Source organism: Lepisma saccharinum, chromosome 17 (assembly GCF_977018435.1).
Source record: "Lepisma saccharinum chromosome 17, izLepSacc3.1, whole genome shotgun sequence".
Classification (NCBI taxonomy): Eukaryota; Metazoa; Arthropoda; class Insecta; order Zygentoma; family Lepismatidae; genus Lepisma; species Lepisma saccharinum.
Window position 1 is genome coordinate 37,502,448 of NC_139245.1, and position 144,179 is coordinate 37,646,626.

The window sequence follows — 144,179 nt, forward strand, 5'->3', positions numbered from 1 at the left end:
ATGCGAAAATCATTCTCGTCCTGGCGCCGAAATCTGTAGCTACAACTCTGATAAGGAAATATTTCCTTTCGAGAGACCATTTATAGATTTACACCATTATAAAAACATAACACAATAAAAGTATGAAAACTTAGTTATCATTTTTCATAAAAAGCAATAATTAAATAGTATCTAACACTTATAAAAAATGGGCATCTCCAATAGCGCAGTGTTCTTGCCTTGTAATCAAGGGATCGATACCCGGTGGAGGCACATGGCACAGTGGTTCGGATCCCATTTTAAACTGTAGGTCCAGTCCCAATTAGCCTCTCTGTGCGTAAAGTGGGCTTAAAACAACAATTCAATCAATCAATTCAATTCAACTTGTTAAAAACATTTCACCTATCTTCTAATTTCTTCACACTTTGAACCACTCGTTAAAGGAATTAATTTGCTAGTTTATAAAAGTAGCAAATTAATTTGATTATATATGTTTATAAATATATATAAATCAATTAATTAATCATATTAATTATTTTATAATTGACATATATTTCATGACAATTTTCTATATATATATAAAACAAAGGTTTCGGGCTTTACCCCCCATTCAAAAAAATCCTGGCTACGGGCCTGCATACAGAGGTAGGTAGATCCTGGGCATCACGGCTGTTGTGTCAAAGTTTATTTATTAAGGGTATTCAAGTCCAAAAAATGAAGAAAAATAGTCGTGATGGTAATTGCCATATTTGGTTGATTGGTTTGGTTTATTTTACTTCGCTTTTCTGCCACTTATGAGTAATCGCGAAGATGAGGATGAGTGGTATGATGACATTGATGAAGGGACATTTACAAAGGACACCCAATCCTGTGGCCTTTTCTTTTCTTAGTTTCAGTTTTTATTTTAAATCCACTTTATGCACATTCAGCCCAATCGGGGCTGGACTTACAGTTTAAATTGGTATCCTAACAGGCCCGTAGCCAGGTAGGGGCCGGGGGGGGGGGCGGAGCCCCCCTGAAACTACCATCAGCTACCCCTGGCACTGAGGTCAGCCCCCTTGACATTAGGTAAAACTATTTTGTATAATTTGTTTGCAGTAAAGAGTGAAAATGTAGACAGCAGATATTATTTTGCTCACAACTTTGGCGAAGGATAAATTCACAGAGCATGAACCACAGCTATTACATTCGTTCATCTTATTTATAAGAAGAAGTCTAAGTAGCGGCAAGTATTTAGGAGATTCTCTTCTCTGGACTTCAGAAACTTCCTTCACAAGTAGTGTTGCCCACGAGACGAGACTTTGGCCTGTCTCGTCTCGTGGAAATGCTGCGAAATGCTGTCTCGCCTCGAAAATATTCGTTTGTCTCAGGAAAAAAGGTTAAACTCGTCTCGTCTCGTCTCGAATTTTTAAAAGCCTGTCCCGTCTCGTCCCGTGGGCAACACTATTCACAAGTGAGCTTCTTTATCTGTACCTTCCTTGCCCCTGTTGCAACCTCCCATTTATACAAAAATCTGCGACTTTTATGTCATTATGCAAATTCCCTCCGCATCTGCGTCAAAGGTTAACAGATCCCAAGTTTTGGGAACGAAGGGGAGTTTTATTGTTTCAGCCGGGGAGTGGAATGTATATGCTAGGCTAGGCACTATGATTGAATATTGTCCATCTTTTCTTGGGTGAATACATATCTGCATCATCAAACGTAGTATGGTGTGTGTAGTAAACGATGATTTCAGTATCAGACAATTAACACTTCAAGCGATATTTTAAAAGATATAGAGAAAATGTAGTATTTGTGTGATATTTCTAAACTTTATGTAACTTAATGACCCCCTCCCCCACACATAATTTACCTTCATTTAATACTGTTAAACTTTTGAAAAATGGACTTGATGTACAAAGCCCCTCTGATAACCCGTGAGCCCCCCCCCCCCCCGAGATCAATTCTGGCTACGGGCATGTATCCTAACCACTATGTACCTCCACCGGGTATCGAATCCGGGGCACCTTGATTACATGGCGACGACGTTACACATACGCCATCATGTAGGCCCCCAGGACCCCTGCCGTCGTAGCACGCTGTGGCAACCACTACACCACAGAGGTCCGCCCCATATCTGGTTGGATTTTTTTACTTCGCTTTTCTGCCATTTTTGCCTAATTACGAAGATCCATGCCTAGGCTGGGATTCGAACATGGAAGTCTGGGGCCCCATAACTGTTGTATCGAATAGTGCCATAATAATAATTAATGGACCATAAATGTTTTATTATTGTTAGTTGAAAGAATTGTTATTTATTATTTTAGTACAGTCAACGGCAAAGATAATGGTACGAAAATTGTCCACCGCTATTTTCACTACTTTTTTATTCTACATCCTGTATTGTTTTAAGGAATGAACCTATGTTGGTTCGAAGCAGACATTGTTCTCTGCTTATTGATGTCTTTATTTCAATTCATTGTCATCACATGGTGTAATTCAGACCGAATGAAAATGGTGGTGGACAATTTGCCTACTGTTTCTTTCGCCGTTGGGTGTACATGTATTCATTTTTTCATCTACCTACCTGGAAAGCCCTCCAAAGATTTCTGGCATCGCAAAAGTTGAAAAGTCGTGCCAGAAATCTTGTCCATTCCTTGTAGATAGTGACGTAACTGTTTGCGAAACTACGTATGCAGAAGAATCGCATTTTACGGCTTCGATAGCCTCGAATGCGTAGTGTTAACTTGTATCGTAATAGATTTTGCTAATAACGTACTGTAAACATAGGCACGACTTCCTTAACGCCACAAGAGGACTACTTGCAGAAACCTAGCGCTGCAATTGCTACATAAGAATGTTTTTTTTTCCCCTTTGCTAGGTAAAATTAAGAGAATTTGAAATTACGGAATGAAAGGGAAACTGGCATTACATGCAAAGAGAAAAATATTTGAATGAGAATATTGTATTTAGGAAATAACTAAGAATTGTACACAGTGGGGCAGGAACAGGGGTGTATTATATCCCACAAAATTTTGGAAGAGGCTATAGTACTTCCTAAATACCTTGATTCGAATTGTACCCTGTGTATTCCCCCTCATAAGTTGGCAGACGTAAGATGACGCTGCCAACCTCCGTGGCGAAGTGGTTTGCAAAGCACGCTTCGACGCCAGGGATCCCGGGTTCGAATCTCGACCTGGTCATGGGTGAATCAAATCATCACTCATCCTCATCGTTGCGATTAGCCATAAGTAGCAGAAATGAGAAGTAAAACTAACCAAAACAATCAATATAAAAAAACCTCCCAAGAATATTATAACGATATAATAATAATAATAATAATAATAATAATAATAATAATAATACAGTAGTAATAATAAAAAATATAATAAAATGGGTATATTTTTAGTAGTTTGTAATAGTTATTATTGCTTAATATAAATCATTGCCATAATAATAATAATCGTTGTTTCAATTTTTAACATCGCCGTGACGGAATAGTTAGGACATCGCGCGTTACGACACCAGGGGTCCCGGGTTCGAATCCTGGTCTGGACATGGATGCTTGTGAGTGTCCATTCATTAATTTCATCATACCATCACCCATCTCAATCTTCGCAAATTTACCAAAAATGGCACAAAAAGCGAGTAAAATGAAGCAAATCAATCAATCAATCAAATTTTTAACATCGAGCTGACACCCTATATAAAATTTTCTGGCGATGCCTATGACTCATAGAGGGGAGTTGAAGGAGCGATACCCCCTCCCATGACACGCCTGTGAGTAACATTAAATATTACAGTAGTAAATAAGTGAAAGAAAATTCCAGGAGAGCATTACGATGGAACAATCTCTCACCTCAAATTAGTACACCAGGATTTACCAAGCCCTAATCGAGTCCTGGTCACATTATCTGACACCGTTAAGTGTAAAGGACATGATTGTCTATTCGTTGAAACGAGTCTTTAAACGGTCCTACCTGATCCGAATCTTCGGTGGAACATGTCCCACTTCAACGTGTGCAATGACCACAGGTGCACACGAACAATGACAATCAACGCACCTGGTAGCAGCGACAACGAAAGAATACAAACGACAATCATCCACATTTTCCCCATCCTCCTTTTTACATGGATTGTCATTTCTTTCAGGGTGCGAAATCTGGGGTTTCCCCCCATGACCTCATAAATACGCCTCGCCAGGAATTCCGGGGGAGGGGAAGTTTTTGTTGTAACAACAAAACATAAGTAATTGTTTTTTTTAACCTCAAATATGCTTTACTAAGGAAAATATCAAAAACGCACACATGGTAGCGTGGTTGTGAGGTGAGTCTTGAATACTCTTTCTCTCTCTTTGAAGAGATCATTAACAGATTTACACCAATAACAATATACAATAATAGTTAGACATGGATGCAAGACAAGTATAACTATTAAATGTAATTGATTTATATTATAAGCAGATTTACACTAATAACAATATACAATAAAAGTTAAACATGGATGCAAGACAAGTATGACTATTAAATCTAATTGATTTATATTGATATAAAACAAAAAACTTACACATAAAACAACTATTGAACTACTTCGTAATTTATTAACGGTAATTATGCGATATCGCCCGAACACCTCTCACTCGTTTATTTCGTTAATTTTAGCATTGATACTTACCTATTCTGCATTGCGGAAGATTCTTTAAGGCGAGGTTATGCCTTTTTCCATAACATAGTATCAACTTTTCATATTACGAGTCATTAATTGTCTTCCTTGTTCTACTTGGGTAACAGACAATATGGCGTGCACTCGTCATGGATCATCGCGCGTCGTGCTTGTGTTTTGTCGATTTGGAGTGGCTATGCAGTGTTTCAACCTTCTTCATCGAAAAATACCTACTTTCGTGTTCATTATGTCATCACAAACCATTGACTAATAGCCCCCAAAAAATATTCACGATATCCCCAAGAACCATTGACGGATAGCCCCAAAAACCATTGACGGATAGCCCCAAAAACCATTCACGATAGCCCCACGGACCATTTCCGGCAAGGTTAGGTTTTTTTAGAATTTTTGAATTTCTTTGAATTTCTTTATTCATGGGCAAAGTTCAGCCTGTGGCTGCTCTACCACTTAACCCGCAAAATCTACTACAATAAAACAGACAAAATACAATTACTACTATAACATACGAATTCCATTACATTTTCACTTCTAAATATTTCAGTAATTAACACACTAAAAAGATAAAAAACAATTTTTCTCATTCACACACATCAAAATGTTCATCTTGGGTTCGAATCTGCTCATTTTTTGTTTTGATTTGATTTCAACGTAAGCATGCTGAATCTAGTCATGTGTACTGATGATTTGTCCTTGCTCATGTAGAAGTACTTTTGTTACTGCCCTTTTAAAGCTGTTATATGTCGCACACGAGGTAACATCTGGTGGCAGCGCATTCCAACAATATGCAGAAGCAGCTTTGAAGGATGACAGGAATATGGATTTTGAGAATCTGTCCAGATTAAGTTTCTTAGAGTGTCGAGTCGTGTAGTTGTGTATGTCGTGTCTAAATTGGAGTCTGTCGTATAAGTATGTGGGTGTTTTTGTTTGCAGAATTTTGAATATTGTGCAGGCCAGATGTAGTTTTCTGCGTCGTGTCATATTCAGCCAATTAACATCATTTAAGTAAGGCAGTATGTGATCCCTTCGTTTCAAACTAAATGCAGGTTAGAGTGAGTTGGGTTAGGTAAGCATAGTTAAAAAAAATCTCGTAAGAAAAAGGCACGTTTGGAAACACTGGCGAGACCGCGTGACTTTCGATGCACGCGCCATCTGCAGATACATAATGGAAACAACGGCATAATGTTGTCAGAAAATGTAAGTTCCTTACATAAAAAGTTATTATTTCTTGTTCTGCAGCATTCTATGGTGAAGTTTTCAGTTTCCGCGTAAGAAAATTCCTCGAAGAACATCGACAATGTAACAGAAACTGATTTCAGTAAGTAGTTTCTCCTGTAAATTTGAAGAAATTTGTTCGGGCGATATCGCATATTTACCTTATTAACACCTTCAAGCCTTCCCGATGGAGCAGTGGTAGCGTCGTCGCCTTGTAATCAAGGGGTCCCGGGTTCGATACCCGGGGAAGGCATATAGTGGTTCGGATCCCACTTTAAGCTGTAGGTCCAGTACCGATTAGTCTTACTGTGCATAAAGTGGACTTAAAACAACAAATCAATCAATTAACATCTTCAATCAGTTAGTTCTCTACTTTATAAATATATATAAATATCTGATATAGGAATTACATATACTATACTCGTATATCTTCTGTATAAAAGTAAATTAATTCTCTTATGTATATGTATTTCATAATAGGGTAAAGACCCCGAATATGAGGATAGGCACCTAAAATGAGACCCCCATGTATCTCGTAAACAAAGAGCTACACCCTAGCGGAAAGAAGCTGAAACACAAGGAGGAATCGCACCATATCACTGGAAGTCACGTGAGCTCTTTGTGTGTAGAGTTGGTGAAGCAGCGAATGTGAAAAAGAAAGCGTGGTCGTGGAAATTTTGCTGCCGTTTGGAAATTAGCTGCTGAAAATGGATAAGGTAAGTTTTTACGGATCCCCTTTTTACTGTGTTTCGTAGTGGTGAGTGTGTGTGTTGTACCATGTAATTAGTTGCTAGTTTTCGTCCACTTGTAAGAGAGATAATAATAATAATAATAATAATAATTCCTTTATTTAGCGGGCGAGGTTCAGCCGTAGGCTGCTCTACCACCTAACCCTTGTCATGAGCTACATAAGAAATATAAGTATATATAATATAATATGATAATATATGAGTACAGATGGAAAAAAGCTTGATTACACTAAAGAGAAATAAAAAAATCACATTACCTACAATTACGAATATTCTCATTTCAGTAATATTAGTCATAGGATTATATAAATGTGAAAGAACAAGAAAATATTAAAAAAGAAAAAAAAATACAAATGTGAAAAGAAAAAAAATATAAATGTAAATGTTAACATAAGGTTGCATTTAAGTAAATAATAATAATAATAATAATTTGAAGATATTAATAAAATTCCAATAGTTACAGTTATAGAATATGAGTGTTTTGTCGTTTGTTGAGTGCCAGTTCATTTCTAGTATGTGCTACTGTTCTGCTGCTGTTCCTGTAGAAGCATTTCTTTCAATTTAATTTTGAAACTCTTATTGAGTTTTATGGATTTAACATTTGTTGGTAGTGCATTCCATGCTTTCGGGGCAGATATAGAAAAGGATGCGGTATATAGCGTAGTCGAATGGTGAGGAATGTCAAGTTCGTTGTGACGACGTGTCCCGTGTCTGTGAATTGTGTTGCGATTACATAATTTTTCAAATAAGTACGCGGGTTTACGTTCAGTTTGCAGATCATGAATGAAGGATAGATAGTGTAGTAGCCTCCTGTTGGCCATTGTTAAAATATTATATCTGTTTAAGATGGGAAGGATGTGATCGCGTTTATCCAGGCCAAAAGTATATCTGATGCATGCATTTTGTGCGATTTGAATTTTTCTGCTGAGTTTTTTCGCAAGTTTGGACCCATACACAGTGTCACAATAATCAAATAGTGGAAAAATTAAAGATTGAACTAGTCTAAGTTTACATTCTGAAGGTAGTTGATCTTGGAAACGGTAGAGATTTCTCAGAATAAAATATGCTTTTTTACATTGTGCATTGATGTGGTCCGTCCAGTCCAACGTATCGTTAACAATCAAGCCAAGATTTTTTGCTGAATTTTTACATGGAATGGTTTCATTATTAATTTTAAGTTCAATTGGCTCAACAATAGAATTTTTTTGCGATTGTTTCGTTCCAATTAGCATATAAAGTGATTTTTCAGGGTTTATCTTAAGTCCGTTTGATGTACACCATGTGTAAATATTATTTAAATCGGTGTTGAGTGAGGAAATACTACTTTCTAGCGATGTACGTCTAGTCGAAAAATACAGTTGTGTATCATCTGCATAGAAATGTGGTGTGAAGAATTTTATAACTTTATTTAAGTCTGCGGTGTAGAGGGTGAAAAGGAGAGGCCCTAAAATTGATCCCTGCGGAACCCCTGCTTTTAAAACTACAGCTTCGGAGATCTGCGAGGGTGAATTTGGAAGTAATGTTCTCTGTTTTCTATTAAGTAAGTAGGATTCAAACCACCTTACGGCTACAGAGTCAAATTTATAGTATTTGAGTTTAGATATTAACAAATCGTGTTGGACTGTGTTGAAAGCTTTACTAAAATCCAGTAATACGAGAAGTGTGGAGCAACGGTTGTCAATTTCGCAAAGAATATCGTCTGTAACTTTTGTTAAAGCTGTTGCTGTGCTATGCCGTGCACGGAACCCAGATTGAACTGTAGGTAACAAGTTGTGCGCGTCAACATAACATATTAGTTGCGAAAATACAATTTTTTCTAGTACTTTAGAGAGTACTGGCAATAGGCTTATGGGCCTTAAGTCATCGAAAGAACTGATCTCTTTTTTCTTTTGAAGAGGCAAGACTCGCGCTTCTTTCCATGTTTCTGGAAACACGCCTTTAGACAAAGAATAATTGATTATGTGAGTTAATGGAGTCAGTACATATGGTAGTGCAATCTTTAACATCTTAGTGTTTATGCCATCTGCTCCAACACTGTTTGATTTAATTTTATGCACTGCTTTGTGCACATCAATTTCGGCTACTGTGTTAAAACAAAATAATTTATTTTCATCGGTAAAGCTACGGCTTTCAAAGTACTCAATTTGTTGGGTTTTTAGTTGAGTGGGAATACTAGATAGATTGCTAATTTGCCCAAAATGATTATTGAGAGCATCGAGCTCGTGTGCTGTGTTCACAAGTGAGGATAAGTTATCATTGACATTTTTATTATCCAGCACGCCCCACTGTTTTAGTTCACGCCACGTTTCCTTCTTATTTAATTGAATAGCGCCAAATTTAAAAGAGAAGTATGACTTCTTTTCCTGTCGGATAACGGTAGTCGTAAAATTTCGGAGTTCTTTGTAGTGGTTCCAATCGGCAACGTTGTTCGTCCGTTTGATAGCGTTGTTCATTTGTTTACCCTGCGAAGGTCCTATTATGAGACCTGCGGCGCGATTCACGAACTGTTAGTAGTCCTATATGTAGTCTAATATGTAGCCACGTCAGGCTTGTGGTCAAATTTGTAGTCATTTCCTGAATTTGCGATTCTTGAAACTGTCTACAGCGGTCTACAGGCTACAGTCGACTACATATCGGGCTACAGCTGTAGACAGTTCTTGTAGGACCCTTTTTAACCCTCCTAGAGCGGGCTACAGCGAACTACATTCGTCATATTCTGTGTTTGTATATGACATCCAACTTCAAAGAAGAAAATAGAGCTACCAAAATGGCCCATAATCTGTGTTTTCACGTTTTCGAAAAGCAGAAGGAAATGACAGTGGGCATTTGCGTGTACTTAAAACACATCTTAGAGATATCGGAAATCCTTTTTCTGTTTCGAAAATATCTTCATAGTAATTTGTCACTGAACAGGAGGTGCCGGATTGATCAAAATTGTGGAACCTCATTTTCCCAACAAAAGGATTGTTTCTCTCAACCTCCTGTAATCCAAGTTAGTAATAATAATAATTATCCATATCTTGCACTAATTTATATGAAAATACACTTCCACGAGCAGATTAAGTTTGGTAGGCATAATTTGTTAGCACCTCTTTGCAGGCATTCCTGCTCGTGCACAATACATTTCAAAACATAATTTATCTTGTAATTAATACTTTCTGCAACTTTTAACTGTGCTAATTAGTTTCTCCAAGTTTCTAACTTACTCCCACAATCATTTCCAGTTTTGTAAACACTTCCTAATACTCCTAGCCTATAAAATTTGTGAAAAATCATGAAACATTTCGGAACTGTTACCTAGGATTTCATGCGATTTAAAAACAGCAATTTCATCTTGTACAGACCATAAATAATAACCACTCATTTTGAATCTTATGCATCCCATAAGCCATGCCAAAATCGTAATTATACGGAAGTCAAGCCCCAACAGTATGCAGTTTGGTTTTGTACGAACGTGCTTGCAGGCAGACGGATGAGAAGAAGCAGCACAAACTTAAGTGAAAAAAAATGTGCATAGGTTATCGATGGCTGTAACAGGACAAAAGTAAATAGTGAAAACATTTCTGAAAAGAAATGAAAACTCTTGATAGGCTACTTAAGGTTGCTAAATCATACAAACGCATGCATCGAAAATGTTCACAGTACACACACCACTTATCATAGCAGCCTATATTTTTGCCAGTTATGTACAATCGTTGTGATGATGTTTTTATTATTGTTATTTATCCATGCAATTCCATTCGCCTTCTCAATTGCCAGCGATGTGGTTAGCACATCGTGCTATGATGCTAGGGGTCCCGGGTTCGAATCCTGACCTGGGCATGGCTGTTTCCGAGTGTCCATCCATCAATTTCATCATATCATCCCTCATTCCCATCTTCGCAAATTAGCCAAAAGTGAAGCAAAATAAAGCAAATCAAATCAAATCAACCTAACCGTCTCAATTGTTAACATGGGCTTCAATGAAGTCCCATGAGAGCTATTTTTCTTCTTTGTGCAGTGCTCAAGATTTGTGTGAAATATAGTTTTACGTAAATTTATTAAGCATTTACTTAATTTATAAATAAAATTCACAGCACAATAATTATGCATTTATTATGAAATAATTTTTATAATGATCATGCATTAATACAAATTGTTGAAACATATGTCATTTAAAAATTAGATGTGGATAAAAATTGTACTTTACAGCAGGTTTTATTTACACATTGTATACTTAGGATATAGTGTAGATAGAGCACGTTGTATACTTAGGGCATAGTGTAGATAGAGCACATATTATCTGCTAGAACAAAACAGTACACTGTACTGACACAAACACATGTAAACATTTAGAGTTTGTTGTGACGATTATGTGTTCATTACCATGTGCAAACTATATATATATATATATTTTTTATTTTTCTCAGGTTCCAAGTTCATTCTGACTTCCCTGGGATCCAGACTCAGGAGCATTAATGCAAGGCACGGTATGGGATTTGTGCTTGGGAAGTGTATTGTACATAAACTTCTCAGTTCAAATCCTGTATCAGCCAGCATAAAACATCTTTCGATGCATATAAAATATTAGGGATATCACTATTATAAACAAGAAGCACTATATTTCCTCTATTGGCAACCCCTCAGCACATTCATGTTTAATTATGTAACACTACTTATCTTTTAACGGTTAAAAAATTGTGGTAGCAATTATTGTAAAACAACATAACTTTCAAAATAGTTAATACATGAGAGGAAATATTTTCCTGTAGTTTACGGTTATTACAAGCATAAGAAAACAGTTTTTCTTTGTGACGTTTCAGGAAAACACACGCTCCTTCCATCAGACATTTATTTTCGTTTTGACTAAAGATACAGTTATAACAATGGTTAGTAATTTTTTAAACAATGAGAGGAAATTGCATTAGAACATGATTTTTTAAAAATTAATTTGGTGCACCAAAGCATTCTAGTGTAAATAGGTAAAGAGGTTAGTGTAACAGTTCGTTATATCGGAGACACATTAAAATTGGATATTTTGTGTTTCGCATGGTTCGTACTTACCAATTGTGTATTGTGAAACATAGTTCAAGGTGCCATTATGCTTTTTACACAAAAACAAACACAATTTTTCATATAGAGAGTAGTTTTTATTATTCCTTTTTCGCTTCCGTAACACACAATATGGTGGGCAGAGGTTGACTACTGTTGTGGGTATGCAGTGTTTCCAACCTTCTTTACCGAAAAATAGCTACTATCGTGTTCGTCACGTGTGCAAATTGTACATTATGCATGGGTAGCTGACGGATAGCCCCACAAACCATTTCTGATAAGGTTAGGTTAGGCAAGCATAGTTAAAAAAAATGGGGGGTTGGAAACTGACAGGGGGTTACATCATCAAACGTATGTAGCATCCAGTTCACGTAGCGAAAGCAATGGCACTTGTTCGTCGCTGAGATGTTTCTCTTGAAAAATACATGATTTCCCGGTCAAATAGATTCCAGGATGAAAGAAAATTTCTCGATGAACGTTGTAAGTAGTTTCTTCTGTAAAAATGAAGAAATGTGTCTCCGATATAACGAACTGTTATCGAGGTTAGCAAAGTTTGCTATGATGCCAGGAGTTAAGGGTTCAAATCCTTCCCAGGACATGGATGTTATTGTGAGTGTCCTTTCGTCAATTTAAACATGTCATTCCTCATCTCCATCTTCATGATTAGCCAAAAGTAGCAGAAGACCAATGCAATAAATAAATCAATAAACAGGTTAAAAAAATATGTGAACAGAGCATTTTTATTTTAAATCTATAATCCCATATGGTTGGTTCTTTCATTATCGTGTGATTTTAGGTATGACTTGAGATGACCGGACCCCTCTCCGATTTTCTTCATATTTGACATACTCACTAATTGAGGCCTCCTAAACACGAATCTGAAGTTAAAATTTGTCGGTCACGTCTAGAAATTGCGAACCATTGACGCTAGTCTCACGAACCATTGGCACGTGATTAGGTTAGTTTCGGTTAGGTTAGGCAAACATAGTTAAAATTTGGTGTTGTGGTAGTATCAGGATCTAGAAATTGGAAATAATTGCGAACCATTGGCGCGTGGTTAGGTTAGTTCAGTTAGGTTAGGCAAACATAGTTAAAATTTGGTGTCGTGGTAGTATCAGAAATATATATATTTGTTTGTGAAACAAAAAAAAAAATCTCGAAAATCGACAGTTTCCATTCCGAAAACTAACGCCTTATTTTCGCTTATTTTGCAATTTCTAGACGTTTCCGACAAATTTTAACTTCAGATTCGTGATTAGGAGGCCTCGATTAGTGAGTATGCCAAATGTGAAGAAAATCGGAGAGGGGTCCGGTCATCTCAAGTCGTTCCGTGATTTCTAATCCAAATCGTTACAAATGTCAACATTTCTTTTTTGTTATCAACAGGAATGCAAGGTATATTCTGGAGTGTATCAAATTGTGATGTGTGTAACTTTTAAGAATTTCTTGACATTCTCATTGAATGAAATTTCTGTAAATTTGAGGTGTAAGCAAATGTGATGTGAGTGGTTGTCTTATACATAGATATTACATGAGCAGCTAACAGCAGCTTGGTGTTACATGCTAAAAACACCAAATCTACTAGCATATGCATCTGATAGCAAAAACAAACATCTGAAAAGGTTAGGCTGGTTAAGTTTGATTTATTTCTGATCTCAAATGCAGGTGTGAGTAGGTTAGGTACGTCACGGTTTGGTGCTTTTACCATACTCCAAGTTGCTGTCACTAGCTGCTTATAGATAATGCAAATGTATGTTGTCGATTTTTTGCCAGGTGGTGGCAGTACTAGTCCATCTTCTTGGCAACAAACAATGAATGACTGTCTGCTGAGAATTCCATACAGTATAACATGGGACATGAAAATCGTCCTTAAAGAAAAAAGAAGTAACATGTAGGTCTATCTTTTATGTTTCCGTAGTATGTGCATTCAGTCAGAAATCAAATTCATATGTACAAATGTAGCATGTAACATGACAATATTTTATTCATCAATTAAAAGTTTGGCCAAGTTCAAGGCATGAACAATTTTTGAGCACAAAAACATTCAAAAGTTTGTTTTAATAATTAGTGCATTTGTAATCCGTGAACCTTGAACTTAATTTTCGCTAGTGATTCCAATTGTTCAGATTCTACTTTACTAGGTTCGATACTCAGTGGAGGTACATAGTGGCCCGATTAGCTGGGAATTTCTATTTACAACTGTTATTAATTGTACTCTACTGTTTTCTTGGAAATCTACTGAAACTGAATGGTTTTCTACCAAACACCTACAGTAGATCTAATGTACAGCAAAGAGAAAAAATAATAGGCAAATAGTTCATATATTTTCATTTTTTTCGGTACTACTTTACTATACCTGAGACACCTGGGAATCATTTCTTTCGCACTTTTTTACATTGCTAACGTACTATTCTGCATGCCGGAACACTTGTTTAGGTGAAATAATTAAATTTGTTAGGAAAGTAATGTATATTTCTTACATTTACGAGTACTTACTGTTCTTGTTTATTTCCACACACAACATGGCGATAGCTTACCGTTGATCGTTCCTTGAGCCAGAAAAAACATTGATGTTAGCCCAAAAATTCACAATAGCCCCACAAACCATCACGGGGACGAGGTATGCCTACTAGGTTAGGTTAGGCCTGTTAGCACTCCTTTCGTTCAATTTAGCATATACGGACAATACGAGAGCGTATTGTGCTCTCATGCAGGAAGCAAATGGCGGCAGCAGCAATAGCGCGTCGGAAATAGATTTTCGTACAAAACCACATGCATTCGCATTAAAATGAATCAAAATTACATTCCCGAACATCAACAACGCTACAGAAAATGATTTGCGTAAGTACTTTCTCCTGTAAATTTGAATAAATCCGTCTCCGGTATAGTAAAGTGTTACCAATAAACTAAATCAATCAATCATGAAAAATCAGCTGCCTTTACATTTTGCATCATTCAATTGCAACACATAAGAAAAATAGTATTCCTTAGCTCTGCCGCATATGTTTCAACAGTGACATACAGTAGAAGGTAAGGTAAAACATAGCATCTGTTATTAAATTTCGTGTATTTACACACAATTGCTTTAATTCAACGAGTATTTTCACTTTATACAAATTACTTTGCGGTTACGCGTACATTACGATTACTTCGCAGTTTTAACAAACTAAACTAGTTTTCTGTGCATTCTGCGTAAACAAACAACTCTCGGAATCTCGAAGTACGACATGCATCGATAATGTCAAGGAAATAGCACAACAATCGATTAAAATATCGATTATTTCCATAGATATTGCTTAGTTTCGCCAAGTTCACCACTTTCCTTGTAGCCGTGCGCTGTAGACAATTAAAGATGTAGTCGATTCTTAGTAGACGGTTTCGTGAATCGCACTTTACTACATCTTTTAGAGTCCAGCACAGTTAATTCTGCCGTGCGATGCGCGAAACAACTAAAGAAGCAGTGTTGCTAATGGAGCAGATAGAAAAATCGCTGCAGTGCTCCGATGCACAGCTGTTACGTACAACAATAAAATTAGAGAATTCAGGTCTATCTAACGTTGAGTTTTAAACGTCATGCATTATACCAGGACTAGGATTAATATGTACTAACAAGTGGCTTTGTATGTAGCTACATACATATGAACTAAAAATTCGCAAAATATGAACTAACACATAAGTAAAATTACCAAAAATGCTGCAAAGAAGACTTCTGCCCGGTTCGCTCAACGCGCGTTAAATCAAGTTAACGCTACATTAGCACATTGAGGCATTTCTCCAACCTTCGTTAAGGCTAACAGACCTCTAAGCCCTGCGTCAGGTCAACCTTGCAGCAGGTTTTAGCATATGTAGATCCAAACGTGCGCGCAAGAATATAGTTCCACTGAGACGGGTTCTATTCCGACACAACTGCATACTTGCAAGAAAACAGTTATTTAATTTGTAATATACAGACAAAATAATACATTGATTAGCAGGTATGGACTTAATTGGTTGCAATCACTGTGCAGACGAACTTAGAACCGCAGATTCGCCAACTCGAATCTGTAATGCGTTGAAGAGACATTGAAACTTTAGAGCGAGTCGAGCGAGACTGAATGCGTTGCAGAGCGCGTGAAATCGCTGATACCAGTGTTGCACCTCCCACTATTTTAACCCTATGTTTATTGTAGAGCGGCGAGAATGGCTGAATCTCCTGTTCAGCGCGCGGTTTTACCCGAATGTTATTTTGGGCTTCATCCGAAAGGAAATGTTCTTCAAAGTCAAGCAAGTTGTTTTAAATGCATAATCCTCCTTGCGGCAACAAGATCAAAGTAAAACAGGGCGTGAGGTGATTTGCCGTCAATGTGCACACGAATTGTATCACGGGTGTTGAATGATTTGCGGTTTGAGTTTAGCAAGAGGAAACGATTGTTTGTTGTTTGACGACAAAAGAATCTCCGCGGTATTAAAATATATCGCAGTGAGAAGAAACATGTTTATTATTTGGACGAGACGTCCTTCAACTCGGTGGGTGGGGGAAGGGGTAATAAAACATGGAAGGATACCACCATGCAAAACCACCGCCAGGGCTGAAGAAACCGACGATGAGGGGAAGGGGGAGGCTTATTGTTTCACCCACTGGCGGCAATGAAAGCTTTGTTGAAGGCGCATATTTACTGTTCCGCGCAAAGAAAGGGAAGGGTGATTATCAGCAAGAAATGGACAGACCAAGATTTGAATCCTGGTTTAGTGAAGAGATTCATAAATTGAAACCAGAGTAATACCGACAGACAATGCACCTGATTGTATATATCACCAATAACAAATCATGCTTTTTTGGTGGTACAACTTGAAGTGCGTGTGTCTTACAGTAACGGATGTATTGCGAACGAAGCAACCAAGTTTTTCATAAATCTATTTCTTTCTAAACCAAAAACAATAATTTGTCATTAAATTCAAGAGGAGCCTATCGTTGTTTACTTTTATCTTTGTTTATTTTTATTTTTGCGTGCTCGAAATATACACACATGCTCTCATGTTTAGAAGTTGTTTCGCTCTTATATTAATGACACATTTATTAAATAATATATGCGCAGAAAGTACTTTTAAAATGTTATGTTTCAGGAGACAAAGAGAAGCAAAAATACAATCCACTTGACATGCATGCGGGTTTTGATGTGTTGTGCGGTTGGCAATACTGTAGATTTTCTCAGTGTCTCCGATGTAAGGAGCTCGGCGGTTGAGGAAAGACTGGCACGGAAGATTCTGAGCTCAGTTCTCGCGCGGATTGATACATAAAACCTGCTGCAAGGTTAACCTGACGCTTGGCTTAATGTCGTCGTTAATCTAAAGGCACTCTTTTGCTTCATTAAAGTGCTTAACAGCGCGTTGTGTTGTGTCGGAAATGAAATGGCGAAATTGCGTATGCCAGCTGTTGTGTTGAAAGGTTATCCCAAACCGATTTGAACACATTATTTGCATACCATCGCAAAACATACACTAGTTCGATTTCTTTCTACAGCAAAAATAATTTTCCCCATTTCGTATTTCATATTATAAATTCGTACTGCAAATCAGAAATCACATTGTATCAATGTACTTTTTAAAGTTTTGTCAATAAGGGCATCGTGATCATCACACATCGAGCCAAAAATATATGCTTATAGTTAATTATACGAACTTGATGTTTTTAAAATGCATATTGGGCTTCCACCCTCAATGCACTGTAACCATAAACACAAAATATCGCATGACTTTTTAAAATAATGTGACCACCTTTTACATATTTCAATTTGTATAAGGTGAAGTTATTCACCAAATTATTCGGTGTCGTCGTCCACGCCGTTTTCCAGTGGATCACATAGAAACTGGAGAAAGTCGTGGTTTCTTGTGTTTATGCTTATGTCTGCTTATAACTACCATTCCAATTTTATGTTGCTTTTTATACTGAAAAACGTCAGAAAACGTAAGAGATAAAATTAAAATGAAGCAACTGTCCTAGAAATAGGCAATACACCTCCTATACTCTCATTTAATGTAAAATAAATTTGTGACATTACACAATGTAGCCTGCAATATTTCAAAATAGTAGGGAATTGTTCTTTCGAACTTTTCAAATTATTATCCACCTACTCCAATTAACATAATGGAAAAAAATGATTTTGCAGTGACGAGAATGCTCGACACAAATGTTCATCATTCTATATTCTGAATCACAAGCGGCTAGGGACAGCTGTAGCAAACTGGAGATGCTAAAAGCACCAAACCTGACCTGCCTAACCTAACCAAGTACAGAAATAAAGAAAACCTGCCTAACCTATTTACTTATTTAGCTCGTAGCTGTACGTAAGTACTGTAGAATAAAACATGTTGTTTAATATAACGTGAGTCTTAATATAATCACAAAATCAAGACAATTATTATGCAGTATATTGAAAATGGGCTGACATATAACGGTGCAAATGGAAATTAAATCGTATTCATAACAAACTGAAAGAGCACTTAAAAATTGAAAGAAATAATCATCCGTTACATGTACAAGGTACATTTACGAACGACTACCATCTCATCACGTAATATAGATTACATATGTTGTTTCATTAAGGAAAAAAGCTTGAGGTCCTAAGCAGTTTCAGGTATATAGTTTCGTGCATGGACATTGTAACATTTTGACATTGTGCAGTGACATAAAACACACTACCATGCATTCGGAAATTATTCCTTGTACATACGTACAAGTGGTAATGATATTGTCTGAGTGCACTTGTTTTTTTGTTTTTTTTTTTTACCAGTTACGATAAATTTAATGTAAAATATCATGTTAATCAACCGTTCCATGTACAAGGTACATTTTCTGAATGACTACAATTTCATCACATAATAAATAACCAAACATATTGTAAAGAACCGTACTACACATGTATGTTTCATTAAGGAAAAAGCTTCAGGTCCTAAGCAGTTTAAAGGTGTTGTCGTCTCGTGCATGGAAATTGTAAGAGTATACATATTTGTTTGAAAAACACACTAACATCCATTCTGAAATTTTTCCTTGTACATACGCACGAGTGGTAATGATACTGTCTAACAGTGCACTTGTTTTTTTTTTTTTTTACCAGTTATGATAAATCAAATGTAAAATATCATATAAATCAACCGTTCCATGTACAAGGTACATTTTCTGAATGACTACAATTTCATCACATAATGAATAACCAAAGATAATGTAAAGTATCGTACTACACATGTATGTTTCATTAAGAAAAAAGCTTAATCCTAAGCTGTTTCTGGTAATGTAGTTTCGTGCATGGACATTGTAAAAGTATGTATATTTGTTTGTAAAATACACTTCCACGCATTCGGAAATTATTCTTTGCACGGTACGGTCGTACTAGTGGTGAGGATACTGTCTAACAGCGTACTTGGCCTTTTTACCATTTATGATAAATCAAATATAAAATATCGTATTGTATTATATATATTTTTTCTTTGAAAAATATTTGTACGAAACAAAAACACAACCATTCAGAAACGTCCCTTGTACATATGCATGAACGGTAATCATACTGGTAAACATTTAACGTGCCTTCTTTTTTTGTCAGTGATTATTTGGAAACAATAGATTTCTTGTTTGCAATGCCACATTCACATTAATGCCAATAGAAGTGACTTGCAATATTTACATATTTAATTGCCATGGCACAGTAAGTTAAGTTATGCATGGTGTACATTTCGTGAAATGTTCTCCTTTGTTGAGGAAAATTATTATAGCAAACACACGTTCATTTGCACCTTTAGGCCTCTTTTGCAATGCCATTTTAATATAATTAAATTTATCAAACTTCAAACAGATTACCCTAACCTAGAACAGTAGTTTTTATTTATATATTTTATTGGCAGTCGGTAGGCACTCATTTAAGTCTAATTTACGAAATTACAGTGTAACTGTTAATCCTAATACATAACATTTTCGGTGTGCGGACGTAAATACCTAACTAACATTCATTTCTTAAACATATATTTATGTGTTACACATTACTTTATTTATGTTATTATTTTGTTCCTGGGATTTCATACAAAAAAAAATCCGCTTACGCACAGTCTACTCTCCACGGTGCAACCAATGAAAACGTTGGATTCCTCGTATCAAAGTATGAGAATAGCAAGGCATCAAAGCAAAACATCTCTAACATGTCGTTAGTTAACGGGCCTATAAAATCGCTTGAGCGAACATTAAAAGTTTAACAGGCTGTTAAGATTTTAGTGATGCGTTAACTATCAACTCGTTAACAACGTTTTAAAGATGGTTGAGCGAACCGGGCATTCTTCATACGATTCCTTATTTGGGTGATTTCAAACAAAATAAAAAAAAATATATACGTATATATTATTTTTCATTGCATTAATGCACTGGTGGCGTTCTAACTTTTCACTCCCAAAACCCGTATACACTGGTATGGAACTGCAACGGCAGATAATAACATGCCAACGTGTTAAACCGCTACAATTGCACCATAACACTCCTCCTCAAACAGTATTAGTATTTCCTCTCTGAGATCTGCGACAGTCGGTTGCCTTTGTTGTACATCTACAAAGGATGCCGGCTTCGACAACAATAACAAGTACATATACTGCCACTAGACGATAAGCTGCGCGGCTTTTTCTTTTGTTATGAACCAGGGCCGGCGCTAGTCATTTTGCCTCCCTGGGAGGTGGCGGCAGATGTCGCTCTATTTCGACCCCCCCCCCCGGTCATTACGCAGCAACGGAAAATTGAAAATCAATATATTCCTCCCGGGTTCGATACCCGGTGGAGGCACATAGTGGTTCGGATTCCACTTTAAACTGTAGGTCCAGTCCCGATTAGCCTTACTGTGCATAAAGTGGACTTAAAACACTAAATCAACCAACCAACCAATATATTCCTAACTAAAACATCAAAATATAAAATAAATAAATAATGAGACTTCTTATGCTATTTCAATACTATTCAGCGCAAAAGAATATCTCGCTCGATCACAGTTTTCAATAGGCTTATTTTTTTTCTTCTCTTCAAATTTTGCCGCTCGGTTCGCCCTCCCCTTCCGCCGGCCCTGCTATGAACTTGGTCACCCATCAAAGCATGGCAATTTTAACACAGAAAACAATATGTATCGCATTAAGCAGCAAAAAAACAGCCTCCTCTATGCAATTTCTACAAGAACACGTGCCGGAGCCAGAGTTGAAATGATGTTGGAGCCACATAATTTATTTATTTTGAATAATTCCAAAATTATGAAATATGAACAATTTGTTGCTGCTGTTCGCTGCTCTCTTGCCAAAATGCTTTATTGGGATGCTAACACCATGACTGGCTTCCTCCTTCATGAACTCGTGCACGTTGCTTAGAATTTCCCGAGCTTGGCTATGCAAGGTTTTTGATTTCAACTTCGACAGAACTGGAGGCATTATGGAATTTAACGTTCATTAGCAAACACACACTTTTACATACACACACGCAATACACGCACACAACGTCAAACCGGTCAAATAATTAGTATAAAATAAAAATATGGTGCTTCCAATCCAACAAAACTCACCGCCACTTTACCTGCCTTTTCCCCTTCCGTGACAGAAATAGTGCTTCATTATTACAGTTGGCAACACTAGTTACTAGCTAGCCAATGAACATGCACTGCATAAAAGAAGCAAGCACTACGCCGTGCTATATTGCCACATTAGCGTCCCTACCGAACGGTGGGAACCGCGAGCTGGAGCGCTATTCAATTGTTTTCAATGATGTTTGCGCGAGTGTGTCCAGGAATGGAATGACAATGTGGCAACAATAGCGAAGGTTTTCGAGCAGGATAGAACACATGATGCTAAGAGAGAGGGAGACGAAACGAAAATTCGTTTCTACGCAACGGCAAATTTACGTGTGTGGCACTCTACTACTAAAAACTACTACTTCGTTGTAGACTCGATTTTGTAGTCATTTTCGTGAATCGCCCTGCTGGAAGAGGTTCAATATATGAGACCGGTCTCATAATATAACTAGCATAATTCGCGATTAAAATTACCACCTTAGCGCTAGTGTCGCTTCCAATATGGCCGCTCTAAGTAGGATAACTCTTTGTTTACATTCAGCAGTAGTACGAAACAGCAGCGTGTTGTCATGGCTGCTATGGAGGAGAAACGTTTAAATTACGCGATATTTTTAAATATTGCAAATGCGATGTGAATTCCAGGAACTCTAACGAAGGTGAAGCTGTGCTGAGAGCGAAGCATTTAATCATGAAAGGCAAAAATAAGAGGGAAAACGCAGACGAAACTAATGTATAAGCACTGGTTCTTCAAAGCAGTGCTGTATCATCTGCACCTCATTTTGTAACTGGGATTCTCGGAAATTATTTGAAAATAAAGAAATTGAAATTGACCTATACTTGAAAACCTGGCAGGAGAAAATTGCGAACATATCGTTGCAGTTCTTTCTCGATAATATTCACGATTTCATGACCAGGCTATCCTCACTGAAAAATAACATCGTACTGAATGAAGCAGCAACATTAGCATTTCCATTTTCTTTTTCTGGTTACATTTGACAATAATTCATTCCCAAACTATTTTCATCTTCTCTCTTAATCGACTTGGACCTGTTCCAAATTTCACACATACATAATACATGAATGCATTGGGTAAGACGCTTCATGACTTTTCGAAAAGGAAAAAAGTTTTATTTATAAAGTACAATTTAAAACTTTACTTTCATGGCAATGTAATATGTATCTCTCGAAAAATAAAGTGAATAGACTCGTGCATTCTTCGTAATTTCAGTGTTATTCCCTAGGCCAATCTTCTGTCAATCGATTACGTTTCCCCTGATTTATTTACATATTTCATTTTGTTGATTCCACGGGGTGGAAATACATGAAAACTTTTCATTTGTTCTGACCCATAAAACGATTTAGAGCACAAAAAAACCTGAACAGTAGACCATACCATGACCATACTCTTTCGCATATTCCCCATGCTTTAAACGACTTCAATACAACGCATCCTACTTAGACTAGTTCCTGAAAGTCCCACGAGATGGCATATCGGTTAATTTTAATCGCGAATAATGAAGGGTCTCATATTAGGAGTTACGAAATATATCTAATATTTTACGTTGATTTTCATCATTGCTTTTCCTAATTTGGGAGTTACGTTGCAATTATGTTACAAATGAAATGGTTATTAATCTTTACCTTTTGTTATTTGTAATGATCAGAATATTCTTGTAGTTTTTACACAAAGTAACGAACTATATCGGACGATATTTTTGGGAAGGAAACTTGAAGGCAAAGTATTGCATAATTCAATGACGTATTTTTTTCTAACGAAAGAAAGGACAAAACCATAAAGTACTTCAATTGTTGGATGAATGTTTTGAACCCACTCATTTTCAAATTTAACCCAATTTACTCATAACTAGATTAATAAAATGTGAACAATTATTTTAGAAATGTGTTGGCCTATAGCTCTAGAGCCTAGGATTTATTACGAAAATGTTCATTTCTTTGTTTCAGGGAGCGGCCCGTATTAAAGGATTCAATCCCGATAGTGCGATTTTTGAAGGGGGACTGGAGAAGATTCAAAACAAACCACACAGACTTTTTAATGTGGACGAATCAGGAATATCAGTGGTACAGCACAGAATGAGCAAAGTAATCAGTGTTCGAGGAAAGAAGAGTGTCTTTTCATTAGTGTCCCTCGAAAGAGGTAAATTGGTCACAGTTGTGTTGTGCATGAACGCAGTAGGAAACTATGTTCCCCCTCCAGTGATTTAGCCGCGCAAGAATATGAACGATGACCTAATGGAAGGTACACCAGCAGGATCCATTGCAGCATGCAACCCATCAGATTGGATTCAAAGTGGCAATTTTTCTCAGTGGTTTCATCATTTCTTGGAATTCATACGACCTTCATCCCAAGAACCTGTGATTCTGGTTTTAGACGGTCACTACTCCCACGTAAGAAATATAGCAGTGATTGAAAAAGCGAAAGAACACATTGTATCAAAGAAATGTGAAGATACATAAGAATCTTTCTCATTAGCAGAATCGTCTGACAGTTTATAATTATATGAAGATGATAGAGAATGTGTATTTTGTGGTTCATCGTATTCCAAAGATCAATGAAAGAGTGGGTAAAGTGCACACGTTGTTACAAGTGGGCTCATGCTCATTGTGGTGCAGATGACACATTTGTGTTTCCGATGTGCAAATATCAAAAATAAACGCATTATGAACATCGTTTCTACCAGGTAGCTACTTCATGTGTAACACAATGTAGGTCTTTTCACAGTTTCATTTGAAGTGAACCAATTTTGGTGACAACAGGACAGCTACTAGAATAACATAGAAGGAACATTTTGTTTTGTATTTTTAGCATGGTAAAAATAGTCAGTTTCTTTTTTAGAATAGCCTAATCTTTTTAAACATGGTGTAAAAATAATTTCGTTTCACTTATAGTTGGGTAAGAAAATAATTTAGTTCATTTAGTTCAAAAATAATTTAGTTCAAAGACTCAAATGATTTATATAACCCAAACAAGGTCGGGGTCTCTTATTCGGTACCCCTATAAAAATAGCCCAGTAGCACTTGTGTTCATTTTCTTGTTTATAATTTATGATTGTTACTTTTTTATATATTCCAACCTTGTATCATAAAATAGACTCCCTACAAAATATATTTAAAGAGAAAACATAAATCGTTTATGCTTTAATTAACAAGTAAATCAAATTCTACCAAAAGGGTCTCATATTCAGGGTTTTTACCCTAATGTATAGTAATTAACTTTTATATTTAATAACATTATAAATATGTATGTAATAATAACCCGCGGCTCTACAGCCCGTAAGGGCCTTGGCCTATCTCCCAACTGCCAGTCTCCCTCCCACAATCCTACCTAAGGGTGTGGAGATCTTCAACCAATAATAAGGTGTCATGGGGTCAGCACGTCAAACCCCCAGCCGTCATAGGATATGTCCGTATCCAGGTTTCCCTACTACCCAATTGCCTCACGATGGTGGGTTACCACCGGTCCTATACACAGGCCGAGAATCCAGAGACTGAACCCAGGCGGACTCGAACCTGGAGTTCGAAGAACAGCGCCTTTATACCGCACGGCCACGGAGGACGACATAAATATGTATGTAATATTATATTTGTGTGAGGTGTGAGTAGGTTAGGATTATCCCCCCCCCCCTAGTCTTGAGTGATTTTCTCACCCTGACTTTCTTCATACATGAGCTACAGACTACAGCACAGATTTGTTTGTTGCAATTGTCTCATGTTGATTTTCAGGGCCTCCCCGATGGCGCAGTGGTAGCGTCATCGCCTTGTAATCAAGGGGTTCCGGGTTCGATACGCGGTGGAGGCACAAGTGGTTCGGATCCCACTTTAAACTGTAGGTCCAGTCCCGATTAGGCTTATTGTGCATAAAGTGGACTTAAAACATAAAATCAATCAATTAATCATATTGATGTTCAAGAACAAATGTGTGTAATGACTTTAAGGCCAAGATCAGCAATGATCGTATGATTGATTGATTTAGTTTATTTTACTTCGCTTTCTGTCACTTTTGGCTAATCACGAAGATGATTATGAATGGTGATAAGATGAAATGGATGAAGGGACAACACAACACAACAGCGTCTAGTGGAGAAAAAAAATGGTGTAATGGAGAAAATTAGTTCAATTGTTACACATACCGATTAGGAACTCCCTTTTCTAATCAGTACTTGTAACTATTGATCTATTTTTCTCCCTAACATCATTTTTTCCTGCTAGCCACCAGCCGCAGCTGACTCACAGAGGATTATACTGGATGTAAGTCCAAACACCAGAGCCTCGCTAGTGTGCAAAATGCAGTCTTAGGTGCACTACGTGGAAGGTAGGTTTACATTTGGGGTGCCTTCAGAAAGGATCATCCCTTACACTCGAAGATTAGTAATAGAGGCTCTGAGTCTCAGATGCAGGGGTGCCCATCCCGCCCCCCCCCCCCCAAGGTCAATGGCACATCCCCCTCAAATCACGTCACGCGTCCTCCAAAATCATGTCATAATCTCATAAAGCAGGGGTTTTCACCTCTCAATAGTAATAGATGTACAGTAAAACCTCGTTAATCCGGACTAATGGGGGTCCGGATTAACTGAAATAACCTAAAAGAACGGTAGAAAATGCATTAAAACTCCGTTTATAGCAACAAAACACGTTTATTATGGTGTATTCAAAGGGAATAAGCCTAAATAACTGTACAGTACAGTACAAAGTCTGCGGGAAACAGCTTTTTCTTTGGGAAGTTCTCTTGTTGACTTCCAGCCACATTTAAAACCTTGTATCTTGCTTTTCTTTTTTTCTGCTTTGCCTGTCCGGATTAAGCGAAGTTCGGCTTATCGGGGTCCGGATTAACGATGTTTTACTGTATATGTGATGTGGCCATGAATGATCACATAAAATTTCTTCAGATGTGTTTATTTACTGTTGGTACACATACAAGCAATGAAAATATAATGTGTATGATTAATATAGGTGGCGTACAATTTTTTAATGTTTATAAGCTGGTGTCAATTCATTCAGCGATACTCCATTCGTGAGATAGAAAGTTGTAATGAGTCCGAATTGGCCATTACTTCGTGGTTTTATATTATTATTATTATTATTATACGAATATTATTATATATTATATTTTTATCTCATGCTTATTATAGTTTCACGTATTATACAATTAATAATTCATATATATATATATATATATATATATATATATATTCATAAATATTTTATTATTGCCTTCAGCCAATTTTCCAATATGGCCGCCTTTATAATCGTTAACATTATACACTGATATATCTATAAGTACAAATAACGGAAAATTTAAGCAAATTTAATATACTCAATAGCAATAGTTTGATTCGTTTCTAATTTTTCTAAGGAGTGTTATAACTTTCATTTTGATCAGTGAATTGAAGCCGAAGTTATTAATTTCTAAGTTAAATTCCTTATATTCATAGTTCATGTTTTTGGCAGACGCTATTCTATTCCGCATTATTTCAAATTGCATGTGTTGATTTGTTTAAATTCTTTTGTCGAGTAGAAGATCACGCGTTCCTGCTTGCATTGTTGCCACGGTATATTGACTGTGCCAAATGAATGTATACTTCTAATATTTTACTGTTCAAACATATCCAATTTCTGGTAATATAAAAGTTGTTGTGTTTGGTACCACTGTACCAGTGGGAAGGTTTAACCCAGTTTAACCGTCTTCCAGAGAACGCCTAACAGTTTTTCGGTGAGATCTCGCGAAGCAAGAGCTGCTTCGCATCGCGGGCGTTTTCGCGTACGTATCTCGCACGGATAACGGTCGGAATTGTCTGTGTTTAAGTTGTATTACGTAGTATACGAGTGTGTTTAATATTCTAATAAAGCCAGATTAGAATAGACTACGGCCTTCTTTATTTAAAAGCCGTTATACTTAGTTCAGAGCAGGAATAGGAGAACATCCACGAGACCATCACGGAACTTCACCAGTGGATCAAATGGGAAGAAACAGAAACTCAGCCCGAACCCGGAGATGTCCATATCATGTTCTGCTGAGCTTACAAGGCAAGTTTGTGGCTCCCTACGGCGTAGCAAGTTTTTGGCGTCACATCGCGGGGCTCGAGAAGAGTGAAGATTGTCCTTTCTCCCATTGTATGAAGTGCTTCCCAGTGGTCCCGAGTGTTTTGTGTCCTCCCAAAATTCATGGCACTTTCCCAGAAGATGGATAGGAAGAACTTAAGGAGCCAATCACGCAGCGGAGTACAGGAGACGACAGCGGCGTGTTTCAGCACTACCTGCACAGAAGAATCTGGATAACTATGTCAAAATTGTGACAGTATATTCCGCACTGGGTGCGTGGCACGAGCAGGGACTGTGGTCGGCGAGAATGACAAGGAGTTGCTGTGTCAAACGTGCTTTGAACAGAGAATGCGGCCGGTGAAACCTGTGCTAGACACCGTGTCAGTGATCCCGGATTGGATAAAGGCCGTGATGGAGAGACAGGATCAGATGATTGCTGCCATTGTTGAAAAGGAACGTGACCGTGAAGAGAGAGACCGGCAATGACAAGAACAGTTTGTCAGCGCCATGGAACAGAAAGAACGTGAGAGGTTCGCTCAGGAACGTGATGGGGAAGAGTCCAGGTTAGCTCAGGAACGTGATCGACAAGAACAGTTCGTCACCGCATTATCGAAAAAACAAAGGGAGAGTAATGAACAAAAAAGGGGAAAGCTTGGTGACATTATGTAGCAACTGAGTGCTTTTCCTTTTCAAATACAGCTTATATCTGAACGTATTGGCCAAGTTGAAGAAGCACAACAGGGTCTAGTGTCCAAGCAGACTGTCCTTGAGTCCGATGTAGGTGCGTTGAAGGATCAAGTGCCCGAACTTTCGCAGGACGTTTCTGGTCTGCGGACCCAACTACAAGAGACTGTGACGGAGACCCACACGAACCTACAAAACGACATTGCAGACCTTCAGCAGTGTGTGGCAAATTTAGTTGTTCGAGAGGAGACTGTTACCCCTCCCGTAGGCGAAAACATGGGTCACCACATTACCTCGTCGCCCCGTCACACTGCAGTAATGTACGTACAACAGCAGTCCTTGCACATTGAGAGAGATCATCGACCTTCTGTGCGCGAGTCCGTTGTACCTGCTCGAGAGACAGTTCGTGTTGGACAGTACGACGTTGACGAACGACGAGTAAGTAATGAAGTGTCCGATTCGGATAGTGCTCCTTTAAGAGAGTAATCTTCGTTTGCCCCGCATGACAGACATTAATCAGTTACCAAAATTTGACGGAAACATTGAAGCGTACTCAACGGAAAAATATTTGACAGACCTAAATCTTAGCTTTCGCCTAATGCATGTACCTTATGAGTGTCGAGTAGGTTTGCTGTCACGAATCTTTGTGGGAACAGCGGAACATTGGCTTTCCGCGAACCGTGACCAGTTCCGAAACTATGAGGACTTTTGTGAACAGTTCCGGGCACAGTTTGCTTCCCCGGAAGCTAAACAACGACAACTTGCTGCTTTGCGACGGCGTCGTTATTCTAGGCAAACTAATTCGTCCATAGAAAGCTACTCCTGGAGTACCTACGCTGCTTTCAAGAACCTGTCTGACAGTTTACGGGAAAATGAAGTGGTGATTTTAATAATCGAAAAGCTCCCTTTTCGAGTGCGACATCTGTGCTTTGCCAACGCCGATGGTTTGGCAAACGTATGACAACACAGCTGGCGTACGACGACAAGAAGACTCTAACTTTCGTCGTACACAAAATAACCGAGCTCCACAAGTAAGGATGGTAAGACAAAATAACCGTCCTAACAATCAAAATCAGAATTCATTTTATCCGTACAATACTTCTCGACGGCAGAATCAACAGAACAGGACGTCTCAAACAGATGAGCGGTCAGAAAGAACGAGGCAATGGACACCACCTGCTCGTCGACGACAGCGATACAGGCCGGTCAAGATCGGACTCTCCCCGTCATAACGCGATGGTGAACGCTGAAACAAACAATGACGAGCCGCCGTTAAGTCACGAACTGCAACAAGGAACGTTTAGTGCAGAAATTCAGTGGTATGGCACTTACAAAGGAACCACAAGTTAGGCTGACAGACTTTACAGGAAAACAGCACGTACGTGTGTGTGGAAAACGGAAACTTACAATATCATTTGATGGACAGGAAGTTCAAGTGGACATTTTTGTGATTAAAAACATTCCGGCAGATATGTTTTTAGGAGTTCCGTTCCTGCGTGACTACAAGGCTAATGTGGACTTTCAAACGAATCAGCTGATACTTCGCCTTGATGATGAATCATCCTTGTCTGAGAATATAGTTTTTAACGTGGGGCAAATGAGCAAAGGAAGGCTGTGCACCACGTTCAGTATGACAAGTGGGTAGCTAGTGAGGAGGATTTGAAGTGCAAGGTCGATGAAAGTATTACTTTGAGTTTTTCAAAATGAACGGAACTGTTAGATTTAATTTTAAAATATCAACCGACGTTTTCTGACAGACCAGGAACGGTCAAAGGACTGGAATGTGAAATAAATTTAATTGATCAAATTCCTGTATTTCGGAAGCCTTATCCGATTCCTATCTCTAAACGTTCTGCACTCAACAAAGAATTAGAACAGTGGAAGGAATGGAGAATTAATCAAGAAATGTTTTATTGCGCCTTTAATGTCATACGAATCACCGGTTGTGGTCTAATTTCATCATTGATATTGTTTTGGCTCTTAAACAATGCTTCTCACAAGTCATCCGACCTTGCCCGACAACTCACAAATGGATGTATTTTGACTGAGGAAGGAATCCCGCAAGTGCAAATGAACATAGATTCATTTGTTGTTTTGTTCTTTTTATTACTCAATACTGTCGAGCAAAAGAATCCATTGTTCTGTTAAATCTTAGGTTGAAATGCAAGAAGGAAAGAACTCTGTTTATTTCTCTTCGAAGCAAGAACGCGCTTTTTCTGTAAAAGCCTGTAACAATGAATGAAGCTTGCGACTGTAATTTTCTGTAAATATTTGAATGTTTTCTTTTTGTTTTGTTTTCTTTGGTGGAGAAGCATGACTTTTAACAATGCTTAGATTGGTAACTTTTTATGTTCGGCTATGGTTGTCAAAAGAACCGACAATCTTTCATTCGTAATTGTTTTCTGTGATTGTTGAGGCGCTTCTATTTACGAATCTTATATCTTTCCAATGTAAGTTAAAGGACAATATTTTGACTGTGTAGGAAAAACACGAATTAGGTATTGCACTCAATATTAAGCTCTGTGCACACATGTAAATTATTTTGCAAGCTTATTTTGTAACAATGCTTTGAGTGAAACAACAAGATATTTAAGTATGGAAAAATTTTTGTGTGCAAGAATGGAATTGTACACTAGCTTTTGATTGTTATCTTCATTATCTGTTCATTTGTGTTATAAATGTTTAAAATACTTCATTGTAAATACTTTTTCTGGCACATACAAGTTCTTATATTTTATATATACCTATATATATAAAATACTTTTCCTCGTTTTTCTCAGTAAAGATTTTTTTATATTTGGAAGAGGGGGATATTGTAATGACCCCGAGTTGGCCATTATTTCGTGGTTTTATATTATTATTATACGAATATTATTATATCTTATATTATTATCTCATGCTTATTATAGTAGTTTCACGTATTATACAATTAATAATTCGTATACTGTATATATATATATATATATTCATAAATATTTTATTTTATTTATTTTATAAATTTTCTTTATTCAGCGGTCGAGGTTCAGCCAAGGGCTGCTCTACCTTCAGCCAATTTTTCAATATGGCCGCCTTTATAATCGTTAACATTATACACTGATATATCTATAAGTACAAATAACGGAAAATTTAAGCAAATTTAATATACTCAATAGCAATAGTTTGATTCGTTTCTAATTTTTCTATGGAGTGTTATAAGTTTCATTTTGATCAGTGAATTGAAGCCGAAGTTATTAATTTCTAAGTTAAATTCCTTATAGCTAGCTATTCATTTGTAGTTCATGTTTTTGACAGACGCTTTTCTATTCTTCATTATTTCAAATTGCATTGTTGATTTGTTTAAATTCTTTTGTCGAGTAGAAGATCACGCGTTCCTGCTTGCATTGTTGCCACGGCATATAAAAATTCACTGTGCCAGATGAATGTATACTTCTAATATTTTACTGTTCAAACATATCCAATTTCTGGTAATATAAAAGTTGTTGTGTCTGGTACCACTGTAGCATTGGGAAGGTGTAACCGTCTCCCAGAGAACGCCTAAAAGTTTTTCGGATTTCGGTGAGATCTCGCGAAGCAAGAGCTGCTTCGCATCGCGGGCGTTTTCGCGTACGTAGCTCGCACGGATAACGGTCGGAATTGTCTGTGTTTAGGTTGTATTACGTAGTATATGAGTGTGTTTAATATTCTAATAAAGCCAGATTAGAATAGACTACGGCCTTGTTTATTTAAAAGCCGTTATACTTAGTTCAGAGTAGGAATAGGAGAACATCCACGAGACCATCACGGGACTTCACCAGTGGATCAAATGGGAAGAAACATAGTAACTCAGCCCGAACCCGGAGATGTCCATATCATGTTCTGCTGAGCTTACAAGGCAAGTTTCTGGCTCCCTACGTCGTAGCAAAGTATAAATACAAACAGTCAGGAAAGTCTCATATAATGTTTGGATTTCTTTATTTAATTGCAGTCCTGTTCCTTCTAACAGCTTGCTCAATATACAAAAGCAATCACAAATGTTTTCATCTTTAATCCTTCTCTTGAAAAGCAGCAAATTTCTTTTGAAGGTTGCCGGACCCTGTGGCCGAGTGGTTAGCACATCACGTTGCGACGCCAAGGGTCCCGGGTTCGAATCCCATTCGGGCTTGGTTGTTTGTAAATGTCCATTCATCAATTTTATCATTTCATCACTCATCCCCATCTTCGCAAATTAGCCAAGAGGGACAAAACGCGAAGTAAAATAAACTAAATCAATCAATCAAATCGATGTACCTTGTAGGGATACATTTGGCTAATATCACTATATCAGAGAAGTATGCCAATTTCTGTACAAAGACACTATGAATGATGCTTTTGGCTTTGGTAAGGTACGAATGCAGTTCCTGTCTTCGTTCAAAAACACGGGAGATGACATTGTCGTGGGACAACTAACAGAGTTGGTGTAATTCAAATAAAAAATATTGATATATTTTTTTATTAACACATTTTAAACTTTCAGGTAATTTCGGGAATCTCGCGCCTCACAGTTTGAAAACCGCTGCCATAAAGTATTTAATTACGACAGTGTGTCTACTGAGAGTAACTTTTTTAAAGCTTTACTGAACACTACGTATACTTGATCTGCCCTTCCCCTTTAAATAGGGGTTTCCATTCTCACCTATACCGTGGATGCATTACCCCCCAAAATAGTTTGGATTAATACGTAATAATTTATTTTTATTTGAATTAAGTAGCCTGTTAAACTGTTCATATTTTTTAATTGTTGAAATTTTCGAAATAACGGAAAGCTAGCAATCTCAAATGTCATGAATTAAATTATATAAATATGCATTTAAACAGTATTTGTAGGTGGAGAATAAGATTTTAAAAACCAACAATTTGGGTATTTAACACAAATTGTTACACAACTTAAGATAGAAAATTACAGAACCTTAGAAGACTGGGACGAGAATATAATGTGATGCCTCCTTCAAAGAACTCACCACCTCTGCTTGGGGGTAAGTATAATAATTTTAGTAATCAACAGCAATAATTACACGGATTTTTATCTTAACTGTAAACTTCCCTTCCTATAGTAAAATGCGAATTGGACATAATTTATTTTTCTGTTTTATTGGGTAATGCACAAGGTGTTACTATGATGTACACGTAGTACGTACAACTATTACAGCATACATGGAATCAATAATGCAATATTATTTCATTACTTTTTTATTCTACATTTTGTGTTATTTTAAGGAATGAAACTATGTTGGTTCAAAGGAGGCATTGTTCTCTGCTTATTGACGTCATTATTTCAATTCATTGTCATCACAATGTGTAATACAGACCGAATTAAAATGGTGGTGGACAATTCGCTACTGTTTCTTTCCCCGTTGGGTGTACCTGCTTTAATTAGCAGTATACCAACACAAAACATTATATTTTAAGAAATTATATTATTAATCTATATAGAAAATGGTGTTAATGTCTTGTAATTCAGCTACAGTATAATTCTTTACAATCATGTAATGAAAACGCGAAACACGTAATTTTGGAATGCAACATTGCGAGCGAAGCGAGCAAGAAAATGTTTACATCCATTTCTTTGCAGGCTTTCAAGAATGTTAATTTAATGGGGGTATCAATACTTTCATAAGATCCCGTAATATTTACTATTTTCCAGCCTCTCTTCGCACGTTCGGTGCAGAAAACATGCGCATACCATATCGCTAATATAGTCCCCATATATAATGTTCGAACCCTCCCCCCACTACAGAAATCCCTTGACACTGTAAGATTTTACACTTTATCAAGAGCTTCATATCTACCCTGCACGTTAAATTTATTATTCAATTCTCCCACCAGAATTTTGGACTTACTGTTGATATTGAATAGTACCTAGATATTAGCCTCTCCAAAAAAGTTAATTCTTCGTCCCCACACTTGATTCTCCGTAATAAACACCCAAATTTAATTCTCAGTTCCCACTAACTAAAATTCCGTGCATGATATAAGACGTAACACTTATATGCAAAAGTTGGAAATTGCTCCCCCCCCCCTTAACGTTGAATCCTCATTCCCCCAGCAGAATCCACGTGCCGATTTAAGACCTAATGTGTAAGAGTTGGATACCCCCATCCCGTTACAAATTCTTTGACAGTCTAGAAATTGTTATTTATATAGCAGCAATTGTTAGTTGATAACGTAATTCAATTTGTGTCCAATGCTGTACTGTTTCACATAAAATTTTCATCAGAAAAATCCCCCTCCCCCAAAAAAGTTCTGTAGATGTAACGTGCGTCCACAAACCCACCTATGGGCACCCCTACCTCTAAATACTTCATTTTTTAATACGGAACACCTAAGGTGTAAGCGTTTTTACATTTACATTTATTTTCGAAAAATATATAAATGTTGAATTTCATATAATTTTCTGGAAAACATTTTGATGGCGCAGTATGCACCATAATCCCCCCGTGGGCACCTACCTCTGCTCAGATGAGTGTGAAGAAGGTAACACTACTGCACAAAGACGCAGCATATGAGATTTGCACTGAAACCAACGAAGTATTAACTCAGGGATCTTTCCAGAGAAAAGTAAACAATTTTTTTTCATGAAACATCCTTTTCATAAGGATCCTTCTGCGACAAAAATATTAAAAATACATAAATAACCATTTGACGTACCTTGACCTAGAAGTTATAACTGAAATTGTATACAGAACCCTCACATATATAAATTTGGGCTTATCTGAAATACAAGTGTGAGGATGCCAGGGGAATATCGGGCACATACAATAATGACACCAAATTTATTGGAAAGGTACATTAATTGTTTATATTGTTTTGTGCAAAATCTTTCGTTTCGCTGCATAAATAGGACAATACACAAATATGATGAGCATCACCATTCAAATTACCCTTATTTCAATATTTTTTTTTAAAAAAATGATTCAGATTTTAAAATGGTTATCTTAAATAAATCATATTTTGTCACATAGCACTTTATAAGTTTATTTTTTAAGACAACCACCTTTCTAGAAACCTTACAGTTGTTATAAAATTATAGTTTTATTCTCTGTGAAGTCAAATGAGGCTGATAGTTCTCACCATTTTCTAATTAACATATACCATATTTATCATACATTATTTCTTTATTTTTTTACTCTAAGTAACAAATCCGTGTGAAGCAATGATACATGAATTGTCTGTTTTATGTGACTTTTTCATTATGAGCAACTTGTTCATTTCAATAGATATTTACATTAGATTTTACCCATATATAAATAATTCTTTTTTCCTCCTCCTGATTTAAACAACCTGTTGTACGTATATAATTGATCACACTTCAAATGAGTTATTATAATTATATTGTATTGGTTGTTTCTTTGTTTGAGTTTGTTTTTAAATCCACTTTGTGAACAGATAGTCTATTCGAGACTGAACCTACAGTTTAAAGTGAGATCTTAACCACTATGCAATGTGCCTCCATTGTTGCTTATATGCTTTGAGAATCAAGCATTTTTGTTCAGGAACTGTAATCTGATAGAAAGTTAGAAATCTAAGCTAACAGTGTAGAAAATCTTGATGCTATTGCAAAGTTCATAAGTAGAGAAGCTTAAAGGTAGGAAAGAAAGATTCATTCTGTACTTTCATTTACTTTTTCTGATTTTCCTCGCCCCACTATCATCAAGATCAAGCTAAAAAGGTAGAGAAGCGATTATAAGTAAGGAATAAAACAAACGTAAAACACATACGCTCCCCCAATATTACCAAAACATGGCAAGTGTTCCGTTCCTGGAAGAAAATTCTTGGATTGTTCACATATGAGTTAGAGTCAGTCTTTGTGAGGAATGTTCACGAGATTTACGAATTGCAAGCTTCCGTAACATATCCAGAAAGGGAAGTTCACCCATAGCTAACAACTTACATTCTTCATCACTCGTTTTAACATTGAATCCACTCACTCTGTCACTCCACGGTTTCAAGTCTTTCGGGAGATTTCTTTTGTCACTCACCATCACATTGCACTTTCGAGCTAATTCCGCGTTCAGGTCCCTGAGCTCCTGAACTTCATTGGCCAGTCTGGATTCACCATACTCGGTCATTTTCTGACGGAACTTTCGGAGGAAATGCTCGTAGACCATCTGGTCAGCCCACAACCACGCCTTCAACTTCTCCCTGACATCTACGGGCAACTTCGTTTTGAAGACATCGCTTCTTGCATTCAATTTTAAGCTGGTGAAATCACTCAGGTTGTAATGAAGAAGGTCTTTCATCAAGATGAGAGATTCGTCGAAGTATTCGTTGATCATCACAAGATGAAATTCGAGATCTATCTCTTGTATCTTTTTCTCAACATTTACCACATCACTTGTGTCATCCATTCCAAAGTCATACAAGATTTGGTTCCGACCCATAACAGTTGAATTGCGTAGATCTATTGAATCGTTCACGACATGAGCAAACTCGACGATTGTCTTTCCCAACCATTTCTCAAAGTCTTCATATGCGTACAACGACTCGAAGAGATCAACAGGGTCCCTCATGATTGTTATGTATTTCGTGTCATTGCCCATGATAGCTTCCACCTCATGATGGTTCCAGCGTGTGTGGACGGTGAATATGTTGTAACCAAGGCGATGCCATGGAAGTTTATTCACCATTGAACGGCGAAAATGTTTTGTGTATCCCAACTGATTGCCTTCCTTTGGCAATACGAAATTTAGATTTTGTTTGTATCCAAAACGCAACAGTATATTTTGGACAGTGCTGCTTCCACATTTGTGAGTTTTTAGGAAAGCCACTTTCAACTCAGGTTCTTTGATTCTTTCATCTTCGAGTATGTGGATAACTCTGGAAGAGAAAAGAATATATAAATATCAAGCGAAATGGAATTCTCAATCATTACAGCAGTTCCATCGGATGCTCAACTACCTCAAAAAGTTTTAACATTCCTACGATGTATAATTTCGATTAGCAATATTCATATATGCCCATCTTAAGCTATGGACGAGATGTACAGTAATTAATTGACTAGAAACTGCAATGTAGAAAGTAACGCCATTACATCGGAATAAGCTAATATATTCGACATGGAAAACCGAAATTAGCAGGTCTTCAAATTCGTTTCATTGAAGGCTATGTGTGTGTGTGGTGTGTGTGTGTGTGTGTGTGTACAACAGAAAATTCAAATATTGTGAAAGGAAATGTCAAAGCTTTTGCTGTTATTCAGTTTCTTCAGTATTTATATGCGCGCGTGTTTGACCTCAAAGAAAATATTAATAGTAATTTAGTTCTATCCACGGGTTTTCCAGTAACAGCAGATTTACTTCTTTAACTCATATTTACGTACAGTATCAACTAGAAAGTCCCACACCACAGAACTAGGGGGAAAATCAGAAGGAAACTATTGTTTAGTTAGTGGTGTGGAGCATTGAACACAAGTTATTAACCGAAAAAATATTGCATGATAGCCAACCAAAATTGAATAACAAATCCTTTAACCTTTAAATATTTAGGTGGTTCTTTCTTTTCTCTGCAGTGATGGATAAATTACTACGTGTATTGTATTTGAACCAAAGATATTTGAGTACGAACCCTATCGTATTATATACTTGTCATAGTTAAAGCAATAAAGTGCTGTTAATAGAAGACCAGTGCTTTAAATTAGAAGTTGCAAGTCGAAAATGTGACTAGAAGTTTTCGTTTTGCCTTATATAAATGTTTGAAGTCGCCACTTTTGGTAAATGCACTTAGATGTTTTGGCGACGAACAGAGTGTGTTTTTTGTTTGTTTTTCCCACAGGCATAACCAGAGCCCCTTCTTTTAAATGTTTCGAAATTGGGAAATTTGAGACAACGTTTCTATAAAATAGTGTTTTTCAAACTACTATAGGTTTGAAGTAAATTGCAAGTCCTATTCATTTATTGGTTGTAGTATTTTAACCTCTACCAAAATTTAAAGGAATGTTCATGTCTTTTACACATTCATTCTTTTCTTTTTTAATTGAGGTACAATTGGGAGACTAAGTTTAGTGAATTAGGAGTAAAAAGGAGCATAATTGCCAAAGTCCAGTTTCAAACATTGTAGATGGCCTCTGCCATCCAGCACTATAAACATATACTACATAGCATTTTTTCTTAAATGTTATCATTGGTGGCGCAAATGAATCGAAGTTGTAATAAGAGAGAATCTGTTCTGACACTGCGTTTCACTATTGTATACATGATAAGTGTGTGGCGAATGTTGTGCGCTCATGGTATGCAAATTATACCACAAACGCCCTCTACTCCATCAATTCATCATTCATCATCAATCATTATGGTGATTAACCCAAGCGGTGTAAAATCAGCACAAGGTAACTGAAATTGATATTTATACATATTAAACAAACGCGCACAGACACATTTTTATATATATATATATACATAACACACACACACGTACATACACACGTATGTGCGTGTGACAGTGGTAGGGAGAGAAATCATGTTTACTCGTATTTTTTCACCATTGACTATTTTTCAAATTTTTGTGACTTTTAACTATACGTGTTTCCTAAATTCGTTTACAACGCTTGGGAGGTGATTGTACGAGTGAAAATAAGGTGGAAAGTTCATGTAACGAAATTCCGGAAACGGCTTTGTTGTCGAGTTATTGACGTTTGAAAACGTGGGAAAATGATTTTCCGAAGTGAATAATGGCAAAACGGGTGGAGAGAAGTCGTCGTCGGTGTTGGGCGGTCCACGAAGAAATTGGGTACACTCTTGTCAAAAAATCACGCGGCAATGTTGTGCAATGTCGGCGCAAGGGATTCCTCAAAGGACGCGAACGAAGATGTTGACGGGAGTGAGTTGTGTGTGCGTTCTGCGTGAGCTGGTATCGACGAAAATTGGCATGTTTTGAATGGCACCTAAAAACAAAGAAAATTTCCTGAGCGAAGGGCACCATGAACTTAAAAATGAACTGTCATAGGTTGCATACCCTGAAGGGCACACAGTATGCTTTAATGGAGATGTGAAGGGAACCTCATCAAGGACGGTTTTCAAAGTGTGCAACATGTACTTCCAAGCAGAGGCGACAACGGCGAATCAAGGATTGTCTAGTGCGACCCAACAACCCCGGCGTTTCGGCTATCGATGCTGTAGCTACATTGGTACGGGCAACGAGGTCCTCGGCTGACACGACAGGTGTTTCGTAAACGAGGCGTTTCATCTCTCCCCAGAGGAAGAAATCCACGGGCGTAATATCAGGCGATCGAGGTGGCCATGGCACAGGCCCTCCCCTGCCCATGCACTGGTTGTGGAATATGGTATTGAGGAAATGGTGCACATTCCGATCGAAATGTGGGTGTGCACCGTCATGTTGAAACCACAGTCTTTGTCTCAGTGCCAAGGTCACGTCCTCTAGTAGTTCAGGCAAAACCTCACTGAGAAATGCTTGATAAGGGGGTCCACATAGGCGATCAGGGAGAATATACGGTTCAATCAAATGGTCATGCAGTATCCCGCACCACACATTCACTGCAGAAGTGTGCTGATGATGTGCCACTAGCAGTGCATGTGGATTTTCATGTTCCCACACATGACTGTTTTTACTATTGAACACACCAGTTTTCGTGAAGATAGCCTCATCAGTCCATAGTACCGTATTCTGAAAATTGGGGATAGTTTCAATTTGATGAACAAACAATTGGCAAAAATCCTCACGTCGGCCAAAGTCCCGAGGTAAAAGATCTTGCACTTTCTTCAATTTGTACTGGTGAATCCCCTCTTCTGCCAGGACTCGCCACACATTCACATGGGAGGTGTTTCGTTCGTGGGCTAGTGCGCGCGTACTGGTGCCTGGATGATTCATCACTGCAGTTAGCATATCTTTCACAAACCGTCGTGTTCGCACACTTCGCGGTCGTCCAACTTCTCGACGAGGTGGCAACACTGATCCTGTTTCACGAAGTCGAGTGTCTACAGTTTGAAATAAGGTGTGCGATGGTAACACCTTATTTGGAAAACGTGCCCCATACAGACGCCTTGCAGCACGGCTATTACCTCCAGCTTCCCCATAAATCAGATGCATGTCCGCCAGCTCTTGGGACGTGTATGCAGCCTTACACCGGGCTACAAGTGTTTATGGCCGTTAACACTAGTACACTTCACAGAACACGATGGGCAGTAGCTAACAATTAACACGTTACACTGCTAGGTCAAATGTTTGCCCAACACTACTGTCCAAGAACCTCACGTCTTTCCATTCAACCGTGAATGTTTAATAACCTGCTGCTGGCACAGGACCTGAAGCACGAATGGCACAGACACGTGCGCTCCTTCATGAGGAAACCTACACTGTTGGCGCCCCTAGCGGGAAATGTGGTACTTAACGTCAGATCACACGGACACCCATCTGCCCTTCAGGGTATGCAACCTATGACAGTTCATTTTTTTTCGTTATTACGTCATGGTGCCTTTCGCTCAGGAATTCTTCTTTGTTTTTTGGTGCCATTCAACATTTGCCAATTTTCGTCGATACCAGCTCACGCAGAACGCACACCCACCCCACTCTTCGCGTCCTTTGGGGAATCCCTTGCGCCGACATTGCACAACATTGCCGCGTGATTTTTTGACAAGAGCTTACCCAATGTCTTAGTGGACCGCCCAACACCGACGACTTCTCTCCACCCGTTTTGCCATTATTCACTTCGGAAAATAATTTCCCACGTTTTCAAACGTCAATAACTCGGCAACAAAGCCGTTTCCGGAATTACGTTACATGAACTTTCCACCTTATTTTCACTCGTACAATCACCTCCCAAGCGGTGTAAACGAACTTACAAAACACCCCTTATCAGCTAAAAAAGATATTCCTAAATTTCAGGGTCTTATTTCTGTTGGTATTAACATTTCAATGCTCTTCTAGTACTGGAATTTATTTCACAATAACTATATTCATACACGCTTCAAGTTTTTATTAACACATTCATAGCAGTCTTCGAATTCTCCTAATACAGTTAGGTCGGTCGTCTTCTTCAGGTTGTTGGTCATCTCGAAGAAGTTCTGTATTCTTGAAAGGCCCTTCATCTGGAAAAGGTTCTGCGTTTTGGCAAGACTTTCCTTTCTTCCGAGCGACTTTATTCTTCATTTCTTACTTCCTATCCAATGATTCTGTCTTCACTTTAGAAGACTTTCCTTTCTTTCGAACGTCTTTATTCTTCATATCTTGCTTCCTATCCAATGGTTCTGTCTCCACTTTGAAAAACTTTCCTTTCTTCCGAGCGTTTCTATTATACATTTCCTGCTTCCTATCCAATGATTCTGTCTTATCTTTGCAGGACATTTCATATTTCTGAGCATTTTCATTCTTCATTTCTTGCTTCCTATCCAATGATTCTGTATTCACTTTGCAAGACTTTCCTTTTTTCGGAGCGTCCTTATTATATATAGTTCTTGCTTCGTATGCAATGCTTCTGTCTTATCTTTGCAAGGAGTTTCATCCCTCTGCTCAACTTCATTCTTCATTTCTCGCTACCTATCCAATGGTTCTGTCTTCACTTCTCAAGACTTTCCTTTCTTCCGAGCGTCTTTATTATACATTTCTTGCTTCCTATCCAATGATTTTGTCTTATCTTTGCAAGACGTTTCATCCTTCTGAATATCTCCAATCTTCATTTGTCGTTTTAAATCCGATATTTCTGTCTTCATTTCGTAAAGCTTTTCATTCTTCTGTTCTACTTCATCCTACATTGTCTGCTTCTGATCCGAAGATTTTGGCTTCACCTTTGAACGATATCGAACCTCAGCCTCCTGCATTGATATCAGCATTAGTTTGTATCTGATGTTGATTTGCCTGCTTAATAACTTATAATCCACTTCTGCCTCCTCAAGAAGCTTATTAACTGTCCGACAAAGAATTTTCACCGTGTTTTTGATTTGTCTCGATCAGTTCCGCCGGGGTTTCCCTTAACTTTTCACTCTCAGCTCGTTACTCCGGTGTTCAGTGCGCAACTTCTGCACCAGATCAAATCATAATTTCTCATTACTATATAAGCTACAAGCCTTCTCCTTCATGCTTTGGAAGTAATTGCTCAAATGATCACATTCCATGAATAATTCTTCTCGTTTTGTAAAGTCCTTTTGGGTAGACTGATCCATGTACTTTGAAATGGGGACATCTTCTTCCCTTCAATAGACTGTTTTTCTTTCTTTCGTCGTTGCATCTCATATTTCTGTATGTTCTTGTTCATCGTCTGCCAGACCTTTGTCCTCGGATTCTCTATCAAGGTCTTTTACCATGACATTTTCCACTATTTCAAAGTCTCCATTTCACGATATTCATTGTCACTGTTTGCCTAACATTCTCTGGAATTGAAACTCAACTCACTACTTAAGCAAACTTAAAGGCATATATATATTGTCCAATGAAATCTGTGATACTGCTCCAGAACGACCATCAATACACTCCTACAGTGTGTATAATTTCTCTGAGTTTTTCTGTTGAAACTCTTAAGTCCAGTTTCTGCGGATGTTTGAAGATCTTCCTTTCTCCATCTTTCTGCGAATGCGAATCAGGTATGCCCTTTGGAGCTGGCTGCCAAGCAAGAAAATGAAGAATCGTTGTGGTTCTTCCATTCTGCACTTTGTCTACACTTTGCATACTAAGACCTTGCTCCAAACACTCAGAAAATACCATTACCAGCACTCCAACATGCCTAACTTCATACGTACCGCATCCTAAGACGGTCTCTGTCATGCGCCAATGTCAACGTGTAGATACTCAAACTGTGAAATCTGTGATCCAACTCCGCAAGATTTAGTCGTTTCTCCACTACTTCGTTTCCTCCAAACGTTTCCTGTCCAACTACTAACTGCTTATTCACATCAACAATTTGCATCGGTTGGCTAAACTCACCACTTGAAACTTGTAGAAGTCTCTCGCAAACTTCTAGCTCTGTCCAGATAGTACGTTCTTGGCTCTCGGTGATAATCGCACCACCGTGCGAGAGATAGTACTCTGCTGCTACTTGTATTATAGCCAAAAAGGAAATCCTGTACTGCTGAAGGATATACGAAGACTCATATACCTCGAATAATATTATCCTACGCACTGCTCTTCGTACGAGGGATCGAGGGGTTGTTCTCATAGCTTCCTGCATCACAGGGCTTAGCAGTCGGCTTCTGATCATAGCTCGCAAGAGACGTGGGGTCTGCCTGCGTTCTGTCACCTGGCGCTGCATCATCGAATCGTGTTATTCCACTTTGAAAATTGAGAAAACCTCAAATCGAACTTTACTTGTTCTCAAACTAAGGTTTTCTGCGCTTTCACGCAACGATTCAACAATGGAAACCTTGTAACTTGCATGCCGCATTGTTATAAATAGTATAAATGCCTGATGCATCGACAATAATGCTTCAAATATAATAAGTGTTGATTAAGAATGGCCCCGTTCTTCGTCTTGTCAAGATGTAGAGGCTTTCGTGTCCTCGTTTCGATTCGAGCCTCTGATCATCTCATTCCTACCCTTTTATTTTGTAATTAAATTAAACATACCGTTACATCGTACATAAGTTATCTATATAGATCTCTTCCCTTTGGTGGGTCTGAATGAAGCCTCAGAACAGGATTCAATATACATAAAATAAAGTTTAAAATACAATAAAATCAGTATGCCAAAGGCATTGAGTAACGTGAAACGATTCTAAAATCGATTGCTATCAAATAAACATTTGACAAAAACTTCAATTTTTAACGGAAAATGACATTTTTATGGTAAATTGAAGTCCAAGAAGAAGAGAAAATGTTACACATGTTGATGTAAATTATTTTCAAAAGAGATACATTAAACGTTTTCTCAACAGACATGTGTTTTTTATTATTATTATTTTGTTACGATAAGGTCCAACTTAGGCCTACCAACACATATCTCATTCTATAATTCCTACTTATAAGCTTCTTTCTAGTAAATAAATGTTTGTTTTTTATTGAATCAGGATTAAAGAATGACGTTGCTTTCTCTTCACCACAGAATATATATAAATATCATTCTGTGCCGCTGTATTGTAAGCAATGATATATACATATAAGGGTAGATAGCTAACTCCTCATCTCCGCAACGGTCGCGGGTGAAGCCACTCATGCGCGCAGCCATGTACATCAGGAAGAGCGGAACCTTCCATTAGCAGCTATGCTTACGAATGTTAATTTCGAGGTTTTTTTACAGGTTTTGTGTTGGGAAGAATGTTGTAACGATGGAGAATGAATTCGTAACACATTGTGAGTTACTTGTATGCAATACAATTCAGTCACTGCTATGAAATTAATGGAAAGTCAGGCAAAAATACCATGTAAAGTGTGTGTATGTATATATATATATATATATATATATATATATATATATATATATATATATATATATATATGTATGTATGTATGTATGTATGTATGTATATATATTTTTTTCAGAAAGTAATCGGAAAGATTATAATTAGCAGGCTAAACGAACCACTGCCTTAATGAAACATAAACCAGGATGTATTTAAGGTCGTCCAGGGGGGGCCAGACCCCCCGAAAGACTTAGCAAGTATTAAGAATAATGGAACTGTGCTTGTTTACTATTTGCTTATTTATTTCCACCGAACTTACTGGAAAGCAAGGTTTATATTGCGTTGCGATCATACGGCTTGGTATGGCAGTGCCAAAAAAGATTTATGCACACTACTATTTATAATAATGTGCATAAGATATTATTCATGAACTTTAGTTTTCGTTAATTGAATCTAACATAGTTTTTTTTTTGCTTTTCAATAAATATTCCATTATATATTTTTTTGTTACTTAACAGAAAAATTGTTTTAACATAAATTTTGTCGATCTTAACTATGCGCAAACTATAAAATGAATACAACCTGTTTTATCTCTATTCTTAAATCTATTATTTTTATCTATTGATGACAATATTAGTTTATTTACACATAATTATGAATAAACCTATAAATTATATTAACGTACAATTTTAAACATTATTGTTATTATTTGGTTCCTCATCCTCTGAAATATATTTCTGGATACGTGCCTGAACATATAATATTCCATTCAGCTCGCTTAATTTATTAGTAAATAGTTATAGAAACGTTTGCAATGTTAGCAGGTTTTGTACATCTGAAATTCCTTGAAATCGCACAAAACCCATGTCAATTGGACATTTTCCAAAGAAAATAACCTCCCTTGCCTTTTATAAAGAAGTTTTAACGGACAATTACAGGGTATTTTCAAACTGCGCAGCAGCTTTGAAAAATGTTGCCACAATTTATTCCTTTTAAAAAAAAATACCTAAGTTACATTTTGTTTGATAAGTTAACCGACTAATCCAGCGGCTATTAAACTGCGTAACAGTTAGTTACAAAAAAAATTGTCGCCTTGAAAAAATGCCATGCTAAGAATTAAAAATAAATACTTGTTTTCCTTGACTTTTTCTATAAGAAGTTTTCAAATAGTGTTCATTCAGGCTACACACAAAAAAACTTCGATCTTAAGTGTAGTGTGTTGGGAAATATTAATACCTCCATAACATAAAGATATATTATTATTATTATTATTATTATTATATACGTGGTTTGTCCCCAGAAGCCGTAACTTCATATAAATATATGGTGGGTAGTGTTGCCTACGAGACGAGACTTTGGCCTGTCTCGTCTCGTGGAGTCTCCTGGAAATGCTGTCTCGTCTCGAAAATATTCGTTTGTCTTATGGACACATGGTCAATCTCGTCTCGTCTCGAATTTTTAAAAACCTGTCCCGTCTCGTCCCGTGGGCAACACTAATGGTGGGGCGGAGTCAAAATTGACAATTTTTTTTTACGCATAATGTTTATACTTCTTGAGGAATTGATGGGGCAGAAAGTCAGCGCCTATTCTTGTTCCACAATATAAAAGTCTACAAATATGTAGAGCGAACGATGAACTGGTTTCCTTTCACATTTCTCACATTCCTAGTAACATATACGAGTACATACAATAGTTACGTATTTCACAGTAGAAATGTAGGTACACAATTAATAAATACATATCTATGAAAGAAAACATCCGCCCCTGGCTTTTCCAGAGTTATGCAGTGATATGCAATGCAAGAAATTACCATATTTACGTGTACCGCGCGTACAGCCAACGGGTTCTTACCGTACACGGAGCCCTCCTGTGTGGCTTCACTCGTCCGAGTCAGCTATCTACCCATATATACAGGGTGTTTCGTAAGTTCGTTTACAACGCTTGGGAGGTGATTGTACGAGTGAAAATAAGGTGGAAAGTTCATGTCACGAAAGTCCGGAAACGGCTTTGTTGCCGAGTTATTGACGTTTGAAAACGTGGGAAAATTATTTTCCGAATTGAATAATGGCAAAACGGGTGGAGAGAAGTCGTCGGTGTTGGGCGGTCCACTAAAACATTGGGTAAGCTCTTGTCAAAAAATCACGCGGCAATGTTGTGCAATGTCGGCGCAAGGGATTCCCCAAAGGACGCGAACGAAGATGTTGACGGGAGTGGGGTGGGTGTGCGTTCTGCGTGAACTGGTATCGACGAAAATTGGCATGTGTTGAATGGCACCAAAAAACAAAGAAACTTTCCTGAGCGAAGGGCACCATGACGTAAAAACGAAAAAAAAATGAACTTTCATAGGTTGCATAGCCTGAAGGGCAGATGGGTGTCCGTGTGATCTGACGTTAAGTACCACATTTCCCGCTAGGGGCGCCAACAGTGTAGGTTTCCTCATGAAGGAGCGCACGTGTCTGTGCCATTCGTGCTTCAGGTGCTGGGCCAGCAGCAGGTTATTAAACATTCACGGTTGAATGGAAAGACGTGAGGTTCTTGGACAGTAGTGTTGGGCAAACATTTGACCTAGCAGTGTAACGTGTTAATTGTTATCTACTGCCCATCGTGTTCTGTGAAGTGTACTAGTGTTAACGGCCATAAACACTTGTAGCCCGGTGTAAGGCTGCATACACGTCCCAAGAGCTGGCGGACATGCATCTGATTTATGGGGAAGCTGGAGGTAATAGCCGTGCTGCAAGGCGTCTGTATGGGGCACGTTTTCCAAATAGGGTGTTACCATCGCACACCTTATTTCAAACTGTAGACACTCGACTTCGAGAAACAGGATCAGTGTTGCCACCTCGTCGAGAAGTTGGACGACCGCGAAGTGTGCGAACACGACGGTTTGTGAAAGATATGCTAACTGCAGTGATGAATCATCCAGGCAACAGTACGCGCGCACTAGCCCACGAACGAAACACCTCCCATGTGAATGTGTGGCGAGTCCTGGCGGAAGAGTGGATGCACCAGTACAAATTGAAGAAAGTGCAAGATCTCTTACCTCGGGACTTTGGCCCACGTGAGGATTTTTGCCAATTGTTTGTTCATCAAATTGAAACTATCCCCAATTTTCAGAATACGGTACTATGGACTGATGAGGCTATCTTCACGAAAACTGGCGTGTTCAATAGTAAAAACAGTCATGTGTGGGAACATGAAAATCCACATGCACTGCTAGTGGCACATCATCAGCACACTTCTGCAGTGAATGTGTGGTGCGGGATACTGCATGACCATTTGATTGGACCGTATATTCTCCCTGATCGCCTATGTGGACCCACTTATCAAGCATTTCTCAGTGAGGTTTTGCCTGAACTACTAGAGGACGTGACCTTGGCACTGAGACAAAGACTGTGGTTTCAACATGACGGTGCACCCCCACATTTCGATCGGAATGTGCGCCATTTCCTCAATACCGTATTCCACAACCAGTGCATTCCGAGGACCTCGTTGCCCGTATCAATGTAGCTGCAGCATCGATAGCAGAAACGCCGGGGTTGTTGGGTCGCACTAGACAATCCTTGATTCGCCGTTGTAGCCTCTGCTTGGAAGTACATGGTGGACACTTTGAAAACCGTCCTTGATGATGTTCCCTTCACATCTCCATTAAGCATACTGTGTGCCCTTCAGGGTATGCAACCTATGACAGTTCAATTTTTTTTCGTTTTTACGTCATGGTGCCCTTCGCTCAGGAAAGTTTCTTTGTTTTTAGGTGCCATTCAACACATGCCAATTTTCGTCGATACCAGCTCACGCAGAACGCACACCCACCCCACTCCCGTCAACATCTTCGTTCGCGTCCTTTGGGGAATCCCATGCGCCGACATTGCACATTATTGCCGCGTGATTTTTTGACAAGAGCTTACTCAATGTCTTAGTGGACCGCCCAACACCGACGACTTCTCTCCACCCGTTTTGCCATTATTCAATTCGGAAAATAATTTTCCCACGTTTTCAAACGTCAATAACTCGGCAACAAAGCCGTTTCCGGAATTTCGTGACATGAACTTTCCACCTTATTTTCACTCGTACAATCACCTCCCAAGCGTTGTAAACGAACTTACGAAACACCCTGTATATATCATTGATTGTACGATACTAGATATCTATATCACTGGCTCTCATTTAGTTCTCTCTTTGCTAACTTCCAAACTTATCTCATTAGCTGATTTTAATTTTTCTCTAGCATTATTCTCAATTGTATTCATATCATCCCACAGTAAGTCTACATCATCTGCATATGCTAACAAGTGTGTCAGACCATTTAATTTTAGTTCTTCATTAGTTTATTTTACCTTCCTTGCAGCCAGGGGGATGCGAAGAGGTGCTTGCGCACCCCTTAAATTTCTTCCGCACCCCTTTTTGAAAACAAATTTTCAATCGAAAGTCCTGTTAACTATTCACAGAGGAAAAAGTTTGGAATAAGCAAAACAGCTTCTGGCAATCAAGCATTTGTTTAAATAGGCAAATGATTAGTCATTTAGTAGTCGTCCACATGTGCTTGTAGTTACAAAAGCATTTGCTCAAAATTACCACTGTGGTAAATGGTACTACTTTTATTTTTTAACAAATAGCTTAAACAAACGTACCTTGTTAATTCAACCAAATCCAGTTTTTGTCTGTGTTGCAGCGTCATTTACGTACTTAAGACTTACGAAAACCATGTCGACATGATCGTAAAATATTAAGTATTGAAGAGAGACCACTATTATTTATACTACAGGTAAGCTATTGATACTAATCTGAAACAAAAGCGACATTTACTTATTTGTAGATGTTGTGGTCAAACAAGCAAGCAAAAATGGACCAAGTCATTGGCATATTTTCATAGAAGTCCACTAAAAGTTGATTGGCATGCGATGTAGTGGCTAAAGAATACATACATATTTCAGTTTTCCTCTCACCCCTTAGCACACCTAAGGTCCTGTTCCGCCCAAGTCGGTACATACCGAAAGCGCTTCACATCAGTTTCTAGGCGAGCGCGGGGGTAGTGCAACAGAGGGGTGAGGTGGGGGCAAAGAACAATGATGTCAGGTCTCTCAGATTTTCTCTCCGCCGGCCCTCTTACGCGCTTGCTGAGCTAAAGCTCTGATTCTCTGTCGTCTGCTGGACGGTAGAGGTCTCAACACAGGGTGCGGTGTTGCAACCACTTGCAATGCATTTTCCGTTCTGTGGATTTTAACGTTCCGAGGGTGAAAAGGGAACTCTGAAATCTATCGGCTTGTGTTTGTTATTGCTGTGTTCTCGTTAGTTTCCTGATTTATTCGTGTTGCATTGTTGTTTCTATTTCGTTATTTATTGTTGTGCTAGAGTGCGGATTGCATGAAGTGAGCAAGGAGAACAATGATCAGTGGCGTAGCATGGACATTTCGGGTGGGAACGTCAAGTCCGAAGGAAGGGTCGGCCCTTTCTTGCTTAATAATTTACTTATGGTATTAGTTGCCACAGGTATTGTTTATTTACCTGAAGTCAGCTGGGTTTTCAATAAAACATCATCCATGCATGTTTTAGCTAGAAAATTAGATGCCTCACTATGCCACAAATGTTTTGAACTCTGGTGTTTTATACCTTTTTTTATATCTTTCTGCATGACGCAAGTCATTAAAAACCTACCTGAATCATAAGCGCCTCTGCACAACAGTAGACGTCATTGTTGTGGATGATCCAACTACTGATTGATTTGGTTTATTTCATTTCTCTTTTCTACCACTTTTGGTTAATTGCGAATATGAATATGAGTGATGATATTGATGAAGGGACACTGACAAAGAACACACGTGTTCACGCCGGGATTCGAACCAGGGACCTCTGTCGTCTTGGCGCACTGTGCAAAGCAGAGTGGATGATCCAAATATCGTACACTCTACTGACGTAACAGTGCCGATTAGTACTTCAGACCAGTGTTTATTACATCTTGAGAATGCTGATAAACATTTTAAATAATTTTGTCCAGAGACCATTCGATGTTAAGAGTTTTCAAATGAATGCTAAACATTTCCATTGACACAATATTAAGTAGTTAGATAATAACGAAAAAAATACAATAAAAAAATTAATAGTTCTGCGGGTTAATTGGTAGAGCAGCCACAGGCTGAATTTCTACCACGAGGACTTCACCAACTTACTTGACAAAAACTGTGTTGATCTTTTAGTTTCTAATGCACATCGCTGTTCGTGCGATAAATCATACAATGCAGTGGCCATTAAGAAGCAGTATATTTGAGATTGGTAAAGTTACGTCAGTCAATATTGCGTATTGTAGCATCACATAGCACGAGTTGCATGAGCGCGAAGAGCGAAGAACCGGGTAGGAATTCTACCGCTGTCGTCTGCTTCAGAAGGCAGGAAGGGTCACATGAACCAATCACGGTCGATCTCTCTTCTCCGTACGCTGGCGTAAGAGAGAGCACTTACGCGTTTGCTGTAGAAATCGAAGCTTTCCCCCCAGAAAGGCAGCAAGGAATATAGAGTCCTGTACGCCGAACCTGCTCGGCGTCAGGACGGGAAAGGCATTGAAAAGAGGTGCTAGAACGAGTGTTGAGAGTGGAGCGTTGCAAGCGGATCGCGAAAAATAGTTATTATAATGCCATGAAGGTCAAACATGTATGAAATTAGTCACGTTTTACTTTATAATCACAGCATTTTAGCATTTTGAAATTTTAAATCTGGGAACGCCGGGCGTACGGGCGTACTATAACGCTACGCCACTGACAATGATATGTTTTTCTCCAGAATGCTACAAGAAATAGCATAAAAAAGGCAAATAAATGTTTGTCCTCGGCCGAACAGTGTTGAACGTGTATGCCTATTTCCGGGCAAATAAATTATTGGCGGCATCGACACAATGAAGACTGCCACTCGAATGACATCTGAAGCAACGGGGATAGCTATGTCAGAGGTCGACTATTATTAAAATTAAGGAAGACTTTAATGAAAACAAAGAGGGAAACTTTCTGCACCAAGTAAGAAGAAGGATGATATGGGGCGATTCGTCTTGAAAAATATGATAGTTTTACCCAGGCTGCTATGTTTTTACCCAGTGCATGTTATGTATAGGGAAAATGAGGTACCGACTTTGGGAAAACTTCATAAAACCATCAAAGACGAACATGATTTTCCTAAAATGTCACTCTCAACTTTACGGCGTAAACGTAACTAAAAATAACTTTAAAAGTTCCTGTACAAATTTTTAAAATATGTAAAATTTTAATTGCTACTTTTCATTAATTAGATGAATGACCGCGCGAAAAGAAACATATGTTCCGTGTTCTCGATGTAATTGAACAAGTTTGTTTAAAGTTCACTTTATTCTCAGATAAGCTAATCGAGACTAGAGTATACAATGGAATCCGAACCATTGTCCATATGACTCCACGGGGAATCAGACACTCTACTCTATTACAAGACAACATGCTTAATAACTATCTTTTTCATTTAATTTTGTACAGAGTTTTCTTCGAATATCAGTCGTGATCCGAAAATGCTCTGATTCTTTGATTAACTCACATTAAGCAAGTTTCTTTTCATTTTAAATATCATTGCTAATATGTATCATTTAAATAATTATGAAATTGTGCATTTACCAAAAGCATATTTAACTTTCTAAACATAGAAATATCGTGATTGTTCAGTAGTACAGTCAGATGTAACGGAATCAAAAGAAAGCGAAAATATTGTTATTTTGCGGAAGAGAATATTCGAATACTACTGAGAATTGAAAATAAACAATGAGTGTGAAGCCAGAGAGGTAAAACTGTAAGAAATGCGGCGGCCTTTGTTAGTAACTGACTGTTTTTGTTTGTTTCAATTGTCATTTTCCATCCGACCCAAAGCTGGATACGGGTCTGGTTCCAATGTCCATTCATGTTTGTTTAAATTGACAAATTGACCTCTACATTTCAGCCCTTTAATGCGTGAAATGAGACGATTTACATTTGAAATCCTAAAAAAATCGCCTAATTATTGCATGTGATTTTGCGTACACCTCGCATCCCTTCACCACTTTTTTAAAAAAAATACCTTGGCGTCGGCTGGAGCGACCGCGAGAACGAAGTGCGTAGCGAAAGCGTAAGCGCTTGCTGTTTTTCATTTGTTACACTTTAAACCTGGCAACATCTTCGCGCCAAGAAGAAAGTAGGAGTTATTTTCGGTATGTACCGAACTGCCGTGAATAAGTCTGTAGATGGTTAATCCTGGCGCCGCGGCTGCTTACAGCATATTCTAAGGCAAAATTAAAAAAACATGAAGATAATATATCTCCTTGCTTTAACTCATCATGAATTGTAAATTTGTCAGACAAATTTTACCAATGTACACTATTTGAATTTGATATTTGTAGGATTTCAGAGAAGGCTTCAGCCCTTCCAATCCCTCCGCCTGGCTACGTGCCTGGCTAACAGTATCTACTATTTGAGCATACAGATCAATATATCCAATGCTGTATTTAAGTCATGCATATTTTCTGTGTTACTAAAATGTACATCAACTTTCAATTGAAGTAAACATGTCTTGGGGTGAAATGCAATATTACATAAAATTTGTTTCAGATTGTATGAGAGCTTGTCGATATTGGTAAATGAAACATATTGACAGGAACTCGTTTACTTCTGTATAACCTTCATAATTGATTGATTGAGTTTGATATTACAGGCATATCAGCACATAGGCTATTTCAGCCCGTCACACAATATGGGGATAAGCCCCTGAATTAAAACAAAATTGAGGACAAGGCCCCTAACAGGAAAATAAAATACGCCTGTTAAACACTTCCTTACTCAGTTAACAAAACTAATTCATTCATTCATTACTTAACATGAACTACAACTATGCTGTCTCTGAGAACTAAAATCTCCTTATCTAGGTTAAAAGCTGAGGCTGTAAAAGGGCACTCAGCACACACAAGGACAAACGAAGGACCCCCACAAGAGATTATCCTGGCCGTAGGTCCAGGCACCAGAGCCTCGTTGGCCTGCAAGAATGTACTATGGTGAAATGAAGTTTACTTTTGGGTGCCTTAGCAGATGGTCTCCGCTTACACCCACGTATAACCTTGAGAAACATAATGTGACTCTATACTGCAACCAACATTTCACACTCCAAAAGCTTACCTTTCATAACTCAAGTTATAAATAATAAAAGAAACTGCTAATATGGAAATCAGAAGCACCTCCTTTCTGAGTAAACCCATTCTGGCATCATGGTACTTCCCTGCAAGGAGATAGAGAACTGGAGGTAAATGAGGAAAACAAATAGACAGACATCTCTTTACGAAGTGTTACGAAAGAGCAATGGCGATGTTTAAAAACTGGATTTGAAACACAAACAATGGGAAAACATCGGATTGGATAATGATGTCCAATTGATTGATTTGCTTAATTTTACTTCGCTTTTTGTGCCACTTTTGGCTAATTTGCGAAGATGGGGATGAGTGATGATATGATGAAATTGATGCAGGGACATTCACAAACATCCATGCCCAGGCCAGGATTCGAACCTGGAACCTCTGGCGTCGTAGCGCGATGTGCTAACCACTCCGCCACGGATGATGTTCAATTGCCTACATAACTATGCTCAGAATTATTTCAAGTGCTTAGCATAGCTGTGAAGGTGTTTTATTTCTAATATCTCAAATCCACAGCACATTATATAGGCTAGACTCACGGACATAGCCAGGAATTTGGTCGGGCCAATGATAAAACTTCAATAATGATAATAAATAGGAATGTAATTATTATAAAATAATAAATTTTATAAACTAAAACAAATAAACCAATTTTATTACAAATTATTATTATCATTATCATTATTATGTAAATTGGGATACTTTATTGAATATCCAGCACAATTGTTATATGTTATTTCATTTTTTCATACATTTCATTCAGTTAGTCTACTGAAATTCACAGTCATTGTATTTTGTTATTAACTTTCGCATACCTCATTCAAAATGGCGGTAATAGTTAGGGGAAGATTTACTCATAAGGTTTATTTTGTGGGACCTCTCACGTAAAACTATATTTTTTTTTGAATTTTGAAAACTGTGCAACCATTTGTTATTTTGGATGAAATGATAGGATATGGAAATACAACCTGGTTCCTATATTTTCCATTCAATGTTTTCGATCTGCTGCACTTTTTACTTCGTTTATTCTGTTCGAATGCTAACTTCATGACAAGCTCTATGCTTTCTTGTAACTTGAAATGAACAATGCCAAATTCCGGGGGTCAATGGACCCGTTCGACCCCCGTTCCCGACGCCAGTGGTTCGACTCATGATTAGCCAAAAGTGGCAGAAAAGCGATATAAAATAAACAGCGACGGATTAAGAGTGATGTTGGGTTCTGTCATTTCCCTTATCTGACCCCACGTCAGAATATGACAAAGAGATAAATTATCTCATTGCAGTTTTGCAGTTTTACTCTAAACTTATTTTGTGGCTAGTTGTAGTCACAAGTAGCAGTTTTTCTGAATGTCTATATATCATAACCTGTTGCTAATATTAACCATCATGTCAGTTATTTTTAAGAACAAAAATTTGTACTCTCTCGTCGCAAAACCAAAATTTTGAGGGACTAATATGAAGCTGTCAGTCTCGGTTATGATTGATCAAATCCCGTGTTTTGTCTCAAGCATGAATTCTATACTCAAGTGCCAAAAATCATCGGATAATGGTTTGCAAATATTCACGTGGCGCTACCATCGCGTAACAGGTGTATAAATGGGCAGAGCGTTATCAGTGCTTGCAGTTGCACTTTGTCTTCGAACGTGATTATGGCTACACGGCGAGAATTATCAGAGTTTGAACGCGGAATGACAGTTGGAGCTAGGCTCATGGGACATCAATTTCTGAAGTTGTTCGTTCTGGCATTCAGCATTCCTCGATTCACAGTGTCAAGGATGTACGAGATAGTACCTCATTGCTGGTAGGTATTACCTCCCACCATGGACAGCGCAGTGGCCGACGACATCTGAGCAGAATCGTCCGTGCCAGCAGACAAGAAATACTACGTGCATTCACATCAGCAGTCAATGAGGGACGTGTATGTGAGGCGAGTTCAGCGAAATATGGTGTTGATGCGATATGACAGCAGAAGATCGACTAGAATGCCTTTACCAACAGCACTCCATCGGAAGCACCACCTCACTTGGGCTCGTGCACACATTGATTTTACCCTAGCCTAGATGTCTGGCAAAACATAGCTTGGTCAGACGAGTCACGATTCCAGTTGGTACGAGCTGATGGTACTGTTCGGGCGTGACGCAGACTCCATGAGGCCATGGACCCAAGGCACTGTGCAAGCTGGAGGTGGCTCCATAATGGCATTGGGCGTGTATACATGGCATGGTTTGGGTCCTCTGGTCAAATTGAACACGTCATTGACGGGGAATCGCTATATGCTTTATGACCATTTGCAGCCCTTCAGCCCTAACAACTGTGGGATTTTTCAGGATGGCAATGCACCATGTTACCGGGCCACGACTGTTGCCGATTGGTTTGAGGAGCATTCTGGACAATTCCAACGAATGCTTTGGCCAGCTAGATCGCCAGACATGAACCCCACGGAACACAAATATCCATTCGTGAACAAGATCCTGGACCTGCAACAACCACGAAATCATGTGCGGCTATCGACACTGTATGGTTGAACATCTCTTCAGGGGACTTCCCCCGACTGGTAGAGTCCTTGCCACGTCGAGGTTCTGCACTTCGGCAGGGTAAAGGCGGGGTAAAGCAGATACGATATTAGGTAGGTATCCCATGACTTTTGACACTTGAGTGTATATTATTACTATATTTCATCAAAATGAAACTAAACAAAAACATATAGAAACAGAATATTATCTTATCTAATTGTTAATAGCTAAGTATTATTTATAATCTATTGTTTCATGTGACTATTGTAAAAGTTTTGATGAGTCCACACATGTTAACTCTCCATGTGGTACTTAAATTCCGAAACCATACTAGTTACATACTTATTATAATATTTTGAACTGTTTCGGCTCCTGAGAAATTGATATTTATAGGAACAATTGCCTCGTCTATCAAGTCTGCGTCTTAGAGGCATCTCTACCTAGGTATAATATCAATTTACCATTAAAGTACTTCCTCCTTCAAAACATAATGCAGTTCATGAGATATTGACAATGCCTATGACAGTAAGTCTGCCTGATCAGAACTGTCAGACTTTAGTAGGGTTGGCATTCTACAAGGAAGGAAGAATATTGTAAAACAAGCAAAAAATAACTTTGTTCAAGAAACAGAAGTTTGTTGTTTTGCAGTCAACTGTGGAAAAAGAGCAGAGAGAGATTGTTTTCAGTCTGGTTTTTGAGAGTGGGATCAACAGGTTGTAAATAGCATAGAGCTTTGATATATGCCCATTCGTGGCACGTAGTGACGAGAAACTTCACAAAAGTGATTGTATGTTTGAATGCCATTCGCGATGGCATATTGAAGGAGGCGAAGCTGAGAATATTTCACAATTCTTGGTGTAGTTTGGAGGACACCTGTGTGATGAACTTGAGAGTTAGTGTGTTGACTAGTTTTCGCTATGACCTAAAAGATAAATATGATGCTTCCTATCCTCCGTGAGGGCGCAGTGGTATCATCGTCGCCTTGTAGCCACTTTAAACTGTAGGTCCAGTCCCGATTAGCCTTACTGTGCATAAAGTGGACTTAAAACACCAACTCAATCAATCCGATGCTTCCTAGATGAAGGGAAAAGAATCCTTTGTGTGTAGTAAGGTATTGTAATGCAGGTAATGTCTCAATTTTTTATTATTGGAGAGGCCGTATTCAAAGATGCTAGGCCAGATACAATGGGTGGAATGCATTAATACAGCTGCTGGAGAAATACGTGGATCTAAGAGTTATTTAAAAAATCTCAGCTGTTTGAGTTAAACCCATTCATAATGTCGTAGGAATTGGTGTCATTTAGACGCTCTGAATTGTATTTGGAAGTTCAACAGAAATCTTAAATAACCAGAGTTTAATCTTGTATTTTTGTCATAGAACAGTCAACCCTATTCGTTATTCAGTGTGTCTGAAAATCTGTAACTTATACTATATGTCACTCATTTCAAATAATTTTGTATAGGTGCTGGCAAGAACAAGTTGCATTTGATTATTGTTTCGAGGATCCTCATGACAATGACTAAATTGAATAGGTACATTAAAAATGGCATTAATTGAAGTGTACTCTGATATGTTTGTGTGAAATTAGACTTGGGTTTTTTTATGGGACATATTTATATTGGAGAAATATAATATACATTATTAAAACATGGTAATTACACCAAATGTTGGTGATATTATCATCCCTTACAATCCATTGTAAATTATCGGTTTCGAGTGATTTTGTCAGGTCGTTGAATGCTGATTTCTCTACAGGTTACGATGGTCACGAGAGACCAAATGACATATCTCCTTCTCGTGATCGTGATCAAATGAAGAAATCACTAGGGTATTTCGAATTTGTAATGAACCTTATTTTTACAAATTTTCATGAAATACAACACCCCTATACGCCTTCATGGCGTGGCACAGGGGAGCACTTTACCTTTTTTTTTTCAACAACATTACTATCGTTCCATTATCATTGAAAGGTGCGTCCTTGGATTACCAATACAATTAGCAGAAACTTGTGGGAATAATTGGATGAGATGTCAAAACTACTTCTGGACGCGAGGCTGAGGTGCGCACCCATAGACTCAGACCACTAGCCGCCACTGGATTAGATGTGGATTAGTTTAACCTTCTCGAACAGCCTACATATGAGACTTAAGAGTAACGTCAATAAGTAGGTAGTTAGTCAAGTGTTTACTCTGTAATTTGAAACACAGTCCTTCTTTTGATGATTAACAGATTCTCTATCAATCATTAGAAAATACTACAATTCACCGCATAATCTTGCACCTTGTTTTTGAGTCCAAGAATTGGTTTATAATCTTACATCGCGTTATCGTCGCATCGACGCTCAGATAAGGAAACCGACGATAGCGGCGCAGAATTTTCTAACAACTTCGTAATTCGCAACATAGTTGTAAATTTTCTCAAGTGTAATATTTCGACTATAATGCACAAATTAATAACTAATGTGTTAACTTTCTTCAGACCAGAAAAATATTTGCTAAACTGTCAAGAAGAAATTATGTACTTCGATTTGGACTATTCAATTCTAACGTACGTACAATGGTGGCACCCAACTTTTTCATTCAGTCAGTGGATTCGATACTGTTTCCTCTTTATTCAAACAAAGAAATATAAAGTTCTTACAAATACATTATATCAAAACAGATCTGACTTGTGGGAAACTTGTCAATTTTCAATGACATTCGGCAATGCCAGATGAAATTACAAAAGCTCGAGAACTTTTTTCTCTTAGCCTTTTATGGTGTGTCCGAACAGGATGTCTCTCAATAGCTTCAGACAAGAGAAGCTTGTAGCAAAAATGGAGTCAAGATTGAAATCTTATTCCAAACAATATATTCCTATTGAATTTAATAATCTAAAGATGTTTCAGATTATGTGCCCGTTGCCAAAGTGTTTGTTGTACGAATTCCATTCTTGTTTTCAGTGTTTCCAAAGAATACAATGGTGAAAACGTCGATGACCAATATGACAACGATGAAAGCGATGAACTCTTTGATTCAGATGTCTTTGGTGTGTTACCTCTTGACCTACAAGTACACATTACGATAGTGGCAATCTGATTTAGTTTGAGAACAGAACGAGAACAATAGCCCGCCTGATGAGACGGTAAATGTTATAGAATGATGTCGATTTTCCAAATTCCATTCTGTTGTAAGTCCATTCCATTCTCATGCGAAATATTGAAATTATCCACCGTTCTTCCAATATGGCGCCTTTACCTACCTTGTCAATGGTCTGCAAAAATCTGCAATGATATGTTGTAATTGATGTTACTAGTGTTACAAGAAAGATATACAGGGTGGGTACAAAGTCGTTTTCCCCAAAAGAAGTAAGGAAAGAAAAGAAATAAGCGAGGTATCAGCGAGTGTTTTTCTTGTACTAGGACTGGCACTACTGTGTCTCTAGGACTGGTAACCATGTTTTCGTACGTGTTTTGTTTACTGTTTGTTGAAGAGAGTTGTTTACTGAGTGAAGTTGTTATCTTGCATTGCAAGTCTTGAGATTTTCGTGCTACAAGCTTGGTGGAAACACAACAAAAACACAAATGTGGTGACAGCAGAATTCAGGAGAAGATTTCCAGGTGTGGAACCACCATCACGTCAAGCCATGAGAAACATGAACCAACGATTCGAGACTACAGGTTCTGTGCATGATCTACAGCGAAGCGGACGAACCCGAAGTGTACGAAATGAAGAAAACACTGCACATGTTGCTCAGAGTTGTGCATCCAGACCGAAGAAGTCTACCAGAAGGCGCGCAGGGGACCTGGGAATGTCACGTACCTCTGTAAGGAATATGTTAAAGGATTTGAAGATGAAACCTTACCGGCCAAATCTTCTGCACGCGTTACACGAATGTGATCCGGACCGACGTGTTGAATTCTGTGAGTGCTGTCTCATTCGGAACGAAGCTGACAGAGACTTCTGGAAACGAATTTTGTGAACAGATGAGGACTCATTCTAGATGAACGGTCGCGAAAACAGACACAATTGTGTTTATTCGAGTGATACCAATCCGCACGAAATTACGACTGAAGAGTTAAACGTCCCTGGTGTCACTGTTTGGGGTTGTATTTGGAGTGCTGATGTCATAGGACCATTCTTTTTTGAAGGAACTGTTACCTGTACACATACCTTCAGATGTTGAAGGTGTTGTGATTCCATTACTTGTCAATAACCCTCGTTACGTTCACGTGGCAACACGATGGAGCACCGCCTCATTTTAGTGTTGTTGTGAGGGAGTTCTTGGATCAACATTTCAATGAATGGATTGGCCGTCTTGGTACGGCAGATTGGCCACCACGTTCATGTGACCTCACACCATGCGACTTCTCCATGTGGGGTATTTTCAAAGACGAAGTGTTTTCCGAGAAACCGCAGGATTTGGTCCACTTGCAACAGCTAATCGAACAATCATTCAAGAAATTGGATGACAATCCGCAATTGTGTCATGATATTTGCAAATCAGTGCTGAAGAGATGTACCTTGTGCATTGAACATGGTGGGGGGCAGTTTGAACAGTATTTGAAGTAAAAACGACACTAGAAGTACAATATAGATTGTCAAGTCACCTAGGTTCTAGTTTCTTTTATTTTATTTCTTCATTTATTGGGGAAAGCTACTTTGTGCCCACCAAACTATTGTCAATTAGTTCCTTTATTTCATGAAAACTTGAATTTATCCGCCATTTTCTCAATATAGCAGACTTAGCGTACGGTTAATTGACGGGGGCTTTTGATATGTTATCATCAATGTTATAAAGAAGCTATGCACCAAATTTCAGGTTGTTATGAATCAGGCCCGTACCCAGGGCGGGGCAAGGGGGCCATGCCCCCCATCGAGCCATGAAATATTTTGAAGCCGTAGCTGCGAAGGTGGTTGTCAATGTCACCCTAGGCCCCTGGAACATAGAAATTACACCGACCTGTCATTTCTCCTCCAGTTCTCACCTCCTTTCGTCGGGAATAAAACATAGCATTTACATGTTAATTTAATAGGAAACTAATGGCTTCTTAAAATTTCTCATTTTTTGTCCCTCCACCTACAGTCCCGCAGAATTAACTTGAGACAAATGGCTGCCGGCATCGCTGCAGGAGTACCAACCTACAGCGAACGCTTTACTCTCACGCGAATCATGCGCAATCAGCTGACAACGGGAGATGGGAGATTTGAAAAATAATTACATTGTGTAACGGAAATATCACTGTATTAAAAGGACATGCTAAGAAAATTATGAGCATTATAAGTATTCTATCTTACACAATAAATGGATAAACAGTTTATTCTTTAAATAAAAAATCAGAAAGAATGCTCTATGCCCTGCCACTTCGCTTGCTTCACCAGTCACTGCACGTAAGTCCTTTCAACAGTTGGTAACATTTCGCGCACCCGAACATTAGAGTTTCCGTTGGCCCATTACAGCGGGAAGTCCCTCGCTCTAGACAATTCGAGCGCAATTGCATCACTTACAGAGCGGCCATTTCTCTCAAGTTAATTCTGCGGGACAGTAGTTATCTTTAATTTGTAATCGATTTTGCAGATGTGAACAATAACACACACTGCTTCAATGAAGATGGTGTGGGATGCACAACCGACTGTCCTTTTATTAGCTACATTCCTTGAATGCTAAGTTTTCTTCTCATCGGATTCAACGGAAAAGAGTGAAATTTCTACAATGTCTAAGTATGCCAGCTATAGTTCGACCACAAGGGAAAAGAAACCTTCCGTCAAAAGCGTTCGCGCATCTTCCCTGCCGTTGTCGGTGCTCAAGGCAGTGTTGCCAGGTCAAACTTAAAAAATCAGGAGATTGTTCCTTGAGAAACCAGAAGATCTGCTACAAAATCAAATGATCTAATAGTAGTGGATAAACGATGTGTTTTGGGGGGGATAGGCGTGCGCACTTGGGGGCAACGGAACGTCCGCAGATTTTTTCAAGCGAGGGGGAAACAATGTTTATTTTTGTTTGTTTTTCTATCAGGCGGGTAAACTAGGTAAATTAACCCGTAATAGCGTTGCCCTCTCAGAAAACACAACTTGAGTTTGAAATTACCACGTTCCTATTATAATAATGGATGTAAATTACTGTGTCTGAAATCAACTCATAGGTCTGAATAGGTACTTTTATGTCAACATTCATTTTCCAGAAGGGAAGGGAACGAGATAGGTTGTGAATAACCTAGAGTCGCCAAGCAAAGGGTCACAATAAAAGCCCCCTCCTGCAGTGGCGCGCGTTGTTTACGGTGTAAACGTCACAGATACTTTTGTAACAATGGTGCTAAACCCAGCACCCTGTGTTTGGCGAAAATAAATATAACATCTCCATTTCAGGAGTGGACGTGTTTCAAACAAAAGATAGTAAACCGTCCGAGGGACCTAACTAATGTCTTTTATCTCTTCCGCATCTCGCGGTGGTAAAATCTAAGAGGGTGCACGGAAAACACCCTCAAGTTTGCCCTTTCTCAGCACCGACACAAGAGGTCTGCCATGCCTCTATTTTTGGACAGTAAATCGTAGAACGTTGTGTTCACAAATGAAGCTAACGTACCGCCCTTCATTGTCAGGGATTTTCCACAATCTTTCAAGTCGAATGCTAACAATAACAAATTAATTTGCCTTCTGCTGGTGTTCGGTGTACAGGTATCGTTAGGGGTTGGCACGCGTCCTGCACCATAATGAGAAAATGAATTACGTATGTGAAATTTATTGGAGAATTATACAGCATGTCTTCCTCATAATTCAAGATAACAACGCTTATGCTAGGGTTCACCTACCCACCCTATCTGCTAGAAATAACCCCCCCACACACACACACATATATATATATATACATGTATAAAATAATTTTGCCCACGCTACGAAGTCACAGGTTCTACCTAGCAAGCCGGATCCTGTGGCCGAGTGGTGGAGTTCCGTGGAAGCCTTCAGAGAGAGCGGACGCGGAAACTAGTTGCTCCGTGAAGGTCAGTGAAACGTTGCCTTCAGGAAACAACGAACGAGAGTGCCGTGTGCGTGTTGCTTGTGGCGTTTGGTGCAGTTGGCTGGCGAGTAAGTACAATTGGAAAAGTACTTTAGAATAGTAAAAAGATGAATATCATTAGACAAAATACCATCCAGATACGTTTTCCGTTCGGGGCACCGAGGCCGTCGGCGCGAGAAATTCATGACTTTATACATGGAAATACAAATACCTATGCATTTTCGATGTGTTTTCGTAAAATGTATCACAGAAGCAATAATGACGCGAATATTAGAGAAATGTGGTCCGGAAACAAACTTTTGTTATGATAATGGTGAAACTGTAAAAGTGCTTTTGGGTGATGCGGGGAGGGAAAGAAAAGCGGTAAGAGTGTTTAACTTACCACTATAATTAGATGATGACTGTGAAAAAAAATGACGGAAATTGGGAAGGTGGAATGTATAGACAAAGAAACGTGGTCAGAAAACTTTAAATATCAAGTTTACAACGGGGTGAGAATAGTGAAAATGGAACTAAAAAAACCGATTCCGTCGTTCATTACAGTAAAATCTCATCAGTGCCATGTGATATACGACGGACAGCCGAGAACGTGCAGGGCGTGTGGAAAAGAAGGACACGATAGCTGGCAATGTGATATTCGTCAGATAACAACGCTTCGTGTGAATAAAAACCGAGAGAGAAATTATAGTGAACAATCAGTTCCAACCAGATAATAATCAAAACAAGTCGGAAGGTCTACAAAAGGTGATAAAAGAACAAAAGAAAGATAAGGGGATACAGAATGTGCAAAGTGACATCCGCTCGGTGGAAATGTTACCACCGGTAAATATGGCGACCACAAAGGAAGAACACAACCAGAAAATCTTATCGATGGTCACAAAACAACCGGGAACTTCCCACCTAGACAAACAAGACGAAAAAGGAAGTGAAAAAATGCAGGATGCCCAGATGCAGGACGAAGGAAACTCAGTTGATCTTCCTCCCATCCCAGCGGCAAAGGACAACGTCCCAAAAGAGGAGGATAAGGGACCTTCGAAAGACTGTGAGCTGGAAAGTGAATTTAATACAGAAGAAGAAAGTGACGAAAGTGCCACTTCAATGTCAACGTGGAAAAAGTCTCAGCAGATGGGTGCAAACAAACGGACGAAGAATACTTCGAAAGGTAGCGAGAGCACAGTAGCGAAGAGGAGATCAGAGATAGAGGGAGGAGGTATGAATAGAGTAATGAACAGAAGAAGTAAACCCTAAAAAAGGAAATTTAATTTGATATTTCATTTGTTATTTGTATAATTTTTTTAAAAGTTATGAGGGACGATCGGAAAGTACTATTAACTGTGTGCTACGTTATTCATTTATTAATGTTATATACCACTAGAATATGTACTATTAATATTAATGGAATCTTTTCGCCTGTAAAATGTTAGATGAATTTGTACGGGTACACTCCATAGACGTATTGTGTTTGCAGGAAGTTTGTATGTGTGACTTTCCATCAATATATGGTTACGAAGCCATAGTTAATACTGGTATCAATGACCGTGGGACAGCAACACTTGTTAGAAACGGCCTCACCATTAATAATGTAAAAAAGTTAGTGGATGGGAGAGGCATTAGCTTTCAAAGTACCAACTATACTTTTGTGAATATTTATGCCCCATCAGGCAATCAAAATAGACAGTCACGTGAACAATTTTATAATCAGGACATTTTATATTTGCTACCGTTAAATGAATCTAAAATAATACTTGGGGGTGATTTTAATCAGGTATTAAATCCCAGCGATTGCATAGGAGCTTATCAAAAGAGTCCAGCCCTTGCAACATTAATTGAAGAATTGCATTTGAAAGATATTTGGTTACAGAAGAGACAGGATATAATATTTACATATTTTAATAATAAATCCGGATCGAGAATCGATAGGTTATATACAAATACAGATCAAATAAAAAATATAACATCCATAGAAGTATTGCCAGCGCCCTTTACTGATCATATGGCAGTAAAAATGGCAATAAACCTGGAAGAAACAAAACTAGTCAGGGGTCCTTCATATTGGAAGCTAAATATACAGTTATTAGAGCTTCCACATATCAATTAAATATTTGCACAAAAATGTGTCGACTGGTGTAAACAACAAAAGCATTACAGTAATCATAATGACTGGTGGGTTCGATCTGTAAAACCAAAATTAAAAACTTTTTTCTGCTGGAATGGAAAAGAAAATGCAAAAGACAGAAACGGATTGATCAACTTTTATTACCAGTGTTTACACGAGGCATGTCAAGGGAGAGATGTCACCAAAAATTACCAAGCCATACAGCAGTATAAAGCCAAAATCTTAACACTCCAGAGGCAACAAATGGAAGGCATAACAATAAGAACCAATTCCAAGAATTTAATTCAAGATGAAATAACTTCGATGTATCACTATGTACAGATGCAAAAACAACAAAAAACACTCATGATCAACAATCTTGTGGATTCATGTGGAGAATCGCATGTGAGTCAGCCAGGAATCATGCGGACATTTTATGACTATTATGGGGAGCTTTATCAGACCAGGGAGGGGGAATCAGAAGCAAGAGAGACAATACTGAAATCGCTAAACAATGGTTTACAAGAAGAGGATAGACAACTTTTAGATACTGAAGTAACAATAGAAGAAGTATATGAAGCGTTACGAACATGCAACCTTAAAGGAACACCAGGAAAAGATGGTATTGGTTACAAGTTTTATTTGCAGTTTTTTGAGATTATAAAATATGAACTAATCAAAATCATACAAGATGCCTTTAAAAATGGAACTTTTTTACAAAATGAAGGCATCATCATATTGATACCGAAAAAATCACACGCAAAACAAGTAGACGACTACAAACCAATAACATTACTAAATTGTGACTATAAATTAATGGCAAAGATCTTAGCAAATAGGTTAAAGTTAATTTTACCACGGATACTCAGCGAGAAACAAACATGCATTGGCAAAAAGCATAACATATTCGCGATCTGATATGCTATTGTATGGTGCAGAAACTTGATGCATGTGTGCTTGCTTTTGATTTCAAAAAAGCGTTTGATTTTGTGTCGCATGACTACCTGTTTGAGGTGCTAAAGGCACATGGATTCAGTGATAAATTTATTATTTATTCATATTTTGAAAGGTTTATATCAACAGGCAACATCTCGGATAATGGTCAATGGATTCCTGTCGTCCCCAATAAATATAACAAGATCAATTCGGCAAGGATGTCCACTAAGTATGCTCTTGTTTGCGTTAACCCTGGATCCTTTGCTGCAATATACCAGGAAAACTACTCCCGACGAGATACACGCCTTTAAAGAAAACCAAGTGTTTGCTTTCGCAGATGATCTATCTGCTTGTATCACAACAAACGAGCAAATGCAAAAAATGATGACAGCGATACATATATACTGCTGTGCTAGTGGGGCCAAAATAAATATGGAAAAATCAAAGGCGCTACCCTTTGGGACATGCGCTCAAAAATATCCAGATATAGGGATACCATATGTACAGGAAATTAAAATATTAGGAATAATTTTTCACAGGGACGAGGAACAAATGTTAGAATCCAATTGGCAAAAGATAGCGAGAGACATTCGCATACAATGTTATCAAATGTGCAGCAGACAGTTGAACATGATACAACGGGTGTGGTTTTTGCAAATATATATGTTTAGTAAATTAAACTATACGGCCCAAGTGATCCTAATCAATCAAAAATACCTCAGAATAATGAATTCAGCAATGGGTTGGTTTATGTGGTATGGACATTTTTTTTAGAATACCACTATCAAATCTATGGCAAATGAAACTAAAAGGAGGATTGGAGCTCACAAATATTGAGATCAAATGCAAATCCCTATTCCTGGCAAGATCTTATACGCTCTATGGCATTGAAGACTCCATTACATCATTATGAATACAGTTATGGACGGAGGAATTTCCACCCCAAAATCCGCCAGATCTACGCAGATTGATAAAAGGACCGTTATATCTCCGAAGTTTGATGCAAGAATTCAGTTATGTGGTGCTTCCGCCAAAAGGTGAAGATGTAAAACTTTCTCAATACTTATATACACTGTTTCACAAACAGTTGCAGATACCGACTCACCGCATTGAAAAACATTTTCCCAATAACAGATGGCAAAATATTTGGAAAAATTTAAATAAGAAATTTCTGGATACATCAGTGTATAGTGTTTGGTACAATGTAATACATGATATTATACCAACTAATGAACGCTTACATAATATCAATAGACTAACAACTAATAAATGCCACATATGTGGAGAGATAGACACTACTGAACATAGAATAGTAACATGTAATGGAGTACAGGGAATTTGGAAATGCCTAGCGACATATCTAGGACAAATATGTCGAACAGCACCCCAGTACTTTCAACCGTCGATGTGTACAAGACCAGATTTCAAATATTTTCCAGAAAAGAAAAACAATGCAGTAATTTGGTTAATAGCTAATACAATATATTATGTATTTTGTAAAAAGTATGAGAGCAATAGCATTTTGTTCACGCAGTATTTAAAAAGAACTAGATGGAAAATGCTACAATATCCAAAAATGTATAGTATTTTGGAAACTACCTCAGTGTTGTTTAGACAACAATAATTGTATACTTGTGGTGTCAAAGTGTAAACAGGTATTTAATATATGAAGAAACGTATATTTGTATTACAGGTATAAGTGCATGTTTACGCCAAAGATCTTGTATCAGATAGCGAAAATGGGACTCTTACTATATTACTTACTATGTTACAAATTCTATACAATACTTTTAACAGAATTTATGTAAGAAAGCAGATGTATTTTGTATATACGCTGATAAAATAAAAGTTTGTTAAAAAAAAGTGGTTAGCACATCGCGCTACGACGCCAAGGGTCCCGGGTTCGAATCCCGCTCGGGCTTATTTGTTTGTGAATGTCCATTCATCAATTTCATCATTTCATCACTCCATCTTCGCAAATTAGTCAAGAGGCACAAGACGCGAAGTAAAATAAACTAAATCAATCAATCAATCAATCAATCAATCAATCTACCTAGCAAGACATGGACCTTTCAGTGGGTTTGTGTCACTTGATCCATGTCATCATTTCTTCATTCATCCTTGTTGTCGTACCTACCCCTAGAGGCACAAAAGCGACATAAAATAACTAAAATAGAAATAGAGTTTGGGGTGGGATAAAAATACAGCCATCTAAAAATAGTAATGTAGTAAAAGTAACAAAATAATGTCCTAGCACAATTAAGTAGCGTTTGGCATAATTTCACAGTTCAAACAGCAATTTTCACAGCTGAGTGGAGTTGCACTCCACCTCTCCCCTCCATGTTCACGTCAGACGAGCAGGAAACTTGTTTTTGAGCTCGCCGTTGGAGGTTCCATAGCAATAGTTTATTAAGGAATTCACCCGAGAAATCAATAGGCCTGGCAACGCTGACGTGAGCCGAGCTGAATGTTCCTTCCCCCTGCCCTTTCCCGCACCCACCGGCGGGATGTGCTTTGAGGATTCACTATACAACTAAATGGGGGGGGGGGGGCGGGTGCGAAAATCATTCTCGTTCTGGGCGCTGAAATCTCTAGCTACAAATCTGATAAGGAAATATTTCCTTTCCAGAGACCATTAATAGATTTACACCATTATAAAAACATAAGAAAATAAAAGTATGAAAATTTAATTATCATTTTTAATAAAAAGCAATAATTAAATAATATCTAACACTTATTAAAAACATTTCACCTATCTTCTAATTTCTTGTATTTTGCACCAGTCGTTAAAGGAATTAATTTGCTAGTTTATAACTGTAGCAAATTAATTTGTTTATATATGTTCATAAATAGAAATATATATTGATGCACTCACTGGGTCTTTGTTGTTACGTGAGATCTTACCGTAGGACCCAGATGATAGAGCAGGAGGTTTCAGGTTTAAGGTCCCCCTACAATCTCCCTTATCAACACCTGGCCAGTGGCGTGCGTGAAGGAAACAAGGGATGTTGAGTGCTGCCCTACTCACCTCTCGTACAGTCAGTCCGGTGTTAACGTCCGGGATAAGAAGTAAGCCCAACAATTGTTCTGCTACGTTTCTGCTGATCAATCGTTCCGGGTCGGCGACTGTTTACTTGTTTATTTCAGCCGTCTTAGCCGGCAGTGAATTAGGAATGCTGTACGTTTCCTACGTCACTGCTGATCTTGCAGAGGAATGTTATTTGTTACCACTGACCGAGTTCTGGTGGATGGTTTGTAAATTATGAGTTTTATGATGGCTCCCTTGTTTCATTCCACATTCCCCTGATTGAGACGAGTATCCACTCTTCGAGTGGTTACCCTGTGTTGGCAAGAAGATTGTGTGAGATTTCTTTATTAACATAACTTAATAACATAAATGAAATTAGTACATTAGTAATAAAAACATTGCATTATAAAGATAACAATTTGTTTTTGGACTTTTTGGGTCGCCGTTTCGTTTACGCCAGAACATATTTTAGTTTTATATTTCTAGTTTACACTTTAAAACTGCTTAAGAAAACCCAAGGATTCTTTACTGTTTTTTATTACAAACTTCTAAAATAAACTAGCGGTTAATAAATTTTTAATTTGCCCTGGAAAGCTGGAGGGCTTTGTTTTACATAGATGAAACTAATACAAAAATTACCTCCAGTTGCCTTAGATTAATCTTAGGTTAGTAACATAGATTAATAAACAGAAAATAAACAATTTAACCTCAATTAAAAGAATATGGTCGACCTACTTACGAAATTTACTCAGCGCTGCGCTTTCACTTTTACTGTAATCAACACTTCGGATATAAAAGTAAACATCTCGAGAGCTCTCGACACTAAGGGGGGGGGGGAGGGGACACTATTGGCAGAAGCTCCTTGATGTCTTCTTTCCGCCGCCTCTTCCTTCCCTCGAAGATCTTCGACGTCTATCTTCTTTTCACTTCTCGCCCTATAAATGTTGCCACGACAAAAACAGTCTGTATTTAAATAAAACTGCGCGCTCTTTTGTGAATCAGGCGAACGTTCAACTGTCCGGAACACAGGTCACTGTTAACTGTCCACTAGGCAGACGACATCTACAAAAACAGTCCAAGAATAACTAACTGCAACTTGCTGCCGATAGCACAGTCAAATTCGCGAATTCTCCATACCCAGAGATCTCTACGCCAACTGCTGCATGTAAACTTCTGCAGCCAACGCGCGACGTAACGCGGCTTTTCACTCAAAGACTCTACAAACACTGCTCGGAAAACTTCACCGCGTTTTTCTTTGTCCCTTTACACAATGCATATTAACGACAGTTCATTTTGCTCGAGGGATGTTAATCTCTCTATCCTCCTTCTTCTCGGAAGAAATAATCAGTCCTCAAAATAATCTGTTATAGCATTAAGTCTGTTAGTCCTCTTAATGCGCTATGTGTGCATTTATGCATTAATCTCGAAGTACAGTCTAGTGAGAATTATACTCCTTTATATATATTATGTAAAGTCCTCCTCCGTAGTCGAGCGGGTTAAGGCGTTCACTCGTCTTGAGATCGTTCGCTGCGGGACGGCGTAGGTTCGAATCCGGCTCTGGTCGGAATTTATTCGGCCTACGTATAGGGCCGGTGGCAACCCACCATCGTGAGGAAATTGGGAAGCTCCGAGTGAGTGAGCGTAACCTGGTCAAGAAGACCTACAATAACGGCTGGGGGTTCGTCGGGCTGATCACCCGTCACCCCAACACTGGTCTGAGACCTCCACGCTATAACAGGTGACGGCGGAACAGTGTGGGAGGGAGACCAGCAGTCGGTAGGTAAGCCAAGGCCCGCCATGGTGCTGTAGAGCTGTAGGGTTATTATATTATGTAATGATAATATTAACTTATTGTAGTACACTTGGATAACGTTTCTCTTTTATTTTGTTTTAGAGTTTTAGAGAAACATTTCTCTCAATTGATACTTTATGCACTTTTCTTGCTGATATATTTTTCTTTTTACACTTTTCTTCTTTATTGTCTTTTGTGTATTGAATTACTTCGTTGCTTGTTGTGTACACTTTTATAAAATTGATTACTTTGGTGGAATACACTGTTTTTTTCGTTGCACTAGTGTAGTAAAAAAAACACAAAGCTCATGAATTCTCCATTTGTTTATCACAGTTGGGGGGAGAAAAACACGAACTTTGAGTTGGTCTGGTGTCACTTCCGTGTGTTGATCATATCCGGATCCTTTGGACTGTTCTGACGGAGGGGAGATTCTTCTTTTGGTATTCAAAACTGGGGCAGATTTAGAGAAGGTGATTTCTTGTTATGAAATCTAGAATGAAAATGGGAGAGGGGGATGTGTTTTGTTTTAATTTAGGGACTTGCTTTAAGGGGGTTGGTGGTGCGTGCTTCTGTGGAAGTTTGAAAATAGCTAAGAAGTTTGGTGGGTTTTGCTTCTCAGGAAATTTGAAAATATTTGAGGGGTTTGGTGGGACTTGCTCTTGCGGAGTTTTGATTTCAACTGAGGGGATGGTGGAAAAGGCGGGGCTTGTTGCTGTGGAGTTTTGATTATAGCTGTGGGGAGAGGGGGTGGTGGTAAAGTCCTCGCGTTTATTATGTCCCCATCGGCAACCCTTTTATAAAACTTAACACTGACAACAATAGCAAACAATAGCCAAGCCGCTCCTGATAAGCGCGTGCACTCAGACATTGTTGCCACATTTTCTTTACTTACGTTTCTTGTAGTTGCAAGGCGCCTCTCATTATTTTTGCTCCATAACCACGTGCGGGGTTGATTCTTTTTAACTAGTTGTGTTGTGTTATGGTGCTGTTTTGTTGCTTTGTTATAGTGTTGTGCTTTTAGTTTTTTCCTTAGACTTTGCATAATGCAAGTTATCACTCACGGCTGCTAGTGAAAATCCTAAGTATGAAGACAAAACTGCAGAATATTATTTCCTTCATGGAGAGCACAGGTGCCCACCCTTATCAAAGCCAATGGCGCATTCCCCCAAAAAATCATGTCATGCGTCCCCCCAGATTATATCATGTGCCCCTCAAAAAAATTATTCGCGTCCTCAAACCATATCGTAATTCCCACAAAGTATTTAATTACGACAGTGTGTCTACCGAAAGTAACTTTTTCTTAGCTTTACAGAACACTATACTTGATCTGCCCTTATTCCCTAAACAGGGGTGCCCATCACTCAAGACCACCCCTAAAATCGTTCATAAACCCCCGAAAATAGTTTGGATGAATGTGTAATAGATGATGTCTATTTGAATGAAATACCATGTCCGTATTTTTTGATTGTTCGATTTTCGAAAAAAACTTAAAGCTAGCACATTGATTGGTTAAATGTAGTAAATTAAAATATGTAAATATGCATATAAATGGTATTTTTGAGTGGGTTTATAAAACTCAATTTGAGTATTTAACACGTTTAATTCAGAATCCCCCCAGAACACCGGTGTCAATTAAGGCCTAATATGTAAGAGTTGGATATTTCTCCCCCCCCCCCGCCCTTCGATAATACCCTTAAACACTTCCTTTTTAATCTTTATCTGTATTTATTTTCTTTTTCCATATTTTAATCTTGTTTCTCTTTCTTTTTCTTTTTTTCCTTACAATTTCCTTCTGCCTTTCCTCTCTATCTCTTCAATTTAGCAACATCGCTTTCCTACTCCAGTTTGTTGCTTCTACTTCAAAAGAAAACCGCCAGCTTGGGTGTTTCTTTTAACAAAGAGTACCGCTCCCTTTGTTAACCGCTGGGGATATAATGAACGCGCGGACTGTACTAAGCCAAGCGTCAGGTTAACCTTGCAGCAGGTTTTCGCATATGTAGTTCCAAACGTGCGCGCAAGAACATAGTTCCACTGAGACGGGTTCTATTCCGACACAACTGCATACTTGCAAGAAAACAGTTATTTAATTTGTAATATACAGACAAAATAGTACATCCATTAGCAGGTATGGACTTAATTGGTTGCAATCACTGTGCAGACGAACTTGGAACCGTAGATTCGCCAACTGCAATGTGTAGTGCGTTGAAGAGACACTGAAACTTTAGAGCGAGTCGAGCGAGACTGAATGCGTTGCAGAACGCGTGAAATCGGCGATACCAGTGTTGCACATCCCACTATTTTAACCCTATGTTTATTGTAGAGCGGCGAGAATGGCTGAATCTACTGTTCAGCGCGCGGTTTTACCCGAATGTTATTTTGGACTTCGTCCGAAGGGAAATTTTCTTCAAAGACAAGCAAGTTGTTTTGAATGCATAATCCTCCTTGCGGCAACAAGATCAAAGTAAAACAGGGCGTGAGGTGATTTGCCGTCAATGTGCGCACGAATTGTATCACGGGTGTTGAATGATTTGCTGTTTGAGTTTAGCAAGAGGAAACGATTGTTTGTTTTTTGACGACAAAAGAATCTCCGCGGTATTAAAAGATATCGCAGTGAGAAGAAACATGTTTATTATTTGGACGAGACGTCCTTCAACTCGGTGGGTGGGGGAAGGGGGAATAAAACATGGAAGGATACCAGCATGCAAAACCACGCCAGGGCTGAAGAAACCAACGATGAGGGGAAGGGGGAGGCTTATTGTTTCACCCACTGGCGGCAATGAAAGCTTTGTTGAAGGTGCATATTTACTGTTCCGCGCAAAGAAAGGGAAGGGTGATTATCCGCAAGAAATGGACAGACCAAGATTTGAATCCTGGTTTAGTGAAGTGATTCATAAATTGAAACCAGAGTAATAGCGACAGACAATGCACCTGATTGTATATATCACCAATAACAAATGATGCTTTTTTGGTGGTATAACTTGAATTGCGTGTGTCTTACAGGAACGGATGTATTGCGGACGAAGCAACCACGTTTTTCATAAATGTATTTCTTTCTAAACCAAAAAAAAAAAAAAATTGTCATTAAATTCAAGAGGGCCTATCGTTGTTTACTTTTATCTTTGTTCATTTTTATTTTTGCGTGCTCGAAATATACACACACGCTCTCATGTTTCGAAGATATTTCGCATTTATATTAAGTAATGACACATTTATTAAATAATCTATGCGCAGAAAGTACTTTTAAAATTTTATGTTTCAGGAGACAAAGAGAAGCAAAAATACATTCCACTTGACATGCATGCGGGTTTTGATGTGTTGTGCGGTTGGCAATACTGTGGATTTTCTCAGTGTCTGCGATGTAAGCAGTTCGGCGGTTGAGGAAAGACTGGCACGGAAGATTCTGAGCTCAGTTCTCGCGCGGATTGATACATAAAACCTGCTGCAAGGTTGACTTGACGAGCAGCTTAGAGGTCTCGACAGAGATGGCACAGGTGCACCTATTGTGGAAGATTCATATTCATTATTTCTTTGCACTGGTTTCTTACATGTTCTCGGTTTATAATAAATAAAAGCAATAATTATCAAAAATATTATAAAAATGAGTATGCTGAATGTTGTAATGTAATGGGATTGTATAATCGTAGGTTATCGTACCTGGCAGTTCCTTTAGGTATAATCCAGATGATAATTACAAATGTTGCGTGGCTCGCAGTTTCGCAAGGATGTAGACATTTTTGTTCGTTGTGTTCTGCAAATGGTAAAAAAATTAATATTAATTCCTGTCTGCGTGTGGAGTGTGTGTGTTGTTGTTGCAAAGTATTTAATTTCTAATTAAGTATTTATTTTAAGTTTATTTCTTGACTTCAAAATAACACGGGAATGAGCGAGCGAAACTGATAAAAGAAAAATGATAAAAAAAAATATGAGATAGTACACGAGTGCAAAATACTGCTTGTTATGTTTTTATTTGTTCTTATTAATATTGCTATGAAACGAGAAGAAATGTATGTTTTGAGCGAGCCATTCGGGCTTTTCTAACGTTAATATAATTATTGCTTATTCTTTCCTCTTTCTATGTTTGTTTATTTATTTTCTACCAGAACTGTGTCAAGCACAGGAATTCTAGGCTATTCAACAACGCCAGCAGAATCTGGTGATACGCTGACCTGTATTCAGTGACTATGCTTGCACAACTGTGATTTTCCACAAGCGCTTCCCTTGGATGAACGAATTCTGTGGAGTAAGCTGTTCGTACATTGCACGATGTTTCCAGATTGATTCGAGTGATTCGCTGTATGAAACAATTCGTCGTGCCTTGTTGTGCATTATTTATATTCTTTTTAAGAGGCAAAATTTTTCTATTTCTGAAAACCAAGCTAAGGCTCATAACTAGTTACTTTTCTTTTTGTTTCGTTTTCCATATTGTGAAAAATGTATATTTGGCTTAGAGTATAGAAGGTATAGAGAAAGCGTGTGTGACGTCAGCTGAAGCCAAAATAGCTTGCGGCGACCGCCATGTTGGGATGTTCCGCACGGCTGTTGTGTCTATTTGATAACATTCAGCGAGAGGGAATTTCGTCGGGAAAATTAAGGCTGCTTGTTATGTTTCTTTATGTTTAAATCGTCAGAAACAATAACACGAAATTCTTAGTAACTAGTTTTGACGAAAAAACAAACACACCTAGACCTTTTTATGTACTGGGGTGTGTTCATTTACCATATGTAATGCTACGTTGGTATACCAGAATGAGATTAATAAAATAATTAAATTGGAGTTGCATTATAACTCCCACACTCGTAAATGCATCACAAAACATTATTATATAAAATATGAGCTATGTACAAAGTTTTAACACGATTTAATAACAATTTCAGCCACCTCAATAAGTAAGCATAAGTCGAGATTATAGGTAGACTTCGGACCGAAGCCCGTTCATTCAATGGAAGCATTCAGACCGAAGCGACAGGCGACAAGCGATAAGTGTTACTTGGCAACCGACTCTCAGAAATGAATGCAATTTTTTAAACCGAAGAGACACGACAAATTGCACGTATCGCTTGTCGCTCGCGACAGGCGACACATGTCGCTCGGACTGGGCCGTTGTCTTAATACAGTCCATCGTGTCGCCTCTGTTTGTTGGTGGCACATGAACGTTATCTTTTTCTTTTTGCTTCAGACTGAAGGGGCTCTTGTCGCTTGTCACCTCAAATAATAGAGTTTTCAGATGTATTGTACACTCGACTCGTGTCGCGTCGGAACGAACAAGCCAACGTTTACGCCTACCTTAGCGACAAGACAGACCGCACAAGGCTGCATTGGTAAAATTCTCAAGCTCCACGTCGTGTCGCATGTCGCTTTGGTATGAATTCTCCTTTAGACTGAAGGAGTCAGTGTCGTTTGTCGCTTGCCAGTCCGGTGTGAATTCTCAGGTGCTCGTGCGACACATGCCGCTTGGGAACGAGCCAATCAACAGCAACGTTTCACGCCATTGAGACGTGATTGGTGAAATCCTTAAGCTACACATGACGCGTGTCACATTTCGATGTAAAATCTCCCTAAAAGCAAGATTTCACCGCGCATGCGCTAAAAAGAGACCGAAGCGACACGATAAACGCTATTGGGAAAACGGACCAGTGTGAGTGACACATGCAGCCTGCTGTGTTGCTTCGGTTCGAAAATTTGCATTGATTTCTGAGGGTTCGCTTCCAAGCGGCACGTGTTGCTTGTCGCTTCGGTCTGAATAGAGAGATTTCATACCCAAACAACAAGCTATACGTGCCGCTTCGAGAATTTCACGAATGCAGGCTTGTGTGGCCTGTTTTGCCGCTGAGGCAGGTGTAAACGTTGACTTTCTAGTTCCGACGCGACATGAGTCGCGTGTACATTAGATCTGAAAATTCTATTATCTCAGGCGACAAGCGACACGGGTTCATTCAGTCTGAAGCAAAAAAAAAAAAAAAGATAACGTTCATGCGCCACCAACAAACCGAGGCGACACGATGGACTGCATTAAAAAATCGGCCCAGTCCAAGCGACACGTGCAGCTTGGCGTGTCGCTTCGGTTCGGAAGGTCTCATTTATTTCTGATGGTTGGTTTCCAAGCGACACGTCTCTTTTTTTCCATGTCCATGTCTCTCTTTGTTCGTTTAATGAATTTAAATTCTACAACGTTCTCAACACCTATAAACATTTGTAATAGTTACCTTTATGCAACGTACGAACGATTTTCGCTATTCCGTAAAGATAAAGGTAAAGTGCTCCCCTGTGCTTAGTACCACCCCATGAAGGCGTATAGGGGGTTTAGGGGTAACGCACCACACTTTCTTGATCTGGTCATGAGTGGGGGATGTGATCAGCATCACGCCCCTGACCGCCTTTACCCCCCAAGGTTTCCCCCAGGTACCCATGTCATTCGACGCTGGGAGGTCGCCGGGGCCGCTTCCAAAGTTAGAAAAGTTCCCGGATTTGAACCGGCTGGGGATCGAACCCGAGACCTTGAGCATGGTAGTCAGACGTGTTACCGACTTTTTTTTTTTTTTTTTTTTTTTTTATAAAAAGGAAAGCCCCTATGCGGAAGCTTCCCCCATCACACTTCATTCACTCATATAATTTCGTTCATATTTCAATTTCAGGACTTTTCAGGACAGACAGTCACAAACATACATGTCCGAGCCAGGATTCGAACCCGGGACCCCCGGCGTTGTAGCGCGATGTGCTAACCACTCCGCCACGGGGGCCGACACTGAGCCACCGCTATTCCGATATGTCACAATTTTTAATTTTAAAATTTATACATACCGTTAATAATAATACCACTAATAAAATTACAACAGACATGCGTGTATAATAAACGTAAATATGTTGTAAGCATGTTTATCTTGGGACCTCTCAATTCCATCTTTTTTTAACATTTCTTGCCACTTCCGAAAGCTGCGCACAAAGGCATAGCTTCTTATTTATTATCTACTCGAAGTGTCACTGAAATGTACAGATAGTATGCACCACGAATCATAGGCGCCGACTCCATGAGGCTTGGGGGGGGGGGGGCTCGAGGCCCCCTACTGTTAACGATGTGGGAGCAGCCCCCCAAAATAATTTTGCTTAAGAGGATCTAATGTATTATTTTGCTTCTCTTGTAAAGTTTACTCTGAATTGTGCCACATGAACTTAACTTTAAATACACATTTGAAATGTTCTAGACAATCAACTTTGGGGGCTAAGACCGCTAAAACATCAACTTTGGGGGGCTATGACCATAGAAAGCAAAACACATGAGTTATTACTATATACTAAGTATATAATTATGAGCATTTTTTACTCAAAAAAGTTTCAAAATAAGATGTGCATGAATTAGGGAAGTGGATGGGACGTTCGGGCTACAAACAAGACCACCTTGAGGTTCAGGCCACAGCGCTCAGTCAAGACGTCATCATCTGGAGGCGATCATCTTAACGCTGTAAACCTCTTGTAGTATTTTTATCATAGAGAATTAAGGTATATTTATTTCTTTTATGAAGTTAAATTTTGACATTTACCCTCCCGACGAATATAGTTAGAAGAAAAAAGTAGAATATTGAATATTTACACAAAAGAATTTATTCAGGAAATCACTATGGTCACCACAAAAATTCCTACCATAGCACAAATAACGGGTTGAAAGGAGTTAGAAACTTCCTGGCGCAAAAATTTAAACATTGCATATGTTTGAAAAATATTATTTGGAATATTTGTCAGCTATAGTTAAACTCGTAAAAGCTTTTGTATGAACTTTTGTATGTAAAAAATCAATTGATTAAATCAAAGACCCGTATGTTAGGTAGACCGAAAACTTTCCACGTTACCTAATAAAATAAATTACTTTAGCTTTACCCAAAATTAAGCAACCAGATAATGCAGATATTTTGTGTAGCTATACAATCTCAATACAAAAACCTGATTTATATATCCTTGCAGCAAAAGAAATTGGTACAAGGGCAATGTTACATTTCTGTGTATAAAGATTAAACTTAAATAATTTGTCACATTGTAAGTTCGACCCTATTGACTTTATTGAACAAAAGATAATACACAAATTGAATCTTTTCATTGTTGTTTGTAAGATCTGTGACAATAACTAGAGTTTCTAACATTTTCATTGAAAGAAAAAAACAGATTAGCTAATATTTCGATCTTAGCGATCACTTGAGAAATAAATATTTAGAACATTTCCTTACATTGTTTTTACACTCTGTCAATAAAATCGTGAAGAGTATTAATCAATTATGAAACAATAAACATTATCACTGATTTAATAATCAGTTACGAGCATCGAAGCTTCACAAAGACAAAATATAAAAAGCAGTTCATATGAAACAGTTTTTTAAAATTTAATACATTTTTTAGTTCGTATTAACATAGCTAATGCTTTCTGTGTTAAAACATTTGTGTTTGAAACATAAGTAATATATTCGTGGATAATTTTACACACGAATATTTCATCGAAGTTCTTGTTACACATTGTATCCTTCTATTTGAATGCACAACATGGCTTCCATTAGCCTCCGATTAGCTTAAAGAAGCATAAAGCGGGGTAAAATAAAAATGTAAATGTACGCATGCATCAGCTTTCCCGAGTTGTATAGCTTTCTTTCATTAAGCATATTTTGAAACTGAAAATTTGTGAAAATCATATGAATATGTTATCAAATGCTTGCATAAAATTTACAGTAAAAAACTGCTGGTGGACACGAACGTAATATTTTAAACGTTGACTAAATCTTGAAACAAATTAATTTGCAATCATAAACAACAACGCATCTTAACGTTAACAAACGTTTGTAATTCAGGGTAAATTATTTGATATTTGTAAGCAAATTGTTGACAAGAGATAAAACATGACCACATTTAAGAGTATATTAGGTGCCTATTCCGGACACATCCACTGTTTACATCATGAACTCTTATTTATTTTTGAGTATAAAAACCTTTGTTAGTTAACTTGTATCTTTTCGTATGGACCGAAACGCATGGAATTATCCTAAACATTTCTCATTTTCAACATCATCTTGAAGAAATGTGAACGTTACTCTTACTTTTTTCATCATAATTGCCCCTGCAATTGAGCACACAACACTTATACACCAGACCTCTTGAACATTTAAGCATATTTACACGTCATGTAAACTCGATTACAGTTCTTAAATTTGCATTACAATTCCATATTCACTAAAAAGATCCAACATTGATTCCGAAGAAGCAAATCAATCATGGCGGCTATCTCGCCTCCAGTTGATGACGCTTAGTCACGTGACCGGAGCAAGCCATTAGGCTTTCAGATAGAGAAGGTAATGCTACAAATGGCTCTCACATGACATTTAGAACGGGATCATTGATATATTAGGGAGATCTGTTTTGTGCTCCGTGGTAGAAGATATTAAAAGTCAGGAATATTTTGCTTTTATGGTTGACGAAACTTGTGACATATCCATCCGTGAACAATTGACATTCTGCATTCGAACTGTGAATGAAAATTTTAATAATATTTAATATTTTTGAGGAATTCGTGGGCTTTTACGAGATTCCGAACACTGAGGCCAAAACTCTTTTTGACGTTGTAAAAGACATTCTGGTGCGTCTGGACTTTCCCATACAGAATCTGAGGGGACAGTGGTACGATGGTGCCTCTTGTATGAGGGGAAGATTTAAAGGACTGCAAAAGTTAGTTACAGATCTGCAGCCACAGGCTATTTATGTACACTGTCCAGCTCATAGCTTGAACTTGGCAGTTGAGGACACCTTGCGTCACCTGCCCTGTATCAGAGACATAATGAATTTAGCCAACGACTTGTTAGACTGTTAGGGAATCCCCTAAAAGAATGCAAATATTTGGGAATATTATTGATGTGAACGAGAAGACTGGCCATACTGGACTGCGACCACTTTGCCCTCATCGGTGGATGTTGAGAGCCTCCAGTATCCAACATATCTTAAAGAACTATGAAAACCTTCTCATTTTTTTTGAGAAATCTACTGAAGAAGATTCTACTGACGCAGCATCAAAATGTGCTGGATACCTGGAGACAATGCTTCACTTCAAGACATTTTTCTTTCTCTCCCTCTACTGCCATGTGATGAATCCAATAGATGAGGTAAACTGCAAAATTCAGTCTTCACGCATTGGTGCTACAGAAGGGGAATCAAAAATAAAATATTTGACTGACATCTTTCAAGAAAAGCGAATTGGTTTTGAGCAGTTCTGGCAGAAATGCACAGAGGGCAAACCCAGCCTCGTTGATGAGCCACAAATGCCCCTAAGAAACTTGAAAATCCTGATGCTGCCAAACCTCATAAGTTCTACACTCCAAAAGAGTATTATAAATCAATATACACTGACGTGTGTGATACAGTAAAATCATGTGTTAAACAAAAACATGCGTCTATAGAACTACAAAAAGTAACAGTCGTAGGGTTGAGCAAAACTTTGAGAAAACGCGAGAATTCCTTCGCCAAGATTTGGATGCCGATAGGCTCACGTTACACATGTCTATGCTTGGTGATATCGCCAAACAGAAGAAAGTGATTCTAACTACCATGCGTGACTTAAGGAAGTTTCTTTTGGAAGACAGTACCCTCCAGGAGCTTCTGCCTGAAGTTGTCAAATTCATGATGCTCCTCCACACTGTGCCAGTGACGACACTCACAGCCGAAAGGTCATTCAGTGCTCTTCACCGACTGAAGACACATTTGAGATCTACAATGGGACAGAAAAAACTAAACAACTTAGCGGTACTCCACATTCAACAAATTGTGCTTGATAATTTGGACCTGACACCGCTTGTTAATGAGTTCATCAAGAATAACCCAGTTCGTAGAGCAACTTTTGCTTTATTTTGAAATCATGTTCATATGTTTTTGTTGTGTATGCCACTTTATATCTTAGTGTACCGTCACGGACACTTCTGGGTTGTAACGACCTTATTGAAGAACTGAAGCAAGCCATTCATGTCTGACCACCAAGCGCCTTGTGACTAGACAACCCAACAGCATTGCAATTCTGGGGCTTGTATATCAGTCACGGGTATACATCTCTGTAAATTGAGTAGTGATGCCAAAGAGAAATACGAGATGAAGATTGTCGATCGTAATGTCTCGTGTTCTCGACATAGAATAATACTCGGTCCACGTTACGTTCCATTATTTAATGTTGTCTCGGAACGAAGCTGACGGACTAGGTTTATATTTTCACCCCTTGCATTACAGTAAATTTTCTAGGCATTTTGACGAAAGGATACGCATCAAATTTGTTCGTTTAATCTGTATTTTTATTCTTCTAATAAGTTCTCTATCGCAATGGGATATAGAGATTCTCTATCTAGGCGATGGATATCTTCTCAATGGTTACGTAGCTGCGATTCTCCAGTCCCTTACACCCACTTGTCTTATTTATTTACTTCATTTCATATCTAACGAAAACACACAGATATAGTTAGAACAAGAAACACACCTCGCGTCGAAGGTTCCAGACTCGAGTTCTGGCTTTTTTTTTGCGAGGGTGATTATTCTTGTGTGTCTGTTTATCATCTTTGTCAAAAAAATATTCCTCATTATTGCCGTGATTAACCTAGGGAGAGACCAAAGCGACTGAAATAACAAAAGTACAGAAAATGCAAGACACATCTGCCTAGGCATGTTATACCTTGGGAATTAGCAATCTGAAAATTAACTTGCGTTTCAAATCGACTCCTTAAGAAAGAGTTTCGTGTTGTCTCGATTGGAGTGTTGGTTATCGTGTCGGACTAGCATACGGGCAACCCAAGTTCGATCCAAGCGGAAGGAAAGTTTTTTTCTTGTTTTCTTTGTCTAATTCCATCCAACCTTATTTATAAAACTGAGGTTTCTGCAAAACCTTTTGAATTGCATGCCATTTCCTATGTTGGTAATCTGAAAGCAGCAGAGATGAAAATTTGATGTTCCGAAGCGACGATATATTTGTGTATGTGTTGAAAAAACGCAGTTATTTATTAGCGAAAAACATGCAGCCACGTGATCATTCAGAACGCTTCCTAGTTGTCAGTGCTAATATGGCAGTAGCTACAGTCAGTCAACACACACCAACTTTCACGTTTCCCGTAAAATGATTACCTTTCCACGTTTCACAATCATAAGTGCTGTCTAAAGCAATACTTTGATACTTGCGTTTGCATGTTCGAATCTAAAGTAATACGAAACTTTTTTCCCAACAAATGACATTGAAACCATTAATAGCTGTTTGCAATGTGATATTGATATCATATATGGAAAGAATAAAAATTGAGAATTCGCTTAATACAACTTATAAATAGGGAGCGGAAGTTGATGAAATGTAATCTTTTTCTGACATCTCGGACACGATGCCCATTAAATATACACAATATTACACTTCATCTAGAACCTAAGAAAGGTCATTTTAAAGTGCATTATTTTTTGCATTTGTTGCCATTTGTCAGGTTTTAGGTCATTTTCCCGGATTTTCTACATTTACCCGTCATTTTTGGCAATATTCGGTATATTGTTTCATCATATTTTGTCACTTCTTTATTTTTGGTAATATTCTTGAATCTTTTCACCAAGGTGTATATATACCTCGCAGGATTGCAATTTACGAGCAAAAGAAATGCTGAACTGGTGACAGTCTTTGTTGTGTCGGGGGAAACCACCAGGTGCCCGTCTGGGGCAAACTCAGATTTAAGATCAGATAAGGAGAGGCTTGAAATACCATAGCTAGACCCCGTTTGCACTGAATATCCTCGTTGCATATTTTAATTGAATGTGCATATGCTATCATTTCGTGCCCTTTTTTTTAAAGCCAGATTGCATTTTGTTTAATTTCATTTTCATTTCAATTTTTAAACTGGAACTAACAAATTTAAAGGTCATTTTTTGCATTTTACTTCATTTTTTCCCCATTTTTTAGGATATTCTATAGGTCATGTACCTATATTTTTTAGGTCATCAACTTCCGCTCCCTACTTATAAATATATTAAATTATGTGGATACCTGATGTGAAACGTACGATGCACGATCAGAGAGCCTGAATGTTCCATTGAAAACTGCAGAGAACAATGACTGACTTATGAACAGTGAAAAGTTTTTCCATGCTCCAATGGGATTTTAATTATAACTATAAATATACAAGGGAGAAGGACACAGGTTGGTATGATGAACTAAATTGTAATCTAAAAGTTTTAATTGAAGAAACAAAACACGTTGGCGGTTAAAAATAGGGCATTCAATTTCAGGCACATTACACTAACTGAAAGACTATTTTCAAAATTAATAGTATCCTCGTTCTTCACCTTTTTCTCAGTTGTGACACATGTCAATTTCCTCTATATTATCTGTATTCTCATTGGGACAAATACCCACATCCATGCCCGAACCGAGTATTGGTAATATCGCACGCTAGCCAACAATTCCAGAGGAAAAGTTTGATACGCGGTTTAGTAGTTCCAAGTGGTTGGAATCCCACTTTAAACTATAGATCCAGTTTTCTTACTGTGCATAAAGTGGACTTAAAAAGAAGGAAAAAATCGAGGAAAAGCGCTTGAACGTTTCGATGAGTTCCAAGTGCCTTGATGAGGCGAAGCTATTACATGATTTTCAAGTGGCCCCGTGGTAGCGGATAAATTTTACGTACAGAAGGCTTTGAGTTCTACTCCCGTTCTATTGCCCTCTGTTTTTCTAAATAACTCGAGCAACTAATTATTGCATTTTATTTAATAATTTATTGGAGTAAAAGTTAAATACATTTTTACTTTATTTTTGGGTGGGAATCTTTACTTTATCGTTTTAAATTTTATTTGTGAAAATTATTTTTTAGTATATTTTTTTCACATTTCTCACCATTTTACAAACATACTCAATAAAATGTTATGCCTGGCTTAAAGTATACATTTCTTTCGAGAAAATGATCCAGAAATACATATAATACTATACACAAGAAATTATCGTAATCGTTTGGAAAACAAAATTCAACAATTCGCACAGCAAATAAAATAAGAATGTTCGCAATAAATAAATTGAAATATATAGTTGCTCGAGTTAAGAAAAAAATTGGAGGTAATCAAACGGGAATCGAACCCAGTATCCCCTGCGTGTCAAACTAACACGCTACCAGCCCACCACCTGGTCTTCTGTCAGTCGGACAATCTAATCGTATTATGAGTAACGCTTGCTAAGTTTCTAATCTTTGAAGCACTTGTAATTATTGTTGTGTGTCACGGAGTTATGTTTACTGCAACATTTGAGCACACAATCCAAACATACGTAAATTTTATACACAGAAAACATGGGTTTTCTGCACATAATTACGGAGCATGCGCTCTGTCAAGGACTAGAAGGAACCTCGCAAAAGTTACTGAAGCCAGTGTTGCCAATCTCCGAATGTAGGATTTCCCTTTTACCAGTGAAAAATTTCCCTTTTTTAAGCTAAATTTCCCTCGATTTTCAAAACACATCTGAAGCTGTATCTTTGCATTACTATAACTGTTAATCAGGTTAAGGCGGTTTTGTGGGTTGAATAAAATACTAGAAACTGATCATAGTTTCATAATATAATTATCCTAAAATAAACATTTGAATTTTAAAATAAAACACTAATGTATTAAAAAAATCCCAAAACAAGAAAAAATTTCGTCTGCGGCGCAATGATTGTCGGACTTTGAAACCTACCCGCTTAGCTAGGGGCCTGTTGTTAATATTTTTCTTTTGACGCCTGTTTTGCCTGAAGAACAAACTTTTTTATTATTATTATTATTAATTATTTATGAATATCATAAAAGTGTGAAGTAATGGGCAGCCACTCAATACGATTTTTTTTCACATGTTTCCCAGATATATTTTCATCCGCAGATAAATCCCCACGACGTTTTCTAACTTTTTTGGGAGTTCCATGTAGCTTCCTGTCAGTCACCTCTTCCATTCTCCTTGCAACAACACAGGACACACAAAGTCACACACACAGCCACTAAGACACGTTCTGAAATGATGGACGGAACAAGAAAAAAAACTGAAAATCCCCTCCCGAATTCTTTCCAGGTGCAGCGCGGCTCGTGCCTTGAGGCCTTTCTAGGAAACGCAACAAATATAAGACTGACCGGTCAAGGTTATCTATAACAGGGAGAAAGAAAGCTTACTGAAAAGTGTCACTGTTGCTAAATATTCATTTGGAAAAAGTACAAGCTGAAAAAAAAATATTTTCGAACTTTTTAAAAGAATGAAACGAAAATGTGAGTTTAAATTTCCCTGGTTTTTAGCTATTTTTCATTAAATTTCCCTTTTCCCTTTTCACCCTCAAATTTCCCTGTGCCGAGGGAAATTTCCCTGCTTTTGGCATCACTGACTGAAGCTTGTCTTCGGTGCTGACAGTTGGCCCCGGAATCACGTGGTATCTCGTTATCAGTCAACATGACCTTGAGCCTGCAGAACCAGCACACTGAAGTGAACGAAGGTATTTTACGTGATTTGTAAGCTGGAAGAAAGCATGCCACGCGTTACAACAGACAGAGGTTTGTCTTCAGCTTTGGGACAGACAACCACACTAGGCATACAGACAGAGTATAATGTAAGATAGAAGTAAATTATTTCTCGGTCTCCTCACACTGACAATTTTATTGCCTTTTTTGGAGTTATTTAGCCACAGAAACGAAATTATATTATTGAAGTCGTATTTCGTGTGATGGCTTGGTTCAGTATGCTGATCAGGTTTTCTGACAAAAGCAGGACGAGCTACCCAAGAACAGTAATTGTCTATATTTTATATCTGCTTCCTTCATCATCCGGTATAAGGCAGACAAGCACATACCACAAATATATAAGATAACTATTGCTAATTTGGTAACTTGTCTTGCAATTGAATTTCTGTCATGAACAGCTGCAAAGAAACAAAGGCTTTCCTTTTAAAGGATTACACTGAATAATTGTTAGTTGATAAGGAAACTAAAATGACTTCAGTATTTACATGCAGTGCATCGTACGTTTCACATCAGGTATCCACATAATTTAATATATTTATAAGTAGGGAGCGGAAGTTGATGACCTAAAAAATATAGGTACATGACCTATAGAATATCCTAAAAAATGGGGAAAAAATGAAGTAAAATGCAAAAAATGACCTTTAAATTTGTTAGTTCCAGTTTAAAAATTGAAATGAAAATGAAATTAAACAAAATGCAATCTGGCTTTAAAAAAAAGGGCACGAAATGATAGCATATGCACATTCAATTAAAATATGCAACGAGGATATTCAGTGCAAACGGGGTCTAGCTATGGTATTTCAAGCCTCTCCTTATCTGATCTTAAATCTGAGTTTGCCCCAGACGGGCACCTGGTGGTTTCCCCCGACACAACAAAGACTGTCACCAGTTCAGCATTTCTTTTGCTCGTAAATTGCAATCCTGCGAGATATATATATACCTTGGTGAAAAGATTCAAGAATATTACCAAAAATAAAGAAGTGAAAAAATATGATGAAACAATATACCGAATATTGCCAAAAATGACGGGTAAATGTAGAAAATCCGGGAAAATGACCTAAAACCTGACAAACGGCCACAAATGAAAAAAAAATGCACTTTAAAATGACCTTTTTTGGGTTCTAGATGAAGTGTAATATTGTGTATATTTAATGGGCATCCTGTCCGAGATGTCAGAAAAAAGATTACATTTCATCAACTTCCGCTCCCTATTTATAAGTTGTATTAAGCGAAATTCTCCATTTTTATTCTTTCCATATATGATATCAATATCACATTGCAAATAGTTATTAATGGTTTCAATGTCATTTGTTGGGAGAAAAGTTTCGTATTACTTTAGATTCGAACATGCAAACGCAAGTATCAAAGTATTGCTTTAGACAGCACTTATGATTTTGAAACGTGGAAAGGTAAACATTTTACGGGAAACGTGAAAGTTGGTGTGTGTTGACAGACTGTAGCTACTGCCATATTAGCACTGACAACTAGGAAGCGTTCTGAATGATCACGTGGCTGCATGTTTTTCGCTAATAAATAACTGCGTTTTTTCAACACATACACAAATACATCGTCGCTTCGGAACATCAAATTTTCATCTTTGCTGCTTTCCTTCCGCTGGGCTTGAACTCGGGTTGCCCGTATGCTAGTCCAACACGATAATCAACACTCCAAACGAGACAACACGAAACTCTTTTGCAAGTAGTCGACCGACACGCAAGTTAATTTTCAGATTGCTAATTCCCAAGGTATAACATGCCTAGGCAGATGTGTCTTGCATTTTCTGTACTTTTGTTATTTCAGTCGCTTTGGTCTCTCCCTAGGTTAATCACGGCAATAATGAGGAATATTTTTTTGACAAAGATGATAAACAGACACACAAGAATAATCACCCTCGCAAGACAAAAGCCAGAACTCGACTCTTGAACCTTCGACGCGAGGTGTGTTTCTTGTTCTAACTATATCTGTGTGTTTTCGTTAGATATGAAATGAAGTAAATAAATAAGACAAGTGGGTGTAAGGGCTGGAGAATCGCAGCTACGTAACTATTGAGAAGATATCCATCGCCTAGATAGAGAATCTCTATATCCCATTGCGATAGAGAACTTATTAGAAGAATGAAAATACAGATTAAACGAACAAATTTGATGCGTATCCTTTCGTCAAAATGACTAGAAAACAATATTACATACTTCTTCACTAATAGAAAAGAATAAAAAAATTGTCCTTGGTGGGAATCGAACCTAGACCTCACTGATGAAAGCTCTGTACGCTAACCAACACTCTATCAATAGCACCATGTTTTCTTTTTTCCAGTCAGTCTGTTTCCTTCCTCAGCACCTGAAGACGAAAATACATGTTATTTTCTCTCATAATTGTTTCATTGTCTATTAATAGAAATCACGTATGTCACAAATAGACGCATTCTTTCTGTGAAAAATCCCATGTATCGCACATCGTGCTTCTCCATTTACTGTTATTTGGACATTCACTTGGAAGTTAAAACTTAGCTTTGTGTGTTTGTTTTCACGTGCATGTGTGTGAGATGAATGGTGTGAACGTGTGTTCGATGTTTTTCTGGACATTATTTTCGTTCAAAGCATTAATGTAATTGTAAAATATGGAATTTACTTTAATGCAAGGAGTGAAAATATAAACCCAGTCCGTCAGGTTTGTTCCCAAACAACATTAAATAATGGAACTTAACGTGGACCGAGTATTATTCCATGTCGAGAACACGAGACATTACGTTCGACAATCTTCATCTCGTATTTCTCTTTGGCATCACTACTCAATTTACAGAGATGTATACCCGTGACTGGTATACAAGCTGCAGAATTGCAATGCTGGTTGGGTTGTCTAGTCACAAGGCGCTTGGTGGTCAGACATGGATGGCTTGCTTCAGTGCTTCTTCAATATGGTCGTTACAACCCAGAAGTGTCCGTGACTGTACATGCTATATGTTTTATTATTATTGCAAAATTAAATGTAAAAAATAAGATATTGTTGCAAGAATAAAAAAGTAAAACTATTTTCCTGCTGTTTGTGTTAGCATTTATGTAAATAATTAAATAAAAATGTTAAATATTGTAAATATTCGTTCTTTTTATGGGTACGTCAAAACTAAGGTTATTTGCACCTGTCACATGTCCATTCTTCACAGGTCTGTTGCGGACATTAAAACACACCCATGCCCTCGCCGGGACTCGAAGACGTAATTTTTTTTTTATTTTTTAAAAAGGGGGAGAGTGAGTCATTCATCCATTTATTTCAGTGGTTAGAGCCCCCCAATAATTTTGGCAGTGTTCGTGCCATATTATGTTTCAATGTAAAGTGTATTGGTATCCGAGCCAGACATCGGGAGTTGGGATACGGGTTTTCTGAGTGACAGCCGAACTGTCAATACGGCAAAGTACATGGCATATTTGCACCAAAGCGGGTCGTCACGGAGAAAGGATGGACTTATTTTCGTCAGGACCAACGGAGGATTCGCCGCGGGACGGCAAAACTACTTTTCACTGATGACCAGGATAATCAGCTGGAGCCCAAGCTAGCAAGAACCGAGGACACGCCTTGTGACCGCATTTCGAGAAAATGGACCAGGGTCACTTCCATCTCTTCGGAAACCCAAGCCAAGCCACTGTAACGTCTTTTCAATGGACAATTTTGAATCTGATATAAATCTGCAGGACTTCGAGTTCACCACACAGTTTTATCCAGATTTTGTAGAGAGAGCATCTCCGCGCTACACTCTCACGTCACTACCGTTTTGTCTCCGTGGACTTTGTTTTTCTTGCGTACCGTGAGCGAGTTACCGATAGTGAGTTTAACAGTGTGTGCTTTATTCTGTAAAGCATTTCGCGGTGGTTTGTTTTTACCAAGCGTGAACTACCATAAAGATGGCCAGCTAAAAAGATAGATAAGGGAGGCTGTCGGCTTCCCCGACGCCTCAACTATGCACCACCACCATCCGGTGAAGTCAGCCGGCGCCAAGACCGACGACCGACGCACAATGCCGCGAAGCCAACCATTGTCCAATGCCCAGAAGGACGGTTCCAGTTCGACGTCCAACAGAAGCCCGTTACCATATATAGAGAGAAGGATGATTCAAGATCAACGCCCGACAGAAGCCCAAACAGAGAGAGAGAGAGAGTGAGAGAAAGATAGAAAGAGAGAGAGAGAGAGAGAGAGAGAGAGAGAGATGATTCCAGGACGACGTTTGATTGATACCCGACACACAAGAGAGATTCCGGACCGATGCGTGAGCACGTACAGCCGACGTTTGTGAGAAGAGAGACACGCGACGTTCTATGAAAGTGAAAGTGCCCAATATCGTCGCAACCATCCTTCGCCGCGTTCGACCTCGAAGAACATTTTCCCCGCAAAGGAACCTTGTGCAAGTCCCCGCATCCAGGAAAGATGAAAGATCACACGATGTAGCAGAGTCCGGTAGAGTATTCTTCATATGGTCTATGTCCATGTAAGCATGTATTGTTTGTATCAACGCCGTACCGTAAAAGCCGAAGTCTCATTGATTTGCAAAGTGACTCAGGAACCCCGAACCTAACTTCCGTGTCTGATATTTTTTAGTAATGTTATATAAAAGGTCATTTCATGTTCATATGTAATAATTTGATTGTCTGCGTTCAGAGTTAGAAGCTCCATTCCATTACGTTAATTCTTCGTGTAAATTGTCAAACTGTGCTCCATTTTTGTGTAACCGACCGCCCCGTCGCGTCAATTAGCTTGTCAATAGTTGACCGATTAGTCTTTTTAATTTGTGGAAAGCGTATTTTATATTGCAAGGTCGTGCGAGTGTAGTATTCTTTATTGCATAGTGGTTTTTGTTGTAATTTTTGCTCGCGCCGACGATTGATTTGTGTTTTCCGGCAGCTGGAGCCGATTAAGTTTTGCATTACTATCTAATGGTGTATTTGTTCTCAATGGACGAGAGAGGCTTGTGTGTATTAGCCCCGTCCGAGAAACTTGGTAAATGTCGTGCTTACGACTTGATGCGTACGTTCATTCGAACGAAAGGTTTAACTACGCCGACCCAATTGTTTTAGATAACTGTATTCCGAGGACTGGCGCATATTTGATTTAAAAGAGCACAGGAGCGGGCAGACTAATGACCTAAATTCACGTAAAGGTTCAAACAAACGGGAAATGGTATGTTGATTAGATCCATGATTTGTATGTATATTCACATGTGAAAATCCCCAGAAGTGAAAATGAGAATGAGAGAGAGATTGAGAGAGAATGAGTGAGGGGGCGATGTAAACCGTTTGTTGATTCCAATATTTTTTTGTTGATACAATATATTCATATTTTTACCGTTCGTCAGTGTTATCATTTGATGTTTTTTAGGTATCTGGTATAATGCTATTAGTGTGTTATTATTGTTCGAGTATACATATCTAAGGTAAACCAAAAAGTGTAACATTTCAAGGTATTTATCCCCGCCTCGCACTAGTACGACAATAAACGACCGCCTCAGTACCGAACTAAAAAACCTGGACCGTAAGTGAAAGTCACGACCCGTTTCCCTTACCCATAATGACGTCTGCCCCGTGCCGGGGTATGAAGATACGTCATTTTGCGAACCGGGAGTGGACCAGTAGTGTAATTGATACTACGGACAGCGCCGGAAAGGAAGAGCTCTCCTCCAGCAGCTTTGCTACACTTAAAACAAGCTCAACATGCCCATATGAGCTTTTTGAGCAAGTGTGGAATCTTGTCTAATTCAAGATTTTTGTAAAAATGCCCTCAAGAATTTTTCGGAAAGGAAGAGTTTTTTCGGAAAGGAAGAGCCCCCTCTCAGATTGATTTGTCTACACTTACAAAAGGCACTTCTGTGAGACTTAAAACTAGGCTACCCACACCCACACCCACCCACACCCACCCACACATATCTACTTCCGGTCTACTTCCGGTCCACTTCCGGTTTACTTCCGGTCCACTTCCGGTCCACTTCCGGTCCACTTCCGGTCCACTTCCGGTTTACTTCCGGTCCACTTCCGGTTTGCCTACTTCCGGTCTACTTGTAGCCAAGTTGTGGCCTATTTCTGCTTTTGTTATCCAGCATAGAGTTTTGATTTGAACCCCAAGAAATTGTATATAAATACCAAAGCCAAAAATATTAAGTGTATACATACATACACACACACACACACAGTACAGTGTTGAACCCAACTGATTCAGTATAAAGTTTTGAATTGAATCCCAGGAAATTGTATATAATAAACAACAACAAAAATGCCGAATCAAAAATATTGTGACCAATGCAATAAAAATATATTTAGCTCTAATTGGGCCAGACACCAAAAGATTTGTAACCCAGATAAATACAGAACTCCCACAAAAATTTGCCCCAAATGCAATAGAAAATACAGCATGAAATACTTCACATATACACATAAAGATACTTGCTCTGTACAGTCATCAATACAACCATCCGCATCTGGTCTGAAAAGAAAGCATGAAGCACCTCTTAATGCCAGAGCAGCAAAGCAGCCACGCCATGAACCTATCCGTAGCAGTTTTAATGGCCAATTAAGAGATCACCGGTTTGTATCAGAGCCAAGATGTGGCATTGAGAATTTCTTGAACAGTATAAATTCTGATCTGCAGGCAATTCTTAATGCACAAAATGGTTCTTATAAGCTCTCCCTCAAATTGTTTGTACAATATAAGAAACCAAATGGCACAAAATTTACACAGCCCCACATAACAGAAACTGTACCGGTATATTCAAATGCAAATTCAGACACAATAATAAGCAGGTTGATAGATCAACTGAATATCAAACACTCTGAATTTGCGGCAAAAGAGTCCGGATGGAGCCTATGTGGCTCTCCGCACAAGTTATATGTCAATATTTCTGAATTCAGCCCATTACAAGGATCTACATATGTGCCATTACCTGCCAATATCAAAAACAAAAGAGCCGTGGTCAATATAAAAAATAATGACGCGAAATGCTTTTTGTGGTGTATATTAGCTGCTTTGTATCCAGTTTCAAGGGATCCTCAGAGAATAACTTATTACAAACAACATGAGCACGATTTTGACGATGCAATGGAGGGTTTGGAATATCCAATGTCTGTTCAGAATATTGATAAATTTGAAAAAAAGGCCAGGCACATCAATGGCAAACAATTATCTATTAATGTATTTATTTGTTCCACTGGCAATTGCCCGATAGCACCTCTCAGAATCAGTACACTTGATGATGAATCTGCTATTCCGATTGATCTGCTCTTAATTGAAGGGGATAGCACATATCATTATACTCTGATACATAATCTTGAAGCTATAGTGAGAACACAACTAGACAAAACTCATACAATATTCAAGTTGTGCAGAAGATGTTTAACTGTATTTGATGGTCAAAAAATGGTAAATGGGGTTCGTGAAAAAAATGCTGAAATTGCCAAAAACAAGTTAATTGAGCATCTGAAATACTGTGGGAATCATAAACCTGTTCATATGGTGATGCCCAATCCAAGTGAAAATTGCAAATTCAAAAAGTTTGAAGCCTTGTTGGAACACCCAGCATATATTGTCTGTGATTTTGAATCGAACCTCAAACCTCTTGCATTCTGCAATCCAGATCCCGAGGAATCTTCAAGTACACCATACCAGCTACATGAACCTTCCAGCTTTTGTTATATAGTTATACGGGATGGTGTAGCTAGTGAGCCATACTTATACATGGGACCAAATGCCATCAAAATATTTGCACATAGAATAGAAAATGAGTGCCGTGACATAGCATCTAACATCTTATTAAAATCAAAGCCTATGTTGCCTTTAACAGAGGAACAGATTGAAGATTTCAACAATGCAGAAAAATGCCCGGTATGTGATTCTGAATTTTCAGATACAAATATCAAGGTGAAACACCATTCTCATACAGATGGTCGATATAAACAGGCCCTGTGTAATAGCTGTAATATTAAGATCAAGAGACCAAGATTTGTCCCCATATTTTGCCATGGTGCATCCAATTATGATTTCCATCATCTGATCAGGTACGATGGGTTTGACAAGCAGAATTTAAATATTTTAGCTGAAAATGATGAGAAATATATATCTATTAGCAAGATAATTAAAGTTAATGGTGTTCCTATTCACATAAGATTTCTTGATTCTTACAGATTTTTACCTGCTGGCCTGCCTACACTGACCACTCAATTACCTGATGATCAATTCAAAATCACACGTGCTTCGTTTCCAAATCAGGAACTGAAATTAATTAGGCGGAAGAGTGTTTATCCATATGACTATGTTACAGATTTTTCTAAATTTGATGAATGTTCCCTGCCACCACAAGAAGAGTTTTACAGCAAAATCAGAGGATCTGGAATTACTGATGAAGATTATCACCATGCTCAGTTGATGTGGAACAATTTAAAATGCAAGACATTTGGTGATTATCACAAGGCATATTTAAAACTTGATGTCACCCTCTTAGCTGATGTATTTCAGGCATTCAGAAAATCTTCCATGCAAAATTATAGGCTGGACCCAGTGTATTTTTACAGTGCCCCGGGCCTAGCATGGGCCGCAACGTTTTTCAACACCAAAAAGCAATTGGATCTGATCCAAGATCAAGATATGTATCTGTTTATGGAGAAATGTATAAGAGGGGGGATGGTGCAATGTTCTCAGAGATATGCCAGAGCAAATAACAAGCATATTATGCTGCCTGATTATGATCCAGCACGGCCATCAAATTATATACTGTATGTAGATGCCAACAGCCTCTATGGTCACGCCATGATGGATAAACTGCCATATGCAGAGCTTGAATGGGTTGAAGATTTCAATATTAAAGATCTTCAGGACTTTGATGACAGTGAGCATGGCCTCTTCTTAGAGGTTGATATGATATTTCCAGATCATTTACACAATAAATTTTCTGATCTGCCCCCAATTCCCGAGGTTCAGTGCTCACCTGGCTCTAAACAGAAGAAGCTCATGATGACTCTGGAGCCGAAACAGGGCTATGTGACATATTACAAAAACCTCCAGTTCCTGATGCATCATGGTGTTCAAGTGACCAAAGTTAGAAAAGTCTTAAGGTTCAGGCACTCAGAATGGTTGAAACCATACATTGATACAAACACGGAGCTTCGAACATCTGCAAAAAGCGAATTTGATAAGGGCTTGTTTAAATTGATGGTGAATTCAGTGTATGGCAAAACAATTGAAAATGTCAGAAAACATACCGATGTTAAAATAATTACTGACCCCAGCCTGAGCAAAAAATTGGTTGCAAAGCCTAATTTCAATTACAGAAGAATTTATGATGAGCACATGGCACTTTTCAACATGAAGAAAACAAAAATTAAGTTTGATAAACCTATTTATGAAGGGGCTGCAATATTGGAATCATCCAAATTACATATGTTAACATTGTATTATGATAAGTTGAAACCTTTTTATGGTGATCGTGTAAAATTGATGTACATGGACACGGATAGTTTTATTCTTAATATTCAAACAGAAGATGTTTATCAAGATATGTTACAGCCTGAATTGTTTCAATACTTTGATACCAGTGAACATACAAGAATTCAACCCCACAACAAAAAGGTGCCTGGCAAGTTAAAAGATGAGACACTTGGTGATGTTATTGTGAAATTTGCTGGGTTAAGTGCCAAGATGTACACTTTTGAAACATGTAGTGGTGCTGTTGCCAAAAAGGCCAAGGGCATTGGCAAAGTAACTGTTGAAAAAGATCTCCAATTTGAAGATTATGAAAATTGCATCAAATCCCAGAGTTCAATCAAAACATCAGAAAATAGAATTCAGAGTGTGGATCACTTGCTGACTAGCAATATTGTAAGAAAAGTGGCACTGGACCCACATGATGATAAGAGATGCATTTTATCATGTGGCATACATACTTTACCTTGGGGGCATTGTGATTTGAAAAGTGGCAAACAATGCCCAATTACAGAGCATGATTTGAAATAAATAAACATGCCTATGAACTTATTTGGGTTCAAGAAACAAGCTATTATGGACCTGCCGACACCACAACCCTCTTCTGATATGCTGTCTAAACTGAGTGGCTTGTTAATTATTCATCTGAACAGCATACTTACAGATAATGATGATGAAACAGGTAAAACATTGTACATATTTAACAATAATTTAAATCATTACCAATTACCTGTAGGTGGGCAATTGCAATTTATTACAACTCCTGAGGGTGATGTCAAGATTTCAGTAGGGAGAAATATTTATAGAATTAAGCACTCAAACATGGTTTCTGGCACTGTATATACTGTTTCTGCTGGTGACTGCTTATATATTGAGGTCCCGGGATCATATGACAAGCTTATACCCTTTTTTATAGAATTAAGAATCAGATACTCTATAATAAATAACCATTAAAACAAAAATGCCTAATGATATATTTGGTCATACAAGACATGAAGATCACAGTGATGAGATTCTGATGCTTGATGTCAGAGTCAAGAAATTAAGAAGTGATTTACAAGCTTTGCAAACTACACTGAATGCCAGTCTTCAATTAGAAATTACAAATTTGCAATCACAATGCATGGACCCTCTTCTTAAAATTGATTCTGAACTCAAATTGTTGCTTCAGAAATATACTGATCTGGCCACATTGGATAATTTTCAAAGTTTAGAAGAAGCTGTAGCAGCTCTTCAAGCCAAATTTAAGACCCAGGCTACCAACTCCGAGCAATTGAAACAGCAATTGGAAGAGCAGATAAATAATGTCCAGGCACAGCTCCAAACAATTGTCAAAAGCATAAAATCACAAGAAGATTTTGATCTAGTCATTTCCACTCTAAAGGAACAGATTCAGTCACTCCAGATACCTAATCTGGATCCTCTGCACAATGCCATAGCCGAGGTTAAAAAAAAAATTGAGACACTTGAAAATTTTATGAACAATTTGCCATCTTCTGATGCTTTGAATGCAATAACTCGGAGTGTAGCAAACATTAAGCTGCAACTTGAAACATATGAAGATTTTGGAAAAATTCAAAGTTCCATAACCCATCTTGAAGGTACAATAGCAGCAGTGCAAAGTGATTTGGCAAATGTACTAGAATCTCGCCTGCCTGGGATTGTAGACACACTTGTCAGTGTCCAGCACCAAATCACAAAGCTTGAAAACCTCAACACTGAATCTGAACTATCTCATTTTCATCACTTGATCGATGATATCCAAACAAAACTTGAAATTTTACAACGATCCACACCCACTCAGGCAGATATAGCCCTGCTCCAAAATGCTATGCAAAATGTGGCTGATGCTTCTGAATTAAACAATGTGAAATTGGCACTTGAATTTTTGCAAAATACAGTATCAAATCTTCCTACATCACAGGAACTTAAAAATATTAAGAGGGCAGTGAATCGCATATTGAAATCAGAAGATATCAAGAATATCCAAACAGAGATCAAACATCTCACTCAGACAGTGGCCACTCTACCAACCAATCAACATATTAATGAACTGCATGCCCTGTTTGAGGATATCAGAAGACAGGTCCATGATCTTACTGCTCAAAATTCAAAATTGGCAATTGTTGAAAATTTGCAACAAATTGTAGCTAATATCAAGCAACAGCTAGGGACCATGGAATCCAATCAAGCAAATGCTCTGTCTGTTTTTGCCACCCAGCTTCAAGAAATTGTGCAACAATACAAGAAACTTATTGTGGACATAAAGATCAAGCCAGGCCATGATGATGTTGTTAGGACCATCAATGAGCACCTTGAATCTGTAACAAGCAGATTGCTTACAGCAGAAAAGGAAATAACAGGCATAATCGAGAATCCAAAACATTCAGTAATTCTTGAATTGTACAGCATCCCCAACAAAGAATATGATTCTCCATTTACACCAGGTGGCAAAATATATATGCTGTCCCCTGCACAATTTTATTACCAGTTTTTTGTTGGGGGCACACTGAGACCAATCAAGATCAAATATTGGCATCAACCACAGGCACAACACTACCCCACCTTATCAATAACAAATGCTGAGAACAAAGTGAAAATCACCAGTGTAGAGTTAGAGGATTTTACAGACCCCAATACATTAGAAACAGCATATGTTGAAGATGATGGCTCTTTGGAATTTAAAATACAAATAGGGGACAAATTATATTTAGAAAATCCTGTAGTATCAGCTGCTGAACACCCTATAGTTGCAATATTCTTGTTTACATATTATGTCTAGTTGTTGATGAATTACACAGACAAGCCCGACATAATTTTAAGAGACTCCCAGTAGTCACAAAAGGCATAGATGATTTATGGCAGAGCGACTTGATTGAGTTGTCAAGTGGACAGTTGAAAAACTTAGACAAAATCAACAAGGGCTACAAGTATCTACTCACTGTAATAGACACATTTTCAAAATTTGCATGGGCCGTGCCACTCAAATCCAAGACTGGAAAATGTGTTACAGAAGCCATCAGAACAATCATCAATCAGAGTGGAAGATCACCGCGCTATTTGCAAACAGATAATGGCAAAGAATTCTATAATTCTGTGTTCCAACAATTTATTAAAAGCCAGGCAATAAAACATTACTCGAGTTACAGTGACCTCAAAGCCTCAATTGTAGAGAGATTCAACAGAACCCTAAAAAATCTTATGTATAAACAATTTACACTTCAAGGTAATTATAAATGGCTTAATATTCTTCCAGAACTTCTACATAAATATAACAATTCTGTCCATTCCACAATCAACATGAAACCCTCTGAAGTAACTTCATCTGATGAGCAAAAATTGATCAGGACTGTTTATTATCCTAGATACCAGCCAACAACAAGAAGGGCCAAATACAGGGTGGGTGATCAAGTAAGAATAAGCAAATATAAGCACTTATTCAAGAGAGGCTTTACAAGAAACTGGAGCACCGAATTATTTACAGTGGCTCAAGTTAAACCCGGGACCCTTAACACATATATAATAAAAGATCACCGAAGAGAAATTCTCAAAGGCCGGTTCTATGAACAAGAGCTCAGCAAAACTAAACAGCCTGACACATATCTCATAGAAAAAGTCATCCGCAGAAAAGGCAACAAGTTACTTGTCAAATGGATAGGTCATCCGGAAAACAGCTGGATCGATGCAAACAAAGTGATAATATGAGCACCTGGGATGTTATAAAAAGGCTGCCAGAACCTGAACAACAGAATAAGAGAAATGGCAAGTTGCTGCCTGAAAATATTAGGTGTCTTATTGTTGGGCCATCTGCTTGTGGTAAAACTACACTAATGGTTGATAACTTTTTATTGGCACCCAACTGGTTAGACTGGAAAAACAGGCACTTGTATGTCTTCTCTAAGAGCTTGGAACAATTAAAATATCAGCAGCTGATGAAGCTATATGATGGATTGGATATTGCCACTTTTGAACCAGATGTTAAGCCACTTGATGAATGTCTCGATAATTCTGTTGTTGTGTTTGATGACGTTATACTGGATAATCAAAACAAGGTTAGAAATTTCTTCACACAGGGCCGGCACAAAAACATTGATTGCTTCTACCTGGCACAGACTTTTTCTAAAATACCGAAGCAGCTGATCCGAGACAACAGCAATTTTATATGTGTGTTTCATCAAGATCATACCAACCTCAAACACATACATGATGAATATGTAGGCGGGGACCTGAGCTACAATGATTTTTCCAAGTTTTGCAGTAGGTGCTGGAACCAGGACAGTTATGGGTTTGTCACAATTGATATGACAAGAACACCCAATAGTGGCAAATACAGAAATAAAATCAACGATTTTCTAGACGTTGAAACATATATAAATAACCATGAAAAGGCCAATTATTGATGATTTTAAGTTAAGAGATTATCTTGTAAAAAGATTTAAGGGATGGAAATCACAGAACCGAGGAATTTATGAAAAACACAAACAAACAGAACAGCCTGTAATTGATGCTATTAGTGAATTAGGTAAGAATATCAAAACTGTTACAGAGCAAAATCAAAATTTGATCACAGAGCTTGTGCCCGTAGCTGCTAGGAACATATTAGATTATCCATTCACCCCACTTTCCAGTATTCATACACCTAGTCCTATTGCTCCTCGAAGAATTGAAGCTACTCAGGATCCTATTGAATTGGGTCTTCTTGCTCAAAAATATTTAACCACACCTAAGGACAACAAAGATGAGGTCTTTGGCTTATATGCTGACACAGAGCTTTATGGGAGCATCATACATAGAATTGGCAATTTCAGAGTAACATTTATGGGAGATGATATAATTGTTTATTCAGAATCTCGTCTCGGAGAAAAAGGTGCTTTTGTTAAGTACCCCGGCACACCTGGATTGTGGGAACTGATGACTCGGAAGAGACCTGGCAGCTATACAGATCAAGATTATGATCACTACAAAGAAATATTAATAAAATCAGATGCTCTATACCAGAACAATGATCCCACACAAAAAAGAGTCAAGTCGAGCAGTGGGGCAAAATACAATAATTTAATCAAGCCCATATGGTCACAGATCAAGACTGGCAGTGGAATCAAACAATACAACACCCTGCCTAAAGAATTTGTCTGGGTTGATGATGTCAGGAAACTTGTAGATAGGTTATTGGTGATAGCTGGGGAGGAAAATGCTGGCAACCATAATTTTTACAATGAAAAGGTTGGAATTATGGACATGATAAGCACCAAATTGTCTAATTTTATAGTGAATGACACTAAGGGGATTGGATATCTTATAAAAATTATTAATACTCTACCCCCCAAATTTTGGAATATTTCTGAGGGTCGGGGGTTGGTTAATGACATTATAAACAAGTTGCCATTTGAACTACACATTCCAGGCTATCAGTATTGTGGTCCAGGCACAAAATTGGATCATAGATTAAACAGAGGGGATCCTGGCGTAAATCCCCTAGATGCTGCTTGTAGAGACCATGACATAGCATACAACACACATACCGATCTTGACAAGAGACATGTTGCAGACAAGAAATTAGAAGAGGCTGCATTTGGCAGATTTGTAAGCAAAGATGCATCTTTGAGTGAGAGAATATCAGCATTGGGAACCACCATAGCTATGAGCACCAAACAAAAACTGGGGTGGGGGCTGTGAACGTGTATATAATAAACCTACAATGAAGGCCAAGGGTGTTATGTATCAAATACCTTATGCAGGTCTCAAATCTCTTAAAACTATTGATAGTCTTTTAACCAAAAAGCAGCGCAAGAAAAAAAGCTCTTGTCTTGCAAAGGGACATGGTATGAAATTGTTGCTTAGTACCCCCCAATTAAAAAAATTACAGCAATCCAGGAAAAAATCACATGTGGGGGGATTTATATTTACCATCCCTGCCATCTTAGCTGCACTCGGGGCTGTGGGGAGCTTGGCCGGGGGATCAGCTGCCATAGCAAAAACAGTAATAGATGCCAAGAAAAATAGGGCAGAATTAGATGAGCAGAGGCGCCATAACCTGGCAATGGAGAAACAGGGCAAAGGTGTTAAGAGAGCCATGAATAAGTTTAAAAAAAACAAGAGCCGCTTACAAACCAAGATATTGAAGCTTTAATCAAGCCACTGGGCATCAAACATTTTAGGGGTGTGTACATGTCTGATTCTTTACCGGAACAACCACTCAACAAAGAGTGTGGCATTGTTAATTTGGATAAGTTCAAAAATCAGGGCACTCACTGGATTTGTTATCTTAAATATTTAAAAAATGAGGCATTTGTGTTTGATTCATTTGGAGGTGTTCCTCCTGAAAATTTAGTAAAATATCTAAATTCAACTAATCTTTATTACAATAATGCCCGTGTTCAAAACTTCAAAGATGTTAATTGTGGACATTTGTGTTTATCTGTTCTTAGATATATGTCTCAAATAAATAAACCATCAATTGAAAATTTTCAAAAAGCCTTGTGGTATTTAAAACATCATGGGGGTATTCCATCTCACCAGCCAAAATTCAATATTGAAACTCAAATTGCATGATGACATAGTGTATCCCAAAACAATAGCCCTCAGAGCATTTTACGGCATGTACCTGATCCCTAATATTACACACCACAACAATACAATTGCAGTAGGGGATCAAAAAATTGTCATCACTCCAGGGCAGTATAATCTGTCCACTCTAAATGCTCAATTACCCAGAGGTGTGGTGTTAAGTCAAAATTCTGTCACTCACAGAGTAGAGATTGTATCTGCTACAGAAACAGTGGATCTGGGTACTATAGGAGAGCTGTTAGGCTTTGAGAACAACACAAAACTTGAACCAGCCATCAAACACACTGCTATGAATATACCTAAATTCTTGGCCATAGAGACTCTGAATATTCACTGTAATGTGGCTGAGGGTATGATCACCAAATCAAATGGCATAGGCACTCACAAACAAACCGGCATCATTGCAACATTCAAACCTAATTCTGAATTCATGGAGCCAATCATCTACAATCCATCCCCAACATTATATTTTCCTGTGTGTCATAATAGAATAGATTACATCGAGTTGATGGTCACTAATGAAAAAGAAGAATTAGTTGATTTTGCTGGAGCCACAACAACTGCTATCATAGAGATTAATATTTAAATAAAAATACATACAATGGAAAATATTGAGAGTTATGAGCTGCAATCATTCCCCCCAAACAGGAGGACATTTGCAAATTTAAATCAACCCAACACAGAAATTGAGGTTGATCTTGATGTAGGGGATGGATTTATACACCCCCACAGAGCAGATCTGTACATCAAATTTGATGTTGTAAAGCTCGATGGAACAGATTATCCGGCAAATTCAAATATAAGATTGGTGGACAATTTTGTGCCACATCTATTCTCTGAAATTGAGATCAGAAAGCATGGTGTTGTTATAAACAGAGTGGATTATCCCGGCATTACCTCCACAGCTTTGGCCACATTAAAATTATCCAAGACCGAGGCTTCATACTACCAAATAGGTGGATTTGAGGCTGGTGATAAAATATTATCCAAGAACCATACAGTGCTGTTTCCTATGCGCCTGTTGCCAGGATTCTTCTCGGATTACAAAGAAATTATGTGGAAAGGCGGGTTAAGAATTACATTTAGAAGAGCTGCAAATGATAACAATGCTTTGATGAGGTACAGCACATTAAACTCTACAGGGGAAGCTCTGCCTAATACCTTACCAGATGCAGGCAAATGCATTATTCAGACTATGGAGCTAAGAATCCCAGTTGTTGAATATGAGGCCAGTTATGCTCTTAAATACAAAGCAGATATAATAAAAAATCCACAGATTCCTCTACAATTTTACACATATCAATCTGTACAGAAGCCCGCATCTGGCACATATTATGAGTTTGATGCTACAAATTCATTCTCCAGCATACAATACGACATGCCTGATTTTGTGGTGGTACTGTTTCAGACTGGGAGACACAATAATCAGGAAAAAAATTCAAGTAGATTTGATAGCTGCAACATCAAGAACATATATCTTAAAAATGGCAGAAATGAGGTCTTTCCTAGAGAAAATTACAATTTAGACATTTCCAAGGATGATTTTCTCAAATTATATGAGGCATTTTCTTCCTTCAAACGTGTCACTACAGGCAATACTGACATGTATTACACACCAGATGAATTCAAAGCACGGAGACCCATGTTTGTAATCAACACTTCAAAAAGAAAACAAGTTGTGGTGAATGACAGAACAAACATTAAAATTATCTGTGAATTCCATGAGGCATTACCTGATGACACCATATGTAGTGTTATTCTCATAGGGGAAAAATCATATGTTTATGATGTAAGAAATGAGAGTCACGGAGCAATTCTAGAGGGTCTCTGCATATTGCATTGTTTTTAATAAACAAATTGAACCTGGTATCCAGTTGAACTTAAACCGGAAGTGGACCGGAAGTGGGCCGGAAGTAGGCAAACCGGAAGTAGGCAAACCGGAAGTGGACCGGAAGTGGCCCGGAAGTGGCCCGGAAGTGGACCGGAAGTAAACCGGAAGTAAACCGGAAGTAAACCGGAAGTGGACCGGAAGTGGACCGGAAGTGGACCGGAAGTGGACCGGAAGTAGATATGTGTGGGTGGGTGTGGGTGGGTGTAGGTGTGGGTAGCCTAGTTTTAAGTCTCACAGAAGTGCCTTTTGTAAGTGTAGACAAATCAATCTGAGAGGGGGCTCTTCCTTTCCGAAAAAGCTCTTCCTTTCCGAAAAATTCTTGAGGGCATTTTTACAAAAATCTTGAATTAGACAAGATTCCACACTTGCTCAAAAAGCTCATATGGGCATGTTGAGCTTGTTTTAAGTGTAGCAAAGCTGCTGGAGGAGAGCTCTTCCTTTCCGGCGCTGTCCGTAGTATCAATTACACTACTTGGACCTATTACAAACATAAAAATTAGCCTCTATCACTAAAGAATTTTTCATTCCAAAGGAAGTGTCACGTAATTGTTTGAGATACTTTTCACAATATTCTTCAATATTCAACTATGTGGTGAATGTCGCTGATTAAAATCATATGCAATGTTGTGTATACTTCTTTCTCTCCCTAGATGTCAGCGTGATATCGATGAGTTCCTAACACGTTAGGAGCATTCTAATGCTTTGTTTTTAACACCTCGAAGAGGAGGAAATGGTTATACAAGGATGCAGTAATAATTTCTTGCTCGCTAAAGATACGTTGGAAAAACATTCGCCGCTTCATTTCCCGTGAAATTCTAGCCTGATTTGATATATCACATCACCCCCTTTCCTTTAAAATTTTTGCGTTGAATTCAATATGGCGGTCAACAATATGCCGGACCTACGCTTGACATACACGGCTAGGGATCTCCCTGTGCCTAACCTATTTTTTCATGACCAATTATACCCAGGATAACTCCTTTACATTTTGTAGGGGGTGTAAAGGGGAATTTGACTCGTCATAGTTCATGTAATGAAGCTTTTATCAGTCACATAGTTATACATATTATTTTGTATCTTCTGATCCCATTGCAGTCCCAAAATGATTTTTTGATATGTTTTAGAGTATGGCATGAGGGACAAAACATATTTTTTTCACGATTTTTGGTGATGACATGTTTTGAGATATTCAAGGTCAAATGTCAAGGTCACGTGACAAAATTATAATTTATCCAAAGGTAGGCTTGTTATTTATCACTGGAAAGCTTGTTCGATTTCCTATACAATAAGCTTTATTTGAGCTTCCTACGCGAGATGGGAGCAGAGTTACAGCACATTTAGTATAGCTAGGCGGGATCAAAAGGGGCAATTTATGCTAACTTTGACCTTGAATAATTTAACAATTACAAGACGCACGAGACTCAAATTTTTATAGTTACTAAGTTCCATGCATAGTTTCAACTCCCCAAATTTCATGAAAATCGGAGATGGTCAGGTTGGAAATTGCACATATCTGTGTTGATTTGGCATGGAATGACTCTTCTGCTCTCTCTATTCCTTCTATACTCTAAGATATTTGGCAACGTTGGCAATGCTCATTCGCTCTTCTTCTTCTTTTTCTTGAGTGAAACTAGCAACGTTTCAAATTATCATCGTACTGATTAACAATTTCGAAACACTGTGAAACCTTAAATCGAATCTTTCAACTTGCGAACAACAATCATCAAATCCACATTTGACTTAACCTATATCGTCCATTGCACCTTTCAAAGAACCTTCAATTTCATTTATTTGTTTCTCATGAAGATCTCGTGTACTAAGAATGCCTGATATTTTACAGTCATAATTTTGCATGCTTTCTTGCAACTTCTGATTTAAAAAAACACTAAGTTGCTGACCAAGGCAGTTTATTAAGATGTAAAAACACTTAACAAGTAACGTTTGAACCCTGTATCAGGGTCTTCCTCAGACGAAGAACTAAAATAAAATGATAATGTATAAATAATAAGTTCTTCCTCTGAGGAAGACCTTGATACAGGGTTCAAACGTTACTTGTTAAGTGTTTTTACATCTTAATAAACTGCCTTGGTCAGCAACTTAGTGTTTTTTTTAAAAAAAATGGAAACAAGGCTTAATTATATTACAATTCTGATTTAATTCTTCATTTGAACTTACACACGTTTCTGCTAAAGATTCGATTCTTATTGTTACATCAGAAGCCAACATGTCTATACGGTTATTAACCTGCTTAAAATCAAAATTCATAGATTCAATTTTAGACTGTAATTCTACATTGGAAGCTTCAATTTTGGATTTCAACTCTTCATTGGAAGCTTCAAGCTGAGATTTTAATTCCTCGCTGGAAGATTTTAATTCCTTATTGGAAGCTTCAAGCTGAGATTTTAATTCCTCGCTGGAAGATTTTAATTCGCTATTGGAAGCTTCAAGCCGAGATTTTAATTCCTCGCTGGAAGATTTTAATTCCCTATTGGAAGCTTCAAGCTGAGATTTTAATTCCTTGTTCGAATCTTCAAGCTGAGATTTTAATTCTTTACTAGAATTAACTACCCAGAGTTCCCTCACAACTATAATGCGCTGCAGGTTAAATCACACTATCGCCGCAGCTCACCTTTACAAGAAGAATTTAGTAACTTCACCAGTTTGTTTGTGCAATGAATATACTGCAACTCCAAACCACATTATATTTCAATGCAAACTTTATGAAACTTACAGAGAACCATTTTTACAGGAATTGTACAGGAGTGGGCATCAAGCGCCACTGACACTGCCTTGTTTACTGACTTCACCTTCATCCTCTGTAATCTATATTCTTACAAAATATCTTAATAAGTCTAATATAATTCTGTAAAAGTGTAATGAAATTTGGAAACTATTTATTATGAAAGGTATAATTGTGAGTAAATATTATGTGCATACATGTATATAATACCAATTGATAAATTGTTAACTGGTGCATGGATTTTGTCCACAACCAATAAATATTTTATATAAAAAAAAAAACTACCACGGACTGAATGCTCTTAATTGTTTCTAGCAGATCACTAAAATTAGGACTAATACGTTCTTTGTTAGCTGACAATCATACGGATTAAAACTAGGTTCACAATATTTACAAAAGTATTTCTCTATCATAGTAGAATAAAGAGAGCAATGAACAAGTGACAACTTAAGACAAGAAAAGTGAAACCATGAAAGACATTTATAGCACTGAAAAAATCTGATGTTAGCTTTCGTATCACCACAACATTCCACCTTGCGGGTACTGGTATCAGTCTTATCATCAGAATTAACTTCTTGACCTTGAACATTTGTAAACGTTGCAAGATATGTGCCCTCGTATTGCATAGCAGTCAATCAAATGCAGTTAGAATCCGCTTCAATCTCAGACCTATTGAGATTATATTTCATATTGTTCATCCGAAGAACTATAAATTTCAGAGTCCTGTCACACGGTCGCCACTTTTTGCTCGTGTCGTAGAGGCTTCAGCATTTTACTTTATGCTTAGGGAATTACTATTCTACTTCACAGCAAATTATGAAATAAGAGTAATGTAAATAGTTCAAAATCACAACACCGTTCTCTGGTGAATATATTTGTTATTTGCACTAAATTAATACATTAGTTTATGCTCGATTTCAAGTGATTCGAACTACTCACAAACGTTCTTGTTATCTCTTTCAATTATTTTCAACAACTGAAAACAGTATACAGTGACATTTCTTGCTTTTTTTACACAAGAAGTGATTATACACTTTACAATTTGAAAACATTCACAATCTAGCTAACCTATAAAATAAACCGTTTTCAATTGTGAAGGAATATGCTATTTTTTCAAATTTGCGGTTTGCTGGTGGGTCATCCTCGAGTATATTTATTATGTCACCAAAGTATGAGTCTTGCCCCGTCACAGCACCCGGACAGCCTAAGTCCGCACGGCCTTCCTTTCCCGCGACCAAGTCTCTGTCACCAAGTTTCCTTACGTGCCGTTGTTTCGGGCACGAAGCGATAGGCCAATACGCGAAGAGTCACAGCCGCCGGCACCCAGTAAGCCTCTGTTACGCCACAGTAGACGGAAGAACTGTTGGGCTTACTTCTTATCCCGGACGCCACAAAATTGGAAGATTGTGGGTATCACAGCACGAGGCCCAGGATGTCAACACCGGTCTGACTGACCGAGAGGTGAGTTGGGCAGCACTCAAGATCCCTTGTTTCCTTCCACACACGCCACTGGCCAGGGTTGATCAGGGAGTTTGTAGGGGGACCTTAAACCTGAAACCTCCTGCTCTATCATCTGGGTCCTACCGCACTCGCGGTAAGATCCCACGTAACAACAAAGATCCAGTGAGTGCATCAATATATATTTATTTATATTTATAAACATATATAAACAAATTAATTTCCTACATTTATAAACTAGCAAATTAATTCCTTTAACGACTGGTGCAAAGAAATTATAAGATACGTGAAATGTTTTTTATAAGCGATATTATTTAATTATTGCTTTTTATTAAAAATGATAATTACATTTTCATACTTTTATTGTGTTATGATTTTGTAATGGCTATTAATAGTCTCTCGAAGGGAAATATTTCCTTATCAGAATATATGTGTATATATATATATATATATATATATATATATATATACACATAAATTAATGATATTAATTAATTATTTAATAATTGACATAGCCTATATTTCATGACAATTATACAAGGTTTCGGGTTTCCCCCCCCCCCCCTCAAAAGAATCCTGGGTACAGGCCTCTTATGAATTATAGTTTCCTTACTTCGCGAAAAGTTTCATTTGTCCGCCATTTTTCAATATGATTGCCAGGGACTTTTGATATGTTATTATTAATGCTATAAAGACGTTACATACCAAATTTCAGCTTGTTATGAATTAATTCTTTTATTTTGAAAAAAAAAACGTATGAAGTGACTGCACTAATAATGTAGTTGGTAGTTTGTCATTTTTCTCAGAATATGTGTTTCTTTCACGACACCAAGAAATGTCACAGATGCGATCAAACGCTATGTTGGGTTGCAAGTATTTGCAAGGCTTTTCTGAACTTTAGTAACGGCAAAAGGACTCACCAGATGCAAAAATGGTACTGAGATAAGATTTTGTTTTGATGCCCTCTGCACGTTTCTGTGGTTCGAGGGAACGCCATTTTTATGTCACCGTGTGTGTGTGTGTGTGTGTGTGTGTTTTAATGGCTAGTAACGACACTATTACTTTATAAAAAAAACTGAAGAATAATTCTACTTACTTGCTGTTCTTCATAAAACTCTTTAAAGGTGCTTTAGTTTTACTATTATTATGAAGTCCAAGGATATGTAGTGGTACCAACCTTGATAATAACTATGGCCACTGGCAACTGATAATATTCAACTCTGATTGTATGCTTATCATAATCTGGAATAGATATTATCTTATCTAGGATGACAATATTTTCACACAAACAATGCAGGACGTCACACAAGCAGTGACGGTCCAGCCTGGAATAAGTGGGAGCAGGGCGTAGCCTATACATCTCCCGTTGAATTTCGAAGCCATGATTTAATATTGAAAATACTGTATTATCTCGTGTGTTGCAGTTGAAACTGACAGTGTAACTAATATTACAAACAATTTGAGTATTATTTTGGTAATAAAGCTGGTCACAATTTTCTACTGGCTCTAATGCGGTCCCTGGACCTACAGTTTGCCACTTCTTTTGCCACGTTTGTAATTCAGATTTGAAAGTGTAAAAAATACAAACCAGGCCATCAAAATTGTATCCACTGTTACAGTGAATAAGATAGTCATTTCGCTTTTTGGGAAGAAGTTGATGCAGTTTTGGAAGGTGTTTACTGAATGTGTAGCAGTCTGCTTGTCAATACACTTAATTGAAGTTTTCTGTATTTTTGTCAGTTCTTTTAATATCACAATTAGAATACGTGACATGATCATAGCACTGAACAAAATCATAGTCCACCTTTCGAAGTGCCTGATATAATGTTGCACTGCATGATAAGACTTTCTTTAGAACAAGTAAAGATACCGCAAAGTCCCCAAAGGTTACAGTGGAGAAACTAAAAAACTCGCTGAGATGTTTGTCTTATACAGGTAATTTGTAAAGTTTCTTGAATTGGTTAATACAATTCCACAAATCGAGCTACTAACTAATACTTTTCTGTCCATCCTGTGTCGCACGACTTTAGGGTGTCTCATATCCTGGCTTTCTTGGACTGCCTTTCTTAAAACCAAATTCCCTTGAGAAGACTAGCGGAAAAAATATAACTGATTTCCCATAATAAAATTTTCACATGAATAAAGGATTGTAAGTGTTTATGTACTGCCGAAAATTATTAGTAGATTGTTATCACTTTCTCGCGGCTTAAAAAAAAGCCCATTTTGATAGTGGAGAGACAACCCCCCCCCCAATCCCTCCTAATCGCCGCCACTGGTTTCATCATTTACTAGAGTATTTTTAGGCACGAATCTTATGTGTCAAATATAATACAGCAACTATATTGTTCTCCTTTGCTAAGGCATTATTTAGTGAAATAATATTAGTATAATAATATTAGCAGTACGAAATACACCATAAAAACTACACTCACTCTCAGCTCTCTGGATATACGTATAAATACAGTAAAACCTAGTTAATTCGGACATTTGGGGGATAAGTTGACCGTTTAACGAAAGTCTGGATTAACTGAAATAACCTAAAAGAACAGTAGAAACTGCATTAAAATTCCGTTTATAGGGCTATCCACCGGAAGAAAGTGCCTTCGCGCGGACGCCATACTTGTAGTTGTAGCACAACAACTTCCAGTTCGTAGGCTCACAACATGCCGCTGAAGGGAGCTGAGATTGTGTCATATATGAAAGGAACGAATGGGTGTGTACAATAAGGATATAAACTACGATGAGGGCTAAATAATCTTTCACGGATCTCTCTTCATCCATTTCCTCGAGATCTAGGCGCCAAAATTATTGTATTCAAGCTGTCAGGCGTGAAAATTGGAAGCCCATCAGCAGGAGTAGCCTCCGCAGTAATGACAACGGATGTGCAGGAACCCAAAAAGTCGGGACCTGAAAAAAAGAAACCCGTTCCGATGCAGACTTTGGAAAAAATGATAGTTTAAAAGTAGTGTGTTCCCTACATATTTTTTTGTACTAATTGTCCGAAATTTATTGAAATTAGCAGTTTTTATTCCAGAAATGCAAAATGAATCATCACCCGAGGGTCAAATTGTTTGTAGAGTTAACATTTTTTTTAGTATCGGGTAATGTTGAATATTTTTCGCACCTATAATCTCCCAATTTAGTCGTCAAATTAAATTATTTTTCCCGTTTTGAACGTCAGGACTTTAAAAATACCCCGTCCTGTTTCTTACCAACCAAAAAATTTGCGTCCCGTACACCTTGCACTTCATTAAAGGTAGAAGGGAAATCATTCAAATCTGGATTTTCTCTCTGTTTTAGTGATATGAGCAGAAATATTATTTTTCCTTTCAAAAGATGCTCGGTCATAGTCAGATAGGTTACACGTTACGTTCTTGAAGTACACACGAACTGTATTCAATTTTGTGTAACCAGATTTTTTTGTGTGTGTAACCAGAGAAAATAAATTTTTGTGCAACCAGAGGAAATATTTTTTTGTGAACCAGAAAATTAAGTGCGGGTACTATTATTAATTTTCGTCTTTTGCAATGGAAATCTCTTCAACATTGATAGAGAAGAGGTCCTAGGTTTGAACACCATGGTCAGGCAATGGTGTGTCATTGTGTTTGTCCCATTATTAATTTTTCCAGTTTATTATTCATCTTCATCGTCATGTTTAACACAAATAGCAGAAAATTGACTTAAAATAACAATGAGCGTTTTGTATGTATTTCTGCCTTCAAACGGGAACGAAACCAGCAAGTGTGCATTACTGCCCCCCTCTGACTCGCCCTGACTGAAGAAACAAGAAAAAAGGTCATTTTTCAGTTTTTTATATGACCGTACATCTCACACTTTTTCACTTAAAACATAAATGTATGCATCCAAAGATTTGCATACTTTAAGCGCTCTCGCTGTGTAGGAAAAAATACTTTCTTTTAAATATGTAGGCTCCAAATATCACCAAATGCAACGACGATCAGCAAATGGATCTCATCCTGGAATAATGCTGTATTACTTCCTAGTTGCTCATCCCATTTATATGCAAAGGCCTCTACTTTGCCCTGATATCTCTTATTCTCCTCGTCGTCAATTGCTTTTATATGATCCATTTCATCCGATTTACAAATCGAAAAGAAAAGCTGCAAGTACGCGCTTGAATTACCCGGCCGCCGTGAACCGGAAATTGCTGTGCTACAGTTCCACAATCGATTGTGCCGTTCGATATGTTTTTGTTTACTCGTGGATCGCGATTAAAATTACCACCTGAGCGCTAGTGTCGCTTCCAATATGGCCGCTCAAAGTAGGATAAATCTTTGTTTACATTCAGCAGTAGTACAAAATAGCAGCGTGTTCTCATGACTGGTATGGTAGAAAACATTTAAATTATTTATTTATTATTTATTTTTAATTATGATAGGCAAAAATAACACGGAAAATGCAGACGAAACTAGGTATACGCACTGGTTGTCCAAAGCAGTGCTGTATCATCTGAACGTCGTGTTGTAACTGGGGTTCTCGGAAATTATTTGAAAATAAAGGAATTGAAATTGGCCTGTACTTGTAAAGCTGGGACAGAAGAAAATTGCAAACATATCGTTGCAGTTCTTTCTCTAAAGAGAAAGGCTAGTTTAATAATAATATTATTCACGATTTCATGACCAGGCTATACTCACTGAAAAAGGACATCGTACTGAATGAAACAGTAACATTAGCATGCCCACTTTTTTTCTGCTTACATTTGACATTAATTCATTCTCAAACTATTTTCATGTTCTCTCTTAATCGACTTGCACCTGTTCCAAATTTCACACATACGTAATATCGGTAATACATGGACGCATTGGGTAAGACGCATCATGATTTTTCGAAGGAAAAAAAAGCTTTATTTATAAAGTACAATTTAAAACTTTACTTTCATGGTAAAATATATATTTATCTCTAGAAAAATAAAGTAAGCAGACTCGTACATTCTTCGTAATTTCCTTGCCGAATTACAGTGTTATATCCCCCATACCAATCTTCTGTCAATTACGATTTCCCTGATTTATTAACAAATTTCATTTTGTTGATTTCAGGGGGTGGAAACACATGAAAACTTTTAATTTGTTCTGACCCATAAAATGATTTAGAGCCAAAAAAACCTGAACAGTAGACCTTACTCTCTCGCATATTCCCCATGCTTTAAACGACTTCAACAACGTATCCTACTTAGAGTACTTCCTGAAAATCCCACCAGATGGCATATCGGTTAATTTTAATCGCGAATAGCCCCTATAGCAAAAAAAAACATGTTTATTATGGTGTATTTAAAGGGCTCGAAAAATCCCGGTCGCCAGGTCGCTATGGCGACTAAAAGTTTCAGCCTGGCGACTGTGATCTTATGCTGTAATATGTACAAAATTTTGATGATTCTAAGTTCAAATCGCTGTATAGCGTAAGTTAACAAATGATTTTTTTTAAAAAAATCAACGTTGTGAACATTCCAGTGTGTCAGTAATAATTTCTTACTCTTTGTCCCCCAACACCCCATTTCCCGAATGATTTAGCAATGTTTTGAATACCGTGATGCTCAGCTTCTTATACAGTGTTTCAAAAGTTGCATAACCCAAATTTTGAAAACGTATATCATGAAAACCGTAAGAGATATTTACACCGGGTTTTCTGCATTATAAAGTCTCTTCATTGAGATATTGTTTAATGCTTAAAATTATCAGTTTTCTCCATACAGAAAATTTAGATAAATTAATAACTGGCGGAAGGCAGGTTACAATTTTTCCAGAAATGCACTTTTGAATGAGAAAAATTCATAAGAAATTATCGAAGGGTCATAATAAGATGTCTGATGACTGATGCCACGTCAATCTGCCATTTGCGACCAATATTGGTCATGTGTAACATTTGATGGATTTTTTATTGGCGATTTTATGGGTTGAGTGAAAAAGTGCCATTTTTGGGACATATATGGCATTGCTAGCTTTCGAACTGTACTAGATGACGTCACTTCCGCCAAAACCATGGTTCAAGTACGTACTTCGTACCTTTCGGACAGAGCCTAAGATTCATATATTGTTATTGTGTCGCCAAGCTGAGACTCTGTGACGACTCACATAGGGAAGGATCTTCATTAAGACATCCACCCCCTCCGACCTAATGCCTTTAATTCGCTATAATATTACTTTCAAGCGAGATACAGATTACTGCGAATCTCAGCCAACATTCATGAGAAAATGAATCGAGTCTTCCTCAAAATACGATACAGAAACCTAAGAAAAGAGCGAAAGGAGCAAATACAGTGCGTTCGTTTTGGCTCTGGGCCGAGATAGCGCGTGAACAACTTTGAGCAAGTCTTATAACACAGGTTAGTAGTCAAGGGCAAAGATAATGGTAGGCAAATTGTCCACAACTATTTTAATTACTTTTTTATTCTACGTCCTGTGTTGTTTTAAGGAATGAAACTATGTTGGTTCGAAGCAGGTATTGCTCTCTGCTTATTGACGTCCTTATTTCAATGGACATTTCCACTCAATTTTTTTAAAGCAATTTTAAAAACTACACCCTGAGAAAATGACCCCTGCAATTTTTCGCGTTTCTCTGCCTTCAGTTGAAGGGGAAAACAAGACTTCCAGAGTTGCGAGGCTAGCGTTGCGCTGAAAAACACGCCCCGCCATATTAAAACGTCACTACTCAGAGAGAGCTCGTTTGTCGTCTGCTTCAAGCGTCCAGTTTACTGGGGGGAAGGGGGGTAGCCCACGGAGAGCCAACGTGTACAGCAGTTTTGCAAATCTGTGTAGAGTTAAATAATGGAAGAAGGAACGATAATGGAAGGGAAAGCTATGCTTTATAATGGTCATTCTTCTATTAAATATCCCTGCTGCTCACGTGAAAGATAAACGAAAGAGTTCTGCTGCGTGCGTGTTTTCATCAAGTCACGAGAAAGTATTGCTTGGAAAATTGGTTACTGACTAGGGATGGCCAGATCCTGATCCTAGCGGATCCGAAATCCGGATCCTAAAATTTTTCGGATCCGGATCCGCAGATCCGGAATTTTCAGATCCAGATCCAGATCCGGTACTTTCGGATCCGGATTCGGAACTTTCGGATCCGGAATTTTCAGATCCGGATCCGGATCCCCTACTTTCGGATCCGGATCCAGAACTTTCGGATCCGGTTCCAGAACTTTCGGATCCGGATCCGGTACTTTCGGATCCGGATCCGGTACTTTCGGATCCGGATCCAGTACATTCGGATCCAGATCCGTTTTGCCATCCCACATGCGCTTCTTTGGAAAGTAAGAATGTGTTTATAACATATTGTTACCTGCTAATATACATGTACAGGGTGTTTGGTAATTCGACCTATTCCTGGAAAGGGGTAATACTAGAGCACATTTGCAACAAATTTGACCCTATGCACCGGGGGTCGGAAATCAATGGGTTTCGAGTTATTGCAGTTTGTAGATTTTCGTGACATATTCCGACTTGCGACCAAAAAACTACTAATTCTGAAAAAACTACCACACCCTGAGCATATAATCGACATGTTGCTAACAGCTGACGAATGAGTGACTACTGGGGAAAAAATTCATGCCCAAAATTCCCATACCCACAGAAAGAAACAGTCATTGGTTCACACGTTATGAAGAAATTTGGAAATTATCGTTTAAATCGAAGAGGATTACTCAAAAAATTGGTATCACACTTGGCGTAAAAATTACGGAAAAAAACTTCCTCGTTTCATAAGCTCTCCAAAAAGATAAAAATGTTGGTCATTCCACGTCAATTCATCAAGGCCATGTCACCCACCATCACCGATTTTGATGAAATTCGGTATTCTTATAGAACTTTTGATGCTGATTACAAAAATGACAACTTTTCTAAAATTGGTCAAGGGGTTCAGAAGTTACGAGCTTTTTAAGAACTCCCTGTACGCTATATGCAGCTCCACTTTGAATGACACGTATTAGGATATAAACGATCGTATCTTCCCTCGGGTTTGCCGTAGAAACTTCAAGTTTGTTTTCTTTTGTTCAGAATAGTATAAGCTTTCATTTAAATAATGTTTCAGATGAATGCATCAATAAACATGTATTTTTATATATAGTTTTATGTATTTTTTTAGAAAAATAAATGACTAACTTCAAGAGCGAATTTCATGCAATGCCCCCCCTTCAATTTCCCCACAATTTTATATGTAGGTAACTCAGAGTGTGTACTAATGCCTGATGGAAAAATTGGGATGGGCGGTTCAGAGACAGGGTGATAAAAAAATCATTTGCATAAAATGACATTAAAAGTAAATCTTATTAAAAATGCTTATGTATTTAGCACAAAGCCTGAAGTACATTATGTTTCAAGCTAACAATATTCAAAATTTATGTTCACTATGTGTGAATGTAAGCATAGGCGTAACCTGGCGGGGGCAAAGGGAAGCACTTGCCCTATCCCAAAGTTATATATTAATTTAAAATTTACAAGTAATAATTACAGTGGAACCCCGATTTAAGTTCCTCGATTTTACATTTTCCTTCATTTTGCATTAAATCGTGGTGGTTCCAACATACCTATTTACTTACTTACTCCTTGGCTGCTACAGCCCCTAAAGGGCCTTGGCCTCTCTCACAATGATAGCCCATTCTCTTCTGTCTTCTGCTCGACGTCTCCACCGTCTTACTCCCATCCTCCTAAGGTCCTCCTCAACGTCCTCCAACCATCTTTCCTTGGCCTTCCTCTTAATCTTCTCCTTCCTGGTGTCCCTTTATAGACCTTTTTAACCGCTCTGTCTTCAGGCATTCTTTCAACATGTCCCAGCCACCTCAGTCTCATGCTTCTTATATCGGAAACTATATCTGTTGTTTTTTTGTAGATTGCTCTTATTTCATCGTTTCTCCTTATTCGCCATTGTCCATTCTCATTTACTGGCCCGTATATTTTCCTCAGTATCCTTCTTTCCCATCTTCGCAAAAATTCTTCATTTGCTTGCACCAAAGTCCATGTCTCTGCTCCATATGTCACCACTGGCTTTACGACTTGCTGATATACTTTGATTTTCAAATTTCTACTCAGGCTACGAGATTTGAAAACTCTTAACAGTGAGAAATAGCTTCGATTACCAGCTGCAATTCTTGCTTTTATTTCCTCCTTAATATTATTATCCATGGTAACTAATGTTCCAAGATATTTAAAACTTTTGCATTTTTCATAGGTGCCTCCATTAAGTTGTATATGTTGGCCTTCCCTGAATTCCATCTTTCGCGCTGAGAACATGTATTTAGTCTTGGGTTGGTTTATTTGGAGTCCCATCTCACTAGCTGTGTTCTCCAATCTTTTCAGTCCTTCCTTCACTTCTTGCAATCTTCGTGCCATCATATCAATGTCATCAGCATATGCTAGATTTTGGTTCACTCTGTTGAAGAGAGTCCCTCCTGGGTTACACTCTTGACCCACTCTTCTCATGATCTTTTCTAAAGCTATATTGAATAATATCGTAGATAGCACATCTCCTTGTCTCAAACCTTGGTTCACTGCAAATTCCCTTGTGAGCTCTCCTTCAATCTTCACCTTGCATTTAGTATCCAACATAGCAAATTGTTTAGAAATTTTCCAAGATTTTACATTTTCCCTTGTATTAAGTTTTTTCAGCTTGGTCTCCTGGATAACTTAAAATCGACATTCCACTGTAAATTAGTTTCAACAGTCTTCATTTTTTTTAAAAAAATATATATTATATAATTATATATATAATCATCATTATTAACATTCCCAAGTTTAGCAAATTTATCTTCGAGAACATTCTTTTTGTGCATTTTATTTCAATGTGTAAGTTCTTTTTTGGCTACTCTTCATGGGGATACGTAATATGAAGTAAGAATTAATACTACACATTTCAGCTGATTGAAGTTTTTGAAATGAAGCTTTTTCGCCACATACCACAGAAAATATCCTTATGACGGGATGACTGGAACAGTAAAAATACTTGTATAGACTTCTATAGTATAAAGCAACAAGTACGGCAATTATGTACCAATTCCGTAGAAATAGTATTCAAGGCATAAATTTCTTAGTAATCATCTAGGGTGAAATGACAACAACCCACAGTACAATGTGTCTGTGATTGCAAAGTACTACAACAGTACCAGGAAGTATGCACTATTTTGAGCTTAAAGGTTCAGTAAGTTACTTTTTACAAGTAACTGAGTTACAGTCAATCATTAAAAAAGTTACTCAGTTATTGTTACTGTTACTTTGAAAGTAACTGAGTTTCTTTTACAGTTACTGTAACAGTAACGTACTGTTAATGATCATTGATTTGTGTAAAAGTTACACAATATCAACGATCATGAAGACTTCCGTGTTTTACTTATGTTTCTAGTACATAATATGCATCCATATATTTACATTATTACTGCTAATAAATGATGGAAAACACAGTCAGCTTTGCTTGAACGATTATAATTAAAAAAACATTTGTATGCTGACCACGTTATTTTGAATATGGTGTCATTAATTCCACTTGCACCCATTTCTTTCTCCTCCATTCCAAGTTCAACAAGATCCAAAGATCCACTTCTTCGACAATGACTTTTTCCTAGCTGGACAACAACATTCCAAACGAACGCAGCAGTCTACCAAAAACAATGAAGTTTTCACATACAATTAGAAATGAATTACAGTAAAGCGTGGATGTTCTAAATTTAGCATGCAACAAAGCATATCTTCCTTGGCAGCAATTCCAAGAGAATCCTTGCACGTAGCATCCGGAGAAGGTACATATTTTATTTTTATCGTCCGGAACAGAATTGTCCAATTTAGCTATTTCCCTACTGCAAAAAGTAACCCTGTTACCGTTGTTAACGTTACAGGTACTTACATTTAAAAGTAGCTAGTTACAGTTAGAATTTCTAAATAAAAAGTAACTGTACTTGTAACTTTGTAACTATTTACTTCGAAACACTAGTTGTTTAACAGTCAAAGCAAAAATAGTACTATCTTAATGGGTGTCACTTGGAAACTATCTTCGGGTTGGGATAATCACAAAGTTTTCCATCGCATAAAAATAGTGTCCAGGATAATTTGATAAATACATTTGAAAAATCACAATTATTACTCTTTATTCGTTCGTTCCTCAAGTGCCAGGAGGATCACAAAATATATTTAACTTGTAAATTTTAATTAATATATAAATTTGGGATAGGGCAAGTGCTTCCCTTTGCCCCCGCCAGGTTACGCCTATGCTTACATTCACACATAGTGAACATAAATTTTGAATATTGTTAACTTGAAACATAATGTACTTCAGGCTTTGTGCTAAATACATAAGCATTTTTAATAAGATTTACTTTTAGTGTCATTTTATGCAAATGATTTTTTTATCACCCTGTCTCTGAACCGCCCATCCCAATTTTTCCATAAGGCATTAGTACACACTCTGAGTTACCTACATATAAAATTGTGGGGAAATAGAAGGGGGGGCATTGCATGGAATTCGCTCTTGAAGTTAGTCATTTATTTTTCTAAAAAAATACATAAAACTATATATAAAAATACATGTTTATTGATGCATTCATCTGAAACATTATTTAAATGAAAGCTTATACTATTCTGAACAAAAGAACACAAACTTGAAGTTTCTACGGCAAACCAGAGGGAAGATACGATCGTTTATAACCTAATGCGTGTCATTCAAAGTGGAGCTGCATGTGGCGTACAGGGAGTTCTTAAAAAGCTTGTAACTTCTGAACCCCTTGACCAATTTTAAAAACGTTGTCATTTTTGTAATCAGTATCAAAAGTTCTATAAGAATACCGAATTTCATCAAAATCGGTGATGGTGGGTGACATTTTCACAAAATTCTGGATGATTTGACATGGAATGACCCTGAACTGACACACGGGTTGGGGGAAAATCTGAATAAAGAGCGGAGAAGGCGCGTTGTAGACCTCTTTGTAAAGTGAAAAGAAGTTGCCGTTTGTGAGAAATAAAGGAACGAAAATGAGTGAAATAATAATGTTATTTACCATTCACATGATTCCAGGTTGTCAGAATTAACTGTTACAAAAACTACAAATCCTGCGGCGTACTTCAGACACAATCACTCGCGTTGACACTCTGTCTCTTATGTCTCAATTCTCTCTCTCAACTCTTCTTGGGAATCCACTGGTGTACTGTAGACTAAATATTTCATGTGACAACAAATGTAAAAGTCGCATGCTATTGAGGAGGGAGATCCTGTCAGAAGGATGGATTTTTGTCGATTTTTACTACATACCGACACTGAAGACCCCCATCACCTGACAAGAATTCTGTGAACGGACGAATCCAAATTCGACCGCGATGGTATTACGAATTTTCATAATGCACCTTTTTGGGCCCCTAAGGGTCTAAGAAAATATAAGGAAAATGCTAACCAGAGAAAATTCTCACTAAATGTGTGGATGGGAATCATCCACAATCATGTGATCGGGCCATTTTTTCTGACACAAAACCTAAACGGCATTACCTACGAAAACTTCCTAACGGAAGAATTGGGGACGCTGCTGGAGGATGTGTCGCTCGCCACAAGAAGTGGTACCTATTATTAACCAACATGATGGCTGCCCAGCCCACTCTTTACGGGGTGTACGACAGTGGCTGGACGACAATTATCCCATGCGATGGATTGGTCGAGGCGGCCCGGTTCTCTGGCCGGCGAGGAGTCCGGATTTAACGCCATGCGACTTTTACATTTGGGGTCACATGAAAGGGTTAGTCTACAGTACACCAATGGATTCCCAAGAAGATTTGCGAGAGAGAATTGAGACATAACAGACAGAGTGTCAATGCGAGTGATTGTGTCTGAAGTACGCCGCAGGATTTGTAGTTGTTGTAACAGTTAATTCTGACAACCTGGAATCATGTGAATGGTAAATAACATTATTATTTCACTCATTTTCGTTCCTTTATTTTTCACAACCGACAACTTCTTTGCACTTTACAAAGAAATCTACAACGCGCCTTCTCCGCTCTTTATTCAGATTTTTCCCCCAACCCGTGTGTCAGCTGACAACATTTTTATCTTTTTGGAGAGCTTATGAAACGAGGAAGTTTTTTCCGTAATTTTTACGCCAAGTGTGTTACCAATTTTTTGAGTAATCCTCTTCGATTTAAACGATAATTTCCAAATTTCTTCATAATGTGTGCACCAATGACTGTTTCTTTCTGTGGGTATGGGAATTTTGGGCATGAATTTTTTCCCCAGTAGTCACTCATTCGTCAGCTGTTAGCAACATGTCGATTATATGCTCAGGGTGTGGTAGTTTTTTCAGAATTAGTAGTTTTTTGGTCGCAAGTCGGAATATGTCACGAAAATCTACAAACTGCAATAACTCGAAACCCATTGATTTCCGACCCGCGGTGCATAGGGTCAAATTTGTTGCAAATGTGCTCTAGTATTACCCCTTTCCAAGAATAGGTCGAATTACCAATCACCCTGTATATATAATATACATATATACACACACATATATATATAGCGTGTGTGCGCCCGTGCGCGATTTGTAATTAATTAATAAACTTACAAGGTAGGTCTAAGTCTCCCCCTCCGATTTCCATGAAACTTGGCAGGTGTATGGAGGGGCCCAAAGGAAGAAATACGTGTTTTTGTGTTTCAGCTAAAAAAAACCTGTTTTAGGGGGAACCACCCCCCTCAAATGTCAAGATGAGGAGAAATTGAAATGGGTATCCGACCTCGAAACCACGTAAATATGGCATAGGAAGAAACAGGGGGAAAAGGGCCTCTCTATACACCTGCCAAATTTCATGGAAATCGGTGGGGAACACAGGGGTCAGATGATCCCCACATCAATTTGTCCTCATATTGCCCCTAAAACATTTTTTTAGCCGAAACAAAAAAAACACGTATTTCTTCCTTTGGGCCTCTCTATACACCTGCGAAGTTTCATGAAAATCGGAGGGGGACACAGGGGTCAGATCCTTACTTCAATTTGTCCTCGTATTGATATTTGAGGGGGATTGCCCCCTAAAACAGTTTTTTAGTCGAAACAAAAAAACACGTATTTCTTCCTTTGGGCCCATTTATACACACACCTGCCAAGTTTCATGGAAATCGGAGGGGAACACATGGGTCAGATCCCCACTTCAATTTGTCCTCATCTTGACATTTGAGTGGGTTTTGCAGCGTAAAACCGTTTTTTAGCTGAAACAAAAAAACACGTATTTCTTCCTTTGGGCCCCACTATACACCTGCCAAGTTTCATGGAAATCGGAGGGGGACACAGAGGTCAAATGACCACTTAAATTTGTCCTCGTATTGACATTTGAGGGGGATTGCCCCCTAAAACAGTTTTTTAGTCGAAACAAAAAAACACGTATTTCTTCCTTTGGGCCCGTTTATACACACACCTGCCAAGTATCATGAAAATCGGAGGGGGAAACATTGGTCTGATCCTCACTTCAATTTGTCCTCATCTTGACATTTGAGGGGGTTTGCCTCCTAAAACCGTTTTTTAGCTGCAAAAAAAAAAACACGTATTTCTTCCATTGGGCCCCACTATACACCTGCCAAGTTTCATGGAAATCGGAGGGGGGCACTTATATAACCTCACTTGTTAGTCTTACACTTGTAATTATATAACACTGCATAGGGAAGTGGGGGGAATATGACCACCTTAAGACAAAATTTATAATATTTCAGAGATGTATTGAAATACAGAAAAATTGCATATTGCAAAATTTACTACAGTCTTTCCGCAATACATAGTAGTACACATGAGCGAAACTCTCTTCATGCAAATGAGAAACAATAGAAAAACAAAACTACTACAAAACCCATTTTACCCCGAGCGGTGGGGGTAATATGAGCACACTATTGGGGAATATGAGCATGATGAGTTTGAAAGTAAATATTACAAAATATACACTAAAGGCAAGTCACAATATAACACTTAATGATTCTTCAATACGGTATATATCATAAAATTAACTTGCATGTCTCAAATAGTCCTTCACCCGCGAGAAGCAGGGCAGATAAAATGTACTTCCTCCTCCTCTATGCCAACGCAATTATTATGATATCACACGGAACAGTGTTCACAACGTATCCACTCTTCACCTTCATTGTCTCAATGATACCAACCCTTGGATATACGGCACTTGCGCTCTTCACCGCTAGATGCAACTGTAGATGGAATAGTACCTGAACTTTCCATAGATCGTGCAGGCACATGAGGGAGACGTTTCTTTTTGACTGCAGAAATAGTTTCTGATGAGGTAAGCTCCCTTGCTTCTCTTGCCTTCTCCGGGTCACAGGTGGCTTGTATAGAACAGGAATTGGTGACATGTGCGCACAAGTTTCCGAGGTGAATATCTTGTGCGTGCAAGCGTGTTTGCACACTTTGATCTGACTGCATTTGAAGATGTAGGAGAAGCCGCGTCATTGAGCGATCCAGAAACTGTAGATTAACACCTCTGAGATCCTGAGCAGGATGGACTGTTGACAGATTGTTCCACAACCACTTGAGAGCTTCCGCTTGGAATTGGTTGGGCCGGTGTAGTTCTAGCCTCTTGGTTGAACGAGGCTGTGTCGTCTTGGAATAAGGATCTTTCATCATGTGTTCTCCATGTGCTCTGCTTGCCAGGTTTGCCTATTGGACGTCCGTCTGTACGTTCGTGGCATCTGGAATGCAAGAATGAAACAATGAATGTCATACAAAACCAAGGGACACGATACGTGGATGAATGTAACACAACTCTTAGCAAGGGCAAGAAAATATCTATCCCAGGAGGTCACTAGGATAAGAATCAGCAAAGAATAACTACATGTGTAGGCTTGATACGAACGTGCCCACCGCGAGCGAGATGGCATTTCGATACACTTCCGTTAGCAGTCCACAGTTTTTTTAAAGTTTTCAATTCAAACGATTCACACAGAATCTATACTATAAGCAGCAACATATCATAGGATGCAGTTTTTCTTTATAGCGTAATGAGTGTTCTGAGGTTTGGAAATATATTCTACGTCTCTGAATTATTTGTTTTTGAGTTGCTTGGTTTGAGTTGCTGTTTTAAGTCCACTTTATGCACATTAAGGCTAATCGGGACTGGACCTACAGTTTAAAGTGGGATCCGAACCACTTGTGCCTCCACCGGGTATCGAACCCGGGACCCCTTGATTACAAGGCAATGACGCTACCACTGCGCCATGGGGGAGGCCCTATTTGTTTTTGAAATGCCCATCTTCGCCTTATCAGAATTCCTATGCCCATTTTACCCCGACTTGCTGTGCTCATATTTCCACAACTTGCAACATTTTACGTAAGTTTGTACTACTGCATTCACAACGCGGGACACCGCGTGATGCCATTTGCATTGCATGCTCCTTTGTTGTAGTTTCGTTGTTGCTATGTCAGTTTACCGCTATTTTACGTTATGATCTGCTCAGATCTTAACTCCAACTACTCTAAAATAACATCACGTGCATTTTTTACTATAATTTGGAACAGCACTTACCTTTCAACAGGCACACAATCTTCCTTGTCTTCAGCTGCGACGTGATAACCAACACAGACGACAACTTGGTCTCCACTGATGTTGCCAGCCTGCAGTAGATTTTTTTTCACCACACACAGCTGGTGCTGTGACGTAAAAACCTTACGTGTACCCATATTCCCCACGTGCCCATTTCCCCCCCACTTCCCTGTTTTATTTTAATTTGTAAAACTGTAACTGTAGAAAAATTGTATAATTTTTGTATAACATTTCTATCTTGTTATATGTGTTAAAGGTTTCATCCTGGAATGGAATGTCTCACATTTATGTGTGTTTCCATTTCCAATACATTCGAATGAATACATATTCGTTTCAATGGCATTTGAAAAATCACCTCTGACATTTTATGTTAAACAAGTAAGATTATTTTTGTGCACGAGTGTGTTAGCCGATTCGTAGCAAAGTATTTTAGGAACAACACTTGAAAAAAATTCTTGTAGGACTAACTAACGAAAACTTTCTTTGTAATCGAAGATCATAATACCTTTTAAAGTCTGGTAATATTATAATGGGATTGAGATACGAAACTCTCGGATCCGGATCCGTATTTTCGGATCCGGATCCAGATCCGATACTTTCTAACCCGGATCCGGAACTTTCGGATCCGGATCCAGTTCCGAAACTTTCGGATCCGAATCCAGATCCGAAACTTTCGGATGCGGATCCAGATCCGAAACTCTCGGATCCGGATCCGGAATTTTCGGATCCGGATCCAGATTCGTAACTTTTGGATCCGGAATTTTCGAACCCGGATCCGGAACTTTCGGATCCGGATCCAGTTCCGAAACTTTCGGATCCGGATCCGGATCCGTTTGGCCATCCCTATTACTGACCAAGTTTTCAAAAATATATTTTTAACTTATATTTATCGAAATTCACCATAAACCATGTAGTGCAAAATAAGAATTTTCACATTCTTCACTTTACTCATAACGCCTATTTTTACTTTCTTTTCCATAAAGCAATTTCAGTCTGTGTTTCATTTGTTACGCAAATTATGATAAAATATTTTTGTGCAGATAAGAGAAAATACACTGAGAAGATTACATCAGTTTCACAGTACATTTCAAAGCTACGTTTATGTGTAGTTATTACAAGGAAAAAATGTATATAACATTATATCACATACAGAAATATATTTTGAATTTTGTACTGCAATAAAAGCTGCCTCATCTCTTTCCCCGAAAGCATTAATTAATTGGTTCACAACCTCATCACTAGGATCCTATCGAGACGAGACATGGCAGTCTTGGTTTTGTTCTCGTTGAGAGTTGTAAATGTCTGTCTCGTGTTCATTTGTAAATGCCTCGTTGACAGTCTCGTCTCGGTTTCGGAGGGCAATTCTCGTTCTTGTCTCAAGTCTCGAAAAATATAGAATTGACAACTTATGCAAAGGCTTATCGTACAAACTTTCACAGTGCATAGTGATCATAAAGACAAAACAACTTTTCTTAATTATTTTCTTGTTTGTTTGACTCCTCGTTTCAACGCTACGAGCTTTCTAAAACTGGATATTATCCTGTTTATACGTGTATATGTAAACCAAAATGCCGATTCAGAATTACCACGAATGAACTGTCGTTGTAATTATCATACACAAAATTCATAATTTAACTGAGGAACTCATATGTTCCAGGTTTGACTCTCGAGCTGGACATGACTGTTCCTTTGTGAATGTCCTTTCATTCAAGTGGAAGTTGTTTGGTGGAGGAGGGGGGTTTACTCGAGCTTTTGGGGACAGTTGGTCTAAGGGGATACTTCTATTGTTAACGTTAGTGTTGCTCACGAGACGAGACATTTCCCGTCTCATCTCATAAAAGGAGACGGGAAAAGAGAATGTTTCGAAATGAGACGGAACAGACCAAAGTTTCGTCTCATCTTGTGGGCAGGTTGGGTAATACTTAGATTGTGCTTGTTGGTGTTGGTGGCAGTGGGGTGGGTGAGTTTCTCCTCCACCCCGACTTTGAACACTGCTCGTAGTTATTGTCGCGATTACCCAAAAGTAGGAAGAAATGTGACATTAGAGAAGATACATACTAACCATTAAACAATAAGACGGAAAAGCGACGTAAAAGTATGATAAATACATAAATTTGCCATATACAGTAGTGGCATTAATTCTGGACACTTTTTGTAAAATGTTATTTTTTTTAGAATAACTCGAATGTAAAACTATATCCTGTATAGAAAAATTAAACAATTTAAATTACATCATTCAGTAACTTCAATAATGCATCTGAGGGCATTATTGTAGCCTGATTATTATTTTTATTGTTATTTTCATCCAACAGAACGCTTGTGTGCGATTCTTGTGTATTACAACAACTTTGAGCATCATTGTTGTACATCATTCGCTGATCTCAAGAATCGCTCGCACCTTACTGCAGCATTGTTGTTTGATTATTGGTATATTTATTAGTATTGTTATTGGTATTTTCAACCAACTGAACTCTTTGTTTTCATTCTTTAGAGCACTTGGCAGCTGACTTCTGTGAAGTGAACATCGTTAGGTACTCTATGTAGTGCAGCGAGTTGAAAAGTGATACTGAAATTGCAAATCATGGCTCCTAACACAATAAAACGAGCTGATTGGTCCCCAAGTAAAAGGTGTAAGTCAGTGACACTTCGTAATGAAGGTTATTCTTATGAAGAAATAGCAAAAAGGTTGGGTGGTGGTTCTACAAAGTCAGGCGTTAGAAAGGTTTGCAAGCGGTATAAAGCAACTGGGAACACAAAAACTGCTCCAAGAAGTGGCAGGAAACCAAATTCAACTGCTCAAGACTGACGTAGAATCTGTCGCCTTTCTCTACATGATCGCCGGCGTACAGCAAAAGATGTTAATGCAATTATGAGAACTTCTGGAGTAGTAGTTTCTGACCGAACAGTCAGACAAAAACTTTGTGAAAATTGTTTACGAGCGAGGGTCGCAAGAAAGAAGCCTTATCTCATCCAAAAGCAGAGGAAAAAGCGTGTGCAGTGGGCGTTAGCACACAGGGAGTGGACACAAGAAGATTGGGGTAAAGTAATTTGGAGCGATGAAAGCAAGATCAGCATCTTTGTAAGTGATGGTATCAGGTACGTGCGTTGCCGAAAAAGTGAAGACATGATACCTGAGTGCACCACCGCCACTATGAAGCATCCTATCAGTGTCATGGTGTGGGGAAGCATGGCAAGGCATGGTGTCGGGCGCCTAGCAGTGTTAGAAGACAACATTAATGCCAAAAAATACCAAGAACAGGTGTTACAGGTAAAATTGCTGCCCACTATTCGTGATTTGTTTGGGTGTAACGTTCAGCGGTTTGCACCATCAAATATTAACAAATATGCATTTACGTGTACATGTGTGTGGGCCTATATATATATATATACTTAAAATTGTATTTAGAATTTAGTTTTATGTGTATACATATACTCATTAATTGTATCTTTACAGTTCTTATCTGATTTCAAATTGTCCATACGTTTTTCTTTCATCTTTCTTATTTACTATTATTATTTTTGGTTTTGTTTCTTTTTTTCTTATTGGACATATATACCTTTTGTAACTGTAGACTGTATTCTGACAAGGGTTAGGTGGGAGAACAGCATACGCTGAACCTCGCCCGCTCAATAAAGATATATTATTATTATTATTGTCTTTCAGCAGGATTGCGCGAGGTGTCACACCGCTGGAATCAATCAGCGCTGGTTCAGGGTCCATGGTATTAATGTTCTGCCTTGGCCCGGGAACAGTCCCGACCTTAACCCGATTGAGAACTTGTGGTCAAGGCTGAAAGTTTTGGTGACACGTCGGAATCCCAGCAACAAGAGGGAGCTGTTAGAGGCCATCGTCCAATCATGGTTTAGAGTGATAATACCGGAAGATCTCAAATGTTTGGTGGACTCGATTAGTGTTGCCCACGAGACGAGACGAGACGAGACTTTGGTCTGTCCCGTCCCGTCTCGTGAAAATGCTGTCTCGTCTCGTGTCTCGTCTCGAAAATATTCGTTTGTCCCGTCTCGTGTCCCGTCTCGAAGGGTTCTGTCCCGTCTCGTTTTGTCCCGTCTCGTCTCGTAAAAGTGATCCGGGATATCATGCCAAGAAAAGTCAAAAGTAGCAGAAACACAATATTTTTCCGGAAAGTGGGATAAAACTCCAAATATTTTACCCATTGCGTGGTGAGAATAAATAAGGTTCGTTAATCATGAGGACATTAATATTAAAAATGCAGTTTGTTGGTTACTGATTGCTAGGTATCTTATGAAATCTACTTTGTGGTTTTTCTCGCTTCATACAACTGTCTATCCATCGTACATTTATGCCAAGTTTGTAAGAACCTCTCCCGTTTCCCACGCTAGCGATCGCTCGACAGTTTTGGTGCCAATGAGAAACGAGAAAAAAGTCGTCTGCTGGGCAGCGAGGAGCGAATGGAAGCCAGAAGAGAGGAGCTTACGTAGACGTTGTTGCCACGTTGCGTATTTTAATTTGCTGCCTGGCTTTGGGTTTCCCCAGCACGGAGTTCAGGCGGTCTTCAGCAGCAACACCGCTTGGTTTATGCTAGAAAAGCCAGCGATCAGCTACCGCGGGAAGCCGGACAGGTTGTAACAAACACGGCATAAGTGAGTGCTCTTTTTCATTACTGCTATACCTTTTGGAAGTCTTGAAATGTTTTCCAATAGACCTTCTTTCTTTCTGAATGTCGAACTTCCGTGCACTATGAAAATGCACAGTTTTTCTTTAAAATCTAAGCTTGGCGCTGGGGAGCAACAAAAAAGTTTTTAAATGTGTAATACGAACGCAAAAGACTATTTAAAATTTCAATATTTAGTATATTACAAATAGAAAGCATTTATTGTTCTTAATATTGTTAAACATCTTCTATGACATATGTTTCAAAAAGTGTTTCTTTGTGATATTGTGCTGTTTCTTATGCCCAGCTTATGACGCACATAAATCTTTGTTTTCCCTTTAGCCTCTAAGTCCGGTACCACCACCGCTTGATCTAATTTATCCTTCGGCAGCCACACATCTAGAAATATATGTCGGGGGAGGGTGTCTGAGCCAAGTGTTTCAGAAAAAATTATAATAATAACATTAACGACAACAATTAAGCAAATGTTTAAATTAATGCATTAATATAATTCATAGGTCTATTCACTTGACTATGTAAATTAATCAATTCTATTATTGTTATTGCATGACATGTTACAAAGATGGTAGAAGAATAGTAATATAACAGCACGAATATTAGCTAATATCTAGCTTACGTGTAGTTAAGATCGTCAAAATCTGCATAAAACAGCTGTCCTGGCAAGAAAATTAATGTCAAAAAAGGTGATGAATTGAATATTTGCTGAATAACAAAAAAAGATGTTACATCCAGTTGACGAAAAATAAAGTTCCTGATTAATATTTTATGCTCATTATTATAAGTAGTAGCGTACATAAAACTTCATTGACACTATCATTCAAAGCAGTATGATCCCAATAGAATCCTTGTTTTCTAGCAAGTTCGGCAGGAATATGTTTAGCTAGAGCAAGGCCCCAGGAGGATGCAAGAAGCCTTTCCTGCAAAAGTGTATGTTTTACGAAGCGAAGAAACGTGACAAAACCACCACGTATGGAAGGCAAACCTGCATTAAGTTTATATCGCACGTTTACAGAGCCGTGCCTCCTGAAGTTATAAAAATCCCAACTTCAATGATTCTTTTAGACATGCTATAGTTGAAAAAATATGTTTAGATGCACCCAAAGTGCAGCATTATCAGTAGAGCACGGAAGTTTGGCAAAATGCCTCTTTTTATCTACTGCATATATTGATAAAAATTTTCCGGATATACGTTTTTTATGTTGTTTCGAATGTTTTAGAAGCCTTTTCATTTTGCCTATTTTGCCTATTTGGGACTCCACTGCCTATTTTTAATTATAATGCCTTTTTTTGCCTTTTTCAATGAAATTTGACAATTTTTTTAAAAAAATATGTTGGCATTTATTTTTCTTCCGTTTATTATGTGAATAATTTTCGCTTTATTTAAGTAATATTGAACTCACGCATGTTTCAACATTGCTGAAGGAGAAAAGTGTGAGAAAAAAGTATTTCATGCTGAGTTAGGATATTGCCTTTCGGTTAACATTTCCTTGCGCATGATTGACTGCTGAAGTGGACAGGTTGATTTCGAACACACAGAACATATTTCTGAAATCTCCCTCTCGAACCCGAAAATTTCATGAAGTTGCGCCTGAGCTTAGTTTACCTCCGCAACCAGTCTTGACGAGATGGGGAACCTGGATATCAGCAGCTATATATTATGCTAACAACCTTGAAAAAATCAGTGAGGTGATCGATGCTCTTCCAGAAAATGAAGCGGCTTCAATTCGTGAAGTGAAAAACTCCTGTGCTATTCAGAACTGAAGAATGAACTGTCGTTTACTTTTGCACATTATTGTGCATTGCCAGAGACAATTACAAAGCTAGAAAAAAGAGGTGAGACTCTTGTAGCATCCATGAAAATCTTCGATTAATCTATGCAGCAGATGATGGAAGTGCCAGGAGAAAAGGGGTCAGCTGTTGCGGAAAAGTGCAAACGTGTAGTGAGTGCAAATAAGGACTTGAAACAATTGAAAACAATTTGTGATATTCTAAAAGGTGAAAATGCTGTTACCAAAATGAGTCCAGCTACATTAGCTTGTTTTATGTATGCTCCAATAACTTATGTCGAAGTAGAAAGATCATTTTCTATTATGAAAAACATTCTCTCTGACAGACGACTATCAATAAATGTTGAGAACTTAAGAAAACAGCTTGTAGTTATGTGTAATCAAGACGGAGAAAATTGAAATGCTCTTCCCAATGTAGATTTTAACATTTTGCCAGAGATTATAGATAAAAGTAAGTGACTTCCAAATGTGCCTTTCTTCGCTTTATTTTGCCTTTCTTTTCATTTTTAGTGCCTATTTTCCACATTATAAATGCCTTTTTGCCTGCCTATTTTAACGAAAATAAATGCCTGAACTTCCGGGCTCTAATTATCAGATTATGCATTTAACGTGTTATTGGAATCAACATATTTGTGTAAATTGGGTGCCTCCCCGATGGCGTAGTAATAACGTCGAGGTCTTGTAATGAAGGGTCCTCGCGTCGATACTCAATGGAGGCACAAAGTGGATCGGATCGCACTTTAAACTGTAGATCGGTTCGCGATTTAGCCTATTTGCGAATCAAGTGGACTTAAAAAAAAAAAAAAACAATATCAACCTTAAGAATATTAGAATAAACTAATTCACCCGCAGGTAAGTCAAATTTCATATATCCTTCTTCATCCTCGTTCATAGACTTCCTGCAATACTCTTGTGTTGCATCACACCAGGTGCGAAAAATGTGAAGTTATTATTTCCCCGTACTGTGTTATTTCTTCTCATAACAGTAAGGCTAAATTCTCGTTTTATCTGAACTTTTAAAAAATGTGCAAAATACGTCTCTATCTTTAAACAACCACCCTTTCCCATGTATGTGTAAAATAATCCCACTCTGTCTCAGAAAACCTCTTCCTAAGATCAAATGAAGGAAACAACTCTCAAGTCTCAACAATTATAAATTTTTGCTTAAATTTCCTATCATTTATACAAACAGTAGCACATATCACGTCCTTTGGTGCAACACTGTCAACAGCTAATGTTACTTTCCTCGTCCTAATAAATTTACTTCCAACCAGTGACGGCGCCAGGGAAATTTGACTTGGTGGGGGGGGGAAGCCTTTCAACAAAATATTGTAAGGGGGCAGTCACATTAAAACGCCCGAAAACACTACACATATATATACTTATATAATAATAATAATTATTATTATTATAATTATTATTATATTCATGTATAGTGTTTTGTGTGTGTCTTTTATTTAGAGTGGACGTTTACTGCCTAAATTGATTACGAGTTTATCTCCACATGATTCATTTTAATAAAGACATTAATTCTTTTTTATTGGTAAGTTGCGTTGTCTCTAGTGGCCTATTTCAGTATTGAAAGACATTCATAATTTTATACACTCTGTAAAAAAAAAATAGCATCACTTCATTATTTTTGGTCGTCAGCATTTCGCTCGTGAATTATCAGTTGTTTTATTGATTTAATTCGACTTGTCGATTTGTTTTCCTAACAATTATATAAAACACTATATCTGTACAATATATTTTTATTATTTAAGTCATAGTTACGTACATAATGCACTTGACAGAACTAATATCAAAATTATTGCAAATATAGCTTGTGGAACGTTTTCGCACAAAGACAATTTTTACAAGTAAAAAGATTGAACAAAGGTTTTAAATGCATCATGATATGTTAATTTGAAATGATAGTAAGTAAATACATTGACTAGTACTTAGTGTGGACACCCTTGGCCTTCCTAAGTGCTTCCAACCTTCGAGGCATGCTATGAATGAGATTTTGACAATATTCGACCTCAATTTCATTCCAAACATGTACAATTGCTGCCATAAGTTCCTCTTTTGACCTGTACCTCTGATTACCAAGTTTTTTGCACATCATAGCCCACAGGTTTTCTATAGGATTCATGTCTGGAGAGTTGGGTGACCACCAAAGTCTTTCAATATTCATATCATGAAACCAGTTATTCACCACCTGAACATGGTGACAGGTTTCATTATCGTCTTGAAAAATAAAGTAGTCCAAATTCTGTCCAGAAAAATGATCTCCTGCAGTTTGTAGAACTTGCCGATTCAGGATTTCCAGATATTGATCAGGCTTAACGGTCCATGTGCAAAATGCATCCTGCCAATCCCTTTTGCAGAGAAACATGCCCAAATCATAACACTGCCACAAAACTTCTGAGTTTCTAAAATACAAGATTTTGCAAGTTGTTCTCCCTTCCGCATCCACAGTTTAACTGAGCTGTCATTCCCCAGCAATTGAAATCGTTTTTCTTCAGAAAATATCACAATTTCCCAATCTGCATCATTCCATGCGCCATAACGTGTGACAAACTCATGTCTAGCTTTTGCATGTGCGTCAGTAAGTCTGGGTTTTTTACGTGGGACGTGTTTAGAAACACCCTGTTTCTTTAGTCGGGATACTACAGTAGCATGAGTAAGATTAACTCCCACCTTATTTTGAAGTTTATGTGCAATTTGGCGTGAACTCATTCATCTGTTCTTCAGTGCCATGTCCTTTATCATACAATCCAGTCAAGGTGATGTCTTTTTCTTTCTGCCACAGTGACTTCTCAGTGATGATTTTCCATGTTCTTGTTACTTTTGCAGGCAGCGGCTAACTGTGGATTGATGCATTTGAAGTTGTCGACCAATTTTTCTCTGAGAATGGACCATCCATATGCAAAGCAAGAACCATTCCTTGCTTACGTGGTGAAATGTCACACTTTCTGCCCATTTCTTTCGAGAAAACACGCTCAAATACACTACACAGCACCAGAACACTTCACAAATATGATAACGTATACAAACTGTCAATAATGAACATGTAGTTGCAACATAAAACACGTCACAAGTTGCACTACTAACAATCGTTTTACAGATTCCTGACAATTGATTACAAAGCCTTGCAGCAGTAACTGATTGCAACACCCTCTAGCGGACACTCCAAACACTAAATCAACATAAGAATAACACCACACTACGCAGTGAATCCAGACCAATACTTCAATCAATTGATTTCAAGTTGTGCAGGAAAGATGCATGCATGCGAAACTCAAAATTGTCAACATCCGTAATAAGAATACAGTGATGCTAATTTTTTTTTACAGAGTCTTTCGTCTTTCTTGAGATGAAACTATTGATATAAATATTTAAGTTATAAGATAATAATATAAATGATGAAAATAATGCTTCTAAGAGTTTAATTTTCTTGCAAAATAAACGTGACGTTGGAAGAAATGAATCTTCTTAAGTATTAGAAACAATGTGAGGCACTTAGTGAAGTGCAATTCTCCTGCAGGAGAATTCTGCTCTATGTGCTTTGGAGAACACATTGCGAACCTTTGGTACGTTCAGGACTTGACATTTCTTCTCAATGGCAAGAACAGCCAAATGAGGCAGTTTGCATCCAGCATCCTGTTTCGAGCAAGCCTTTTCAAAGATTTTAAGGACAACCATCTTCGTAACGCTGAAGAGTTTTGGGCAAAATTTGTGTTTCACCTTTCAGGGAAATGTTATCACAGGATAAAAAATCAGACAAAGGTTTCAGTTATCTCATGATTCAAGAAATATTCTGACCCTGGCAATACTTACTCTTACTCTACCACTCCAACGTATGTCTGTGCTACCCAATTACAGGCACCTATGGAGTTCGTGGGAAGAAGTTCTTCGATTTTGATATGTACGAGAAAGAGCGAACCTGCATCTAATAATTGAAGAGTGGCAAATCATAATAAGCGTTCTTTTACCTGCCCGCGATATGTTCTGAATCGAATTTTAAGTGTAATTTGCATTTTAAGGTTCACGTTCAATACATTTCCAAATAATATCCCCTCATTAGCTTCAAGAGTATCGAAGAAATCCCCTTTGTTAAGGTTTCCTCAGACTCATCATCTCGAAATTCAAGTCCCTGAATAGTAAGAAACCGCGATGAATCCACAACAACTGACATGTAGTGTCGGTTTTTCTCCGATCACCTTTGGTCCTGGGTTCGATAGCCAGTGGAGGCACTTTAAACTATAAGTCCAGTCTCGATTAGCCTTACTGTGCATAAAGTGGACTTCAAACGCCAAACAACCAACCAACCAAATCTTGAATCAACTTTGAATGTATTTTAATAATTAGCGTTGTCACTAGCCACCCAGTGTCGAATAACATGGGTACCTGGGGGAAACCCTGGGGGGTAAAGGCGGTCAGGGGCGTGATGCTGATCACATCATCCCCACTCACGACCGGATCAAGAAAGTGTGGGGCGTTACCCCCACACCCCCTATACGCCTTCATGGCGTGGTGCTATGCACAGGGGAGCACTTTAGCGTTGTCACTAACGACAACGATTAGAATAATTTGCCCGTACTACAGATGATGTCTTGTGGTCCTGAAAATATTCGTGATGTTTTAAAATCATCCACATTCAACACTTTTTCCCAGTTCTTATGACTGGTTAAAACTTAGGTTAATCTCGGCTATTACAGGACATAAATGAATGAGAAATCTCCTATGCCCAGGTCGGCGCTCGAATCTTCGACGAAGCAAATTAATATTTGTTAATCAAGTTGGTATTATAAGCAGGAAAGTGATATCATGTAGAATACACCACTTTGAAAAGGTGAAAATCGTCATACTCTTATAAATGAACTCTCTTATTATTCGATATTTAATTAACTTCAGTTGTGGGGCCCGGGTGGGGGGGCGAAGTGTCTGACATGAGGCGTCCCCCTGCCCCTCTGGCGTCGTCACTGCTTCCAACCCTCTACTAACTTCGCTGTTGATAGCCTCACCTTCGAAATGTAAGCTTATGTGTCGGCGAATAATACAAAGAACTTGTGTTCACTGTCCCTCTTTCATTCAAAGTCTGCCGTTTTCCTTTTCAGCTTTTCCTGCAAAACTTCCTGTCAGCAAGCAAACCAAATTACAGAATTTTTATTGCCCCTCCCTTGCATCAACCTTCATTCCTACTTTAGGCCTGAATTTATGGCACTTACCCGCTACTGCAGGTCAGCCTCGCCCCTATGTTTGGTGTTTGCCCCCTGAAGCAACGGTGTCCATTGTTCAAAGCGAAACCTCTGTCAGTGGGGAACGGCGAAAAATAGTCTTGGAATACACCCTGGCCGTAAACATGCTCCCACCACCCTGACATTGCTGTCAGCTTTCCTTTGAAGTTCGATAAAACTACTTTGTGAAATGTGTTTAATAACGAGTGAAATTGTAGACAGTAGATACTACATGTATTTTGCTCATAAACTTGAAGGCTAAATTTACAGAATAAAAAGAACAGCTACGACATTCCTTCATCTGATTTACAGAAAGGCTAATCGGGACTGGACCCACAGTTTAAAGCAGAGTTCAAATCACAATGTGCCTTCACCGGGTATCGAACCCGGGACCCCTTGATTACAAGGCGACTGTACCATCGGCGAGTCCCCTCATAGAACAAAGTTTCCTTCTACGACGATTATACAGAACTTAGTTATCTTCCTTCACTTGAAATCTATTCTATATCAGCCTCAGTATTTCGTTATTACAATCCAAGGAATAGTATTCTCCTTAAATAAGAAATAAAGAAATAAAAAAAACATTGGAAATAATCTTCAAACTGACGTAAAAAAATCGAATCCAACCACCTGCAGAATGCCTGAGGGAAACAACAAGAATTTTCTCAAGAAAGACATATCCGAAATTTCCATAACATTCTAATAATTTCGCAACCCGTGCAAATAATCATGCGGTAAAATCTAGTCGTGGTTCCCTGTAAACACTACAATCGCCAAATTACTTCTTTCCATATTTCCCGTATTTTCTCCTCCTCTTTAGCTCTCAGCTGTTCGGAGTGGGATAATGCAAGATTATTTGTCCCTAATTATCTCCTTCTCTTAGTCTTGCTTATATCTTTTACTCCTTAATAACTTTCCCAACAACTCGTTATCAATTTGTACTGCCATGTTTCCCACAATGCTTTTCCTACTTCCTAATAACAATCACTTCTGTATACCCTTTGATGTAAAAATTAAATAATAAAAATAAACCATATCCGTCGGTCCGTTTATCTTTCCAACCTATAAAGCTGAGACTATTTTTACAAGATAAAACTCGGACGCAGACATTCCACGATCTTTTGGCCCCTCCTTCCACCTTCTCTACCTGCTCTTTTACTTGATGTTATTCAGAATTGCATTAGTATCTGGAGTACTATCGTAACATAAAGTTATTAACCTGGAATATTTTTTTTTTAAAAAAATGGGGAGTAACGCTGTGTTTCGAAAGAGTATAGGAAATAAGTGTAGGTATTCATTCATGCCTCTCTCTAGAATAGTCTTCTTATTTTGACTTAACACACGCTTATCAACGTTTCTAATTTATATACTTTATTCCAAGCAAACAAGTATTTGCAACTGATTAAAAATTTTGCTTTTATTTTTTCGAGACATTCGAGACGAGACGAGACTTTTCAAAAGCCGTCCCGTCCCGTCTCGTGTCTCGTCTCGAAAACGAGACGAGAAAGGCATTCCGTCTCGTCCCGTCTCGGATTTCAAAAGGCTTGTCCCGTCCCGTGAGCAACACTAGACTCGATGCCACGAAGAATCGAGGCAGTTATCAAATCGAAAGGATATCTCACAAAATATTAACACAACGCAGTTACAATAACCGTAATGAGTGTGTGCCAAAATTTACTTTTTACTGAATGAACATTTTACAGGTGTTGTTATGCTAAGAACACTTAGTTACATTTTCTGTATAATTATTATTATATTTAGTGTGCTCACTTTTTGAAACATTGAACATAAAGACATGTTTGTCTATTTCCTGAAAATTTGACTTCAATAAAAACGTACATTTAAATTAAAATCAAAACTTGAATGTGATTTTCGTCATAATTCTCAAATGTGTCCAGAATTAATGCCACTACTGTATATATTAACTGAAGAAAACTGTCGTTTCCTGCAGGAAATTTTAAAAAATCCGCGTACACCCCCTTTTTTTTTTTACCATATCACCTCTTATATTGAAGAAATTGGAGTGTAAACCCGAGTGTTCTAAACGCAGGGTGCGAAATCCAGGGGGGAATCCCCCCCCCCAATCAATGATCTTGTCCTGAAATTTCCCCTCACCAATCTCTTCCGGGGAGGAGCGTTTTTGTTTTAACAAGAAACATAAACAATTAATTTGGGATTCGAAAATATTTGACTGGAATAATATCGAAAACGTACAAAAGGAACGGACATCAAAGAGTCTCATCTCTAAGGACACTGAACACAGCTATCCACAGAACACAGAAATAAGACCGACTTATTATTTCTTCTCCATTTCTCATCGGCTTTCGTTAGCAACCGCGAAGTATATAAATATATTAATAAAACACGTATTAGCATTTATATGTGGATTTTATGCAGGAAACTATTATCTTCTCTTAACGTATCTTAATTTTTGTCATTCCCTCCTTAGGCAAATCATTGTTCATAGCATCAATCTTCAATTTGCAATTACATTTTGAATGAAAGACTGTCGATATAATATATTGTATAATTTAATTTAATTATTTAATAATTGACACTTATTTAATGACATTATATATAGGGTCTACGTGTGTGTGTGTGTATATATATATATATATATCAGGCGCGTATATTCTAGGCTACCTAGGCTATCGCCGAAGCCCATATTAAAATACAGGAAATAATAGACTAGCAAATTTAACCGATGCTTCACTCTCACGTAACAGCCACGGTGGAAAGCGCTAGTGTAAGGTCGTCTTTATTTATCGCCAGGCTTCTTCGTCTGAGGGAAAAAGTCTTTGAACCAGCAGGCGGTCCTTTCAACCCATGCCGTATTTGTGCTGGCAGGGACGACCTTGGTGGTCCCTGGTGCTGGCTTCCAACCCCAAGCGCTGGAGAGTGAAGACTTCGCTGCATCCTGGCGATGTTGTAGTGTTGCCAACAATGGAAATACGAAATTCGCTAAATCGCTGGGAAAAAAATATAGGCGGGGGTGCCAATGCAAATTATTCAAGCTAGGGGGATGCCTCATGAAAATTACATCACCTCCCCCCCTCTCCATCCCTTCGAGCATTGCCCGTCTCTCTTACAGTTCCATGAATTTCGTCACATACAAGCATTATAAATCCGCCAAATTTAGTGATTTTCCCCTGAAGGTGGCACTCTGCTTCTCCATGAAATTCGACTGTGGTCGCAGCCGGTCGCTGATGACGTCAGCCATGTTGCCATCCTGTTTACTTCTGTTTCAAGCATACCCCCTCCCACATCCCCCCGCTGTCAAAATGTCCAAACCTTCGCCCTCGCGGTGGGGGTTTTGGCCCGAGTCATCCTAATGAAATACGTTTGGCAACATAAACAATCCATGTTGTCATAGCAACCATTCACGCACGTGTTTTCAACCACGCGGGTCGGTGGTGGTTTCCGCAAAAGGAAGGGATGGTCAAACTTGTGTCAGAGATCCGAGTTCTTTGTGTCGCCCGCGTATCGTGTTCATGGATGGGAATCCTTTTGTTGTGCTGTGTTTTTGTTCCGTGAGCGTGTGAAAATGGATTTAATCACCGAACTTGTCTCCAAGACGCGATTCTCACGGCTTCCTTACGAGGATAGGATGCAAATAATAGAGACAGGTAGGCCTCTTCCACCTCTTCCGGACCTTACAGTCGTGAAGAAAGACAAAAATAAGGTATATATTAGGCGTTTTCACGAGACCAGCTACCAAAAATATCTTTGGTTGACTGGGTCGAGTGCACTTAATAAGTCGTATTGCTGGGCATGTTTGCTTTTTTTCTACCGACAAAAGTCCTTAGAATACAACAGGATTTAGTAATTTAAACTATTTGGTAACTGCTTGCGATAAACGCCAAAAATCACTTAGTCATATACGTGCGTTCAGTAACTTACAGACATTCAGTTCTCAAAGAATTGATCATTCCTTGAATTTGCAAGAGAAAATTGCTGACAGTTTGCATAAAGAAAAAGTGAAGGAAAACAGAATTATTATAAGAAGATTAATTAATGCAATAGCATTTCTGGGGAAGCAAGAATGTGCATTTAGGGGCCACAATTAGCAACACAGGGACAAGCGCGGCTTAGCAATTTAGCTATAATGTCTATTGAGAAAGGGGTTCTAATGAACATCAGAAATTCATGTGAGGACACATTCTTCGATAAAGTGACAAAAAAAATTCACGGAAAAGGAGAGAAGAATGGAGTTTACCTTCAAGTAAGGTAAGAAGTTAATTATTATTTCATACTCGCATGAAGGTCCTACATATTGCATGTTATAGACCGCTCCTCTTTATAAATAAGCATGAAATACTTTAGTTTATGTCCATTGCCTACTATTGTTGTTTTTAATGGCAAGATATCGATGTAAACAAAAAAAATCGAAAATGAATGCGGAAGAGCCCCCCCCCTCTTTTTTGCCGGACACATTTTCATTTAAAATTCAAACACTACTATATTTGGAGATAGCCCTGATCTTGGTCTCAGCATACGCCACTGATATATATATATATATATATATATATATACACACACCTAGGTATATAGTGTGTGTGTGTGTGTGTGTGTGTGTGTATGACTGTCTGCATCTTCCCCCACCAATCTGCAGTGATTTCGCACCCTGTCTAAACGTATGGTTATTTTAAAAATTGCGAAGAAAATATGACGAAAATAATTGTAATTCCAGAAAAGACATTTTTGTAACAATAATTTCTTGCCAGTCAGAACCTATGTATTGGCAATGAACAACGCTGCTCACGTGTTCAGCCATTGACTGTTACCTTACCAGTATTGCTATGGCAGCCTAATGAAAACCCTCTACCGAGTGGCTGAATTATAATAAATACTGCTATACTGTTAGGGTATAATTCATATGCAGGAAATAGAGCACACATTATTTTTCCACTGGAAGTTATAACAAGATACTTGTTTTACGCAGTAAGAAATGACTGTCGCTTGCACTGCCCATGCTACAGGGTGTCCCACGAACGGCGCAACTGGGAATTAAGAGTGGCGTTACTTTGTAACCGAAACCTGTACATATATAAGTCATACACTAATACTTTTTTCACCATAATTTTCATTTTCTTTTTTTCCTGTTTCCAGTATTTCCATGTCATAGACCATCACTAAACACACCTTTTGTTGCCTTCAAACATCAACAGTGTTGCCACTGTACCTCATAATGTTTTTAAAACACCAATTTGGACCGGTACGCCTTTACGAGGCATTTCAGGATTGGCTATACGCGAAAACGATCGGTTTTCTCCTCTGAACTATAGATGGCGAAATAGTCCACCTACCCAAGGTGGAAATTGACGTCCAAATTTCCGTACGAATGTTTGACATGCAATTTTCCATGCTTTGTGGAAAAATAAATTTACACTTTCACTTACATTTGGCAACACTGCATGAACAACACTGCACCCCGTTTGTTGTTTCTATGTTTAAAAATATCTACATTTGGTGTATGACTTATATATGTACAGGTTTCGGTTACAAAGTAACGCCACTCTTAATTCCCAGTTGCGCCGCTCGTGGGACACCCTGTAGTTTACGGGACGAGCAGAAGCCCTGCCTGCACGCATTTCTAAAGGATGACGTCAGGCCTTTCTAGTCTGTGCAGAGGACGTTTTCAAATCTGTGACGTAGGAAGTGAATTTCAGCAGTGTTTGAAGGCGTGTATCTCGAGAACCAAAACAAATATCTTCTTCTTCTCTTCCATTCCCTTATGCCGTTAAGCGTCGGGTACCTCGTTCTGTCCATCTCATCCACTCCGTCCGGTCTCGACCAATTCTTCTCATTTCGTTCTTAGTTTTTCCATATTTTAACCCTATCTTTTATATTCTATCTTCCCATGCATTTCTTGGCCTGCTTCTCCCTACTCTACCCTCAACCCTCATCTCCATCACTTTCTTGGCTTTCCTATCTTCATTCATTCTATTTACATGTCCATACCACTTCAGCTGGCGTTCCTCTACCACTTCAGTCATTGTCTTCTTTTGTTTTACCTCTTCTCTTATTCTTTCATTTCTTATTCTGTCTCTTCGAGATTTCCCCACTGTTCTTCTAAGATATTTCATCTCTATTGCTTGAAATTTACTTAGATGTTTATCTTGGAGTGCTAAGCTTTCTGTGCCATAGCCCATGATGGGAACTACAATTGAGTTTTGAGTTGTAGAGTTGCATTTTTGTTTTTATACTGATCTCTCTTTTTACCACTTAAGTATTACTCATTTGGTAATATGCTGATGCTGCCTTCTTTGTCCTATTCATTATCTCTTGATCAATTTTCCCACTGCTAGTTATGATAGTTCCTAAGTATTCATATGTTTCTACTTTCTCTAGTTGTTTCCCTTCCCTTCACATATTATATTCAGGGCTTCATTTTCCTTGTCCTCTTTAGTCACCCGCATGATCTTACTCTTTTCTATATTAATATTCATGCCTTTCCTTTTAAGTTCTTCATACCATTCTTCCACTGCTTGCTGAAATCTCTCAGGTGTATCTGATATCAGTACGATATCATCGGCATATAATAGTGCTTGGATATATACTGGCCTTAATCTCCACATACCTATCTTCGTTCTGTGTGTTCGTCGTTTGCATATTTTAGCAATTTCGTCTAAAAAGACGTTAAATAGGATTGGACTGAGGCTGTCTCCTTGTTTTATGTCTTTCTCAATGTCAAATTCACCTGAGTGTTCGCCATCTACTCTAATTGTTCCTACAGGATTATTATATACAATTTTTATTGCATTCAATAATCTTACTGGTACTTTCTTTGCCTCCAATGCTTCCCATACATATTGCCTAGGGACTGAATCAAAAGTAGCTTTTAGGTCTATAAAAGCTAGATATGTGTACTTGTTCCTGGCAATTTTTTTTCCATAATCGTTCTTATAGTATATATATGATCTTGTGTTTGCCTTTTAGGGCGGAATGCTGCCTGCTCCTCCTCCATATCTTCCTCCACCACTTTTCTGAGACGTCTTTCTAGTATCCTTGTGTATAATTTATAAGCGACTGATGAGAGGCATATTGCTCTGTAGTTATTACAGTCATAGCTACTGCCCTTCTTATGTAGTGGGATAATGATATTTTTCTCCATTCATTTTGTATTTTGTTTTCCTTCCATATTCTTTGAAACATCTTGGTTAAATTCTTAACTACTTCCATACCTCCATATTTTATTAATTCTGGATTTATTCCATCTGATCCTGTTGCTTTTCCTGTCTTCATCAGTTCTATTGCTATTTGTATTTCATCTTCCTTTATTTCCCCTTCTATATCTGAGTCTTGTACCTCCATGTATGGTCCATATATCACCCCTACCTCCTCTGGGTTATTATTTTCTTTCTGGAATTTTTCACCATACTGTTTCCACCATACATCCAACACATCCTTTTTTTCTGTGATCAATTTATCTCCATCTTTAATGGTTCTTATTGTTTTTCCATATTTTCCTCTCAAGTTCTTTACAACTTTCCAAAATTGCCTTGTATTCTTTTCTCTAGCTTTTTCTTCAACCATATTTCCAAATTTTTCCCAGGATGTTATTTTAGCTTCCTTCACTATTTCCTTGACTTCATTTCTTTTTTCAATGTATTTCCTTCTATGTTCTTCTGTCTGAGACATAATATATTTTTTCCATGCTTCCTTTTTGTTTT

At 38.2% G+C, this 144,179-nt stretch overlaps 1 protein-coding gene across 1 annotated transcript; it reads right to left on the reverse strand.

Annotated features, from left to right (window-relative positions):
• Nucleotides 1–35,102: 35,102 nt before the first annotated feature.
• On the reverse strand, nt 35,103–109,551 carry LOC146001267 (galactosylceramide sulfotransferase-like). The gene is made up of 3 exons (XM_083138573.1): nt 109,440–109,551; nt 53,373–53,472; nt 35,103–36,766 (listed from the first exon to the last, which is right to left on the reverse strand). Exons 2-3 carry the CDS (start codon nt 53,450–53,452, stop codon nt 35,731–35,733), a joined length of 1,116 nt encoding a protein of 371 aa, XP_082994699.1. The 5' UTR covers nt 53,453–53,472; nt 109,440–109,551; the 3' UTR covers nt 35,103–35,730.
• Nucleotides 109,552–144,179: the final 34,628 nt, after the last annotated feature.

What these genes read in the sequence shown, in the direction of transcription:
- LOC146001267 (XM_083138573.1), bottom strand. Translation starts at nt 53,452, where the DNA reads ATGGGTTTACTCAGAAAGGAGGTGCTTCTGATTTCCATATTAGCAGTT. An exon ending in TATAACTTGAGTTATGAAAG is followed by an intron (nt 36,767 to 53,372) that starts GTAAGCTTTTGG and finishes TTTCTCTTCCAG; the next exon opens with AGTTATCCACATACTCGAAG.